This window comes from Phocoena sinus, chromosome X (genome assembly GCF_008692025.1).
Source record: "Phocoena sinus isolate mPhoSin1 chromosome X, mPhoSin1.pri, whole genome shotgun sequence".
In the NCBI taxonomy this organism is placed as follows: Eukaryota; Metazoa; Chordata; class Mammalia; order Artiodactyla; family Phocoenidae; genus Phocoena; species Phocoena sinus.
In genome coordinates, this window is record NC_045784.1 from 110,089,906 (window position 1) to 110,234,084 (window position 144,179).

General features: G+C 45.4%; 2 protein-coding genes across 3 annotated transcripts; one reads left to right on the forward strand and one right to left on the reverse strand.

The window, feature by feature from the left end:
• The first annotated feature begins 19,715 nt into the window (after positions 1 to 19,715).
• Positions 19,716 to 76,920, forward strand: OCRL (OCRL inositol polyphosphate-5-phosphatase). 2 transcript variants are annotated; one of them, XM_032620314.1, is made up of 24 exons: positions 19,716 to 19,914; positions 20,190 to 20,260; positions 25,687 to 25,766; positions 28,503 to 28,541; positions 42,732 to 42,842; positions 43,253 to 43,342; positions 44,042 to 44,162; positions 44,258 to 44,419; positions 45,621 to 45,722; positions 46,247 to 46,361; positions 47,471 to 47,587; positions 47,692 to 47,879; positions 50,597 to 50,708; positions 52,327 to 52,436; positions 53,961 to 54,096; positions 58,591 to 58,701; positions 59,335 to 59,500; positions 59,770 to 60,005; positions 68,239 to 68,262; positions 71,531 to 71,647; positions 72,570 to 72,654; positions 73,246 to 73,373; positions 74,127 to 74,238; positions 74,453 to 76,920. In XM_032620314.1, the coding sequence occupies exons 1-24, from the start codon at positions 19,876 to 19,878 to the stop codon at positions 74,575 to 74,577; spliced, it is 2,697 nt and encodes an 898-aa protein (XP_032476205.1). In that variant the 5' UTR covers positions 19,716 to 19,875; the 3' UTR covers positions 74,578 to 76,920. The 2 variants fall into 2 exon arrangements, with proteins under 2 accessions (XP_032476205.1, XP_032476206.1); XM_032620315.1 differs by lacking the exon at positions 68,239 to 68,262.
• Positions 76,921 to 129,794: 52,874 nt separating this feature from the next.
• On the reverse strand, positions 129,795 to 139,456 carry APLN (apelin). Its single transcript, XM_032618692.1, has 3 exons — positions 139,097 to 139,456; positions 132,942 to 133,113; positions 129,795 to 132,312 (listed from the first exon to the last, which is right to left on the reverse strand). Exons 1-2 carry the CDS (start codon positions 139,161 to 139,163, stop codon positions 132,947 to 132,949), a joined length of 234 nt encoding a protein of 77 aa, XP_032474583.1. The 5' UTR covers positions 139,164 to 139,456; the 3' UTR covers positions 129,795 to 132,312; positions 132,942 to 132,946.
• Positions 139,457 to 144,179: the final 4,723 nt, after the last annotated feature.

Here is a 144,179-nt window from a genome sequence, read left to right on the forward strand (position 1 = left end):
GCAAAGCGTGACCCGGGTTTTACGTATATTCGCTCTGTTTTCCAGTCTGATACCTCTCGGATGGCCAATGTGCAGGAGCCCTTCTTTTGCCTTCACCACTGAATTTTAAAAGTCCTGGGGATCAAGGTCAAGGTCCCCACAGAACCTCGGGCAACTCATGGTAGGTGCCTAATACTAATAATTGGGTTGAGTTATTGTGATTTTTTTGTGTATTTTATTCGTATCCCCGTTGTTATTTAGTAGTAATTCAACACCAATAATATGCATGACCATGGATATAAAAGCATTTTGTAAAGGGTATGCAAATGTCAGTTATTAAATATTATTGTTTCTATTTCTCCCCACCAGTTATTTTGATCAATAACGGGAAGATTAACATCTTAGTCTTAAAATTCCAGTCATTAGGGACAAAAGATAGCAAAACATATAAAACACAGTATACCAAACAACAATCACAAAACATACAATTTCCAAAATGAAGCAAGTATTTTCCAAAGTGGAAAGAAATCATGATTAATTTCCCTTAACACACCTTCCTAAATTCCCAATCTGAAATCAAGTGTGATTTCTGCAAAGAGCAGGAAGGCACTCAATTGTCCCCCCAATATATCCCTTTTTCCTGGGGATAATACCCTAAATTCCCTTTTGTTTTAAAGCTGTGACTCCTTAATGTGCAGAAACCTTGTGAGATTTTAGCTGTTTTTGATCATTTACACCTTAGTGTGAATGAGTGTGAGATCCTGTCCAGGGACTGGTTTTGAACAGAGAAAAAGAGGCAAAGAGCAAGACAGGAGATTGAAGGAGTGCGCCACTGAGAGGAAAGGAGAGGCTGGTGGTTCTAGTTTTGCTCTGATTTTACTTTCATTATATTCTTCTCATTTACTTTAGATTTTTCCCCCAGTGCCCACGTTTCTCACCCTGAAGTACACATGTGTACTATCCAACAGGTATACGGAGTCTAAGTATTAAAAATACTTCATGTTTCTGAAGCGTCAACATTAGTCCAAAAGTGGAATGGAATTAAGTCACTTAACAGGTCATTTGAAACACGATTTTTTTAAAAATTATTTATTTATTTTTGGCTGCATTGGGTCTTCGTTGCTGCGCACTGGCTTTCTCTGGTTGCAGCAAGCGGGGGGCCACTCTTCGCTGTGGTGCGCGGGCTTCTCATGGCGGTGGCTTCTCCCGCTGCGGAGCACGGGCTCTAGGTGCACAAGCTTCAGTAGCTGTGGCACGCAGGCTCAGCACTTGCGGCGCACGGGCTTAGCTGCTCCGCGGCATGTGGGATCTTCCTGGACCAGGGCTCGAATCCACGTCCCCTGCATTGGCAGGCAGATTCTTAACCACTGCGCCACCAGGGAAGCCTAAAACACAATTTTTTTAAATTAAAATGTGTAGATGTATTAAGGAATGAACTGCAGAATTTGAAGTATCTCCAAATAAAAACTTGAGACTTCCAGTTGGATATCCTACCCCTTCCCCACTAACTGTTCAGTCTCCTCAGTCATTCAGAGTTGTCTGGTGGGAAAGTTCAAGAAGCGCTGAAAGAGAAGGATGCTGCAATGCATGCATCCACCTGACTTGAGAAGGACCCTTCCAGATGAGAGCAATGGAAGAGTTCTTTATTACCAAACTGCAGCTGTGGGAGGATAGAAGTCCCCTTTCATTGCCTGGGGCTTCAAAGGAGAAAGACTCAAGAAATATTCGTTGTGTATTGATGTGTTCTGCTTGCAAGGGTACTTTATCCTATTGTATTTCTCACTGCCAATGTATGGTATTTCAGATACATCGTGGGCTAAATGCACTTTTGTGAGGAAATCTGGGAAACTCACATCCTTTCATAACACCTTTTCTGTGGGAACATGTGTTCCAAGTTCCAAAAAAAGAATTTAGAAATTAATTTGGGGGATACATTGGCAATTTTTCTCGTATGTATAATGCATCTTCCTTTTCGAGATGATGCGGCTGAAAGTGCTACCAAGTGTAAGTTTGGCTGGAAAGGTCAATGCTTGGTCCATAGACCTTGCCACTGGATTCATGTAAATATTGCCCTTTGGCTTGTGGCAACAACTGCTATTTACAGAGCATGTGCTATCCTTATTTGCAAATCTGCCTAAAATTCATGATCTGTAGACTTTGTTCTGCAAGAGTCACCTCATTTCTGATCCTACTCAACACCTTGCCCTGTCTGCTACTACTTTCCCAAATTATGTCTTTTCATTTGAAATGGTCTTGAATTGCTCTGCAACGTTGAGGTTGGAGAGCAAAGCAAATTTTTTTTATAGAGAACCATGGGGTCATGTTTGGGAACCTCAAAACAAATCCTAGTCTATAGGACAGGACAATACGTCCATTTGGCAGATTGTGAATATTGTAGAAGTTATCCAACAGTCATTTTCACATAGCCAAACTTGTTTAGTAGCTACCAGAATGCATGTCCAGTGGTGGTATTAAATACTTTTATAAAGTTCATAAAGGCAAGGTCAAGGGCATTCATAAAGGCAAGGTCAGGGGCGTTCCTTCTCTATCCAGTATCTGAAATTTATCACTGAAACTACAGTACGACAAAAAACCACATTGTGATCCCACTGATCAATGTTCTTCAGAAGCTGGTATAAAGGATTCTGGTGACAGTATCTTGCTTACCACTCTAGTGACCATTCTGTTCATATCAGTGAGCTTCTTCACCATTCTTGTCAAAGACATTTATGATAGTGGCATTTTAAAACAAATTTTGTGATGCATGCACACTTTGGTTTTAGAATTATTTTTAATAAATTTATTTTATTTATTTTTGGCTGCATTGGGTCTTCGTTGCTGCGCACGGGCTTTCTCTAGTTGTGGTGAGCGAGGGCTACTCTTTGTTGTGGTGCGCATACTTCTCATTGCGGTGGCTTCTCTTGTTGCAGAGCACCGGCTCTAGGCGCATGGGCTTCAGTAGTTGTGGCTCACGGGCTTAGTTGCTCCGTGACATGTGGGATCTTCCTGGACCGGGGCTCGAATCCATGTCCCCTGCATTGGCAGGCGGATTCTTAACCACTGCACCACCTGGGAAGTCCCGATAGTGACATTTTTGAAAATGTGCTATTTCCTCGGTGCTCTGTATGTTAAGGAAAAGGTGATGGTAATAGCTAGTATACGTCTACCGTTTCTTGAGTACCCACTGTTGTATCAGGCACTGTGCTAGGTTCTTTACATATGATATTGCTAATCCTCCTGGTAATTTTATGAAATGAATATTATTATCCCTATTTTACAGATCAGAAAACAGAGGCTTAGAGAGGCTAAACAACTCATCTGGTGATGAGGCTGGTGAATGACAGAAGGCAGATTCAAATCCCAGACTGTCTGGCTCCAAACCTCACCTTTATTAAGTACTCTCTTCTTCACAAGGCTTCCTCCTTGACAGTAGAAATTATGTTGAGAAAATGACGGAAAAATATTTCTGCCGATTGTCTCCATGGTGTTCACTCTGGGTTTATTAGAAGAAACTCACTCTTAAGGCTCTGGTTTTATATACAGCCAGATAATTTCTTTAGCTCCATGTAAAAGTTGTTGTAAAGTGGAAGTTGGAGAATAACTTGGGATTCTTGCATGTACCCAAAGTAAATTCTTGGAACAGGAATGGACTCAGGACAGTTAGAGGTCAGGGAGTGGGGAAAACCTAACAACTTAGATGTCCAGGAAGAACTGTTTGGCAGAATATTGTATAGTACATTCATAAATGGGATACTAAGTGGTCATTATGAACAATTATGTAATATATATTTGATGACATGGAAATATGCTTCTAATATATTTCTCAGTGAAAAAAAGGCAAACAAGAAAACAGAGTGATCCCATTTTTGCAAAAAGAAAGAAATTATTTACATAAGTAGATTTCCACAAAGGAAAAGTCTGGAAGGTTCCACTCTAAGTGTTAACAGTAGTTACAGCAAGGTGGTGGGATTATGTGTGACTTTTTTCTTATTTTTGCTTTTCTAATCCTAATTTTCCTCCATGAAGGTATTCATGCTTATATAATAAATAACATATATATATATATATATAAAACTGAATCACCTTGCTGTACACCTGAAACTAACACAATATTGTAAATCAATTATACTTCAATTAAAAATACAGAGAAAAATAACATTTTCACAAGTGAATCAAAAAATATTGCTCAAAACTTGACAGGTTGAAATAATCCCTAACGGAAGGAGTAGGAGCTAGTAAACAGGGTAAGTCAAAAAGGGACTATTTCATACTGAAGAGACAATGCAGTTATTTCATGTGTAATGTAAAAGAAGAAATATAAATTACTGTGCTGTTTACAGTAATGTTACCTGGTTAAGGAACTGTTTTTTGGTGTGTTTTTTTTTACTTTATCATTTTAAGTTGCGTGTAAAAGAATTTTTTTTTTACTTCTAAAAGTTATCACAATAAAATGGACAATCTGGAAGAAATGGACAAATTCTTAGAAATGCACAACCTGCCAAGACTGAATCAGGAAGAAATAGAAAATATGAACAGACCAATCACAAGCACTGAAATTGAAACTGTGATTAAAAACCTTCCAACAAACAAAAGCCCAGGACCAGATGGCTTCACAGGTGAATTCTATCAAACGTTTAGAGAAGAGCTAACACCTATCCTTCTCAAACTCTTCCAAAATATAGCAGAGGGAGGAACACTCCCAAATTCCTTCTACGAAGCCACCATCACCTTGATACCAAAACCAGACAAGGATGTCACAAAGAAAGAAAACTACAGGCCAATATCACTGATGAACATAGATGCAAAAATCCTCAACAAAATACTAGCAAACAGAATCCAACAGCACATTAAAAGGATCATACACCATGATCAAGTGGGGTTTATTCCAGGAATGCAAGGATTCTTCAATATACGCAAATCTATCAATGTGATAAACCATATTAACAAATTGAAGGAGAAAAACCATATGATCATCTCAATAGATGCAGAGAAAGCTTTCGACAAAATTCAACACCCATTTATGATAAAAACCCTCCAGAAAGTAGGCATAGAGGGAACTTTCCTAAACATAATAAAAGCCATATATGACAAGCCCACAGCAAACATCATCCTCAATGGTGAAAAACTGAAAGCATTTCCACTAAAATCAGGAACAAGACAAGGTTGCCCACTCTCACCACTCTTATTCAACATAGTTTTGGAAGTTTTAGCCACAGCAATCAGAGAAGAAAAGGAAATAAAAGGAATCCAAATCGGAAAAGAAGAAGTAAAGCTGTCACTGTTTGCAGATGACATGATACTATACATAGAGAATCCTAAAGATGCTACCAGAAAACTACTAGAGCTAATCAATGAATTTGGTAAAGTAGCAGGATACAAAATTAATGCACAGAAATCTCTGGCATTCCTATATACTAATGATGAAAAATCTGAAAGTGAAATCAAGAAAACACTCCCATTTACCATTGCAACAAAAAGAATAAAATATCTAGGAATAAACCTACCTAAGGATACGAAAGACCTGTATGCAGAAAATTATAAGACACTGATGAAAGAAATTAAAGATGATACAAATAGATGGAGAGATATACCATGTTCTTGGATGGGAAGAATCAACATTGTGAAAATGACTCTACTACCCAAAGCAATCTACAGATTCAATGCAATCCCTATCAAACTACCACTGGCATTTTTCACAGAACTAGAACAAAAAATTTCGCAATTTGTATGGAAACACAAAAGACCCCGAATAGCCAAAGCAATCTTTAGAACGAAAAAAGGAGCTGGAGGAATAAGGCTCCCTGACTTCAGACTATATTACAAAGCAACAGTAATCAAGACAGTATGGTACTGGCACAAAAACAGAAAGATAGATCAGTGGAACAGGATAGAAAGCCCAGAGATAAACCCACGCACATATGGACACCTTATCTTTGATAAAGGAGGCAGGAATGTACAGTGGAGAAAGGACAGCCTCTTCAATAAATGGTGCTGGGAAAACTGGACAGGTACATGTAAAAGTATGAGATTAGATCACTCCCTAACACCATACACAAAAATAAGCTCAAAATGGATTAAAGACCTAAATGTAAGGCCAGAAACTATCAAACTCTTAGAAGAAAACATAGGAAGAACACTCTATGACATAAATCACAGCAAGATCCTTTCTGACCCACCTCCTAGAGTAATGGAAATAAAAACAAAAATAAACAAATGGGACCTAATGAAACTTCAAAGCTTTTGCACAGCAAAGGAAACCATAACCAAGACCAAAAGACAACCCTCAGAATGGGAGAAAACATTTGCAAATGAAGCAACTGACAAAGGATTAATCTCCAAAATTTACAAGCAGCTCATGCAGCTCAATAACAAAAATACAAACAACCCCATCCAAAAATGGGCAGAAGACCTAAATAGACATTTCTCCAAAGAAGATATACAGAATGCCAACAAACACATGAAAGAATGCTCAACATCATTAATCATTAGAGAAATGCAAATCAAAACTACAATGAGATATCATCTCACACCAGTCAGAATGGCCATCATCAAAAAATCAAGAAACAATAAATGCTGGAGAGGGTGTGGAGAAAAGGGGACACTCTTGCACTGCTGGTGGGAATGTGAATTGGTTCAGCCACTGTGGAGAACAGTATGGAGGTTCCTTAAAAAACTACAAATAGAATTACCATATGACCCAGCAATCCCACTACTTGGCATATACCCTGAGAAAACCAAAATTCAAAGAGAGTCATGTACCAAAATGTTCATTGCAGCTCTATTTACAATAGCCAGGACATGGAAACAACCTAAGCGCCCATCATCGGATGAATGGATAAAGAAGATGTGGCACATATACACAATGGAATATTACTCAGCCTTAAAAAGAAATGAAATTGAGCTATTTGTAATGAGATGGATAGACCTAGAATCTGTCATACAGAGTGAAGTAAGTCAGAAAGAAAAAGACAAATACCGTATGCTAACACATATATATGGAATTTAAGGGAAAAAAATGTCATGAAGAACCTAGGGGTAAGATAGGAATAAAGACGCAGACCTACTGGAGAATGGACTTAAGGATATGGGGAGGGGGAAGGGTGAGTTTTGACAGGGCGAGAGAGAGTCATGGACATATACACACTAACAAACGTAGTAAGGTAGATAGCTGGGGGGAAGCAGCCGCAAGGCACAGGGATATTAGCTCGGTGCTTTGTGACAGCCTGGAAGGGTGGGATGGGGAGAGTGGGAGGGAGGGAGACGCAAGAGGGAAGACATATGGGAACATATGTATATGTATAGCTGATTCACTTTGTTGTAAAGCAGAAACTAACACACCATTGTAAAGCAATTATACCCCAATAAAGATGTTTAAAAAAAAAAAAAAAAAGGAGGAGTTAAGATTAAAAAAAAAAAAAGTTATCACACAAAACCTAGCTCAGGAAAAAGTTATAGCCAGATTTTTTAAATACTTCTCACCCTGAAATTCTACACACACCATGCAAGCCCTAAAACATGAAACACATGCTAAGTAATCTGAATTGGATTTGCTAAAACCAAATGGTGAATATTATTAGAGGCAGAATAGCCAATTATTACCAGCTTGGGCTCTAGAGTTGGAAAGACTTGGAGTTCGAATTCTACCAAATTATTTAACCTCTCTAAGCCTCAGATTTGCAGCTGTAAAATGGATATAATACCTAACTCAAAGTGGCTTTATGAGGACTTAATGTAAAAGTATATGTAAAACATTTAGCATGGTCTTGGCATGTAATATGCATTCAATGGATGGTAGTTAACAAAAAGAAAAGCAGGGTGATGCTTTGAGTTTCAGACTGAGCCAAGGAAAAAGCCAGGATATGAGAAAGTCCAGAACTAACGTCCTAAACTAAATTGGGGATAAGGCAGAATTTTTGTTTGCCAAGTGATTTTCTCTGTTCGTTATCATTTATTAGGGTCAGCAATTTGGTGCAATTACACTTCCTCGAAGGTAAGTTATGAAAAAGGCAGTAAGTGAGGGAGAAGAGGGTCAGGATACCTCCCTGCTTAGAATATGACCTCCTTGAGGACAGGGACTGTATCTGATTCATCTTTGCTTAAAGGCTACATGAAATGAGGTGGAGGGAAGGGGGTCCAGGGGCTGGCTCCCCAGTGGCATTGTGTCTTCCACCCTCCACACATACCCTTCAGGTGTTATGTTGCCCTCTGTGGTTTCTCCCACTTTTCCTCTTTTAATTTTGCCCTAGGTGTCCATTTCGGACAGATTTCATATTCATAATAATATATTTATAAAACACTTTTCAAGGCTCTTTTACAGCTTGCCCACTCTGTGTTAAACAGTATATCAAGGAGTATGATGACTTGCAGAGAAAATGGATTAGGCTCGTCTAGAGCCTCGACCGGTGATCTCAAACATTAACACACCAGCATCACCAGGAGGGCTTGTTAAACACAGATGGCTGGACCCACTCCAAGACTTTCAGAATCGATGGGTTTGGGGTGTGGCTAGGAATTTGCCTTTCTAACAAGTTCCCAGGTGATGCTGATGCTGCTGGTCCAGGGACCACACTTTAGAACCAGTGACTTAGAGCAGAGCTCAGCAAACTTTTTCTGTAAAGGACCAGATAGTGCATATTTCAGGCTTTGTGGGCCAAAAGGTCTTTGTTATAACCATTAAACTCTGCCGCTATAGCATGAAAGCAGCCATAGACGATAGGTAAATTGTGAGCATGGCCGGGGTCCAATAAAACTTTATTTATGGACACTGAAATTTGAATTTCATGTGATGACATATTATTCCTTTTTTGACTTTTTCAACAATTAAAAAATATAAAAACAATTCTTAGGTCGAGGTCATACAAAAATGGGCATCAAGCTGTGTTTGCTGAACCTACCTGAAAGAGAACTCATTATCTAAGGAAGATAAAACAAACACAAGTGGAAAAAAGAGGCATAACAAAGCAGTAAACATGTGAGTAGGTGTTTAACCTTGATAGTAATCAGGGAAATGCAAATTAAAACCACAATAAGATACCGCTACACATCCACTGCAATGGCTAAATTTTTTTAGAGATTAACAATACCAAGAGTTGGGATGAGAAGCAATGGGGACTCTCATGTAGTGCGGGTGAGAGTATAAATTGTATAACCACTTTGAAAACCAGTTTGGCATTATTTACCAGCGCTGAACACACATGTACCCTATCATGGTAGAGAAATGGAGACGTGCCACCCAGATTCTCCATCAATAAAGGACATTCTGTGCAGATATGGAGAATGCCATCAACAGATAGCTTCCAGCTGCCAGCTCCTTGAAGGTCTGCCTTAGCTGCAGAGAGTTGCTTTGCCCAGCGTCGTGCTCTTCCTAAGATGAATGAGCAAGACAGGCGTGTCAATGAGCCAGGCCTGACACAGAGCACACTGATGGGCACTACTTGTTCTGAAGCTCCACACCAAGTTGGCTCAAGCTTTGTCAGACTTGGGTCACAGTTCACCTTCTCCCTCGGCCCAATCCTCCTTCCTCTGCCTTTCTTTCATGGGTGTTGGTCCTAATAAACATCTTGTACTCAATACCCCATCTCAGGTTTTGCTTCTGGAGAGCCCAACCTATGACACCTTTGACCCAGTAATTCCACTAGGATAATATACCCTAGAGAAAATCATTCTTATGTACACCAAAATCTATGTACAAGAATATTCATAGCAACTTTCGTTTATAATAGCCAAATGCTGGAAAACGGGCTTCCCTGGTGGCGCAGTGGTTGAGAGACCGCCTGTCGGTGCAGGGGACACGGGTCCGTGTCCCGGTCCGGGAAGATCCCACATGCCGCGGAGCGGCTGGGCCCGTGAGCCATGGCCGCTGAGCCTGCGCGTCCGGAGCCTGTGCTCCACAACGGGAGAGGCCACAACAGTGAGAGGCCCCTGTACCGCAAAAAAAAAAAAAAAAATGCTGGAAACCACCCAAATGTCCATCAGCAGGAGAATGAATTTGATGTATTCACATGATGAAATATTATACCTCAATGAAAATGGCAGCAATATATATCTACATGCATGACACAATATTGAGTGAAATAAGCAAGATATAAAAAGAGTGCCTACTATATGATGCCATCCATTAAAAGTTCAAAATTAGGCGAAAGTATTTATGGCTGCATTCATAATTGACAAAAATATAAACAAAAGCAAATAAATGATTACCACAGAAGTCAAGATAGTAATGTCCAGTTATGATCTTCAAAAATTTTAACTGGTATGACTCAAATCCAATCGGATAGAAGCTTTTATACCTCATGAGAGTATGCTGGCTCAATACCAACACTGGTTTAATTCTGGGTGGTGGAAGAAGGGGTGGTCAGAGAGAGAGGCACCTGGTTTGGAGGTGTCTTCCAAAATGCCAACAATGTTTGGTTTCTTGACCTGGCTAGAGGTTACATGGGCATCCACATGGTAGTAATTTGTTAAGCTGTACATACGTATTTTATGCACATTAAAAGCAGGAAAAAATAGACATACTATAGGAAAATATAAATGCTTTATAAACATTTACTTTAAAAAGTATAACTGTAATGGAGAACAGTATGGAGGTTCCTTAAAAAACTACAAATAGAACTACCATATGACACAGCAATCCCACTACTGGGCATATACCCTGAGAAAACCATAATTCAAAAAGAGTCATGTACCAAAATGTTCATTGCAGCTCTATTTACAATAGCCCGGAGATGGAAACAACCTAAGTGTCCATCATCAGATGAATGGATAAAGAAGATGTGGCACATATATACAATGGAATATTACTCAGCCATAAAAAGAAACGGAATTGAGCTATTTGTAATGAGGTGGATAGACCTAGAGTCTGTCATACAGAGTGAAGTAAGTCAGAAAGAGAAAGACAAATACCATATGCTAACACATATATATGGAATTTAAGAAAAAAAAATGTCATGAAGAACCTAGGGGTAGGACAGGTATAAAGACACAGACCTACTAGAGAATGGACTTGAGGATATGGGGAGGGGGAAGGGTAAGAAAAAATAAAAAAATAAAAAGTATAACTGTAAAGCACTGAGGAGATGGTGGGGGAGTGAAGGTAAGAATGATCAGAGCTCATCGTGTGCTAGCTCACTGTGTGCTTATTTGTTCTGTAACAATATGATATAAAACAGATCTTGAGAAATTCCAAGACATTCTATAAAGAGGTACAGAGCGAGAACCACTTGTTCAGAGGGAGCATTCTTTTCCAGCTGAGAGGTAACAGGAGGAAAGCTTCAAAGAAGAAGGACTATTTGAGGTGAGCATTGAAGAATAGGGACGATTCCAGCAGGTACCGCTGCAAAGGAGGTTTTGGGGAAAGACAGCTTTAATGAGATGTAAGGAAGAATGAATCGCTTGTGATCAAGAAATTAGACAAATTGATGAGAGCAGCATTTCCCAACTTGTTTTGCTGCTTAACATCCTTCGATGTTAGAAAATTTAGGAAATTCTGAATCATACGTTATTTTCTGCAAGAGATACCTATATTGAATAACTACTGTGCTAGGTGCTAGGTATACAGCCATAGCAAGACAGACACCGTCAAGGAGTTTACACCGACTATATTGGGACTTAATTTCTTTCTACAGGCACCATTCTTCCTGAGAGCAGAAAACAATCTAGACTCATCCATGTAAACTCAGTCAATGCGATGTTGTTTTTGTGTGTGTGTCATTTCATATTTAAACTCGGTCAGATTTAGGAGTACCCTCCCTCCCTCCTTCATGACCCTCACGTTGATTTTATGTAAGACTGAAATAGCAGTGGTGGGGAGGAGGTGTCCACTTCTTAGTCTCTTGATATATTCTGCACTGGCCTTCCCTGAGATGTACAGTCACCCTGTCATCCATTCCTGCTGTACATCTTCCCTGAGATGTACAGTCACCCTGTCATCCATTCCTGCTGCCATCTGTGAAGGTGGCCAACTCTGCCTCAGGGCTCTAATCGCCCCGGTTCCTACTACCGCCCAACGCCGCTTCCCCTTGTCATAACCACAAGACTCCAGCTTCTAAGTTTTCTTTTCCTATTTGCCTCCTTCTTCTCAGTTCTGAGGCTCTTAGGATGGAGGGATAGAGTGAGTAACATAACACGTCTTGCCCAGCAAGTATTCTTCCGAAATCTTTCTCTCTTACACCCTGGACCGAGACATGAAACAATAACCTAAAAACAAAGAGTATGTTCTGCCCTTCTTTTGTGACACCTGCATTGGAATTGAGACCAGCCTCCTGTGTCACGTCCTGCCTCAAAAGATCACAGGGTTGAGGTTAGAAGAGAGCTTGGGTAATCTTTATAGATCACCCCTTGGATCCATCAGAGTATAGATTAAATGCCGCAAATGGATAAAAACTGCATTCAAGACTTGGTTGGAATCCTTGAATTTTGTGCTTTAAAAAAAATATCAGCTTGCTTATTACTTTAATAATTTTTGTGTTTAACCTCCAAATGATGATATTAGAGAGATGGTTTTACTTTGCAGATGTGGCTAATTTTTATTCCTGATAAACGAAGAACTGAGTTGAATTCAGCCATAACTCTATTTTCTCTTTTAGGGTTTTCAAATTACTAGAGAAATCTTTATGTGCTGTGCAAGAATTTTGATCAGATAAATGCAGCTTATGGGCCTGATGAGTATCACCTTGAGAATTTGCAGAATTTTAATCATTTTTACGGTCTGTATTTCAACATCAGCATCCCTTTGATTCTTTGCGGATATATGTCAAACAGCTTATGACCAGTACAAAATAATTTAACACTCTATAAAGGTCAAGACTGAGATGGCAAGTTAGAAGTATTCAGCTGGATGATCAAAAGAGTACCTGAGTCATGAGCACACCCATCTGACTGCCACTGGCCACTGCACTTGTTCAATTCTTAAGGGAAATGCTGGGCAGAGCATAACGTTTGTGAAGAGTAGACTTGGGAGGTAAATCTGGAAAGATTTGTTCAGAACAGAATCCTTTTTAATAATTTTTAACTCCAATTTCTGAGGGAAAGTAGGCCTGGGTGCTGCCAGACCTGGCTATGGGATTTGTGAAGCAGAAAGGAGATCCTGGTCAAGCAGAATGAAATAGGGGAGGAGGGTGAAGGGAATTAAGAAACTAACCAGGGCATGGGAGTTCCCTGGTGGCCTAGTGGTTAGGATTCCGCACTTTCACTACCGTGGCCCGGGTTCAGTCCCTGGTCAGGGAACTGAGATGCGTGGCCAAAAGAAGAAAGGAAAAAAAGAAACTAACCAGGGCAGGAATAAAGTAGCTAAGGGAAAGTGAGATGTAGAGGGGAGGAGGAGGGTCTTCAGGGCCTCCTCCGCCTGCTGTGCCTGTCCCCCCTTCACATGGGTCTTTCTCACCCCAAATTCCATAAGGAATGAAAAGTATAAATGGAAATACATAAATTAAAACTAGCTCTTCGTTATGCTGCTCTGCATGGAAAGCAATATCTACGTTGGATTTGTGTATATGAAAAGCAAGGCTTTTCAACTACTGGGGATTTAAAAATCAATGAATCATTTATGCCTCGGCCCGGCCTGCCTTCCAGCCTCTGGCTGCTGACTCACCTACTCGAATCTTCCTCCCCAGCCTCATCTGTGTTAGGCAGGCCTGTTTTTACCTTTGCAGGCCCTACACTCTCTTACTGGTGAAGGCTTCAGCCAACATCATATTAAAATGCATCCCCGTCCTGCATTAAAAATTTATATTTTTGCTATAAATTTTTGAAAGGGCTTTTGTAATTTCGCTCTTGAAATTATTTGTCCGTGCATAACTAATTTAATTTATAATGGCTGTGATTTCTCCATAATCATTATGCATACTTGGAAATTGGAAGTGAGAAGATCCAACCTAAAAATTATTTGCAAAGGCAATAGATTTTTTTAATAAATTTACAATTAATAAACTTGATAGAATGTTATATTTTGTGTCCATTTAATTGAATTATTATTTTTGAGTTTTTCTTTTTTTTTAGTATTTTATAGTCTGTTTTTAAGATCTCACTTTTTAATTTTGTCTCCAGAAAGCCTGTAAGTCCTAAGCACTTAGTTATAGTTGTTTAATGGATAAAAGACAGGCACTGAGCACCCATTTACTCGTTTGTGTGTTTTGAGGGGGTGGTTGTGGTGATGGTGAGTGCTGAGACTTGGGCTTTCTCGAAGGTAGAGTTTCATTTATTTGATTTTTGTTCAATGACCATTTAACTCTTTGCATTGGATGCCTTTTATATGTCAATACAAGTATAGGACATAAGATCTTTATTCCGTTAGGCAAAATGCCATCTGATGATGATAAGTGAGAATGATCAGAGCTATACCTTAAGGAATTTACTATAAAATTGACAAAACTTGAGTTATTGGGTATTAGAGATGAAGGAGAAGCAGGGTTCCCAAATAAACCTGAAGTTTATACAACAATTTGCTGCAGGAGCAGGCCTAGGGAAATGATGAAATTAGTCAAGCTTGCCTTCACCCCCCTCTGCTGGCCCTAGGCTGAGTAGATACAAATCTTTACTCAACTTTGACTCCAGGGTCAGCTATTTCAATATATCCTAAACACCACTTCAGACTCCCTCACCCCATGACCTTCTGCTCTGCCTGCTATACTAATTCCCAAACTTAATGTACCTTCTTGGGATATTTTCCCTACTCCTGCTTTCCATCTGCCAAGCATTGCCAGAGACAGTTACAGACGCATGCTGATTTGGACCACTATGGAAATCCACACCATCTGCCTCCAACTGGGCTCTTTCTGTCACTCTAAAACCTTTATTAACTTTTCTGGATTCGCTATCACTCTCCACCAGTAACTTGTTCCCTCCTCCTCTGCCTTGTTCAAGTTCCTAAACCCTCTACTCTCAACTTCAATTTCATTGGAAATTTCATCAGATTAAATGTGGTCATTCAGGTAGAGCAGTTACCATAGTGCCTGGCACATAGAGGGTTCTAAATAAAACACGTACTGTTATGACTGTTAATATTGAATGAATGCCATAATGTGTTGGATTAAAAGCTCGGGCTTTGGAGTCAGACAAACCTAAGTTTGAATCCTGATACTGCCGTCTACTGGCTAATGAGCAAGTTGCTAAACCTCTCTGAGTCTCGGTTTTCTTATCTTGAAAATGGAAACAATAATATTACTACTTTAAAGGGATTTAGTGATAATTAAGTAAAAGTACTTATGTGAAACCATGAGAAGAGTATGTCACATGAGTACAGTGTTAAGCCACCAGGATTATTATTGCTGTTATTACTGTTAATACATCCACTTATTACTCTTTTTTTTCTTTTTTTTTTGAGAAAATCATCATCTCCCTTGTGAGAGACCACAGTTTTTAATGTCCTCACCTCCTCGGTATATTTCCATTTCTTCACAACTTCTTATTCTTTTTTTTTTTAAGATTTATTTTATTTATTTATTTGTTGGCTGCGTTGGGTCTTTGTTGCTGAGCACAGCCTTTCTCTAGTTGTGGCGAGCAGGGGCTACTGTTCGTCGCAGTGCGCGGTCTTCTAATTGTGGTGGCTTCTCTTGTTGCGGAGCACCGGCTCTAGGCGCGCGGGCTCAGTAGTTGTGGCTCGTGGGCTCTAGAGCGCAGGCTCAGTAGTTGTGGTGCACGGGCTTAGTTGCTCCACGGCATGTGGGATCTTCCTGGCCCAGGGCTTGAACCCATGTCCCCTGCATTGGCGGGTGGATTCTTAACCACTGTGCCAGCAGGGAAGTCTTTTTTTTTTTGGCTGAGAGGCTTGTGGGATCCTATTTCCCCAACCAGGGATTGAACCCATGCCCTCGGCAGCGAAAGTGGGGAGTCCCAACCACGGACCACCAGGGAATTCCTGACAACCTCTTATTCTTCACAGTAAATATTTGAGTACACCGCTGTCTGCTGGGCACTGTTTTACGTGCTGGGATACTGGAGCCTTGGAGGAAGAAATCTCTCCTCTAAGGTCAATTCCTCTATCTGCATCTTGGATCCTTGTCCTTCCCAATCACCAAGGGATTTTTCTTGCAACCTTTCTGCCTCCCTCTTCTAGTATCTTAAACGTCCCCCTCTTTGTTGGCTCCTTCTCCTTTGCTTTAAAGAGGCTTCATGTTTTGTCAAGAATTTCTGTTCAACCCTTCTAACTAATTTAATTAAAATTGTATTTTCTTCCTTTTTACTTCCAAACTTCTTCAATATGTGGTCTCTCGTCTCCATTTACTCAGGATATCATCTCTCCTCAATTCCCTGTAACCTTGTTGCTACCCTCTTACTGACCACTTACCAAAACCACTTATTTTGTGGTCTCCAGTGAATTCCTTGACACATCCAAGAAAGTCTCTCAATCTTCATTTTCCGTGTCCTGTTTTCAGCATTTGACACTGCTAACTCTCACCTCCATATTAATTCTTCATTTTTCATTTTCATTGATTGCAAACATTTTCAAATGTAGGAAAGTACATGGAATAACATAACCGGTATATGTACCCTCCACCCAGTTCTATCAAATCTGACCAGATCCACTTTCAGATTGTGTTTAAAGAAATAAATATTTCAGATATAGTTATTTCTTCTATGCCCCTCCCCAGTCTCAATCCTCTCCCTCTCTTGAATTTGGTGATGATCCTGCCCTTTCATGTTTTATATATTATTACTATTGTATGTATGTAGCCATAAGCAACAGGTAATATTTTCAGACTTTAGATACTGTACATGTTTTGTAATTTTCTCTTTATGCGCAACATTATATTTTTGAGATTTTACTCTGTTCATACATGTAGCTTGAGCTATTCATTTTAATTTCAAAATAGTATTCAACTTCATGAATTCACCTACTGATGGACATTTAATTTGCTTCCTTTTTTATTTTTTGAGATTACCAATCATGCTGCGATGAGCATTCTTTTACATGTCTCCTTGGGCACAAAGGTTAGAATTTTGCCCAGGTCTGTACCTAGAAATGGAATTTCTGGGTTGAAGGGTATTACCTATACAACTTTATTATACAATGTCAAATGGCTCTTCATAGCAGTTCTACCAACCTATACTCCTTATAGCAGTGATCAGAGTTCTATCTGTTCTACATTCTCAACAGCAGTTGGTATTGTCTGAATTTTTACATTTTTGTCAAAGCAATGATTGTTTCATAGTATTTCATGCCTTGAATTTTTAAAAATTTTTACTGGGGTATAATTGATTTACAATGTTGTGTTAGTTTCAGGTATAGAGCAAAGTGAATCTATTATACAAGTACATAAAGCCACTCTTTTTTTAGATTCTTTTCCCATATAGGCCATTACAGGGTATTGAGTAGAGTGCCCTGTGCTATACAGTAGGTCCTTTTTAGTTATCTTTTTCATATATAGTAGTGTGTATGTGTCAATCCCAATCTTCCAATTTATCCCTCCTCCCTTTACCCACTGGTAACCACAAGTTTATTTTCTACATCTGTAACTCTATTTCGGTTTTGTAGATAAGTTCATTTGTAGCCTTTCTTTAGATTCCACATATAAGCGATATGATATGATATTTGCCTTTCTCTGTGTGACTTACTTCACTCAGTATGAGTATCTCTAGGTCCATCCATGTTGCTGCAATAGCTTGAATTTTTAATTTCCCTGAGTAGTAATGAGGTGAAGCACCCTTTCATGTCCTTTTGGCCCATTTGGATTTCCTTGACTATGAAGTGCTTATTCATATATCTTGTCAGTTTTTCTGCTAGGTTTCTTTCCTATTTTTCTCACTGATTTGTAGGGGTTCTTATACATTCTAGATACGAATTCATTCATTCATTTAATCATGGGACTTCCCTAGTGGTCCAGTGGTTAAGACTTCACCTTCCAATGCAGGGGGTGCGGGTTCGATCCCTGGTCAGGGAACTAGGGTCCCACATGCCTTGCAGCCAAAAAATCAAAACATTTAATCAATATTTTTCTAGCATCTACTTTGTTCCAGGAATGGTTCTAGGCACTGGGAATGCAGGAATAATCCAAACAGATAAAAATCCCTGCCCTCATGGAACTTACATTCTAGTAGGGGAAGCTAAACAATAAACACAATTGATAAGTAAAATAGATAGAATAATGGATAATGATAAATCCTCTGGAGAAAAAATTAATAGGGAAGAGGGATAGGGAGCATGTGTGTATGGGAGTGGGAAAGGAAATTGTTGAACTGCAATTTTAAGTAAAGTTCTCTAGGAAGACCTCACTGAGAAAGTGAGTTTTGAGCAAAGACCTGAGAAGGTAAGAGTGCAGGCAGAGTGAACAGCAAGTGCAAAGGCCCTGAGGCAAGAGTGTGCCTGGCAAGTCCTAGGAATAGCATGGAGCAGTGTTTGATTAAGCAGAGTGAGTTGGAGAGAGTGGTGGGAGAGGAAGTCAGAGAGGTGATGATGGCTAGAGTGTAGAACCTCATAGATTATCCTTTGTTAGTTATATGCATTGAAAACATATTTTCCCACTCTGTGGCTTGTCTTTTAAGTTGTTTATGTTATCTCGAAGTGCATACATTTTGAAATTTAATGCAGTTAAATGTGTCAATCAGTTCCTTTATTGTTTGTGCTTTTTAGTGTCTTAAGTAATCATTCTCGTTCCCTGTTCCAAGGTCATAATGATATTCTATTTTCTTCTGAAAGTTGTAAAGATTTGCTTTTCACATTTAGGTCTTTATTCCACCAGATATTGATTTTTTTCTCTCTGTGGTGTGAGATAGGGATCTAATTTTATAATTTTCCATGTCCATTATCAATAGTTCCAGCACCATTTAGTGGATAATCCATTTTCTCTCACTGATTTGAAATGTCAAATATGCTGCATAACAACTTTCCATATATGTGTAGATCTGTTTTGGGACTCTGTATTTGGTTCCATTCGTCTGTCTACCTCCATACCACACTGTCTTAATTACTATCGGTTTAAATCAGTCTTGAAATATAGGTCATGGTAGATTCTTGAGCAAATGAATAACACAACTGAAACATTACTCTGGGAAGAATATTCTTATGACTGTCAACAGAGTAAAATGGTCAAAGGTGGTATCACAAGGGCTTACGCTAAAGTGATGGCAGTTTGAATGGTGAGAGAACAAGGAACCTAAAAGTAATTCCAAAGAACATATTAACAAGATTTGTTGGCTGATTGGCTACAGAGCAGTTAGGAGAGGGGAAGCAAGCACATGGCTTTGAAATTTCAAGCCTGGGTCACTGTGTGAAATAAAGATGAGTTAGTTTTGTCATCCAATGCTTTGGTAACAATGGGTTATATTAGGCAAGGGATCTGGGCCAGAGATATATATTTGGTCTTTGCCTGCTTAGAGGTGACCTAGAGGGGGACCAAAGAAAGCAAAGGTCTGAGCTTTGGGGATTTTCCCTAGTTAGGTGGTGGAAGGAAGAAGTAGGGGGGGACATCTGAGAGGTATGGTAATCAGTACGGTGCATTCTATTAACCATAACAAGGATTTTTTGAATGGATGACGTAGGTCCTAGTAGCCCCAACACCTTTGAGTTCCCTCATTGGTATGACTGTGCTTTGGTTCTATGGCAATCTTCAAAGTCACCAGAACAAGTCTGTTGTCACAGGCAGCATTGAAAGCGTATCCCTTGCTGGATGTGGGGAAGACGCCCCCGGTCCGACGGGTCTCTCCCTGCAGTTCCGCAGGTTGGCCGCAGGGGGCGGAATCTGCGGCGGCCTGGAAAACTGGCGGGGGCGGGAGGCGCCGCTCTCTCTCGGGTCAGGCTCCCGGCTCCCGGCTCCCGGCTCCCCGCGCCCGGCACCCCGTGCCCGGCACGGAGCCGTTTCTCTAAGGACGTGCAGCCGAGGCGAGGGGGTGTGAGGACGCGGGAGGCAGTGTCGTCGGATCCGCCCGCAGTCCGCAGCCCCGCCGAGCCTGGAAGCTGCCGGGATGGAGCCGCCGCTCCCGCTTGGAGTCCAGCCCCTTGCCGTATCCGCCTGAGAGAAGGGGGGAGGGGAGGCCGCGCGGGGCTGAGGCGGGGGTCCGCGGGACTGCGGATCGCAGCAGAGGGGCGGCTAGAGGCCGGTCAGGACCCGAGGCCGAGCCGAGCGGGGGAGGGGGGCCAGCGCGGGAGGCGCTGTCTCCGACCCTGGGGAGGGAGGGTGGGCTGAGGGGCGGGAGCTTCCCTCCACCCCACACCGCGGGTCCCCTTCCGGGCAGCGCTTCTGGAAGAGACCCTTGACTAGCGCCTGCATACTATCGAGGGTATGGAGATAAAGGGTCCTGTCCGGGAGCCCTGCGCCCTGACCCTGGTCCAGAGGAACGGGCAGTATGAGTAAGTAACCACCTGATACCCACAGAGGAGGGGAGCCTGCCATTACCTCCCAACCCCAAACCGCGACAAGCCACCCACCCTCCTCCCACTGAGGCCGCGCAGGCAACAGGTTCGGGCCCAGGTGTGACGTGCCAGTGCTCTAACCACCGAGCTTTGTCCCCAACTTCCAAGCCGGTGGATTGATTGCTCCTGTCCGTGTGGCTCAGTGGAAGGACTCAATGGGCGGGGAAGCAGGAAGCCTGGGTTCTTAGTTCCTGCCCCTGCAACTGACATGGGTTGTGTAATCCTGGGCTAGTCAGTAAAGCTTTCTGGGCCTTAGTGTCCTCATCAGTTTAATAAAAACATTAACTGCTTTAATTTATAGCCTTTGGAGTTTTAACTGGGAGAATAAATGCGAAAGTGGTTTACAAAAAGTATAAGTACTGTAGAAACGCTTCATTATTAACCTTACAGAGGTGCCTTTTCTTAACCTCATTCAACTGGTTCCTCCAGTCTCACCACCCCCTTATTCCATGTGCTTGGAGGCATATTCATTAATTCAATAATGGTTTTGTGTAGGCCAGTAACTGCCTCACTTATTGACTTGACAGTTAGAAAAAGTAATGAAATGTGTAGAAATGTAGACAACATTTGACATTTCATCAGGGTGTGTTACCTTCCACTCTGCCTTGCACATAGGAGCTCAGTAAAGACTGTTGACTGATGGATCAAAAGATTTTGATAAGCCATCACTATACTGCTGATCTCCCATGCCACTAATGCCTCATCTAAAGTATCCCTGATGACCATCACATATCATAGGTAGGTCCCTATCGCTGTGTGCCCAAGCCACCTCCCCTGGTTGTTCACTGGTTTCTTGACATCAGTGAAGAATTGTTGATCGCTGAAAATTTTTAAATTGTTGATCATTTAAATCCTGCCATCCCCCAACATTGGATTCTGCTTAAAAACAATTTTTCTCAGTCCCTGCTTTTATATTGTCCAGACTCAATCTTTATCTATGCTGTCCACTTTACAGAGAAGAAATTCACACTGGCCTAGCCTGCCCTTTTCTGAGGCTCTTGGTGCCACTCTCAACTGGACGTCAACTGGTTCTATGGAGGTAGCTCTTCCCTAGATCCTGCTTGGTCAGTTCTGTTGATGTGATAAATTCATTTTATTTTTCCCAGATTTCATCAAACCCTGGAAGACCAGTTTAATGAAAGTAAATTCAACAGAAAAGTGAATTGAAAAGTGGAACAACACTGCCACTTCCAAAGGCAAGAATAGGGTGGGAAGATGTAAGCCTTGGGCAAATCAGTAAATTTTTTGTGCCTCGGTTTCCTCTTCTTAAAAACAAAATTATAAGGATTAAATAAAATAGCTACATTGTTGAGATGACCACATCCCAGGATCTGGTCCCTTGGTTTGGTAGGTTTGGAACTCTATTCAGCTGATAAGGGAGTGAGCAGCTGGCCTTGAGGTAAATGCCTCATTCTGTCTGGTCTCTTGTACTGGAAGAACTTTTAACCTTGCGGTGGTAGCTCTCCTGATTATTTGTGTCCTCCCCATAGAGAAATCAAATTCTGTATTCCAGTTCTGTAAAACTTAAGGGTATAGCACAACTAACACTCAATGGCTTGATGTGTATCAGGTACTCTTCCAAGCATTTCATGAATTAGTTCATTTAACCCTCATGTGAGGGTTAAATGCAGAGAGGTTAAGTCATTTGTCTGAGTCATTACATTGTCGGAGAAGTTTCTTTTGAAATCATTTATTGGAGACACCTGATACTGTCAAACCATATATAACCCTCAAATCCTGGTCTCTTGAGTGCCTTCTCTGACTTGAGTGTCCAGAACTTGTTTACTTTGGGCCTTTTTATCCTAGAACTTGAAGCCTATTGCATTCTTTAGTTCTGTAGTTCCTGCTATCAACCATGGGAGAAATTTACTTGAGAGACTAAAATTACAATTAAAGGTAAGGCTTTTTTGCACACAAGGAATCAAACACTAACATTCATTTTTTTCAAGGCAAATGGATTATGATGCCACCTGTTGTTTCATCTTTAACCTTCCTTGAACAAATCAAAGTATTTCCTAGGGATAATGCTGGGTCTGCATTCACAATTTTTTACTCTTTTCTGTTTCCAGCTACCAAATTCTGATTTCCATTTTTTTGCCATATACCTATTATTTTTCACCTTTCTGTATTGAAAGGAATGATTAGATTTAGGTAGAATTTTTATTCTTATTCTTTGCCCTACTCTCTTGTTACAATTTATTTAGTGACTAACATGTAGTAGATATTAAATAAATATTTGTGGAATTAACTTAAATTCCCAGTTTATGTTTTGTGATGGGTTTTTTTGGGGGGGTTGCATTTCTTTTTTAAATTGAGAAATAATTGATGTATAACATTGTATTAGTTTCAGGTGTACAACATAATTAGTTGATATTTGTATATATTGTGAAATGATCACCACAATAATTCTTGTTAACATTCATCACCACACATAGTCAACAATTTTTTTCTTGTGATGAGAACTTTTTTTTTTAATAAATTTATTTACTTATTTTTATTTTTGACTGCATTGGGTCTTCGTTGCTGCGCACGGGCTTTCTCTAGTTGCGGCGAGCAGGGGCTACTCTTCATTGCGGTGCACAGGCTTCTCATTGCGGTGGCTTCTCTTGTTGCAGAGCATGGGCTCTAGGCACGCAGGCTTCAGTAGTTGTGGCACATGGGCTCAGTAGTTGTGGCACACGGGCTTAGTTGCTCCGTGGCATGTGGGATCTTCCTGGCCCAGGGCTCGAACCCGTGTTCCCTGCATTGGAAGGTGGATTCTTAACCACTGCGCCACCAGGGGAGCCCTGTTGTGATGAGAACTTTTAAGATTTACTCTCTCTCTTTTTTTTTTAATAGATCTTTATTGGAGTATAATTGCTCCACAATACCCTGTTAGTTTCTGTTGCACAACAAAGCGAATCAGCCATATGCATACATATGTCCCCATAGCCCATCTCTGTTGAGCCTCTCTTCCACCCTCCCTATCCTACCACTCTAGGTCATCGCAAAGCACCGGAGCTGATATCCCTGTGCTATGCTGCTGGTTCCCACCAGCCAATTATCTTTTTTTTTTTTTTAACATCTTTATTGGGGTATAATTGCTTTACAATGGTGTGTTAGTTTCTGCTTTATAACAAAGTGAATCAGTTATACATATACATATGTTCCCATATCTCTTCCCTCTTGCATCTCCCTCCCTCCCACCCTCCCTATCCCACCCCTCCAGGCGGTCACAAAGCACCGAGCTGATCTCCCTGTGCTAGGTGTCTGCTTCCCACTAGCTATCTACCTTATGTTTGGTAGTGTCCAGTTATCTTACATTCGGTAGTGTATGTATGTCGATGCTACTCTCACTTCGCCCTAGCTTCGCCCTCCCACCCAGTGTCCTCAAGTCCATTTTCTATGTCTGCCTCTTTATTCCTGCCCTGCAACTAGGTCCATAAGATTTATTCTCTTAAAAACTTTTAAATATACAGTACACTGTTATTAAGTATAGTCATCACGCTGTACATTACATCCCCATGACTTATCTATTTTATAACTGGAAATTTGTACCTTTTGACCCCCTTCACCCATTTCATCCCCCCCCCCCCCACCACCTGCCTCTGACAACCACCAATCTGTTCTGTGTCTGTGAGTTTAGTATTTTGGTTTTTGTTTTTCGATTTCACACATAAGTGCGATCATATGGTATTTGTCTTTCTCTGTCTGACTTATTTCACTTAGCATAATGCCCTCAAGGTCCATCCATGTCATTGTCTGTTTTGTGATGGTTTTTAACAATACAATCCAAATGAATCTTTACTGCTGATGTTCAACACCATTTCTATATTATGTTACTTGGGAATTATATTGTTTTGTGTTCATTTTCCTCAAAGTAAGCTCTTCCTCCTTGACCCTTGCTTTGTCAATCTTACCTACTTTCTGGTCTCCATCTGTGTTTATAGGATTCTCTGCTTGACTCACGAACTTTGCAGTTTGAAAAGGGTCTGCCCCATATTCTTGTAGTCACCTTAAAATATTAAACCCCTGCAAATTAGGCAAGCAGGATCAGAGCAGAAAGACAGCATCAATACTTTTATTTCCCTTAGTCCTGCCTAAGCAGTTCCTTTCCCCAAGTTAACTCCTTCAAAGTTAACACATTTGAAAAATATTTCAAAAAGCTAAAACGATAAGCCTCCCCAAAAGACAACAAAATGGAAATCAAACCTTTCAGAACAATGACTTCTAATATCACATGTTGAAAAGGTGTATTTAGAAATTCATCTCTGTTTATAGCTTAATTAAATGTTTGTTTTGTTTATTCAACCAATATTTATTGAGCATCTATTAGGTAGGTGACAAAACTGAATATGATAGGGTCTTTGCTTTCAAGGAGCTCACATCTGAGGGAAATAAATGTAACTATAACAGAGTGTGTTAAGTGCTCTATTTGAGGGGCAGGCAAAGGGCATGAGGCCAAGTTTCACAAAGGAGGTGATAGTTGAGCTAGGTCTCAGGAACAAAAGAAGAGAGTTCCTGGCAAAAAGAACCACTTGAAGAGTGATTTGGGGGGAAGGTAGGAGATGTTCAGAATGGCCATTTACCAGTAGGTTATACCTTGACTGTGGGCCACTAAGAATAAGTAGTAAATGAAAATTAGTATTTCAGGAGTACATAGGAATTTAGAAATATTGCATTTCATACTGGGGGGGCCAAGTTCAGTCATGCTTACCAGAAGTACTATCATGAAATTAGAAACCATGGTAAAAACACAAGGGATATAAAGGCAATCTGGTTGTGATATCTGCTACTTTATTGGTCACTGGGATTATTTTGACTGATTCAGCTGGCTGGGCACCTCCTCTTACTTCTCCATGAACCTGTATATTTGTTTGAAGAGATAGAATCATTCTTTGATAAAAGCCATGGGAATATAACCAGAAAGCTAATTGATGAAATTTATAATACATTTATTCAACAAACTTGAGTGACTACTATGTGCCAGGTACTGTACTAGGTGCTAGAAATACTATGGTGAAAAGACAGCCATAGTCCCTGCCCTCATGGACTTCACACCTAGCTATTAGTTCTTCTCTCTGGTATGCGTAATCTGAAGGTGTGTGCACTGTAATTCATGCTCTTAAGTTTGTAAACTGTTTTTAGGACATAGACTACTTTATGTTCTCTATGGCATAGAACTGTGGGTATTCAGATATGATCACCACTAATATGCTTTTAGACCTAAAGCAATATCATCATGATACTCAGATCCAGGGAACAAGATACAGCAAGTCTAATAAATACAGACTAGATTTGTATAACAACACAGCAATGTATTTTGTCGTTAAATGTTTGAGTTTTTCAGTAGCTATTCGTTGATGCATTCTTCTGTTTCCTAGGCTAATAATCCGGTTGCACGAGAAGGAACAGCATGTTCAAGATATCATTCCTATAAATAGCCACTTTAGATGTGTTCAAGGTACTAGCTTTAATTGCTTAGCTAGTTTTATAATGTTTTTCCTTGGTCATTATTGCTTTGTATAATACCATACATATTTAAATCTGTCACTGCACATAAAATGAAATGTATTACACTCTGTGCAAAAAGATAACATTACTCATCTACCATTGAGAAGATGATAAATGCTTTGTTTAAGAACCCTGAAGGATTATATTGAAATATATATATTCTTACCTGCTTCCCTGGCTGGGGTTAGAGATGTATGTAGTCTGTTACCTATGTAGGTAGTCTTTTATGCTGATGAACCTATATGTGGATTTACATCACATTCTTGGGTTTAACTGATACACTGCTCATTGTAAAGTATCAAGGTCACTTGAATTCACATGCATTCAGCACTTTCTCCCCACACTATTTGAAATTAAAACATTTGGCAACAAGCCTTGCCAGATTGTAATACCTTACACTCAATTGTGCTGATTCTCAAACCTTTGCATTGGTGAATCATAAGAAAATCGACTCTGGGGACGAAATATTTGGCTTCCTGCCTTCGAATTTGGGGAAAGAGAACAGAAAATCTGTTGTTTCATCTGCTACAATGAGACTCAAAAATTGGGAGGTTTGTGTAGGAGGTGTTGCTTCTGTCATTTCACATCGCTCTAGAAAGGAAATAGATTATTAGAGAACAAATGCATTGCGTTTCCAGTGGGTTCATTGGCTTCATCAGACAGGCATTCTGTGTCAGCTGTAGCTTCTTGGAAAACTTGAATCCTACCTTGCATGGCTTCTTTCTTAAACTACATTCAACTTTTTTTTATCACAAAACTAACATATATATATATATATATATATATATATATACTGTAAAAAGTTTGGAAAGAACAGAAAATTATAAAGGAAATAAGTAAATTCACATCCTTCAGAGATAAACACCTAACATTTTCCTTTTTTCTACACCTGCAACTTTTAGGGTGGGTTGGACTCATTCTGTATGTAGATTTTTGTCTGTTCCACATGCCATCATATTATAAGTGCTTTTACATGCTATTAATAGCTGTATACTATTCCATTTTATGAATGGCCTATACTGTAGTTATTCTCGGTGTTTGACATTCAGGTTATTTTTTGTTAGTATAAATAAGTAATGAATCTTCCTGCATGTCTCTTATTTCCTTAGGATTTATCTCTGTAAGTAGAAATACTAAGTGGGCATGACCTTTTAAGAGAGCATGTATTAAGAATTAAAAATACCCACAGTGAATAGAATCCACATTGTATAGAAGAATGAAGTCTTTTATTTAGCCATTTAGCCTGCCCTGTGTGAGAGAGACATATTGAACGAGGCACCTGCATGCTATAGTAAGTTACTGTGGTTACCTCACTTTTCATAGTGTAGTACCCTTTGTTACATGCTCAGCCCTTTAAGGAGGAGAAAAGCCAAAGAACATGACGTTAGTATCCTATTAACTCTATACCTTTTTGTGCTATCAGTACTTCTAGAGTCTTGTTTACCCTGTTTCTCTTAGTCTTATTTTGAATAAGAAATAGATGGCAGGTTGCTAGATTGGAATCTAGGAAAATATGTGTGCACACACACACAGTAGTTCCCTATGACAAAAGGAATGGTTACCTCCTTGAATTTTCACATCCTTTGTTTCCCAACCTGTACATCTATTTTGAAAAGTCTCTAAGTACTTCAATTTTAAAGAATTAAAGTTATCAAAGAGCAGTTGTGAACATGTAATACCTATGCCCTGATGCACTGTTGTCCCTTGCTTCATTCATCCTGCTAGTAAAAGTATCAAGACTATTCTCTAATATTAGACAACCTAGGTAATTATCAGTTGCTTCTGTTGCACCTGAGTAATGGAGCCAAATATACAATCTAGGCTAGTGACGGAACTAGAAAAGGCTGAGACTACTACATTTGGCCAAGGTAGATCCAAACGAATCCCAAGGAGTCAGTGCCCAGAGTTTAACTAGCCAGGAGGGTCGGGCAGATGCCGTTGGCCAAATCCAGGGAAGTCAGAGAGGAAGAGATGGGTTGGGTCTAGACACTAGAGGTAAGGAAGGAAGTCCAGGTGAGCCATAGAGAGGAAAGAGGACTCTGAACTTGGAGACTGTTTTTTGGCCCATTTTATACTTCCGTGTTGGGTGTGGTAAGCCTTGGATCCACAAGTGTTAATGGTAGACTGAAGATAAAGAACTTCAAGTATTCTCCGCTCCTGTATGGGACAGGGGTGGAGGTAATGAGGTCCCTGGGAAATTTTCAGAGACTAGATTTGCGTCTCTAGGGGCCTTTAGGCCTTTGGGGTCACTTTCTCGGCTTTTTATAAGAATTATCTTTAGGCCTTTGGGGTCACTTTCTCGGCTTTTTATAAGAATTATCTAAGTGATACAGTTAGATTATATTAAGTTAGTGTGTTATAGTTGAGGGGAATTAAACACCTTCACTTGGATTAACATGTTATATTCCCTACTATTGTCATTGCTTGATTTGCTTTGAGGCATTCCATGTGGTTACTTGTTCAGTTAATTTTTCTTTTAGTTGAATTGCTCATAGTCTTTAGAACATAGTGCTGTTAAAATCCCCTTTAAAAATGCTAAACAAAAAAGCAAAGGATTTTTTTAATGTGTTCTAAAACCTAGGAGTGGTGATTGAGAGAAGTAGTTATTTAGTTAGGTGTATACTTCTTTTGGTTGAAATGAATGGTTTTCTCTTCCCTGATTCTGTTCTTTCTTCTTTTCCTTCAGAAGCAGAAGAAACTCTTTTGATTGACATAGCTTCAAACAGTGAGTATCTTTCTGAATGGAGTTGATTTTCATTCAACAAATATTTACTTGAATACCTACTGTATTTAAGACACCTTTTTTGTACAACTTTTATCTTACCATTTTATCCTGTATTCTCCATTTTCTTAAGGCAGCCATACAAATTAGCATTACCTCCCAAAAACATTTAGCCTAAGCTTAAGTAAAAGCAGGTGGCTGGCAAGAATCTTTAAAAAGTTGAAAATATGATCTGCTTTTCTAATGCTGAACTTCTTTGAACTACCAGTATTGTTGCTATCAGTTAAGTCATTGCTGTGGAATTGAAAATTGTAGGAGGGGCCAGAAAGTGTTTAAAGCACATAAGGTTTATGAGTGTTTTTTTCAACTGCTGTTATGTTTTAAGCTTTTCTCCCCCAATCCATTTTTTATTTTTGCATGTTAAATCATAATGTTTTCCTTTGTTATATTATTTGGGGAGACTACAGAGTCCCTCTTGTACCAGGGATACCTTTTTTTTTTCTTAAAATAATTTTGGTGTTTTATTTAAGCCCATCCTCTCAAGGCATTTCTTTATCAGCGAGAACATGGTCTTCCTTCTCACTGTTTCTGTTCTCTCATTTTTATCTGTTTGAAGCAAATCATCACTGACTTTCTGTGCAAGCTGTTCTCCATTTATCATCTAAAATTGTACTCTGTTAACATAGGGAGAAAATGGGCACTTGAAAGCTACTGTATCTACTCTGTGTTTGCTGTGGGAAAGAGTATATGACCACATGAATCTAAATCAAATGGGTTACCTTGTCTCTTGGCTGAGTCCTTGGATGAGTGGGGCTTGGCCCTTAGCTTGGGACTATCAGTTTATACATAATTTTGCTTAGACACAGTCCCTGTCCTTGGCACTATTATTTTGTATTGCAAAGTTTAGATAGACTTTTTCTGGTTTGGGTTTATTAATTCTTTCTTTTGGTCATAGATTTTGGAAGTCTTAAGGGTTGATCCTGAAAGGCTGAGCACTTCCAGCTTCTACTGCAGATATCCAAGAGAGCAAATAACTTAATAGCTATGTCTTATTGTACAGAAAAAGCAGAAGGCAAGAACAGCACTAAAAAAGCAAAATTTGAGCAAAGTTTGTTCAGCAGTGACTGACATTGCTGCTGAAATCTGCTGAAATTAGATACCTAAATGTCCTGTTCTTAGTGTGGAAATAGGTATTTGATCCAAAGATGAAAAGTTAAACTGAGCTGTGCCTTTACAGGTAATATACATCGTCATTATGTACAATTTGGAAAATTCAGAAAAGTTTGGAGTATCAAATTAAAATTATGCTCCTAAGACTTAGAGATAACCATTGTAATTAACATTTTTATGTATCTCCTTCCAGTCTTTTATTTATATTTTTACATAGTTGGAATCCTCATATGTAGTTTTTATCCTGCATTTTCATTTAACAGTATATTGTGACCTTTTCCCATGTCATTTAAAATTATTTGAAAACATGATTTTTTTTTCTTTTTTTTTAGTATTATTTTATTTGTTTGTTTGGTTTTTTATACTGCAGGTTCTTATTAGTCATCAATTTTATACACATCAGTGTACACATGTCAAGCCCAATTGCCCAATTCAGCACACCACCATCCCCACCCCACCACGGCTTTCCCCCGTTGGTGTCCATATGTCCATTCTCTACATCTGTATCTCAACTTCTGCCTTGCAAATCGATTCATCTGTACCATGTTTCTAGGTTCCACATACATGCATTAATATACGATATTTGTTTTTCGCTTTCTGACTTACTTCACTCTGTATGACAGTCTCTAGATCCGTCCACGTCTCACAAATGACTCAATTTTGTTCCTTTTTATGGCTGAGTAATAGTCCATTGTATATATGTACCACATCTTCTTTATCCATTCCTCTGTCGATGGGCATTTAGGTTGCTTCCATGACCTGGCTATTGTAAATAGTGCTGCAATGAACATTGCGGTGCATGTGTCTTTTTGAATTATGGTTTTCTCTGGGTATATGCCCAGTAGTGGGATTGCTGGATCATATGGTCATTCTATTTTTAGTTTTTTAAGGAACCTCCATACTGTTCTCCGTAGTGGCTGTATCAATTTACATTTCCACCAACAGTGCAAGAGGGTTCCCTTTTCTCTGCACCCTCTCCAGCATTTGTTGTTTGTAGATTCTCTGATGATGCCCATTCTAACTGGTGTGAGGTGATACCTCATTGTAGTTTTGATTTGTATTTCTCTAATAATTAGTGATGTTGAACAGCTTTTCATGTGCTTCTTGGCCATCTGTATGTCTTTGGAGAAATGTCTATTTAGGTCTTCTGCCCATTTTGGATTGGGTGGTTTGTTTCTTTACTCTTGAACTGCATTAGCTGTTTATATATTTTGGAGATTAATCCTTTGTCCATTGATTCGTTTGCAAATATTTTCTCCCATTCTGAGGGTTGTCTTTTTGTCTTGTTTATGGTTTCCTTTGCTGTGCAAAAGCTTTGAAGTTTCATTAGGTCCCATTTATTTATTTTTGTTTTTATTTCCATTACTCTAGGAGGTGGATCAAAAAAGATGTTGCTGTGATTTATGTCAAAGAGTGTTCTTCCTCTGTTTTCCTCTAAGAGTTTTATAGTGTCTGGTCTTACATTTAGGTCTCTAATCCATTTTGAGTTTATTTTTGTGTATGGTGTTAGGAAGTGTTATAATTTCATTCTTCTACATGTAGCTGTCGTGTTTTCCCAGCACCACTTAGTGAAGAGACTGTCTTTTCTCCATTGTATATCCTTGCCTCCTTTGTCTTAGATTAGTTGACCATAGGTGTGTGGATTTATCTCTGGGATTTCTATCCTGTTCCATTGATCTATATTTCTGTTTTTGTGCCAGTACCATATTGTCTTGATTACTGTAGCTTTGTAGTATAGTCTGAAGTCAGGGAGTCTGATTCCTCCAGCTCCATTTTTTTCCCTCAAGACTACTTTTGCTATTCAGGGTCTTTTGTGTCTCCATACAAATTTTAAGATGATTTGTTCTAGTTCCGTAAAAAATGCCATTGGTAATTTGATAGGGATTGCATTGAATCTGTAGATTCCTTTGGGTAGTATAGTCATTTTCACAATATTGATTCTTCCAATCCAAGAACATGGTATATCTCTCCATCTGTTGGTATCATCTTTAAGTTCTTTCATCAGTGTCTTATAGTTTTCTGCATACAGGTCTTTTGTCTCCCTAGATAGGTTTATTCCTAGGTATTTTATTCTTTTTGTTGCAATGGTAAATGGGAGTGTTGCCATAATTTCTCTTTCAGATTTTTCATCATTAGTGTCTAGGAATGCAAGAGATTTCTGCGCATTAATTTTGTATCCTGCAACTTTACCAAATTCATTGATTAGCTCTAGTAGTTTTCTGATGGCATCTTTAGGATTCTCTATGTATAGTATCATGTCATCTGCAACCAGTGACAGTTTTACTTCTTTTCCAACTTGTATTCCTTTTATTTCTTTTTCTTCTCTGATTGCCATGGCTAGGACTTCCAAAACTATGTTGAATAATAGTGGTGAGAGTGGACATCCTTGTCTCGTTCCTGATCTTAGAGGAAATGCTTTCAGTTTTTCACCACTGAGAATGATGTTTGCTGTGGGTTTGTCGTATATGGGCTTTATTATGTTGAGGTAGGTTCCCTCTATGCCCACTTTCTGGAGAGTTTTTATCATAAATGGGTGTTGAATTTTGTCAAAAGCTTTTTCTGCATCTATTGAGATGATCATGGTCTTTATTCTTCAGTTTGTTAATATGGTGTATCACATTGATTGATTTGCATATATTGAAGAATCCTTGCATCCCTGGGATAAATCCCACTTGATCGTGGTGTATGATCCTTTTAAAGTGTTGTTGGATTCTGTTTGCTAGTATTTTGTTGAGGATTTTTGCATCTATATTCATCAGTGATATTGGTCTGTAATTTTCTTTTTTTGTAGTATCTTTGTCTGGTTTTGGTATCAGGGTGATGGTGGCCTCATAGAATGAGTTTGGGAGTGTTCCTTCCTCTGCAGATTTTTGGAAGAGTTTGAGAAGGATGGGTGTTACCTCTTCTCTAAATGTTTGATAGAATTCACCTGTGAAGCCATCTGGTCTTGGGCTTTTGTTTGTTGGAAGATTCTTAATCACAGTTTCAGCTTCATTACTTGTGATTGGTCTGCTCATATTTTCTGTTTCTTCCTGGTTCAGTCTTGGAAGGTTATACCTTTCTAAGAATTTGTCCATTTCTTCCAGGTTGTCCATTTTATTGGCATAGAATGTTGCTTGTAGTAGTCTCTTAGTATGCTTTGTATTTCTGCGGTGTCTGTTGTAACTTCTCCTTTTTCCTTTCTAATTTTATTGATTTGAGTCCTCTCCCTCTTTTTCTTGATGAGTCTGGCTAATGGTTTATCAAGTTTCTTTATCTTCTCAAAGAACCATCTTTTAGTTTTATTGATCTTTGCGATTGTTTTCTTTGTTTCTATTTCATTTATTTCTGCTCTGATCTTTATGATTTCTTTCCTTCTGCTAACTTTGGGTTTTGTTTGTTCTTCTTTCTCTAGTTCCTTTAGGTGTAAGTTTAGATTGTTTACTTGAGATTTTTCTTGTTTCTTGAGGTAGGCTTGTATAGCTATAAAATTCCCTCTTAGAACTGCTTTTTCTGTATCCCATAGGTTTTGGATTGTCATGTTTTCATTGTCATTTGTCTCTAGGTAGGTTTTGATTTCCTCTTTGATTTCTTCAGTGATCTCTTGGTTATTTAGTAACTTACTGTTTAGCCTCCATGTGTTTGTGTTTTTTACGTTTTTTTCCCTGTAATTCATTTCTAATCTCATAGCATTGTGGTCAGAAAAGATGCTTGATATGATTTCAGTTTTCTTAAATTTACTGAGACTTGATTTGTGACCCAAGATGTGATCTATCCAGGAGAATGTTCCGTGCACACTTGAGAAGAAAGCATAATCTGCTGTTTTTGGATGGAATGTCCTATAAATATCAATTAAATCTGTCTGGTCTATTGTGTCATTTAAAGCTTCTGTTTCCTTATTTATGTTCAGTTTGGATGATCTGTCCATTGGTGTAAGTGAGGTGTTAAAGTCCCTCACTATTATTGTGTTACTGTTGATTTCCTCTTTTATAGCTGTTAGCAGTTGCCTTATGTATTGAGGTGCTCCTATGTTGGGTGCATATATATTTATAATTGCTATATCTTCTTCTTGGATTGATCCCTTGACCATTATGTAGTGTCCTTCCTTGTCTCTTGTAACATTCTTTTTTTTAAAGTCTATTTTATCCGATATGAGTATTGCTACTCCAGCTTTCTTTTGATTTCCATTTGCATGGAATATCTTTTTCCATCCCCTCACTTTCAGTCTGTATGTGTCCCTAGGTCTGAAGTGGATCCCTTGTAGACAGAATATATATGAGTCTTGTTTTTGTGTCCATTCAGCAAGCCTGTGTCTTTTGGTTGGAGCATTTAATCCATTCACGTTTAAGGTAATTATCAATATGTATGTTCCTATGACCATTTTCTTAATTGTTTTGGGTTTGTTTTTGTAGGTCCTTTTCTTCTCTTGTGTTTCCCACTTAGAGAAGTTCCTTTAGCATTTGTTGTAGAGCTGGTTTGGTGGTGCTGAATTCTCTTAGCTTTTGCTTGTCTGTAAAGCTTTTGATTTCTCCATCGAATCTGAATGAGATCCTTGCCGGGTAGAGTAATCTTGGTTGTAGGTTCTTCCCTTTCATCACTATAAGTATATCATGCCCCTCCCTTCTGGCTTGTAGAGTTTCTGCAGAGAAATCAGCTGTTAACCTTATGGGAGTTCCCTTGTATGTTGTCGTTTTTCCCTTGCTGCTTTGACTAATTTTTCTTTGTCTTTAATTTTTGCCAATTTGATTACTATGTGTTTCTGCGTGTTTCTCCTTGGGTTTATCCTGTATTGGACTCACTGCACTTCATGGACCTGGGTGGCTATTTCCTTTCCCATGTTAGGGAAGTTTTCGGCTATAATCTGTTCAAATATTTTCTCGGGTCCTTTCTCTCTCTCTTCTCCTTCTGGGACCCCTGTAATGCGAATGTTCTTGCGTCTAATGTTGTCTCAGAGGTGTCTTAGGCTGTCTTCATTTCTTTTCATTCTTTTTTCTTTAGTCTCTTCCGCAGCAGTGAATTCCACCATTCTGTCTTCCCGGTCACTTATCCGTTCTTCTGCCTCAGTTATTCTGCTATTGATTCCTTCTAGTGTAGCTTTCATTTCATTTATTGTGTTCTTCATCTCTGTTCTTTAATTCTTCTAGATGTTTGTTCTTTTATTCTTCTAGGTCTTTGTTAAACATTTCTTGCATCTTCTCCATCTTTGCCTCCATTCTTTTCCCGAGGTCCTGGATCATCTTCACTATCATTATTCTGAATTGCCTCCATTCTTTTCCAGAGATCCTGGATCATTCACTATCATTATTCACTATCATTATTCTGAATTCTTTTTCTGGAAGGTTGCCTATCTCTACTTCATTTAGTTGTTTTTCTGGGGTTTTATATTGTTCCTTCATCTGGTATATAGCCCTCTGCCTTTTCATCTTGTCTGTCTTCCTGTGAATGTGGTTTTTGTTCCACAGGCTGCAGGATTGTAGCTCTTCTTGCTTCTGCTGTCTGCCGTCTGGTGGATGAGGCTATCTAAGAGGCTTGATGGGAGGGACTGGTGGTGGGTAGAGCTGACTGTTGCTCTGGTGGGAAGAGCTCAGTAAAACTTTAATCTGCTGGACCGCTCATGGGTGGGGCTGGGTTCCCTCCCTGTTGGTTTTTTGGCCTGAGGCAACCCAACACTGGAGCCTACCTGGGCTCTTTGGTGGGGCTACTGACAGATTCTGGGAGGGCTCACGCCAAGGAGTACTTCCTAGTACTTCTGCTTCCAGTGTCCTTGTCCCCACGGTGAAACAGATCCACCCCCCGCCTCTGCAGGAGACCCTCCAACACTAGCAGTTAGGTCTGGTTCAGTCTCCTGTGGGGTCACTGCTCCTTCCCCTGGGTCCCGATGCACACACTGCTTTGTGTGTGCCCTCCAAGAGTGGAGTCTCTGTTTCCCCCAGTCCTGTGGAAGTCCTGCAATCAATTCCCACTAGGCTTCAAAGTCTGATTCTCTAGGAATTCCTCCTCCCATTGCCGGACCCCCAGGTTGGGAAGCCTGACGTGGGGCTCAGAACCTTCACTCCAGTGGGTGGCCTTCTGTGGTATAATTGTTCGCCAGTCTGTGAGTCACCCACCCACCAGTTATGGGATTTGAGTTCACTGTGATTGCACCCCTCCTACCGTCTCATTGTGGCTTCTCCTTTGTCTTTGGATGTGGGGTATCTTTTTTGGTGAGTTCCAGTGTCTTCCTGTGGATGACTGTCCGGCAGCTAGTTGTCATTCTGGTGTTCTCGCAAGAGGGAGTGAGAGCTCGTCCTTCTACTCCGCCATCTTGGTTCCTCCAAAAACATGATTTTTAACGGATAATGTTTCACCATAGATATGCACTAAATTTTATTAAATTAACTCCTTTATGAAATTAAGTCACTGTCAAGGAACATGGTATATCTATCTCTGCTTACTCAGTTTCCCTTTATATCTCTCAGTAACATTTTGTGGTTTCTTCATAGCTATCATACATTTGTAGGTTAACTGTTTTTTGATGGATTTTATTTGTTTGCTGCTTTTGTCAGTGGAACCTTTTTTTCTCTTAGCTTCTAATTGCTTATTACTAGTATACAGAGCAGCTGTTGAATTTTAGATATTTACCTTTTATCCAGCCACTTTACAGAAATTTATTTTTATTTTTGGGGGGCTGTTTATTTTCTTTTTTGGTTTTGATAGACAGCCCTAGTCATCTGCAAATAATAGTTTTGTCTCTTTCTAGTAGCTATAACTATTAGTTTTGCTTCATGTCTCATTACACCAACAAGAATTTGGAGATCGATGTTAAATAATGATGATGATTTATGTTTAGGTCCTGGTTTCAGTGAGAATGCCTCAAGTGGTACTTTACGGTTGAGGATGTTGTTGCCTGTTGATTTGATAGGGTCTTTTAAAACCATGTTAAGAAACTGCATTTATTTCAAGTTTGTGTGGTTTTTAAAATGGTGAATGTATATTGAATTTTATCAAACGTCTTTTGTATTTATAGAGATGGTTATATTGTTCTTCCTTATTTGACCTATTGATGGACTGTATTACACTAATTCCCTAATGTTAAACCCTCTTTTATTCATTATTCAACAAATGATTGTCGAGTGCCTTCTATTTGCCAGGCGCTCTTCTAAGCGCTGCACAATCGGTAGAGAGCTGCGTAGGTAAGGTCTCCTCCAGCCAGCCTTGGTTCTTGCTTCTGTGCTGTTTGATGCTAGTGTCACGTAGATGCCTGTAATCCACTAATGCATTCCATAAACATGTGAATACCTTTCATGTGCCAGGCGCTGTGTTCTGGGGATATAGCAGAAAGCAATATAGGCATGGTACTTCATGACACTTAGTGAGGGAAACAGAATTTAAACTGATAAGGTATAGTCGTATAATTGCAGGGTTTTTTTTGGTTTGTTTTGGTGGGGGTTTTTTTGGCCACACCGCGTGGTTTGTGGGATTTCAGTTTCCTGACCAGGGATCAAACCCAGGCCCTTTGCAGTGGAAGCCCAGGATCCTAATCACTGGACTGCCAGGGAATTCCCCATAATTGCAGTTTTGATAAATGCTATCAAGGAGAAATACAGAGAGTTTATAAGAGTGCTAACTAAATTAGGCAGGGTACTCAGGGAAGGCCTCTTTGAAGAAGTGACATTTAAATTGAGACCAGAGGGGATAAGTAAGAGACAGGTGAAAATGGGGAAGAGTATTCCAGGTAAAAGGAACTGCATGTGAAAAGGCCCCAATTTGGGAAGTAGCTTGACACTTTCTTTGAAATGAAAGAAGGCCAGGATGCCTGAAATAAGGCTCAGGCACCAAGGTAGGACAGGATAGGACCAGATCCAGTAGGGTCTTGTAAGCCATGATAAGGAATCTGGATTTACAGATTTTTAAAAATTGAAAGAATATGAAGGATTTTATGCCTATGTTTGGGTGCCAGTTGGGAGCCTCCTTCAGTAGTTTAAGCTAGAGAGTATGGTGGCAGTAAGAATGGAGAGAAGTGGACAGATCTGATAAATGTTTTTGGAGGTTAAGTCAACAGAGGTTGGTGTGGGTGTAGGGGGTGAGCTGAAGTGTCAAGGATGAATCCGAGATTTCTGGCATGAATGTGGATGGTGGTACCATTTGCAGAAATAAGAACGTTGCAGGAGGAATGAGTTTTCCTGGGGTAGGGGTCACAAACTCAGTTTTAGCTATGTTTACTTTGAGATTTCTTTGAGACATCTGAGTGTAGGTGATAAATTGGCAGTTGGATGTATGCATCTGAAGCTCAGAAGTAAAGTCTGGGTCTCTAGCACATGGAGGGTATTTGAAACCATGAGAGATGATGTGACTGTATATAGAGCTGTGCTCTCAGATACCATAGCCACTAGTCGTGTGTGCCTATTTAAATTAGTTAGAACGAAATTAGAAAATCAGTTTCTCAGTTCCTCAGCACTAGTCACATTTCAAGTACTCCTTAGCCACATGGGGTCATTGGTTACCATATTGGACAGTGCCGTTAAAGAACGTGTCCATCATCACAGAAAGTCCTATTGGACAGTGCTGATACACAGTGAGAAAAAGGTTTAAGACTGAACTCACTCTACTTTTTAAAGTTCAGATAGAGGAGGAGATGCTTCAAAGGGCACTTAAAATTAGTGACCAAAGAGAGAGATAAACTAGATGAGCATGGTGTCATAGAAGCCTTTGGAAGAGACTATTTCAAGGAGGGGTCAAGTGTTGATCTCTGCTGCTAGGTCTGATAAGATGACTGAAGAGTATCCATTGGATTTAGCAATATGGAGATCATTGGTGACCTTAACAAAGCAATTTCAGAGGGGTTTAGCAATATGGAGATCATTGGTGACCTTAACAAAGCAATTTCAGAGGGGTTTAGCAATATGGAGATCATTGGTGACCTTAACAAAGCAATTTCAGAGGGCTTTAGCAATATGGAGATCATTGGTGACCTTAACAAAGCAATTTCAGAGGGGTTTAGCAATATGGAGATCATTGGTGACCTTAACAAAGCAATTTCAGAGGGCTTTAGCAATATGGAGATCATTGGTGACCTTAACAAAGCAATTTCAGAGGGGTTTAGCAATATGGAGATCATTGGTGACCTTAACAAAGCAATTTCAGAGGGGTTTAGCAATATGGAGATCATTGGTGACCTTAACAAAGCAATTTCAGAGGGCTTTAGCAATATGGAGATCATTGGTGACCTTAACAAAGCAATTTCAGAGGGGTTTAGCAATATGGAGATCATTGGTGACCTTAACAAAGCAATTTCAGAGGGGTTTAGCAATATGGAGATCATTGGTGACCTTAACAAAGCAATTTCAGAGGGGTTTAGCAATATGGAGATCATTGGTGACCTTAACAAAGCAATTTCAGAGGGGTTTAGCAATATGGAGATCATTGGTGACCTTAACAAAGCAATTTCAGAGGGGTTTAGCAATATGGAGATCATTGGTGACCTTAACAAAGCAATTTCAGAGGGGTTTAGCAATATGGAGATCATTGGTGACCTTAACAAAGCAATTTCAGAGGGGTTTAGCAATATGGAGATCATTGGTGACCTTAACAAAGCAATTTCAGAGGGGTTTAGCAATATGGAGATCATTGGTGACCTTAACAAAGCAATTTCAGAGGGTGGTAGGAGTCAAAGTCATATTGGAGTGGATTAAAGAGAGAAATGGCAGGTGAGCAGGTAGCAACTGTGTGTCTTTTAAAGCTTGACTGCAAAGGGGGAATGTAGAGGTGGACCGGAGTTGGAGGAAGATATGGGGTCCAGGAAGGTTTTTTGTTTTTTAAATGAGGAGGATTTAGAACATGATTTATTTTAATGCTGATGAGAAGGAGCCTGTGTGAGGAAGAGGTTAAAGCTACTTGGGGGAGGTGTCTAGAGAATGACTGTGAGATTCCTGAGAGAACCTGAGGGGTTGCAATTCAAAAAGAAGATGGCCTTTGATAGGAGGACTCCTCCTTTGTGCATCAGAAGAGAAAGGAGAAGATGAGTACAGATACAGGTAGGTTTCCATGTGATGGCTTCCGTTTCCTCTGAGGTATGAGGTAAAGCTCATAAAGTATGAAGAAGAGAGCTTGAGAAGAGGGGCATCCAAAGATTGAGGATAAATGAGAAGGTGTGAATAGTGGTTCCAAGTAGTAATGGGAGACAAGTGGACTATGGAAACTTAGATTGCTTCCTATCATATAGGGCCCCGTTGAGGTTAGCAGTCAATTTATAATGGTGTGTGTGTGTGTGTGTGTGTGTGTGTATGTATGTATGCGTGTGCGTGTATGTATGTGTGTGCGTGTGTGTGCGTGTGTGGGTGTGCATATGTGTCTGTGTGTGCATGTGCGTGCGTGCGTGTGTGTGTGTGGTTTTACTCCCTCAGACGTAAGTACAGAGAAGGCAGTTAGTTTGATTTCTGAGGGTTGGGAGTTAGCCAGATAGGTGTTAGCCAAAACAGAGTGAGAGTGGTAAGGCAGTTCTGGGTTTTTGCAACAGAGTGAAATGATGGCATCTGTTTGATAAAAAGGGAAGTGAAAGCAGGAGGAAGTGAATGGATACTGAGAAAGTGGAGGGATCAGTGCGCTGGAGGTTCCCATAAGAGCAGGTAAGCTGGAAGGAGTAACAGTTCAGAGTGGGATATTTGAATTAGAGATTTATGAGGTGATGGTGTTTCTGTGATGAAAGGTCCAGGGTAGAACTGAGGCAGCCCCAGTAGGGACTGAGGGAGTAGGTGGCTGAGGTGGAGGGACGAGGTCGTTGGGTGAGGAAGTTGAAGGTGTTGACTGAGCTTTCTGTACTAATTTTTCAGGGACGCAGAGTTAAAGCAGGGCTGTGAGTGGAGAGGAAGTCTTAATCAGGCCTGGATTTGGAAGTTTCTGGGAAGTTGGTACATGATTCCATGGAGGAGGGAAGGGAAGAAGCTGGCATAGCCCAGTGGGTGAGCCTCAAAGGAGAAGGGATTTTTCATGAGGGAGGAGGAGAGGGAATGGTCTGGAGATGGCATTAGGACAAATAAGGACATCAGTCTTAAATTACATAGGGTGTGAAAGGCTATAAATAGCCTCTAGTTCAGAGGGCCGCAGCGGGAGCTAGTCTCAGGGCCCAGCCAGTTTGCAGGTGACTCTGATTTTCAGTCTGGATGCACTAGACCACCTGGAGGAGTGTTTTAGAAACTCCCAGTGCCTGGGCTTCACCCCCAGAGATTCTGTTTTCTTGGCCTGGGATGGGGCCCCAAGTGTCAGTATTTCCTAAAAGCGCCTCTGGTAATTCTAATGCATGCTTAGTTGAGAACTACTGAGAGATGCAGGGAGTATTCAGAGGAGAAATTGAAGATAGAGGAGTGTTTGCTGATCACAAAGAGGCCAGAGGGGCTGGAAGGGAGGAGAGTAGAAGGTTGGGTGGTGGAGGTAATTTGTCCTGTTTCCCATGCAACATGGTGAGAGAGCATCTAGTGTTACTTTGTAAAGCAATTTCTGGAATCTTTTGTCCGTTAAATGGGTCCGTTTATTTTTTATATTTGCTAAAATAAATCTTTCAAGGATTGTGGGACAGAGAGAATGTGTGTTCTTGTTCTAAGTCTGTATCAGGTAGGAACTGCTCTTTTTAAATTTTTTTCTACTTTTAATATAAATTATCTGAGAAAGAGAGGACTACTTGTGCCCTGAAGGAGGTTTTCCCATCGTATCTTCAAGGCTGCTCTAATTGACAGTCCTTATTCATGCCCCGTCTTTTTTTCTCCACCTTACAGTGGCACCCCCGTTAATTTTCTTATTGCTGGTCCTCTTGGGTGCCTTCTTTTTCATTTTTTTCCTCTATGTTTATCTCTTTTCTTCTGATCACTAAATATCTGTGAATACAGAAACTTAAAGAAATGCAAAGAAAGAGAGAGTCAAAGGTTCAGAAGTGGATTTCTACCATAAGAAACTAGGATTTTCATTTTATTTTCTCACCTCTTTGTTATTTACAAGTGTGAAAGAGTCCAGTTTGGTAGTCATTAAATGCCTTCTGTCTGTGAAGTCTGATGTCATTGTTATCAATAAAGTGACCGATGAGCCCAGTTTGCCTGGGACTTTCCCAGTCTTAGCTTTCGAAGTCTTGAGTCCTGAGAAGCCCCTCCGTCCCAAACAACCCCGGGAGACCGTTGAGAGTGTTGTGTTGGATAACCGGTATGTGCAGCCTGCCTCTTGCCCTTAAGGAGCTTATAGTTTCCAGGGCCATGAGAAAGCAATAAATATAATAAATCAGTTAAAATAAGAATGTAAACAAGGACATGGGTTTCCTGGGTCACCATATCCAGACAGTTGATGGTAAATAGAGGGCATTAGAAAAGGGAGACAGTATGTTATATACATAAGAAACTAAAGTCCCAGATAACTTTGCTTCTAATTATACTGTTTTCCAACTGACTGTACTTGAACCAGACCACTCCTGGACATGGGTCATTATATTGTTTTTATGAGTTTATTCAAGACATACATTTTTCACTTGAGGTAAATGAGGTATAGATGCTCCTTTTCAGAATAATTCAAACCAATCCCATTATGCTTTTCTTTTTTAATTAGCTTATAAGTTCAATTGCCTGGGTACAGTCTGTACCTAGGAACAAACCATCATATTTCCTTTTTTCCCTTCGCTCTTCAGAGACTCTTACTATATGATTTGGATTTGAAGTGGTAGGAATTTCCAGCTAGGAGATGGGAGGAGGGTGGTTGAGGAATTGATCTTCTGCTAGATTTTGGAGGTTCCTACAGTGACATTTGAGCAATATATCAGAAAGTAGGAAACTGTGATTTCAGTACATATCATATCACTATATTGGGCTGCTCATTTACACAGTTTATCAGCCTTCATTAGATTTTCCTCTGTGCATCACCCCCAGCACCACCACCACACCCAATCCCTTGATCTTATAGGCATGCTTCACACGTTAGAGGTCTGGAATATTTGCAATCTGGACCTTCTCCTATTAAATTGGTAAGTTGAAAATATCCCAAGAAAACATTATTTTCCGTAGCTATATGTACATGGATTTCCATTCTTTTTAGGTGGCTGCAAAATTCGGATTCAGGGGGACTGGACCAGAGAGCGCCGCTTTGAAATCCCTGATGAGGAACGCTGTCTGAAGTTCCTCTCAGAGGTCCTTGCTGCTCAGGAAGGTAACTCAAGCCTCAGCAGTTTTCTTTCTACTACTTGCATGGGACATGCTGTACAGAGGCAAGTGGCCATTAGCAAAGTACCTCACCCCTAGAGCCTTGATAGGCGATTTTTTTTTTTCTTCAGGAATGGCCCCAGGGATAGGTTAGGGAATAAGTCTATTCAGCTTTAAGGACACTGAGTCAATTTCCAGAATCTTCAGTTTCATTCCTTGGACAGCTTACTGCAGACTGTAATCCTCCTCTGGTCCCAGATGATCCCAGAGCTGCCCTCATTTTCTTAGTCTCTTCCTTTGTATTCAAGAATGGCGCTGGCCCCTGCACTTGAGTGCTGAGTGAATGGCCTTTGGTTATGGTATATTCCATTCAATGGAATAGTCATTCCATTCTGACTATGACCCTTATCTCTCCAGCGCAGTCACAACTTCTTGTTCCAGAGCAAAAGGACTCATCCAGCTGGTACCAGAAATTAGACACTGAGGACAACTCTTCCGTTTTTTCAGGTACTGAAAAGATTCTTTTTTTCCCTGGTTGCTATGATTATTGCAGAGTCAATAGATTTTATCTGGGCAGATAAGATAATGTGGATTAATGTCAGTGTCAGATACCTTCTCCTATGGAGTGGTTTTATCAAGTCCGTACCCACTGACTCACGTTCACTCCTGATCCTTTCTGTGGCACATTAGCTCTTTCAGTGCCAGCTTAGCAGAGGGGTAAGAAGTGCAGGCTCTGGAGCCAGACTACCTGGGTTTGAATCCCCGTTCTCTGACTTACTAGTTACATGACCTTGGTCCAATTACTTTGACAACTCTGAGCTTCTGTTTCTTTTTCTGTAACATAGGAAGATTTTTAATAGCACCTACCTCATGAGGTCTTTGTGACAATTAAGTGAGATAATGATATAGCTCCTTACTATCAACCAGGCATTGTGCTAAAAGTCTTCTATAAAGACTAGCTCTTATTATTCACGTTCCAAGTTAACGTAACTTACTGTCATTCTAGTTAATATGTCAGTGCTTCAGGGACAGATGTGCTTCTTCCCCCAATCTACGTTATCACTACTCTTATACCTTTCTGTTTGGTAACGCCACTGAGCAAATAGTGATCAAACCAAAACCGCTGATCAAAGCAAAGTCCTATCAATCCTGGATAAGTTGGATGTTATCTCTCCCCCCTTCCACTCTGGGTTCTGTGTCCTTCAGGGCTTCTTGGATTTGAGGATAATTTTTCATCTTTGAATTTGGACAAGAAAATAAATTTGCAGAATCAGCCTACAGGGGTTCATCGGGAACCGCCACCCCCACCGTCTTCAGTGAATAGAATGTAAGTCCTATGTTGAAACAGATTTCCCACGTGTGAGACACACATGGGAATTGTTTAAGGCAATTTCAGTTTTGAATTCCTCATTTATTTGCTAGGCTTCCACGTGAAAAGGAAGCTTCTAACAAGGAACAGCCCAAAGTGACCAATACCATGCGGAAGCTCTTTGTACCAAACACCCAGTCTGGGCAGCGGGAGGGTCTCATCAAACACATCCTGGCAAAGCGAGAGAAAGAATATGTCAACATTCAGACTTTCAGGTTAGTCTCTCTTCTACTTACTGAGGCTAAACGTTAGTACATATAGGAAAAAATGGTCTTTGGGTATTTAAGGTATTAGTTTAATTAGCTTAATTCGGAATAAAAGCATAAAGAAAAGAATGGTGAGCTGATTCAAGCCCCTGTCTTTATGCTGGTCAATAACATACATATCCAAAATAATGCAAGTGCTACAGTTTCCCTTGGATTTTCTAATTACTAGTGATACCACCTCTACTAACCTTTCTATCCACTCTTAGAGAACCAAGTCAAGCTCACAAGTACTAGAGAATTGTCTCCTAGTACATTCCATAAGCAAGTGTGTTTATCTATCTGACCTGCTGAATTTCTTCTTGCCAATATTGGAAAATTAAGTCCGCCATTACCACTAGACTTTAATTTACCTACTTTGGGAAGTTAACTGAAGGAAGTTTCACCCAAGCATCTTGATTGGGAGGTCTATCTTCGATTCTTTCCTCTATTATATTTTTCATTTCATCTTGGTGATATCCTCTTTTCTGGACTCACTACGTGTGGTGTGTGTCGTGTATCCCGATGTTCAAAGCAGCAATGCTTTTCTTTGTTATTTTCGAACAGCATGTACCCTTTTAGTCCAAGATTCCAGTCCCATCTGCTATCCCATTATGCCTCATTTATTCTAATTCAGTCATGACTATATCCCTATGCTGAAACCTCCAGATCTTCAGATTTCCCGTGATGCTTATATTTGTATGTAAACAGTTAAGACAGTCATGAGTTTTCCCTTCTGCTTTCCCCCTTAATACTATATCTGTCTCAACAGAATTTCCTACACAGATGTCCTTGTAATCCTTCGGGAAGTGAGTTTTTGGATTTAACTACAACTCCTTACGGAATAGTTATCCATGTTAGACATCCTTATAGCATGAAGATACCTCTTTCCCATCCACAAGCTCTCCCTTCAGATATGAGTTTGGATGGAATGTAATAGAATGGAAATGTGGTAGAGCAATTAAATTTGTGTCTTTTAAATAGAGACTTGGTTCCTTTCTGTAGGTTTACCTGATGTAAAATTTGGAGAGAATAAGCCCACTGCCTTTGTCTCCTACAGGCAAGAGGGTTTGGTGTGTGTGTGTGGCAAAACAGTTTGAGAAATTATGTTGCTTATTGTGACCATCCACACTTGACCTTTGTTTTTCAATTATTTTTTGGTATCATGTATTAGATTCTTTGTTGGAACATGGAACGTGAATGGCCAGTCTCCAGATAGTGGGCTAGAACCTTGGCTGAACTGTGATCCAAATCCTCCTGATATCTACTGCATCGGGTAAAATGCGCGTCTGGAATTTCATTTTGGCTGTATGTTTGGTGTTAGTTTATGTGACATTTTGCTTTTTTCCCCCCACCATTTGTAAAAACCTACTGTAGACTATATGTGAGAGTTAACTTGTGGGTCAAATTTGTGAGATCATAAAGGAAAAGATACCTAAATTGGTGTAAGGAAGCATCTAATCCTCTCAAAACCCATAGAAAACTATATACTTCATAGAAACTGAGATTTGAGGTTAATTCTAACAGTGACTATTTCTAGGATATATAAGCAAAGCTCTACTGTTATCCCTTATGGAGGTTTTTTTGTTTGTGTTTTGCATAGCCTGTGCATATACCTGTGGCGGGGAGTCTTTTGAAAAGAAAACTACTTGTCCTTACTGATCACCTGAGTCAGTAGAGCAGTTCTCTAAAATTTATCTTTTCCACATTGTTTCATTTAATGTCTCAGAAAATGGGACAGGAGGTAGTCAGAGATAATTATGGGATGTGTGTAGATCCGACATCCTCTTGTTTTCTCAGATTCCAAGAGCTGGACTTGAGCACAGAAGCCTTTTTCTACTTTGAATCTGTGAAGGAACAAGAGTGGTCCTTGGCTGTGGAGAGGGGTTTGCATTCCAAAGCCAAGTATAAGAAAGTAAGCCGCATTGAATTATCTTTTTTAGTATACAGCTAAATAGAACTCACTAGAAGTTACTCTGTTATCTATAGCTTGTTCCAAAAGAGTGGTTTAATTGAATTCTTCCCCATGTGTAATACTGGAATAGGGCAGACTAATCCTTTTTATTCCTATTTCCTAGGAAAAAAATTCCCTAAGTTTCCCGATCTTATAGTTTCATTGCTTAGGTAGTTTTTAGGAGAAAAGAAGAATTTTATTGTCCTCATAGCAGTAATTACCTCAAATAATGACACATAAGATAAGTGATTTTTGCAATGAGAGTTTAAGATTGAAATTGTTCGCTGACATGGTCAGAACTGGATGCTTTACAGAAAAGCAGTTTGAAGCATGTGGGTGCATAGGGCAAGCTTTGGAATTGGAGCAAGAACAGGAGTGTTGTGGAATTTCAATGAGCTCGAAACTTGGTTGCAAGTCAAGAATAGAGTTGACTTTAGCAAGGTGGCCCAATTTGTTGGTCTCTAGAAGGCACGTGGTAGAGGCTACCAGAAGAGTTATTTTAATTATGGGGCTACCATACCAAGCCCTTTAAAAGGAGTCATTTGTCTAAGTAATTTTCATCTGCATCTTCTAACAGCTGATATAGGTGATAAGACTCCTGAAGATGTTATTCCTCTCATATAGACTAATACACATTTCAGACATATTTCTAGTTCACAGACTTAAAAGTAAAAAGGATTGTTATACATTTTAATTTCTTAGGAAATTGTAAATCAGAAACTAGGAAGAAGAGGCAAAAGGAACAAGCTGGGCTAGAGGCTTTGTCATTATTATTCGAATTTTTAATGCTGCCTACTCACGGTAGGCTAAAAAGTGATTAAAATAATGAATCTAGAGCTGAGTGTACTCGTTGTCTCCAAAGACTTTTAACTCCTACTGGTCAGAGCCAGATTAAAGCTTTCCCAGAGAAATTTTGTTTTCTCTTTATGAGGCCCACTGGGAAATCAGAGGATTTGGATTCAGATCAGGGCATGGTTATATCTTCTTGGTGGAAAATTAGTTGTGGGAATTCGATATGTGGCAAAGAGTGGTATTAACATGAAGCTCTTCTAACTCCCTGCGACTCATAGGTTCAGCTGGTCCGCCTGGTTGGGATGATGCTCCTGATATTTGCCAGAAAGGACCAGTGGCGATATATCCGTGATGTTGCTACAGAAACAGTTGGGACTGGAATCATGGGGAAGATGGTGAGTTACTTTGGAAATGAGCTCAATTATGATTTATGTCCATGTGAAGTTCAGGTGCTAGTTGCATCTTTGTACTAACTGTGGATAATTACTCTTGCTAACAGGGAAACAAAGGTGGGGTAGCTGTGAGATTTGTATTTCACAACACTACCTTTTGCGTTGTCAATTCCCACTTGGCTGCCCACGTGGAGGACTTTGAGAGAAGGAATCAGGATTATAAGGACATCTGCGCACGAATGAGTTTTGTGGTCCCAAATCAGACCCTCCCACAGCTGAACATCATGAAACATGAGTGAGTGGTTAAGTCTTCCTTAGCCTTTGAATAGTGGAGGTGAGAAGAGACTGAACGTGGTGAGAAGCTATAGAAATGTGAAGAGTGAAGAGATTATTGTTTAGGGATTGGGGTCAGGAAGAAGGGGGCGGGTGTGAGGAATAGCAGATGCATTGAGTCAGAGGAATTAGATTTGCTCTCAGAGGAAAGGTTAGTTCTGTTAGTGGGCATCTAGAGTAATGGTAGAGGGGGGTCTGTCAATTGACATCAGTTTTTATTATTTTTTATTATAAAATAGAAATGTTCATTGTCAATGTAATAAAAGGTAAAAGTTAAAAATCCCTCATTTCTTACCTCTGCTCTCCCCAGCCAGTCCCTCCTTCCGAAGAAAAACACTGTGGACAATTCAGTGTGTATCCTTCCAGATCTGTGCTGTCCATTATGACAGCCAGTAGCCATAGGTGGCTGTTGGGCACTTGAAAGTAGCTAGTCCAAATTGAGATGTGCTGTGAGCATATACACTGAATTTAGTAGGGAAAAAATGTAAAATATCTCAACTTTTTAAGTATTGATTACATGTTGAAATAACAAAAGTTTGCATATATTGAGTTAAATGGGATTTGGGTTTTTTTTAAAGAAGGCATTGGGGTTTTTTTGTTTTGTTTTTTTTTATTTATTTTTGGCTGATTTGGGTCTTCGTTGCTGTGCACGGGCTTTCTCTAGTTGCGACGAGCGGGGGCTACTCTTCGTTGCGGCACATGGGCTTCTCATTGTGGTGGCTTCTCTTGTGGGGCACGGGCTCTAGGCGTGCGAGCCTCAGTAGTTGTGGCACACGGGCTCAGTAGTTGTGGCTCACAGGCTCTAGAGCGCAGGCTCAGTAGTTGTGACACACGGGCTTAGTTGCTCTGCAGCATGTGGGATCTTCCTGGACCAGGGCTTGAACCCGTGTCCCCTTCATTGGCAGGTGGATTCTAAACCACTGTGCCACCAGGGAAGCCCTGGAATTTGTTGTTAAAGTTATTTTCATTTGTTTCTTTTACTTTTTATATTCAGCTACTAGACAATTGAAAATTACATTTCTTATGTGCGTCCTATGTCTTGTTTTTTTTTTTAATTATTTAATTTAGTTTTATTTTTAGCTGTGTTGGGTCTTCGTTGCTGCGTACAGGCTTTCTCTAGTTGCGGCGAGCAGAAGCTACTCTTCATTGTGGTGCACAGGCTTCTCATTGCGGTGGCTTCTCTTGTTGCAGAACATGGGCTTTAGGCACACAGGCTTCAGTAGTTGTGGCACGTGGGCTCAGTAGTTGTGACTTGCAGGCTCTAGAGCGCAGGCTCAGTAGTTGTGGCGCACAGGCTTAGTTGCTCCGCGGCATGTGGGATCTTCCCGGACCAGGGATCGAACCCGAGTCCCCTCCATTGGCAGGCAGATTCTTAACCACTGCCCCACCAGGGAAGTCCCTGTCTGTTCTGAATAGTGCTGTTGTAGACTTTTCTCTATGCACACACAAACACACACATACTCATTATATAGGACTGTATTATCCTATTTATTGTGAATCTCTTTCCAAGCCAGTAAATATAGATCTACATTATTCTTTTTACTGGCTGTGAATCATTAAGAAAAGGGGCTGTGGAGATTTAAAGACACCAATGGATAATGTGAAAGGTTAGTGAAGAATGGGACTTAATAAGGATAGAAACAAAAATCAGTTGAGGAATGGATTGTTAGTAGAAAATGGTTAGTTGTAGGGAAATGAATAGTAGTAATTGAAATTCTGAGAGGGTGATGAGATTTGGAATAGTGGTTTGAGATGTGAATTAGTAGGAAAACAAAAGACAATTTGGGGGTATTAGGATCAGTAGAGAGTGGGGTAATTGAGGAAAGAGTAGGGAAAGGTAGTGATGTTGGCCTCTTTCCATATTGTCTCAACAATTAGGATCATATAGAATTCTGTTTCACAGTGGTAAAACAAGGCCTTGACATCAGTAATCATAAAATTGCCCCGAAATTCCATAAATTTATTTACCCGGGACCTTAAAGATTGGCAAAGAGATCCATTTGGAACTTGAGATAGCTCACAAGAGAACCCATTTTGGTGTGGGAATTTCAGGGTCTCCCCGGGCGGCTCTCAGCACACCTGGGGGTCTGTTGCTGTGATTGGGAGCCTGAGGCTCCTGTGGCCTGCCATTCTCCTTCCTGCCTGGGACTTGGACTGCGGTTCTGGGGCAGGGGTAGACAGACTGGCTGCAGCAGAAAGCCCTGGACCTACATTTGCTAGTGGGCCCTGCCCAAGAGAGCTGTCATTCAGACCATGCAGACCCTAGTGGAGAGCCTGCAGAACATCAGGGCTCAGAGAGGCAGAAAACGTTCAGATTCTCTTCCCCTAGAGACCTGGCAAGTAGCCAGGTGAAATTTTGAAGCTAGTCCAGCAAATAAACTACATGCTTCTCTCAAGGAGTTAACTCCTTGGTTTCTGAGTCCCACACATACACCGTATTTCCCTGTCTTTGTTCCTCATGCGTGCAGGCCCGTCCTCCTGCCTATTTTGTAATCCCTCACCCCTCTCAGGTGTTGATAGTACTCGCCCCCAAAGGATAGTTATATCTTAAACCCCTAGTCAGATAGTGATAAATGAATGCTTATCAATAATCTCCCCATTTTCCTTCTCTCCATTCTCCTCTGATTGATTTTTATGCTCATTGCTGCTATTTCTGTTCATGTATTTCTTTATCCTCAGTGTTGTCATCTGGTTGGGAGATTTGAACTACAGACTTTGCATGCCTGATGCCAATGAAGTGAAGAGTCTTATTAATAAGAATGACCTTCAGAGACTCTTGAAATTGGACCAGGTAATAAAATTTTATTTTAAAAGGTACTTTCCTAGACAGCAGATAAAATTGTTAGGTTTATGAGTTAGACCCATGGGAGTTGTGTCTTACTCTAGAAGTAGATGGAAAGGTCTCACTGTCTGGGGAAAACATTGTGACTAGTGATGCAGTGGGTACACACAAGGTTTGTAGTGCTTTTATTAAGTGCTTGGATGGGAGGAGAAGAGATAACGTTAGTGATAAAAAGTCAATATAACATTTATTCATTAAGTCTTTATCAAGAAGGGATTTCAGAGATTTGTATAAATGAGTTGGAGAATGGGTGGGGTTAATTGGAGAACACTTCCTGGAGGAAGTGGGCCTTCAGCTATGTTGATGTGGTTTGGCAGATGAAACAGGGAAAGCTGCTCTATGATTACTTGGCAGGCTCAGCAACAGCTTGGAGGTAAGAGGGAGGCCCTGTGAGGGGATTGGGAGGCACAGAAGAGAAGTTTGGGAAAAATAGCAGACTGTGGTCTAATGGGAACTGATTGAGAAGTTGGGGCTTGCTAAGTTTATAGATGTTAAAACCTGTGTGAGAAGCACTGATATGGTAACATTTATATAAAACGATATTGAGGAACCTAGTTTTCTGTAAATTTGCCTTGGAGCCTGGCACAGGACTTGAATTTTTACTTTAGCATATGGATTCTGGCTGCTAAAAGTGAATGCTTCTTATTGAGGAAAGAAAATGTTTCAACTTGATTTGAATGTCTTTAAATCCTAACGTGAGACTTTTGACCTTCAGTCATAGTCAAAATTCCGGTGTTTTGCAGCAGAATGGTTTTTACAGTGAGCCTTTCTTGGCTGTGTCTACCTTCACATTGAGGTTGGCTGGCTAACTTTGCATTTCTTCCTCTGTCCTGCCTCCAAAGGGGGTACAATTGGAATAAGTTCTGAATCTTATGTAATTCTGGTAAAATATTTGAGTGAGGGTAACTTTCAAAACAATCTATTGGCTTGGCCGAAAAGTTCGTTCGGGTTTTCCACAAGCTGTTACAGAAAAACCTGAATGAACTTTCTGGCCAACCCAATATAACTATTCACTGAATTTGGCTTTTGGAATTATCCAATCAAAATTTGTGTGCTTTTTTAAAAAATTAAAACTGTGCCCAAACTATTATATATATAGGATGGATAAACAACAAGGTCCTACTGTATAGCACAGAGAACTCTATTCAGTATCCTGTGATAAGCCATAATGGAAAAGAATATATAGATATGTATAATTGAGTCACTTTGCTGTACAGCAGAAATTAACACAACATTGTAAATCAACTATACTTTAATAAATTTAAAAAAATCTGTGCTAACATCAGGGAACTTATGATTATTCAGGTTTCATTTTTCCATTTTACCCTGACCACCATTAGCAATAAAAAATTAGTGACATGCTCATATGAGCATCCTGTCTGTGAGTGAGCTTAGGTGCTGTTGGAATGTCAAAATTTAATTCATAAGGCACAGAAATTTTATGTATGTGCCCCGACAGTTGCAAAAGATACGGAACTTAGATACTTAGAAATGGCTGATCAACCCAATTATCACTTCTGTTAAGATGGTGTTACCCTGCTTATATGATACGTTTTTCTATCTCTAGCTAAATATTCAGCGCACACAGAAAAAAGCTTTTGCTGACTTCATGGAAGGGGAAATCAAGTTTATCCCCACGTATAAGTATGATTCTAAAACAGACCGATGGGATTCCAGGTAAAAAAACAAGAACCTCCTCATGGAATAGGTTAAGCCCTGATCTTATTTCTGTCTCTCTGAATTGATGAGGGGCTGGGAAATTTTTAGTTCTTGCCAGAAACAGTTAGAAAAACCTAATGGCTCAGTGCTATTACAGAAGAGGTTTCAATTTGTGTGTGCTCACAGGTGAGCTCGCCTTAGGAGAGTGTGAACTGCTCTGTCAGGCTGTTGAAGTTTTACGAGCTGCCTGTGATGCCTTATTTCTCTCACCTCAGCAGACTTGCTTCTTAGATTTTTGCCCTTCTGATCTTACCCCTATTTCCTTACCTGTTGCCCTGTTCTGGCTCTTTTCCCAAACTCTTTTTCAACTCTTTAACTCAGGATACCAGAGGTGAAAACAAAGAGCCATGAAAGGTTCTTCCAGCACAGTGGTTCTCGATCCTGAGTTCACATTAGACTCTTTTGCCGGACTTTTAAAAATACCAGTGCCTGGGCCTGACCTCCACGACTGCTGGAGAAAGCTGAGAATCACTGTCTAGGGGGCCTGTTGATTTCTCAATCACCCCTAGTAAAGTGCCCCTGTCAGTATGTGCCTGGTGACTGTTTGTCTTCTACCTACTATTTCTTCGTTTCCTATGGTTTCCTACCTGGCTGAGCCCAGAAGTTTGAAAGAAGAAAAGAATGCCTGGGCATAGTCAGCTTCTTTAGACTCAGAGAGCGCCAGGGTGGGGTGGGGAGGAGCCTGTCCCATCCTCCGAGGGAGCTGCTCAGCAAGTGAAAAGTGACTCTGACAGATCTTGTGCACATTGCCTTGTTTATTCCACTCACCTGACTTGAGAGTCAACTGAAGAGCTACTGATAAGAACTTTATTTGTGTCACCGTCTGGATCGGGTGTACAGGTGTTGCTTATTTTAATAGAATGATGAATAGGCTTTTTCCCTCCCCTTGGTATTCTTATGGGCTGTTATTTGTTCAGACTTGCATGCTTAGGTGTTAGTTCATCTTTATTAGAAGAAGCTCGACTTATCCATAAAAGTACAGGTTTAAAGAAATCTCTACTGTTACCCATCTCCAGTGATTAAGCCCAGTCTAGGAATATAGGATTGGATTTTTAGATTTTATTAGTTGTCTATCTGTTGTGAAGCATCATTGCTGTTGATAGAGCAAATGAAGAGGAAGTGTTCTGAATATAATCCTGTCCTTCTGAGGGTATTTTAAGAAGGTGCTATTCTGTTTTCCCCTGGGGCAACATTATTGAAGATATAATCCTAATCTTAGGAGCACCGTTTATTCATTCATTAGATAACTATTCATTGAGCACCTACTTTACATCAGATACTGTGCTGGGGGCTGAGAATGCAGTGACAAACAAGCAGACACAGTCCCTTCACAAAGCTTGCAATATAGTAGGGAAGATAATAGCTGGAGTCGTTAGGGAAGGAGAAGCAGATAACAAGAGGGCCTAACTCAGGTCTGAACCAGTGTGGTAGGTATTCCGTTCTTGTGTGGTATGTTATTCTAATTCCTTATTTTTTTTGCAGTGGGAAATGTCGGGTTCCAGCCTGGTGTGACCGAATTCTCTGGAGAGGAATTAACGTTAATCAGCTTCATTACCGGAGTCACATGGAACTGAAAACCAGTGACCACAAGCCTGTTAGCGCCCTCTTCCACATTGGGGTAAACACTTGTTTGTTCATGCAGTTGTTTGTGTGTTAAGTATCTATTCTTAGAGCGTTATTTAGACTCAGAACGGATCAGTAATTCAGTGAGCCATAAATGTTTTCATAACCAAATAATCATTTGCAGCATTGAGAAGTTAGTGCCCTTGACCCTCCTAAATGCTGTCCACATGGCCTTTTAGTGACACAGATGTTTCTCATGCTGCATAATGGCTGGGTAGCACCCTTCACCTCCTAAAGTCATTATACATAAAGAAGAGTTCAAAGCTAGGTTTTAAAGGATGAGTAGGTCCTCATCAGATAAAATAGTAAGGAGTGGAAGCACCAGGAGAGAGGTTCCAGGTAGAGGGCTGGGGACAGCAGGAACAAAGGCACAGACCGGTCAGAATACAACATAATCTGTATATAATGTTAAGAGGCATATTGTTAGTTTTACTAACTAAGATAGTGAAGTCTTCCCATCCAGGAGCACAGGTTTGAAATTTCTCTTTAACTCTGTTGCATCCTGGGCTGGATTAATGGCTAGTTGTTTAATTTTTTGTCTCTGTTGTGAGTAAAGTTTTGGTTTTCTAGCTGTGTGTTATTAGTATGCAAGTTATATCTTGGGATCTTGTTGACTTACTTTATTACAGCTAGTACATTTAGATTATTTCTTGCAGTTTTTCCAGACCTACAGTCATGTAATCTGGCAGAATCTATATTGGGCAGTGCTTGATAGAATGGACGTTATAGCTAGACTGCTTAAATTTGCCTCCCAGCTCAACCACTTTCTAACTATAACAATGGAAAATTTATGTAACATCCCTCTGCCTCAGTTTCCTCCTCTATAAAATGGGAATAACAATGGTACCTACTTAAGAGGATTAATGAGGTAAGACATGCGAAGAGCACAGTAGGGTAGATTTCTTTCCTCTGGGTGTATGTTGATTATTTTGGCTTCTGAGATAGGTTCTCACCAATATGTCTTATCCTGCTCCTGTCTTAAAGGGGAATGACTTTGGGGCATTTCCTTTATGTACAAAATTTGTTCTTCATCTTAGAATAGATTCTAAATTTTATTGAGGCAATCATGACTTGACTTTATCCACTTTGAAATTTTAAAATAATAATGAATAATAATAGTATGTGTTCCTCAAAAAGCAGCTAGTACGTGCCAGAGACTGTACTAGGCAATTTACACCCATCTCATTTACTCCTCACAGCAGTGCTTTGAGTTAAATATTTCTCATTTAACAGATGAGCAAGTGGAGAACCAGTGAGTTTAAATAAACTTCTTTAAGAGCATGCAGTTAGAAGGAGAGCTGAGATTCAAGTCTCTTAAGCCTGTTTAATTCCCAAAATTATAGATGTTCTTTCTCCTACCCCCACAATGCCTGCAGAGTGCCAGAGAACTTACTGACTAGATATACCTTCAGATACTACTTTTTTCTTTTTTTTCTTTCTTTCTTTTTTTTTTTTTTTTGCAGTACGCAGGCCTCTCACCGCTGCGGCCTCTCCCGTTGCGGAGCACAGGCTCCGGACGCGCAGGCTCAGCGGTCATGGCTCACGGGCCCAGCCGCTCCACAGCATGTGGGATCTTCCCGGACCGGGGCACGAACCCATGTCCCCTGCATCGGCAGGTGGACTCTCAACCACTGTGCCACCAGGGAAGCCCAGATACTACTTTTAACCCACCTAATTTCTAGCTTGTGCTTGTGGACTGCCCTGTTTTCTTCATTTGAGTTCTCTTAATCCATTTTTAAAAGGATGTCTTTCCCCCAGACACTAACCTTTTTGGTTTCATCAGCTATGCTTAGCTTTTCTGTTTGTATTTCTTTTCAGAACCTCAGAATATTTGTAATACTCCATACATATTAATTCAGAGCTCCCAGCAGGATATTTACAATTTTTCCATGCTTTCTGTATATTTTTGTGTATCTTTAATAAAAGTCTACCTTTCTAGTTTTTAATACTTTTTAAATCACACAGGAATTAAAATGTGTTTTCTCTTTAAAATAAAAATAGAAGTAAGCAAAATTCATAGATAAGGCTGAAGGTCTTCAGTGCCTCTTCTATCCCCCACTCCCACTTTTGCGCTAAACCCCACTCCCTAGCCCGGCCAACTACCCTTATGAATTTGTTTCTTTCTAGACCAGCACTGTCCAATAGATTCTCTGTGATGATGGAAATGTTCTAGATCTGCCCTGTCCCATCCAGTAGCTGTTACCTGCAGGCAGCTATTGATCACTTGAAGTGTGACTGAGAGAAATGAACTTCCAATTTTATTTAATTTGAAGTAATTTAAATTTAAATGTCCTTATGTGGCTACTGGCTATAATATTGGATAGCACAGTTCTAGACCTTTTCTGTTTACCCATACACAATATGGTGGTGTTTTGTTTGTTGGTGTGTATATATCATAAATGGTCTCATACTGTATGTGTTGGTCTGCAACTTTTTTTTTAATTCAGTGGTGTATCTTGGAGAGCTATCCGTGTTATTACATAAAGATCTAGCTCATTGTACATATTTCTTAATTCCTAATTTTATTGGTAATTTCCTTTTCTAAAGTGGATGTATCAAGTGGTGACATTCTGTGGTAACATTTTCCCCTTCATTATCCTTACTGAGCATTAAGGGTTATGATCATGATAACCCACTGAGAAGAGCTTTGATTTTATTGGGTAACCACCCCATACTTTGGACTCTTGGGCACACTATGATTAGAGGCTTTAAGAACCACATTGTATTTCTTACCACCATTCACATCAGTGACTGTTAACAAAGGGACCAAGTACTCAGGGGCCAATTAATTTCAGAAGACTTGCTGTGGGCTGGCTGAGATTAAGCTGAGATGGTGTTCCCAGCCCTGCACTTGGTAATGGGATCTGTTGCATTGGTTCTTAGACTTTGGTGGACATCGGAATTGCCTAAAGAGCTTCAAAAGCGTGGACCCCGCCCCCTGGAGATTGCTATCAGTGAGCTGAGGCATTTGTGTTTTTAAGACCTACCCCCGCCTCAAAAAAAGTTGGTCCTGTCACACATCCAGTACTTTGGAAAGGGTCTTATGCTAGAGGTCCAGATATCACCTCTGCTATTAACTGTGGCAGTGAGCAACTTAGTTGATCTTTTTGTACCTTGATATTCTCAACTGTGAGAAGAATAATCCTTGCTTTGGTAGCCTCACAGGTTGTTGTGAAAATAAGATGACATATGTAAAATACTTTTTGAAATAAAAAGTTGCAAAGGGACTTACCTGGTGGTCCAGTGGTTAATAGGCCACGCCTCCAATGCAGGGGCGCGGGTTCGATCCCTGGTCGGGGAACTAAGATCCCACATGCTGTGTGGTACGGCCAAAATAAATAAATAAATATTTTTTAAAGTTGCAAAATGTTGAAAAAGAATTTAAAAAGTATAAAATTCCTCTTGATGTAACACTGTAGTAGGCACCCTGGTGACGCTAGTGATTGCTTACTCCTAAGTTCTCTAATCATTATGGTTCAGATATGTAAAAACCTCCACAGTCTTTGAGACTCAGCTTTGATGTTCTTATTTTCAACACTTTCTTTACAGCCTCTACTGCATACATCAGTCTTTCTTTAAAAATTGAGTTTGTGAAGTTTTCTATTCTAAAAAGAAACTGGGGCCTTAATAAGTGAAAATGGTATGTTAATTATGTTTGTTTTGGGCATCGATTTGTATAAAGTTTTAATAGTAAAAAAAAAAGCACAGTTGTGTCGGGAAGCCGAAAGTGCTGTGTCAGATGGGAGTTTTTTCAATCTATTAGGCAAGATGATTTGTTTATCGTCATGCTTTTACTCTGATCTGGGACATTTTGTATCGGCCGTTTTCTAAAATGGCCATAGGGTCTATTTACTAACATACTTTTATCATCATATAATCTGAGCATTGATATTATATTAGTATTATGATTCTTGGCATTGTGCATAACAGCTAATAGAGTTAAATGCTTTAGTCATTTTTTCTGCTGTTTTAGCACTTTATGATCATTATTAGAAAATGTGATAGGTATGTTTTGACACTATCAGTTTGTATAGTGCAGGAAATAAGTTTTAGCACAATCGTCACATTTTCTCCACCACCAAATTACTTAACAATGGAGCAAGAAAATATTCTTCCCAAATATTTATTATTGCCAAGCTTCGTAGCACAGAGGTTTAACTTTTCCAAGAAGTTAACCAATTAACCTTACCTTTACCTTACGGTGTGTGATCCCATAATTTATGTTTGTTTTAGTGGCCTTTTTAAAGATCGTTAGACTCTTAGAGATATATAAGTTGAGAGTACATAAGACTAAAATAAGGATCTGTCTGTTTTTCTCAGGTAAAAGTTGTGGATGGAGCGAGATTTCAGAAAGTGTTTGAGGATGTTGTTTGCACCACAGTTTATTTGAAATGGTTGCTATAATGACCGGTTTTAAACTGTTAGGTAATCTTAAAGGAAGATGAGCTACACGCATGTAAGACTGAAAAGAGGGTTCATTTTCTTTCAGGTGAAGGTTGTGGATGAACGGAGGTACCGGAAAGTGTTTGAAGATATTGTACGCATCATGGACAGAATGGAAAATGACTTCCTTCCTTCCTTAGAACTCAGCCGGAGGGAGGTGAGGAAGCACACACGGCTGCCCATCTACTGCCCATCGTGGTCGCACAGGGGAAACCATGTAACTAGGAGAAGGCAACACTGCAAAGTCATGAAGACTGTGTGAGCTGAAGGCAGACTGCCTCCACTTTGGTCCCAGCACTGCCATCTAGTAGACGTGTGGCCGGGGGCGAGCGTCTTACCCTCTCAGAGCCACAGTTTCCTTTTTTGGGTATAGAGGAGGTTGTGAGGATTACCCGAGTTAATACGTGCAAAGCCCTTAAAACAGCGCCGGGCACAAAGTAAGCCCTCAGATGTCAGCTGCTCTTATTTAATATTTCAGAGTTGCTGGCCAATTCATATCTCAGGAACCAGGACCTGGTCATGGGATGCATGCCCTGACCCCAGGTGGGGTTATACTCTTAGGATCCCAGGAACAATCAGAGTAGCCTAGAGAAGTAGCAAGAGCTGCCTGGCTCCTCCTCTGCTGTTGTGAGAGGGGACAGTGGGTAGCTGGCTCGCTTGGCGAGTGCATCCAGCAGTTAATAATGGTTAATAATGACCTCATTCTTTATTCATATTCTCTATGGAATAATCCAACTGACTTTCTTCCCCTACTAGTGATGCATGTTTGTGTCTGTCTGTTATTCCCCAGTTTGTGTTTGAGAATGTGAAGTTTCGGCAACTACAAAAGGAGAAGTTCCAGATCAGCAACAATGGACAGGTTCCCTGCCATTTTTCTTTCATCCCTAAGCTTAATGACAGCCAGTACTGCAAGCCATGGCTTCGGGCTGAACCTTGTGAGGGCTACTTGGAGCCAAGTGAGTTTTCCCTTTACCATTGTCTCTGCTCGCGATGTACCATCCCCTCATGACTGCCATCCCCTCCCTTTGATTAACTTCTTGTTTTCTAACCATACGTCTCTCACCTCCACTGTCGTTGTATTGGGGCTCCTCCCTCTTTCGTGTGTCCCATCTCTCCTTCATCACTTAATGATTTTTTTAGAGGGCACTTCTTCTGTTGGTTCTCATCCCCTTTTTGCTTTTCCACTGGAAGTTTCTGTTATCATGTACCATCTCTTACATTTCAGATGAGACTGTGGACATTTCCCTTGATGTGTATGTCAGCAAAGACTCTGTGACCATCCTGAACTCAGGGGAAGATAAGATTGAAGATATTCTTGTCCTTCACCTGGATCGAGGCAAAGATTACTTCTTGACCATCAGTGGAAATTACTTCCCAAGTTGTTTTGGTACATCCTTAGAGGCTTTGTGCCGAATGAAAAGACCAATCCGAGAAGTTCCTGTTACCAAACTCATAGACTTGGTAAGAGGCATCCTAAGACATGCATCTCCTTTAGATAGAATTTTCGCAGTGCTTAACTGATGTCCTCCTTCTCTCTGTGCTTCCTCTTTTGTCAGGGCTGGCAGGGGAAGTGGGGGGTGGATGGCAAGTGATAAATAAGAATAAGAATGTCACTTTAACACAACTTTCATTGGATTAAGCCTAAAAGGAAAGAGGAGAAGGTAATATGTAATTGGCTCTTGTCAGGAATATGAGATAATACGAAGTTCACTGAATTAGATTAAAGCCTCCCTTCTCAAAGATTTATAACTTTGAGATTTAAAGATATGCTTACTTGTTATGCTCTTCATACTTTCAAGTCATTTTTGTATAAATTAGCATGTATGTGAGGTCCAGTAACGGGGTGGGGGGGTGTGGTATTATCCTCATTAAATATATGAGAAAACTGAGGCACAGAGATAATAACTTGCCCAAAGTGGAATAAATTAGTGACAAATCTGTCGCCCAGATTTTCTGACTTCCAGTCCAGAGCCCCTCACTATATCATCATATCTAATCCAAGTCAGACTCAGCTGCTTGTTGGAGCCCAGGCCATAAGTGAACCTCAGAGTACCTGCCTCAGAACCCCCAGGGGTCCTTACACAAGTGCAGGCCCCTCCCCCCGCTCACCTCTGGCAACGGAATCAGAATCTCAGGGTGCAAGACCTGGAGATCTGCATTTTATCAGCATCCTGGATGATTATAATATGCACTGAAGTTTGATACAAGTTTAATGTGACTCACTCAAGAAAAGAAAGGAGGAGGATTTCTCTTCTCCGACACCAAGCTGTAATATCAATGTCCTTATGGAGGAAATGCTTATTATCTTCAGGAACGAAAATTAATTTAGTAACAAGTTCATTCTGTTAAGAACCTTTCTTCTAAGTGAAAATATTGTTGGATTTGTGTGCAGACCTCTTTGGGCTATGAAAGTATACTCTTGGTCTTTTACCAAAGAAAATTAGATGGCGTGACAGCCCTATGTTATCATTACCATTAGTATTCACATTGATCCTTTTGGCCTAGCCGAAGCAGTGATTGTATCATCTAGCGGGGAGGGCTAGACCGGCGGGCAGGCTGCTGGCTTGTCAGAGTGTGATCTGTTCTGTTGCCATGGAATTGTTTTAGCGATGACTCAGATGGCAGATTAAAACCCTTGAGTTCAGTCCCAGCATTCTTTCTTGGAATTATGCTTGTTTCCCTAGAGCCCTCATGACTGAGTGTATTAGCCCTGGTTGAGAGACAACCATTTGTTTTTCAGAAATTCATATCCTGACATTCTGTTATTTTTCATGATACTTAATTTTTCTTCTACCACCATATTCCTACCTTTTGAATGTATTATTTCACCTTTTAGAATATGTTCTAAATGAAGTAGTCTCCCTTTCTTTTCCCTACCCCTTGCCTCCATCCCAGACACCATTTCCCAGCTTTCTTTTTCCCAACTTTTATTATGAAAATGGCAAATGTGCAGAAGAATTGAAAGAACAGTACAGTGAACAACACCCACATGCCTTATACACATATACTGACATATACTTTTCTTTTTTGCTATACCATTTGAAATTAAGTGGTGATGTGTCACTTCACCAGTGAATACTTTGGCCTGCCTCTCTTAAGAAAAAGAACAACTTCTATATCCGCACAGTGCCATTATGACACCTAAGAAAACTAGCTACTCGGTATTCAGATTTCTCCAGTTGTCCCAATAATTTCTTTCATAGCTTTTGTAAAGCCAAGATCCGATCTGGGTTCATGCAGTACATTTGGTGAGGTCTCTGCAGTCTCTTTTAGAGTAGAACAGTTCTTTCCATTTTTCTTTAATGACTTTGCCTTTTAAGAGTCCAGGGCAATTGTCCAGTCAGGGGTCTGACATTTCTTAAATTTGTCTGATTGTTTCCTCTTGGTAATTTTTAAACCTGTCTTTTTGTACTCCCTCCTCCCACCTTATTTCCTATAAACTGGAACTATTTGGTCAGAGTTGGCAGACGCATTATACTACCCTTTACTGCAATTGTCCCATATTAATTAAAGTGACAAGAAGGAGACTCAGCCAGCATTAAAAATGTTTATTTTATTTAAAATATTATCAAGTAATTCAACCACATTTGACCATGAATAGGAAGTAGTCAAAATCTTTAGTGGAGTTAATGGCTCTATAGGAAGCCTTTTTTCTTCTTGTGCACACATGATTCAAAGTTTTAAAAAATAGAACCCAGATCATTTTTCATTACAAAATTGCTGAGTTCTTCTTAAATTGTATGTGTGTGGTCACCATTTATTCTGTTAAAGCGTTTATTTTGTAGGATTTAGGGTTCTGATTCTTTTCACAGCCTGTTGCATTTAATAAATTCCTGGATCTCATTGATGAGGAAATTATCCATATTAGTGTGGGGCGGTAAACAAGGAATCTAAGATTATCTGTACCCCATTTGTAATACCTTCCCACTGTGTTTTGGCTTGATTTTGACCTTCTGAAATGCTTTCTTAGGTTTGTTTATTCATGCTTGTTCCAAGACCCAAGATGATATTTCAAATCCCGTGAGACAAGACTATTAATAATGATACCTGTTGTCCTTTTTTGTATTATTTACTCTAAAATTTGAGTGAAACCGAAAATGAGTTCAGTGCCTGTGTTGACTTTCCCTGTACTGTTTTCACAAAGACTCTTGTGCCACATGCTCTTCCCCCCAAATGCAGAATAAAGTAACTGGCATGAGTCCTTTTCATTCTTCCTGATAGTGACTTTGCCGCTACTAGAACTGTTGGGATTAGCACAGGTGGCAAACAGAGGAGAATCTGTTTGTAATTATCTTTATTCTTTTCCAGAATTAAGATAGATTTTTCTGGTTTATTAATTAGCATATTAAGTAGCATATAATCGTCAGTATTTATTCATTATACATCGGATGCAAAATATTATGGAGTTTATGTGGGTTCTTATAATTTAAGAAAGTTTACTTGTATGCACAGTACGGCTAAATTCTAAATCGAGGTTAGTAGGGAGTTTGGTTACAGATAATCTAAACATTAACTACCTTTATTGGCTCATGTCCAGTGTGTTTAGTAAGTCAATATTTTGGAAAGTCACTTAGAATGAGAGTTGTGGAGCTTGTAATTTGTATCAACAATAGATTCCTTTCCTGTGCTGTTTACTGAAGCCCTTATATGCTATAAAAGCTTATTGATTGACCAGCTAATCTCTGTGAAAATCAGTCTCAGATTCAGCCTGTTTTGGTGTGTGAAGCTGGTTAAGTAGGGTGGGAGCAGTGGATAGAGAGTCTTTTTTTTAATATTTACATGTTATTACTCTGTTTTATGTTTTTGGTTTTTGTTTTTTTTTGTTGTTTTTTTTTTTTTTTTTTGCGGTACATGGGCCTCTCACTGTTGTGGCCTCTCCCATTGCGGAGCACAGGCTCCGGACGCGCAGGCTCAGTGGCCATGGCTCACGGGCCCAGCTGCTCCGCGGCATGTGGGATCTTCCCGGACCGGGGCACGAACCCGTATCCCCTGCATCGGCAGGCAGACTCTTAACCACTGCGCCACCAGGGAAGCCCAGTTTTATGTTATTTTTTAAACTTATTTTATTATATTTTATTTTTGGCTGCATTGGGTCTTCATTGCTGCACACGGGCTTTCTCTAGTTGTGGTGACCGGGGGCTACTCTTCGTTGCAGTGCACAGGCTTCTCACTGCAGTGGCTTCTCTTGTGGAGCACGGGCTCTAGGCGTGTGGGCTTCAGTAGTCGCGGTGCATGGACTCAGTAGTTGCGGCGTGCGGGCTGTAGGGTGCGCAGGCTTCAGTAGTTGTGGCGCGCAGGCCCAGTAGTTGTGGCTCGTGAGCTTTAGAGCGCAGGCTCTGTAGTTGTGGCACATGGGCTTAGTTGCTCCGTGGCATATAGGATCTTCCTGGACCAGGGATCGAACCTGTGTCCCCTGCGTTGGCAGGTGTATTCTTAACCACTGCGCCACCAGGAAAGTCCCTTTTTTTCTTTTTAAATTAACACTTTTGCTCTTTTTTTTTTTTTAGTATTTATTATTTATTTATTTATTTTGGCTGCACCGGGTCTTAGTTGTGGCACGTGGGATCTTCACTTGCGGCATGTGGGCTTCTTAGTTGTGGCATGCAGGCGGGATCTAATTCCCTGTCCAGGGATCGAACCTAGGCCCCCTGCATTGGGGGTGTGGAGTCTTACCCACTGGACCACCAGGGAAGTCCCGGGGGATAGAGAGTCTTAAAGCCAACAGATGAGTTTATACTGGAGCCAGAGGGCATCTAGATCCACCGGAAGTCTTTAATGAGTTGTATGTGGCTGTAAATGGACATATTTGGAGGAACATTCTGGTTTGCATGTAGACTGGACTAGTAGAGAGGAGGCCAGGCTTGAACCCACCAGTTAAAGGTTTGGCTTGTAAATACAGAGGTGAAAAAAGTTGAGGGTTGGGGGAATCAGCTGTATTTGCTTGGGGACATGTCTATTAGGAGAACAATATCAAAAATTTGAAATAACACGAATAACAACTTGGTGATTAATTTGTTCCCAGTGATCTCTCCAAGTAGGTGTTTACTTTGTCTTACTGATCTAACAACCCATTTCTTATCCTGTTAAGTGTATGGTTTGTGTTTCTTTTTATATTTCACATGAATGAATCCTTTCTAGAACTTCAGTATCCATTCAGTTTTCTGCTTTTTATTTTTAAATTTGAATCTGCCTCTAAATGACTCGTTTTACATGATTTTAGCTGCATTTACTACTGGGAAAATTCCTCTAAGGGTGAATGCTGGGATGAAGAATGATTTGCAGTGCATTTGTAGTATGCCAGTGTTGCCCCGCTGGGGACTCCTGAACGCTTTTCCCTTTTTTAATGTGATCAACACGTAGCCTTTTGCAGAAAGTGGGCAAGTCAGTTGAACTAAGTGATTAGCAGCAACCTTAGGACTCCCTTAAGAGAGTGTTCTTTATTAGTGGGAGCTAAGTGGTGTTTCTATTTTCAGAGTTGAACCTAGACTTGAAATAAATATAATTTACACCTACTTTATGCCTGAAGTCAGAGAAATAAATTCTCAGTGTAAATCTGCTGCCCCTCCACCAGTATCAAAGTCCTTTTGATTTCAGAGTTTTCTCTTGTATCCATTCATTTTTTAAAATAATTTTTTATTATATTATTTTTAATTGTATTTATTTTATTTTTGTCTGCGTTGGGTCTTCGTTGCTGCACGTGGGCTTCCTCTAGTTGCAGCAAGCAGGGGGCTACTCTTCATTGCAGTGCACGAGCTTCTCATTGCGGTGGCTTCTCTTGCAGCGGAGCATAGGCCCTAGGCATGCAGGCTTCAGTAGTTGTGGCTCGCAGGCTCTAGAGTGCAGGCTCAGTAGTTGTGGTGCACAACTTAGTTGAGGGCTTAGTTGCTCTGCGGCATGTGGGATCTTCCTGGACCAGGGCTCGAACCCGTGTCTCTCCTGCATTGGCAGGCAGATTCTTAACCACTGCACCACCAGGGAAGCCCCATTCATTTTTTAAAAAAATATTATGTTCCCATTATTAGTTGAGGTGCTTGCTCTCTCCTGCTTGACCTACCTCGATAGCCTTTTAACGATTCCCTTCACCTCTATTTCTCTAGCCTTCTCTTTTCCCTCTTCAGGGCTGTCAGACTGATCTTTCTGTAATACAGCTTTGGGGCCTATCGCTTCCTTGCTTAAAGTTAGGCATGCGGCTCCCCCATGCCTGCTGAATACGATCCAAATTGCTTTACCTGTCATTCAAGGTCCAGCAAAGTCTGACTTCAACACACCTTTTTAGGTTTATTTCCTACTATTTTTCTCATTATACCTTCCTGCTCCCCACGAACCAGATGACTAACTCTTCCCTAATCTCACCTTGTGATTTACCTTCTCTGCAACTTTGTTTATTTCTGTCCCGTCCCACTTGTAATGTCCCCACCCCATTTCTGCCATTTTAACTCCTGTGAATCTTTCAAGGGCTAGTTAGGTTACATCACCATTGTGAAAAAGTCCCCTGACAGCCCCAGTTGAAAGCCATCTCTCTTTCCTTTGAACCCCTGGTCTTTTGTTTGTTTGTTTTAACCATTTATTGAGAACTCATATTGGTGAATTACAGTAGTGCCAGGCCATAAATTCTGGGAATCCTTACCCCAATTCAGTTGTAAACCCGAGTCAGGGACCGTGTCTTTCCCCTCACTGTAGCCTCACTTTTCATACCCGCCCTACCCCTCAAAGACATTTAGCTCAATGCCTTGCACTGGTAGGTAGTCAATGCCCGAAGAAAACCTTTTGGAGGGCTTGGTTTGACAGGTTAGTATATAAAAACTCTCCTGGTTTTACTCATCATATCATGTGGCACATATTCATAGGAGGGAAAATAGAGAAGTCTGTCAGACAAGCAGAGTCTCTCTTTGTTAATAAGTAGTTCTAAATTTTAAAAAAGGTTATGCTCCAGAATTTAGTTAAATTAGATGTTTGGCACTCGGAATTAACTTCCACATTAAGAAGTGTTATAATTACAATACTATGAATATTGTATACTTTTTAAAGCACTGTTACTCTGATTATTTTTATTTCATTCTATATATGGTATTTAAAAGTCTAGGTAAACCTATAAGAGCATGTTTAATTCATAATGTACCTAATAATACTAAAAACCCTACCTAGCATATATAACAGTCATTTGGGACAAATACATTCAGCATTACTACTTGGAGTATCAGGGAACACATATTTCCCTACCTCCAACCTCCTGCACATCTGTGAAGGTAAGATCAGGATTTTTCCTTTTACTCTCAGACCGAGACGTGGGATTTATATCCAAGTTCTTGGCAGCCCATGGCGGGGTTGGAAGTTGCTGGGGGGTGCAGGGAACTTTGAGAGACCAGGCCTGCTGCTGGCATACTGTGTCACCACTGCCCCACACCCCCTGTGTTTTAGACTGCTTCCGTGTCCCTGTGAGGTAAGTGTTATTATCCCTGTTACGGAGATGAAGAAACTGGGGCTCTATGAAGTTTACTAACTTGCCTGCAGTCTGTACAAAATAATAAGAGGTAGCATGAAGATTTGTACCCAGGACTGTCTGACACCCATGCCTGTACTCTTTCCACTAACCCTGCTGCCTTATAACTGTCTTTAGCCTGCTGGGAGTAGAATACATTCTCCAAGCTTTCCCCTGCCTGTCTGTCTAAGAAGCAGTCAGTTTATCCTTTTCAAGTTATCTAAGGGAGCATAGTGGTAATGACTGTGGAGTCAGTCAGACCTGAGTTCTAATCCTGATTCTGCCAGTTAATACCTAATAGTGTGACTGTGGGCAAATGATTTAATCTCCCAGAGCCTCAGTTTCCTCATCTGTAAAACGGGAATAATAGCTACTTTGTGCATATGTGCAGACTAAATGACATTGTATAAGAGCCCATTGCAGTTACTGCTACATGGCAGATGCCTCCTAAGTGGTGGCAGTAGTTACTGTCGCTGTTGTCATTGTTACATTGTAATAATAGCACAAAAGACAGAGGCGATTAAAAAAGTACCTTTTTCCCTCTCGCCTGCTTCTCTTTTTTCTCTTATACTGCATAGGAAAACCCAGTAGGAGATAATGATGGATCTTATGGTCCACAAAGGTCTGAAATGAAATGAATTTGCATTTCAGAGGGACTTCCATATTTGAGGACTTTAGGGGCCCTTGAGGAGGGGAGAGGGTACCGGGCGATGGAAAGGAGTGTGAGATACTGCTTGGGAGGCTAGCAATGGTGGTGAGAGGCATGGCAGTGGAGAGGAGAGAAGCTTACCATCTCCTGAATGGCCGCTGTCGGGCTCACAGCCAAATTCTTCCACTGAAGTGGCGTCAGGGTGAGCGAGGTGCCACACAGCATAGCGGCAGGGCCTGCCTCCAGGCAGCACAGGAAAAGGAAATATCAGTGGGTGTCTGGCTGGCTCAGCTGGCAGCTGCCAAAAGACACAAAAGTCTAGGACTGGACATGTATGTTTCTTGACCGATAGTCTCAATATACTGCACAAAATTTGAATACGCATGATAGAGAACTTTGCATATGAGAATGTGTTCCATTTTCAACAATCATGATTTATTTGAAGAATTTAAAATGTATCTAGTGAGGTAGTGCATTCTAATAATACTGATCTGTTTCTAATTCTGTAAATTAATTCTAATCATTTTCTATCTGTCAATGACTTTCTTTTCCTGCTCTGCTCTCAGGAAGAAGACAGCTTCCTAGAAAAGGTAATGCAATCCATTGGCGGTTATGTGTTTCCCTGTGCTTGATTAACATTTAGCCATGGTCCCTGGAATTTATCCCGAGGCTTTCCCATATCAGACACCTCTGACTCCATGAGAATCCCCCAAAGTCCTGCCAGCTGTCTTTAAGTGTGTCTGAAGTACAGGAAAGATATTTATTTTACTGCACCAGTCAAGTCATTGAGACCCAGTACATAAAAGCAATAGGACTCAAGGTTTCAGATTTGTATTTTTGAAATAAGAAGTAACTAAAGAGCTGTCTTGAGGTATGTGAAAGCTTGTGAGATGGAGGAGGGTACCGTTTGCCATTTTCCATTTCCAATGATAGTAAAAGCAGAAATGAATTTCTGTTGCATTAAGCGTGATTTGGGGGAAGTGATAATAGTGATTAATTACTGAAAGAATACACAGGTACGATCAAGAAACAGATCATAGACTAGAATCCTAGAGGTGAATGAGATCATAAGGGATCGTCTGGTAGAGCTGCCTGCCTTCAGACAGGGTAAGGTGTCTTCTCCATTTCTAATAGACAACCAAGGCCCAAGAAGGTTAAAAACCTCGCTGAAGTTATACTGCTCCTGACATCAGGGGTATGGGGCAGAGGGAACTAGAACCTGGGTCTTCTGAATACCCAGTGAAGGAACCGAGTGAACGCTCCTTCTGCGGTGCTTTGCCACCTCCCCATCTTCAAGCTGGAGGGTGCCTGGCTCCACACAGGGCCATCCGGTAGAGAAACGTGGGCTTGAAAAACATTCTTAAAGTACTTTCACACAGTGTCTAATGTGACCTCCCCATCTGGTGGAGTTTAATGCAGTTTGTTGGTGGAGATGGTGTACTGTTTTTGTGCTTCAGTTAATAGCACTAACGTTACAGAGTGTGAGCTTATCAGGCACTAAATGTGTCCCATTGAAAGAAGAAGACAAAGCATGCCTGGTTTCCCTTTGAAAATTAGAGTTCAGGATAATTTGTGGACTTTTTGAAAAAAGTATTGTTTCTTGTGCATAATCTTTCTCGAGACTTCAGAGATACAAGTATGACATTTCATATTATCACACATGAATTTGAAAATGGATAATGGATGGTGTATATAACCTACTGGCATTTTATTAACCTTTTGAAACCACTAAGGATTGAGATGGCTCTACTTCCCAGCCCTTCCCTGTTAATAGCAGGCCATGTGTCTTTTCATCTTGAACAGTGCCTTGTGTTGCCTTAATGCCTTAGTACAGGAAGAGTGCTAATTGGATGTCAGATTTTTTTTAAAATACATGAATCAGTGCTGAATAATTTATATATGGTAACTTTGAAGGTGTCTGCTAAGGAATCTGTACGTGTGTTGCACTTGGTCCAGAAAATGAGCAGAGTGCATTATGGACAGTGTTTTGGCTCAGATATCATCTAGATGCCTGGATTTAATACTTGCAACTGGAAAGAAGTTAGTGGGTGAGCCACTGATAGAAGGTCTGGCAACTGTAGGAAACGTGAATATCAAATGATAGATTCCCAGGGAAAGAAAGAAAGGAAGCGAAACGAATGTGAAGAAGATAGATTTTAAATGATAACCAACTGTCATGCTGCCTTCTCTTCCTTATTCCCTTAGAAAGGCGCACAGTGGCTTTAAAAGGTCACCAGTGTGTATTGAAGAACAGAACGTCAAGAAGAACCCTCTGCTCTGTTCTAGTGCACACACTATCTGGAAGTAATGAAATGCTTCTCTTCTTTCCCTTAAAGTGACATGGCTAAATAAGGGTTGTGGATCAAATTTACAGCATTTCCTAAATTTGAACATATATATGACCTTAAGCCGGAGGTGTAGAAGGGGGAAGATGCCAAAAGTTGGTCACCATTTTCTCCACTAGATTTTTTATGAAGGCTGCCTTCAGATGCCTTTTAAGCTATTTCAGATATCTTTTCGGTATAATTTATATTTGACTATATAAACATAAGATAATTGAATTTATTCCCCATTTTCAAGTTCAGATTTAGTTACTGATCTAATTTAGGTCACTTCTGGGTTTTCCTCTGAGATTCTTTCAGGAGAATCTAACATAGGGTAGAAAGTTAGGTGAAAGGAGTCAAAGCCCCAAGAATTCTTTGCTGAGCTACTACTATAAAGAATAACTTCTGGGGGCTTCCCTGGTGGCGCAGTGGTTGAGAGTCCGCCTGCCGATGCAGAGGACATGGGTTCGTGCCCCGGTCGGGGAAGATCCCACGTGCCGCGGAGTGGCTGGGCCCGTGAGCCATGGCCGCTGAGCCTGCGCGTCCGGAGCCTGTGCTCCGCAGCGGGAGAGGCCACAGCAGTGAGAGGCCCGCGTACCGCAAAAAAAAAAAAAAAAAAAAAAAAAAAGAATAACTTCTGGACTCAGAGCCTAGACTTTTCATGGTATTTCTGGCTCTTGGTATGCTGTATTCAGTTTACTATTTTTGTATCTTAAGACTTTGAGTTTTAGTGCCTTAAGATTAGACCTTCTGGGCTTCCCTGGTGGCGCAGTGGTTGAGAGTCCGCCTGCCGATGCAGGGGACACGGGTTCGTGCCCCGGTCCGGGAAGATCCCACATGCCGCGTAGCGGCTGGGCCCGTGAGCCATGACCGCTGAGCCTGCGCGTCCGGAGCCTGTGCTCCGCAACGGGAGAGGCCGCAGCGGTGAGAGGCCCGCGTACTGCAAAAAAAAAAAAATTAGACCTTCTATCAAGCCTGAAATATTCATATATGTAGGTCTAATGTGAATTGTCTTTCATTCCTGAGGACCAGAGAACGTCATTTAAATCAACAATGCAAGCTGTGATATTTGTGGTAAGACCTGAAAGAAGAATAAGTTAAAAGTCAACAACAACAACAACAAAAAGTCAACAAAAACCTAAGTAGATGCTGCTGTCTCAAAGCGCTCTGTTGACAGTTGTAATGTAATGGTCCATGAGTCTCCGGTGGTGTGTGGGCTCTACCGTGACTGTATTGCTGGTTCTCAGTGTCACCCTTGAAAGGATTTACAGCACACAATGCATGCACGTGATAAACATAATAAACCCAAGTGGAATGCTTAACGGTTAAGTGAAGCATCTAGAAAAGGAGATCATTTAACTGTGGGAATCCGTATCAAGTGCCTTCTGGCCAGGAGTGTCCCAGTGAGAAAAAATGAAAAGTCTTAAGAGGTGAAGATCAGATCATACCCACATAAGCAGAATTTGAGGGAGATTGTTACACATAGAAATTTTCATTGAGACCCTTTTGATTCTCACCCCTTTTTATCTATTAGGAGAAATCCCTGCTGCAGATGGTTCCCTTGGATGAAGGTGCCAGTGAGAAACCTCTTAAGGTCCCCAAGGAGATCTGGCTCCTGGTAGATCACTTATTCAGACACGCCTGTCACCAGGTGAGTGAGAGTGGGCCTGCCCTGCAACTTTGGAAGGTGTGTGAGTCCAGTGGGAAATGATAATACCTCACGTCAGTATATACAGTGCTTTTAACTTTCCCAAGCCACCTCCACAGAGCAGCACCGTCATATCAGATTGCCTGGGCAGATGGAAGTGTCCCCGTTTACAGATGTGAGAGCTGAAGCATGCAAGCTAGGTGATTTACCTAAGACCACGGCATAAGAGTAATGGCGGAGCAGGGCCGAACTCCTCCCCTGTCTCCTGGCTACACATGCTTTCCCCTGGACTGCTGAGCACCTGAATCTGTAACGCCTGTTTTAGCTGTCATGGAAGCATTGCAGATTTCAAAGTCCAAAGCAAACTTCAAGCCCATTTCTTTAATTTGGTCCTCACTTTTCAATCCTATCTAAAATACCTGCCACCCCTAACCCATTCTTCCAAAAAAGAAAATGGGATTAAATTGAAAGATAATGTTGTCTTACCTATGGAAAAGTGAAGAACTTGAAGGCAGGGTTTGGTATGGACATGCCCTTTTACTCCTACCCTAGCATTCTGTGTATTGGTATTTGAATGTGGTTCCATGTTTGGATTCTGCCTTCTACTTGTCAGGAGGCTAGAAGTGGGAACACCTGGTCTCCCCATGGAGTCCTCTAGTCCCCTGCCATATCAGGTACAGGCTGAAACCTCTGAAGATAATTTTCTAGTTTGAAATAAAATTTCAGACGGATTATAGAGATGATAAAGGGAAAAGGGGCCATTGTCACACCTTTTATATATTAGGAACATATTCGTGTTCCTAATCACGAATATGCACCTCACCCTGCCCTTTGCTTCCTGCTGCTCCCCTGATCCCTGCGTGATCGTCAGAACCTTAGTGCTGATCATTTTGCTGTGTTCCATTCATTGTGACCTCTTTGGTAGGAGGACCTGTTCCAAACCCCTGGAATGCAGGAGGAGTTACAGCAGATCATTGATTGTCTGGATACCAGCATTCCCAAGACAATCCGTATCCTTTTCGACAAAGGCTTGGGAAGCTGGATGTGTACTTGCCCAAACTCTTCTTCCCACCTACATTTGATTTTTTTTTCCATCTTTATTTTCTTTGTAGCTGTCTTTTATTATAAGGTAATCATTGACTATACAGTTAATTCCTCTCAGGAACTTTCGACCTCTCTCCTTATCAGACTCTTACTAAAAGGAATCAAGGGTTAGATAATGGCGACTTTTAATTAGCATGGGACATAGGACCCACAGCCATGGGGCTGTTCTGCTTTAAGCCAATGATCACTCCTGTCACCAGGACAGGGAGGAGGATGGGAAACGGTGGTGACTAGTTTCCAGTGTGAACTGTCATTCTACAGGCCACATTCCCTTGACTTTCAAGTTGGGCCAAACCTCCCAAGAGTCTTTGATCAATTCTGTAACAACTCAGCTGCAGCATACCTGGACCAATAAAATATCAAACCCCAATTAGGATAAGGGTGCTCTGAATAAGAGGAAGGAAACCATCCCTGAGGGAGCTTGAGGAAGGGAGAAAATCGGGTCTAAGTGTGGCCTTTTCCTTGGAGCCTCTTTCCCTTGACGGGAGCCAATCCAGCTGGCAGTAATCACTCAGTGGCTGAGGCACTGCTCATTTTCCTGGAAGCCCTGCCAGAGCCTGTCATCTGTTATGAGCTCTATCAGCGATGCCTGGACTCCGCTCAGGATCCCCGGATCTGCCGACAGGTGAATTTTATTGCTCTGAGAGTGTGTTTGAGGCATGTTCCCCCACAGAGAAATCATTGATTTTTACCAAACCAGCTGGGCATCCAGCTATGGATAGGATGGGTCTGGATCTGTTGTTCATGGCAGGGCACCAGCATTGAGAGTTGGGACCCTTAAATTTTAGGTTGTGTTATTTCCTATTATATTTGCCACCCTTTTCCAGTTGACCTATTGAGTAGGGTGGATACCTCTACTCTGGGGTAAGATTAGTGAAACAGATCGTACATGGGATTCTGGATGACATGCCCAGGAAGGGTGGGTGACACTTGTGAGCCTTTCTTTTTGTCTTCTTGGTGTTTGTTTTTAATCTTGAAATGATTTTGATGCACAATAGCTGAGAATACCTCTGAATCAGACTAGTGAGTATCGGGAGGTGCTGCCACCCATGCTCAATGGCATTGCAGAGAAAACCACAGCCACCTGCCTAGGGAGATGGGAAAAGACCAGGCTAACACCCGTCTGCTCCTGAGGCAGGGCGTGCATGCGAATGTGTGATAACTGCGTGACCTGCTTATTGAGTGGACAGGGGCCAAACAGGATGAGCATTCTGCCTCAGGAGTTATCATTTGACAGGTACTATATTGGTCATGAGTAAATAAAGGAGGAGTCCTGTAAGGGTTGGATTATAAACTACTTTTATGGCAGCTGTGAGCTCTTCTTACTCCCTTCTTCCACCTGTTATCCTCACTGCCCACCCCCTTTTTTAAAAAACAGGTGATTTCCCAGCTTCCAGGATGCCATAGAAATGTTTTTCGTTACTTGATGGCATTCCTTCGAGAACTGTTAAAATTCACTGAGTACAACAACGTCAGCGCCAACATGATCGGTAAGAGCACTTCCTAAGAATGGCCACACGGGGGCGTTGGTCAGGACGGTCCGTGTACGGTGCACACGTGTATTCCCTCCCTAGTGTCCAGGCCTGCGGCAGTCACTTCCTCCCACTGACCTCATCCCCTGGCCCCCCCAGACCCCATCCCTGAGGCTTTGCTTAGGTTGTGTCTGACCAAGGGTTTTCCCCTTTTCTTTCTCTTGCCCTCTAGCTACTCTCTTCACTAGCCTCCTCCTAAGGCCTCCACCCAACCTTATGGCAAGACAGACTCCAAGTGACCGCCAGCGTGCTACCCAGTTCCTTCTGAGTTTTCTGCTTGGGAGTGATGAAGACTAATAATAAACCTTTTCCTCTTACTACTCTACGAGATTCTAGAGGCGGAAGATCTTGGGCACCAAGTATTTCAGAATGATTTGAAAAGATATGCCACAGGAAGGGTCTGTTGCAGAATTTTGAGGCTGTTGGCATGAAAAAGTTCTGTTTCTAGTGCGAAAGGAAGCGAGTTTCCTAATCCCTCCCTTACCATACCCTACGCAGCAAGATACTTTTAGACTTATATTGCCAAGCCAAAGTTACCATATTTTGGTGTTTTTCTGTTCTCTCTTTGTAAGGCAAAGAAATCTGTATTTACACTCCTTTACCTGGGGATGTGTTTGTTGCCCTCCTGCCCAGCTGTCGTGATTGTCCTTAGCACCTGAGGCCTAAACTCTGAGATGTTCCCATTCTAGGCCTACAAGCACTACTTGCTGTAGCTCAGACTTGTCTGTAGTCCTTCGTCTAAAGCACTTTGGCCCCACCCCCTCCCCGTATCACCCCCTTTGCTCCCTACTCTGCTAATACTATCATGTCAAAAGAAGTCTGGGTGAAGCTTAGTGACTCCTTGGGTGTCTCCAAAAGTGAGTTAACCATCTCCATGTGGTTGTTACATGCATTTGTGCATCTCTACTACAATGGCATCTGTACATTTCTCTAACATTGGCCTATTATGGATCTGCAATGGGTGGAACCATATTCTCTTGTCTCAGACCACACTAAGTAGCAGAATGTTAGGGACTGTTAGAGATGACATCTCATTGATGTGAGAGAATCACAGTCAGAGTGGAAGCACTTTGAGTGTTTCAAGAGTGAGAATATTCATGCTCAACAGGTCCTGCTTCCTACCATCCATTTTGGTTCTTATTCAAATTTTACATGTGAACCAATCCAGGGTGTCTGTGGGGCCCATCCCCCACTTAGAAATCCACCTCCAGAGCAACACTTGTACCACAGTCAAAAAGAGAGGCTGCACCTCAAGTGGGCCTCTCTGTAGAAACTGCTCCTTCCCCCAGCAGGGGCATTGAGGATAACCCTTAGAACCCCCCTCTCCGGTCTTCTGAAGTACCAGGGGCAGATGTCACCCACTCCCTCATCAGGACTGATTCTGGGCTCTACAACCAGCTGCCCTTAGCTCCCAGTCACCTTCTCCAGTGCTGTGTAAAAGAGACTGTGCAGTAGGATGAACCAAGCACCTTCTCTCCCGCCCAAGACAACCTTCTGAGCTTGTCATTTACTCAAGCTCCTGCGGGGCAGCCCTTTTTTAAAAAAACTAATCTGTGTTGGTTGGCAAACCAGCCACCAGCCACTGACTGTAAAACTGCCTGATGCAGTTAGCTTCCTCCTGGTTTTCTTTCATTAAAACCACCCTGAGTTGACTCATTGTCACATGTTCACATGAAATCCCAGGAGCCTCATGTATAGGCTCTGTGTGTGGTCTTGGGCATTGACTCTTCTAGAGCATCAAAGGAGAGAGCTGCGGAAGCACCGCCATGAGTGGTTCTCCAATTCCCCCATGTCTTATGTGTTGAGTCCTTTGGGGGAAGAAAAGGTATGTATCCTGTGATATTCTGGCTAAAGCCTCTCCTGATTGGGAATTACAGAAGTAGGAGTCAAGTTATTGGTTGCCAAATAGCTGCAGATCTGTTAGGCCAGGGGCTGGGTGTTGAACTTAGTTAATGGCAGACTGAGCAGAAGAACAGTGTTGTCATCTCCACTAGTCCAGAAAGGGATCGCTGGAGAGGCAGATGATAGAAGCAGGGGCAGGGTCATAACACAAAGGGAAATGCCTGTCCTAGACACATTTCCCAGTCTCCTGCCACCTGGGGCCTTCAGGTGGTCAGGGATGTGGTTAGTGGGGCTGTGTGCGGCATCCGGCTCACTCTCCAGAAGGCAGATGCGCTCAGTTGCTTTACTGCCTCAACCTTCCTTCCAGCTCTGGTCCTGGGATGTACACAGGGTTGAGGGTCTTAGACAATCTCTAGGGAGGGGGGACAAGAAATAGAGCAGACATAAGAAATCTGCTTCCCTGCTGTGCCTACTCCAGCCCCACCCTCTAACTCCTGAGTACCTCTCATGTACTATTTCCTAGCGCCTCTGAAGTAAGGAGTTTAGATCCAGCTGGTAGGGAAGGACTCTGAATCTATCGTTTTTAGGGAAGAAGCAGTTCAACCCCACGTGGTGATGTTGCTATTAGTCTCCCTTTCACTGTTTCCTGATTCTTATTCTGTAATTGTTTGTTGTATTTCCCCCAAATGTCTTGGTCACTAGGCAAAGCTGCTAGTGGGATTCTGTATTTCATGTCATCTTTTTTATTATAATTTATTGCAAATTTTTTTTCTGAATAAATATATGTTGTGTGAAAAACCAAAGTGTGATCTTAGGAAGAACTGAGGAGGGAGGCTTATGTCACTGGGTCCCACTTGACTGCGCTGCAGTCCCCACCGCTACGCCTGGACTGTCATTTCCTGTCTTACAGGGAAATATGGTAAGAATTCTCAGCATATTTGCCCTTGGAGAGGAGAAGAAGCCACATATTTTCAGAGGTTAATAAAGCAGTCACAGTGCTTTCAGAGGCCAGCCAAGGATTCTTGTTTTGACCCTAGGGATTCAGGCAACAAAATAACACTGTTAGGAGAAAAGATGTTGATTCTTAATATGCCCATAAATGTCACACTGGGTCAGATCCATGATCGCGCCAGCCCCAGGAATCTGACAAACTTCGCTGTCCACATTTTGGGAGAACCCAGTTGGCCTTGGCAACATAGCCTCAGTAGTGTAGACATGCCTCCCAAAGAGCCCGTTTTCACGTAATTCATTTTGCAACTTTTGAAAAATCAGTTTTGAACTTATATTACCTCTTGGGGTGACAAAGTCCATAAATTTAATTGTGCTTTTTCTTTTTTGGCTCTAATCTGAACTCTGAGACTTTAAGAGGAGATCCCTAATTGGAGCATGGTGCTTATTGCCCTGCCACCGCAGATCTCCAGTATGGATTTGGGCGTTCTGATTCCTTTCCCTTCGAGACCGAAGAGGCCTTGCCTGGAGGCTGCTTGACAACCAGGGCCTCTTACAGCCCCTTTGACTGTGAACTTGACCCTGGTGCATGTGCTGATTCAGTGTCGTCATGAACGGTTTTTCTAGCCCCACCCGAAGCCTTGGCAGAAGAAGGTGTTTCCTTTTGCGAGTGATTCCCCCCCAGTGGACGGAGACTGACGGCCAGCAGTTTGTACACAGCAGCGGGCGGTGTCGCAGAGCAGCCTCAGTGACTGCCTTCCCAGAGGTTAGAAACCACATCCCTGGCTGCTGTTACAGGAGACCCGTGAGGGCTTTCCTGACCGCAGGGCAGGTTGAAGACCTGGCTCTTAGTGTAGCCTAATGATCTAAAGCTACATGCTGCCATGGCGAGATCACCATGAAATGTTAGGGAGAGAACCTTGGTGGTGATCTGATCCAATCCCGTTCTGATGGGCAAAGTCAGGCTCAGAGGGGACAATGAGTGACTTAACGTCATTTAGGTTAGTGACATGGCATGGCATAGTGGGAAAAAAAGAGCTTCAGCTTTGGAGTTAGACCTGGTTCTTTTTTCTAATTTTTTTACAAAATTTTTCAAACATATAGAAAAGTTGAAAGAAGGGAACAGTGAACACCCTGGACCCCTACCTGTGCTCACCAACTGTTAACATTTTGCCCGAATTGCTTTATCTTAGAGGGGGCGTGGTTTCAATCTGGGTTCTGCCACCGCCTCCTTACGCATGGTCCTGGACTAGCTAACTTCTAGTTTCCTGGCCTATCAAATGGAGTGGGCATAGTACTGATCTTATATGACCTAACTACATCACTCTCATCACTTCCCTCTTAAAAACCCTCCAGTGACTTCCCAGCGCATTTAAGAAGAAAATCCAAACTTTCCCATGGCCCACCAGGCCTTGAATTATTAAATGAGAAAGAAAGGAAGTGCAAGCACGCTATCGGGCACGTAGTGGGTGCTGGGTAGATGTTAACCAGTCTCCGCTCCCCCCAGCTCCGCACGATACGGTATATGACCCTGGCTCTGCCGCACTGCCCTAGGCTTTCGGGACCTCACTTGATGTTGACAACCTTGTCAGCTCAGTAAATTCTGACCCCGTGCTCAGCCTGTCCCCCTTCCCCCACCACACACCATCGCGTCACCTTCCATACTTCCGTATTTCAGAGTTTGGCCACCCATCTTTTGGAGAGGGGGGGTGAAGTGTAAACTAAACGATGAATAATGAGCTGCCATCACCAGCATGGAACAGCTGTCTGGTGTGAGCCTTGAACCTCGGGAGCCCCACCTGCAGTTCTGCCCGTCCCCCCCCTCTCCCCATCAGCCTCCTTTCGCTCCTTCCTGCACCACTGTGCCCTGGCCTCAGTGCCAGGTTTCTAGCCCTTCTTCCTCCGCCTGCCCCTTGGATAAAGCCCCCCTCTAGTTTCCACCTTTGCTGCTCCTCACCCAAGTTCATTCTTTCCCAACCAATGCTCCCTTCTCCCTCGCCTCGGTCCTGTGGAAGCTACTCCCATGCCCCGGTTCCCTGAGAGGAGACCAGGGCCTTGCCTGTTCCTCAGTCACACTTTGAAGCCATGGCTCTGTGCTGTTCAGTGAATGGTTCTCAACCTTGGCTACTCATTAGAATCATCTAGAGCATGTTTCTCAAAGTGTGAGCCCCAAACTAGTATCACCTGGAAATAGGTCTAAATCAGTGGTTCTCAACTCTGGCTGCATAACCTGGGGTACTTTACACAATACCAATGCCTAGGCTCCACCTTGGACTGTTTGAATGCCTACCAGTCACCCTCCCCCGCCCCCTGCGACTGTACTCTGACACTGTCCATTCACTCCTCCCAATGAGCTAAGCTCTTTCCCACCTCAGGGCCTTTGCACATGCTGTTTTCTCTCCCCAGAAACCCGTTCCCTCACGCACTTCAGAATGCCTCAGCCTCCGTCTTTGCCATGCTTAATCCTGAGTCACAACCACCCACGTCTCCCGACCCATTCACTCTCTTTGCTCCCATTCCTGGGTTCCTGGCACAGCATGCTGGCTGGCTGGCTGCCCCTGGGCCTGCCATGCACCATTCATTCCACAGTCCTCCTCTTCATCTCTAGCTGACCCTTCATAGACCCGCACCTCAGCGACCAGGGAGGCAGGGAATTGTAGTGGTTCTTCACACAGTCTCCACCAGCCAGACAGCCTGGGTTCAAATCCCAGCTCTGCTACATCTTAGATGTCTGACCTTGGGAAAAAGTTAATTGACTTCTCTGGACCTCAATTTCCAGATCTTAAAATGGAAGTAATGATAGTACCTTTCCTCATAGAATTGTCAAGAGATGGAATGAGCTAATATGTTTAAAGGGCTTGGAACAGTGCCTGGTGCATAACTGCTAACTAAATGGCAGCTAGTATAATTATTCCAAAACCCTCTACTAGCCTCAAAAGCCAGACCCCTCTTCCGCTGCCCTTCAGCCCCCAGCATGTAACTGCACCCTTTCGTTTGTGAAAATGTCTAAGCGGTCAGCCGAAGCAGCCCTCTCGAAGCCCTGCGCTGCATATAAAAATGTCTCCAGCTTCCCCTCATCCCTCCCCCTTCCCGCCTGTCTTGGAAGTAAGTGGTCCTCCTCCCCACCTCCTCCCACCCTCATTGGCCATGCTTCTGTCACCATCACCCCTCCTTTTGCATCTTCTACATCAACTATTCATTCAAGTATTTGTTGAGTGTCTCCTGTGCACCAGATGCTGTTCAAGGTACTGAGGATATAGAATTAAACAGTAAAGTGGCTGCTCTCTCAGTGCTTTCTCTAGGAGGGTGGGGCGGGATGGGGGTAGACAGACATAAAAATAAACCGTGCACAAGGTAACTGGAGATCATGATGAGAGCTCTGGAGAAAATAAAGCAGGGTGATATGCCAGAGGGCACGGCAAGGGGACTTCGTCAGCGATGGTTGCTTTCAGGTGGTGATGTTTGAGCTGAGACCTAAATCTCAGGAAGGCAAAAGATCCCGTATCTTGATTTGAATGAAGAATACACAGTATATACACCCACCTGTCCCACAGAAAACCTAGCTGCACAAGATCTGGCAAAAAAACCTTCCAAAAAAAGGAAACAGCAAATGCAAAGGCCCTAAGGCAGCAAAGGAGCTTGCCGAGTTCAGGGAACAGCCAGGCAAAACACAGTTTGGGGTAGGAGGCGTGCTGGGCAAGAGGCAGGCAGGGACCTGATCACGTACAGAGCCCAGGGAAGGAGGCTGCCTTTTATTCGCTGTGCAGCAGGAAGGCATGACGGCTTTATTTGGGAGTCATATGATTTATGCTCCCTCTCCAAATCCTAATAATAGTAATAATAACAAATAACTATAGCTATCATTCATCCCAGGTGCTGTACGAATACACTTAACCTCACCTTTAGCCTTGAAAACCACCGTATACGGTACCACGTTATCCCACTTCCACAGGTGAAAAAAAAACAGAGGCTCAGAGACACTACCTAACTTGGTACATGGCTAGTGGCAGACCAGAATATGACTGCAGACCAAAATTTGTGTTCTGAAAAACAGCCACTGGGGCGTGACCATGAGGAAGTCCCCTCAGCACATCCTTTACTATAAACCTGTTGGATTTTCCCCTCCTCCACTACTGATGATATATCTTGATCCATCTTGGTTTCCTCTGATAACCATAATGAGTGATGACTACGCTATCTGCAGGCCAGAACTAAAACTCAGCGAGGCTGACGAGCCCCTCTAGGAATTAAGCCTGTTCTCAATCACGCTGGAGGTGGTGGGGGGGGGGGGCGGGTTGGAACCCAGCCTGTGACTTAATAAATAGAGATATTAGATCAGTTCATCATAATGGCATTTTGGTGACTACGACTGAAGTATCCACATTATATTCACAACAATAGCCATTAAGTGCATAAAATTCTCTGCCATTGCTGCACTCCGACAATGCAAAAACCCAGAGAGAGAAAAGTGGCCGCATCACTCGACAGTTTTCACTCTCTCATGAAGACTTACTGGAGGGTATAAATGTGATGTGAGGACTAAGCTAAATCGTATGCCTCTGCTAAAGGAGTGCGGCACAGGGGAATGCGATATTAATGCCGCCAGCAAAGTTAGCATAAAGTGTTCTTTGTTAATCAAATTAACAGAATACAGGCTTGTGAAATTAAGGCATGAAAGTAGACACCATTCCGAATCTGGACAACACACAAAAGTAATTGCATAACAAGAGCACGGGCTGGACGTCTTATTGCCCAAATATTACCGTGCTGTTACCGGTGGGCTAAACCAGTGAGTTTCTTGGCCTAGGACAGTGATCCTGCACTTGAGAACCACTTGAGAGCTTAAACAACGCTGATACCCAATCCCCACACCCTGAGAGAATCATTTAATTGGCCCAGGGTGGAGTGCTGGGCATGGGATTTTTAGAAACTCCCCGAGTCCCTGGGTGGACCGCCAGGATGGTGAAGCTCTGGGCCCAGGGCAAAGAGGCCCGAGGGACAAGTCAGACTGGCTTGGGCAACATACTCCACGAGGGGGCGCTCGGCTGCGTCCTTCGAAAAATAAAAGGGTGGGATTGCATGTGGTTTAAGGTCCATCCCGTGTCCCCAGTGTTATCCTATTTTCAGAGGGGCCTTAGTAAAATAGATACTATTCGAATCGTTTTCAAAGGGTTTCTTTTCATTTTTCTAAAATCTACATTATCGGGAATTCCCTGGCCGTCCGGTGGTTGGGACTCTGAGCTTCCACTTCAGGGGGCACGGGTTCCATCCCTCATCAGGGAACTGAGATCCCGCAAGCTGGGTGGCGCGGCAAAAATTAAAAATCACAATAAAAAAATAAAAAATAAAATCTACAGGATCTTGGGAATTCAGGTGGAAAATGGTAGGTTAAATACATCCATTTATCCCCACGCCATCCACAAAACCCCACTAAATGACAGTAAAGGAATAAAACGAAAAATGATAAATTCATACTGACAAAAGGGGGAGAGCAGGGCTTCCCTGGTGGTGCAGTGGTTAAGAATCCGCCTGCCAGGACTTCCCTGGTGGCGCAGCGGTTGAGAGTCCGTCTGCCGATGCGAGGGATGCTTCAGAACCCTGGAAAGGCTCAGGAATTCTGACCTACCTTTGAAGGCTGAGGAAGAAATTGGTATCAGGGTGGGCAACAAGCTGAGTCTGCCACAGTTTAAAACAAAACCAAGAAAGAGCAGTAGAAGCGTATTATGAGATAGAGAAGCAGACAGATGAAACGGCTAAGGATGTAAAATGGTGGTTTCTGGGAAGTGGGAATTGGGATGGGGAAAAGCAGTTTGGGGTTTCGCTCTCCTGAAAGCCTTGCGTCATTTGACCTTTAAAATTAGGTATATACATCACTTAGATTTTTTTTTTAAAGCTGCTTTTGAAACGGGTATGGGGGGAAAGGCACGCAAATACTGCAGATGGCAATATAAACTTGTACAAGCTTGCCGAATGGCAGCTGGGTAATACGGATCAAAAATTTTCATGTGTGGGACCTTGAGTCCAGCATTTCCACTCCTGGAATTTATTCTAAGTAAGTAATTGGACAACCACTGCTTTGATTATAAAATAGAAAAATTGGAAACTATCTACATGCCTTGATTAGAACAAGTGATGGCTCATCCACACAGTGCAATTCTATGCCGACGCTTTAAACGACGGATTTGATACCTACCAGATGGTCAAAACTTGTGAAAGCCTGAGGGACTTCCCTGGTGGCGCAGTGCTTAAGAATCCACCTGCCAATGCGAGGGACACAGGTTCGTGCCCTGGTCTGGGAAGATCCCACATGCCCCGGAGCAGCTAAGCCTGTGCGCCACAACTACTGAGCCTGCACTCTAGAGCCCACAGGCCACCACTGCTGAAGCCCGCGCGCCGAGAGCCACAGCTCCGCCACAAGGGAAGCCACCAGAAGGAGAAGACCGCGCACCGCAACGAAGACCCAATGCAGCCAGAAATACATAAATTTATTTCTTTTAAAAAAAATTCTAAAGGCCTGAAAACAGCAGGAGTTGCTCAGCATGTGAAAAACAACATAATGTTGATATAGTGCTGGCGAGTGTACCCTGCTACAATCTCTTTGGACGAAAAAGCAACAATTGGCATCAGAGAGATGAAAAGTGAAATACACACTTTGATCAGTTTCTCTCATAGGAAGTCTAAAATGGTATGACTACTTAGGAAGAAAATCACCACTACTTAGTAAAATGGAAGCTAAATCGAAGGCCATGTCCCTCGTAGCACTAGGTGGGACGTGCAAGAACATCTCTCATAGTGTTCAGAGGGCCTGAGGCTGCACTCAAGCTGAACGTCTATCAACAGAAAACGGAAATACAGCAGTCCGTGATGAGGCGAGAGGCCCACCGAACAGCAGCACCCACAGTATCGCGAGAACATCTGTGGGGGTCGCAAACATTACATCTTGCGGAAGACAACAGGAAACCAAAGAACGAATTCACCTATCTACATAACCTTCCACGTGAAGAAGACGACCTTACACGGAGAATCGGACTCGGGAGATTTAAAACCACGAAAGCCAGTACTAACACCGCGAGAAGTGCACCTCCCGAACCCCGGGGCGCTTCCGACACAAAGGCGTCATTGTAAGGCCTGCGTCGCTGACAACTTCTGCTCAGGCTTTTACTTAATTCCGGTTTCACCGGGTCGCGGTTGCGGCTCGCAGAGTGCTTCCGGGCGGCCGACGAGCCCCTTGCTTCCCAGGTGGTAGACCCACGCAGAAATACCTTCGTAAGAAAGCCAAACGAAAGCAGAATGAACCCTGAGTCCATGCTCCGGGAGTGGCAGCGCTGACGAGTTGGCCGAACAACAAGCTTTCTCGTTAGGTCTATTTTCACACACACATCAGCCCTGCGTATTTCCGCAAGGCCTCCAAAAATTATGTTCGCTCACTTGCTTTAGTCCGCAGCAGGCGAATCTTCTAAACAGAAGATTCACACGTGCTGAGGAATAAGCATGAGGGGATCCGGGGTGGGCAGCCTCGGGAGACAATGCCAGGGAGATTGGACCCCTTGTACAGTGAGGGTGAACGTAAGCTCGGGTCAAGAGCTTGCAACACTTCTTTCCGTTTAAGTGACTGAAGTCTCATTCTTTGAAATAATAGCTTTAAAGGAAAACTATGGCTTTCACTTGAACATGTATCGCATTTCATTCTGGTTATGCAAATGAAGGCTGAGTCCCCGCCCCCGAGATTCACGCCCAACGTGGGCCGAAGCCCGCTTCCAGTGGGCGTCTACCCGGGACCCTGACTACACGTCTTCTGCTCCTCGAGGCTCTGAGTGTGATTTCTTTGGGGTAAAGGTTTTTCTTGACTGCTTAAGAAAACGTCGGAGCTCTGCATTTGACACGAGAGACGGTTCACAACGGAATGTCAAATGAAAGGTAAAAGACAACTACGAAACTATATTTAATATTAGACTTTTTCTTCCAAAAAGAGATGTCTGTGTGTGCGTTGGGCATGTATATGCACAGAAGAGTGCTTACACCAAAATTACGCTTACACTAAAATATTACTGGCCGTTATGCCTTTTGTTAACTCTTTATTGTTGTCTATGTTTTCAGAAATTTCTGTGCTTGACGTATGGAGAAAAAATAAGGAAATCAACAAAAAGATTTCATAATAAGCAAAGATAAAGGAATTACAAGGAAAGAATAATAAGCACAGTAGAAATGAAGACAAAGAATCAAGGAAGCCAAAATGAGTTTTAAACCATTTTTTTTGGACTGTAGTTGATGTACAATATTGTGTTAGTTTCAGGGGTACAGCAAAGTGAGTCAGTTATACGTGTGTATATATATATATATATATATATATATCCACTCTTCTTTAGATTCTTTTCCCGTATAGGCCATGACAGAGTATGGAGTAGAGGGCCCTGTGCTATACATTAGGTCTTTATTAGTTACCTGTTTTATATATAGAAGTGTGTATATGTCCATCGCAATCTGCCAGTTCAGCCCCTGCAAATGATTTTTTTTTTTTAAAGATTTCATCAAGGAAAAGAAGAAGGCGCGAATAACACTAGGAATGAGATATGGGATATAAACAAAGATACAAAAGTGCGGCCCGCCAGGCTGGCTCCATATCCAGTATCATTTCTCTCCTTCCTCCCTACTGAGGGTCTGCATTATAAGGGGCAGCAACGTGAGGTCATAGGTCAAAACTTCCTTACAAGTATTGGAAGATACAGTCGAGACCGTCTTCTAGAAAATACAGCCAAACAGGAGGTGAAAAAATGGGAGCGAAAGGACAAAAACTAGGGGTGCGTTCCAAGAGGTACTACATCTAACTAAAGGAAGTCCAGAAAGCGAAAACAAAATGGAACGGAGAAAGTTAAGAAAGAATTAGGGTGCAAAATAGAGAGTTAGTGGGAAGCAGCCGCATAGCATGCCCCAGCTGGAGTGAGGGTGAAGGTGGGGATGCTTCTTAAAATTTCTCTCTCTTGTAGCTACCTCCCAAGATTTCAAGTCAGCTGCCTAAGCTGCCAGTAGCTCAGATTGACCCTGACATTGACGCTGCCCAGCTTCCCCTGGCATCCTGCCGTCTTCCATCACCCAGGTTTGAGTCCCTGGTTATTTTTGGCACCTGCTCTACTTCTAACCAGTCACCAACGGCAAACAACAAATATTAATCAACCACCTGCTAAGTGTACGCCGGTATGCAAGGTTCGGAAGGAAACCAAAATGAGTAAGACTGGTCATCATAAGATAAGAGATATGTAATATTTTTTTGAAAAGAAGGAGAGAGGGCGAAAGGAAAGAGGGAAGGAGGAGAGGGGAGGAGAAGGGAGAAAAGGTGTTATGGGACATCCACAGAAGAGAGGCCAAGATCAAGTCGTTCACAGTCCCCTCCATCCGGCCCCTCCTTGCCACTGAATTCAAACCCTCATTACTTCAGTCCTGGGGTAGCCCTCCTAATCCCTGTCTAACTAACTTCTCAGCTGCCAGTAGTTCTCCCTTTCTGTCTATCCTACACACATCACTGCCAGACTTACCTTTCCAATGCACTGCTTTGATGTCATTCCCCTAATCATACCCACTCCAGGCCCCTCACCCCCGCTTACCACAGAAGTACCAATTCAACCTGGCATTAAAGCTCTCGGTCTCTTCCACCCACCTCTGCCCCAGAATGTCCCTCTCTTGACCTTCTCATGCTTGTGCCAGCCGCCTGGTCCAGCCCCTACCACTCCACCTGCCCAAACCCTATCACACCCAAATGTCACCTCCTCCTGGTAGCCTTTCCCCACGACTCAGGCCTCCCCTGAACACTTAGAACCTTCCCTTGGTACCACTATTTTTAAAACACCACACAACAAAGGGTGTTGTTGCCACTAGAAGCTTTTGCATTTCCCCACAATGCCTCACAGACACCAAGTGCTCAACGATATTTGGTTAACAAATATTGTCCCTCAAAGCACTTAAAGACACAAGTCTGTATAAAGTGGGTGTTCCCGAAATGTGTACACATTTAATTATTCATACTGAGCTCTATTACCTTTGGAGGAATTCACGTGTGTGTATGTACCTAGTAAATTATATTAATTTAGTCCGAGAAGATAATAGCTTTCAGCAGCTGTACAGTACTATTTTTTATTGCTTTGTAGGCAACAGAATCAGCCTTGCTGAATTTGCTTCCTAAAAGCGAATCTGAAAGTTACTCAAAAATTTAAAAATAGAGCTACCATATGGTCCAGCAATCCCATTTCTGGGAATAGACCCAAAAGAATTGAAAACGAGGAGTTAAAGGGATATTTGCACCCCCATTATTCACAAGAGCCAAAACACAGAAGCAACCCAAGGATGCACCGGCAGATGAATGAAGAAAAAAGACATGGTATATACATGCAGTGGAATATTATTCAGCCTTTAAAAAGAAGGAAATTCTGACACATGGTACAATATGAATTAAGCTTGAGGAAGTAAGCCAGTCTCAAAAAGACAAACCTGCATAATTACACTTACATGAGGCACCTAGAGTAGTCAGATTTATAGACACGGAAAGTACAATGGTAGCGGCCAGGGGCTGAGGGGAGGGAGAAATGGGAAGTTGTTTAATGAGGATAGAGGTTCAGTTTTGCAGGATGAATACATTTTGGGGATCTGTTGCACACTACTGGACCGTATACTTAAAAATTAACCACTCAAAGGGGCAGGAAAAAAATTAACCAACAGTGACAAATTTTCTGTTAGGTTTTTTTTACCACAATGTAAACATTTTTTAATTTAAAAAAAGTGATTCTCAGGACTTCCCTGGCAGTCCGGTGGTTAAGACTCCACGCTTCCACTGCAGGGGGCGCGGGTTCCATCCATGGTCGGGGAACTAAGACCCCACATGCCACGCAGCACAGCCAAAAACAAATGAAAAAGTGATTCTCAAAAGGCAAATTTGACCACACCACCACCCTTCTGTTTAAAACTTTTAGTGGCTCTCCGGAATTCTTCCCGGGACCTACAAAGCCCAGTGGGTCTGAGTGTCACTGACTCTAGCCCCCTCCCACGTCCTGCTGCCCCCATTCTCTTGGCTTCAGCCACATGGGACTTCTGTCCTTGACTTCTCTCTGCCCGCTCTCACGCCAAAGCCAGCTCCTCCTGTGCTAAGCTCTCCTCACACCCTTTCCTCTCCCCCAGAGCACTCATCCCAGTTTGTAATTATACATTCATTATTTGATCAAGGTCGCTCTCTCCCACCAAGTCAGGAACTCTGTGGAGGCAGAGACCACGTTCTTTTTTTAACTTTCCTTGCTATGGTGTTTCTAGCACGTAGTCTACTGCCTGGCATCCAGTAGCGTATGTCATTTATAACTCCAGTGCTGGCAAAGGCGAAGGAAAAGAAGCATGTCTGCTGCTTGTCAAAGGGTAAATGAGCATCACCTTGCTAGGGGCAATATGGCAATGTGTATCAAGAGCCTGGAAGCGTTCATAGTAGTAATTCCGATTTTTGGAAATGATCCTAGAGGAGCACAGAGGCAGAAGTCCACAGAGGTTCATCCCAGCATCATCCGTTAGGGCAAAAAACTGGAAACAAGCTACATAGCCTTCCTAACTGGAAGGTAGGTCAACACATTGCAGATTTTTATGGATAAAATACTATGCAGCCTTTACAAATAACGTTGCAGAGGAATGGTGACATGGAAAAATGCAAAGAGGTAACATTGAGTGGAAAACGAGATATAAGCAGGTATGTACCGAATGTCCTAAATTTAAAAAAATCAGATTTAAAGATAATACATAAAGATAAGACATGTAATGTACAGCGTGATGACTATAGCTAGCAATACTGCATTGTATATTTGAAAGTTGCTAAGAGACTAGGTCTTAAAAGTTCTTATCACACACACAGAAAAATGCAACGCTGTACGGCGATGGACTTTTTTTTTTAGGCCGTGGCTTGTGGGATCTTAGTTTCCCAACCAGGGGTCGAACCCGGGCCCCCTGCAGTGGAAGTGCAGAATCTTAACCACTGGACCGCCAGGGAAGTCTCGTGTGCAGCAATGGATGTTAACTTGACTTATTGTGGTGATCATTTCACAATATATACAAACCTCGAATCATTATGTTGTACACCTGAAACTAATACTGTCATATGTTAATTGTATCTCAATAAAAAATACATTTTAAAAAGGTAACACACAGGCACAAAAATGGTAGACAGCAGTCACCCCTAGGTGGTAGCACTGCAGGCAGCAGACCCTCCAGGAAGTCTATAAAGGAAGCTTTAGAAGCCATTGAAAGAAAGGCCAGGGACTTTCTCTTGAACTGCAAGCTGCTCTGCACAGCAAGCAGAGTTTTTCCTTAAACTGCGTATATATTTGCAGTGAGTTTTCGGGTGCTGATGGAGATTACGGTAAAGCCCCCCCAAGTCACCCTCTGGTGCCAACCTTACTTTTGTACTTGTTTGGTACATGTAAATGTTTTATAATGAGCATGCATTACTTTTTATATCAGAGAAAGATTAAAGAAAACATTATTTCATAAAAGAAAGACACGTCTGTATGTCGGATGAATGAACACAGTGTCCTGTTCAGGCACGCTGTAGGCGGCTGGAGAGGGCCTCGCTGCTCCCTCGCATCCCAGGTCTGCTCTGTCCTTCGAATCTGCAGCCTTCTCTCCTCTGGCTTCTGGCACTTCAGACCAGAACACCACCAGGCAGCTGTGGGGCTCCCTGGCCGGCCAGGGTCCCATCTTGACTGTGGGCCTTGGGGCTCCACGAGACATGTCACTCTAAGCCATGTCCACGCACAAAGACACTTGCAAGGACCATTCAGTGATCCAGGGCCACTCCTCTACCTCTAACGGGGGCCCTGGCTCCAAAGAGCAAGGATCATTTACCGATTGTAGCTGTGGCCAGTAGATGGCAGAGAATGACTGTTCACAGTTGTAAAACAGGTATTTAAAGCTACAGTGACTTTTCTCGTTTCCTGATCATTTCTTTCTATTTTCAGGAGTTTGATTGACTATTCTTATAAGCTCTTACTTATGGCATGAAAAATCAACAAAAACATCTTTTTTCTCTTTTTTGGCTGCATTGGGTCTTCATTGCTGCATGCAAGATTTCATTGCGGTGGCCTCGCCTATTGGAGAGCACGGGCTCTAGAGCGCACGGGCTTCAGTAGTTGTGGCACGTCGGATCAGTAGTTGTGGCTCGTGGGCTCTAGAGCTCAGACTCAGTAGTTGTGACTCACGGGCTTAGTTGCTCCACAGCATACAGGATCTTCCCAGATCAGAGCTCGAACCCGTGTCCCCTGTATTGGCAGGCGGATTCTTAAGCACTGCACCACCAGGGAAGTCCAAAACATCTTTTCAAGACTGGATTGTAATCATCTAAAGTCCATGAAGCTGTCAGCCCTCCCTTTGGCTGAAAATCAGGTGGAATTAAATAGCATTTTTCCTCTCTTGCCTCCTTCCCCGTCCCTCTTCCCAGTTATTTAGAAATTTTAATTGAGAGTGGGGAGATAATTTTTTTTATATACAGCAGGTTCTTATTAGTCATCCATTTTATACACATCAGTGTATACATGTCAATCCTAATCCCCCAATTCATCCCACCACCACCCCCATCCCCCACTGCTTTCCCCCTTGGTGTCCATACATTTGTTCTCTACATCTGTGTCTCTCTTTCTGCCCTGCAAACCAGTTCATCTGTACCATTTTTCTAGGTTCCACATATATTCATTAATATACAATATTTGTTTTTCTCTTTCTGACTTACTTCACTCCGTATGACAGTCTCTAGATCCATCCACATCTCTACAAATGATCCAATTTCGTTCCTTTTTATGGCTGAGCAATATTCCATTGTATATATGTACCACATCTTCTTTATCCATTCATCTGTCAATGGGCATTTAGGTTGCTTCCATGACCTGGCTATTGTAAATAGCACAGCAGCGAACATTGGAGTGCATGTGTCTTTTTGAATTATGGTTTTCTCTGGGTATATGCCCAGTAGTGGGATTGCTGGGTCATATGGTAATTCTATTTTTAGTTTTTTAAGGAACCTCCATACTGTTCTCCATAGTGGCTGTATCAATTTACATTCCCACCAACAGTGCAAGAGGGTACCCTTTTCTCCATACTCTTTCCAGCACTTGTTGTTTGTAGATTTTCTGATGATGCCTATTCTAACTGGTGTGAGGTTTTGATTTGCATTTCTCTAATAATTAGTGATGTTGAGCAGCTTTTCATGTGCTTCTTGGCCATCTGTATGTCTTCTTTGGAGAAATGTCTATTTAGGTCTTCTGCCCATTTTTGGATTGGGTTGTTTCTTTTTCTGTTATTGAGCTTCATGCGCTGTTTATATATTTTAGAGATTAATTCTTTGTCCGTTGATTCATTTGCGAATATTTTTTCCCATTCTGAGGGTTGTCTTTTCGTCTTGTTTTTAGTTTCCTTTGCTTTGCAAAAGCTTTTAAGTTTCATTAGGTCCCATTTGTTTATTTTTGTTTTTACTTCCATTACTCTAGGGGGTGTATCAAAGACGATCTTGGGCTTCCCTGGTGGCGCAGTGGTTGAGAGTCCACCTGCCGATGCAGGGGACACGGGTTCGTGCCCCGGTCCGGGAAGATCCCACATGCCGCGGAGCGGCTAGGCCCGTAAGCCATGGCCGCTGAGCCTGCGCATCCGGAGGCTGTGTTCCGCAACGGGAGAGGCCACAACAGTGAGAGGCCTGCATACTGCAAAAAAAAAAAAAAAAAAAAAAAAGATCTTGCTGTGATTTATGTCAAAGAATGTTCTTCCTATATTTTCCTCTAAGAGTTTTATAGTGTCCGGACTTACATTTAGGTCTCTAATCCATTTTGAGTTTATTTTTGTGTATGGGGTTAGGAAGTGTTCTACTTTCATTCTTTTACATATAGCTGTCCAGTTTTCCCAGCACCACTTATTGAAGAGACTGTCTTTTCTCCATTGTATACCCTTGCCTCCTTTGTCATAGATTAGTTGACCACAGGTGCGTGGGTTTATCTCTGGGCTTTCTATCCTGTTCCATTGATCTATATTTCTGTTTTTGTGCCAGTACCATATTGTCTTGATTACTGTAGCTTTGTAGTATAGTCTGAAGTCAGGGAGTCTGATTCCTCCAGCTCCGTTTTTTTCCCTCAAGACTGCTTTGGCTATTCGGGGTCTTCTGTGCCTCCATACAAATTTTAAGATTTTTTGTTCTAGTTTTGTAAAAAATGCCATTGGTAATTTGATAGGGATTACATTGAATTTGTAGATTGCTTTGGGTAATATAGTCATTTTCACAATATTGATTCTTCCAATCCAAGAACATGGTATATCTCTCCATTTGTTGGTATCATCTTTAATTTCTTTAAACAGTGTCTTATAGTTTTCTGCATACAGGTCTTTTGTCTCCCTAGGTAGGTTTACTTCTAGGTATTTTATTCTTTTTGCTGCAATGGTAAATGGGAGTGTTTCCTTAATTTCTCTTTCAGATTTTTCATCATTAGTGTCTAGGAATGCAAGAGATTTCTGTGCATTAATTTGGTATCCTGCAACTTTACCAAATTCATTGATTAGCTCTAGTAGTTTTCTGGTGGCATCTTTAGGATTCTCTGTGTATAGTATCATGTCGTCTGCAAACAGTGACAGTTTTACTTCTTCTTTTCCAATTTGTATTCCTTTTATTTCTTTTTCTTCTCTGATTGCCGTGGCTAGGACTTCCAAAACTATGTTGAATAATAGTGCCGACAGTGGACATCCTTGTCTTGTTCCTGATCTTAGAGGAAATGCTTTCAGTTTTTCACCACTGAGAATGATGTTTGCTGTGGGTTTGTCGTATATGCCCTTTATTATGTTGAGGTAGGTTCCCTCTATGCCCATTTTCTGGAGAGTTTTTATCATAAATGGGTGTTGAATTTTGTTAAAAGCTTTTTCTGCATCTATTGAGATGATCATATGGTTTTTATTCTTCAGTTGGTTAATATGGTGTATCACATTGATTGATTTGCATATATTGAAGAATCCTTGCATCCCTGGGATAAATCCCATTTGATCATGGTGTATGATCCTTTTAATGTGTTGCTGGATTTTGTTTGCTAGTATTTTGTTGAGGATTTTTGCATCTATATTCAGCAGTGATATTGGTCTGTAATTTTCTTTTTTTGTAGGATCTTTGTCTGGTTTTGGTATCAGGGTGATGGTGGCCTCGTAGAATGAGTTTGGGAGTGTTCCTTCCTCTGCAATTTTTTGTAAGAGTTTGAGAAGGATGGGTGTTAGCTCTTCTTGAAATATTTGATAGAATTCACCTGTGAAGCCATCTGATCCTGGACTTTTGTTTGTTGGAAGATTTTTAATCACAGTTTCAATTTCATTACTTGTGATTGGTCTGTTCATATTTTCTATTTCTTCCTGGTTCAGTCTTGGAAGGTTATACCTTTCTAAGAATTTGTCCATTTCTTCCAGGTTGTCCATTTTCTTGGCATAGAGTTGCTGGTAGTAGTCTCTTAGTATGCTTTGTATTTCTGCGGAGTCTGTTGTAACTTCTCCTTTTTCATTTCTCATTTTATTGATTTGAGTCTTCCCCCTTTTTTTCTTGATGAGCCTGGCTAATGGTTTATCAATTATGTTTATCTTCTCAAAGAACCATCTTTTAGTTTTATTGATCTTTGCTATTGTTTTCTTTGTTTCTATTTCATTTATTTCTGCTCTGATCTTTATGATTTCTTTCCTTCTGCTAACTTTGGGTTTTGTTTGATCTTCTTTCTCTAGTTCCTTTAGGTGTAAGGTTAGATTGTTTATTTGAGATGTTTGTTTTTTCTTGAGGTAGGCTTGTATAGCTATAATCTTCCCTCTTAGAACTGCTTTTGCTGCATCCCATAGGTTCTGGATCGTCGTGTTTTCATTGTCACTTGTCTCTAGGTATTTTTTTTTATTTCTTCAGTGATCTCTTGGTTATTTAGTAACGTATTCTTTAACCTCCATGTGTTTGTGTTTTTTACATTTTTTCCCCGTAAGTGATTTCTAATCTCTTGCATTGTGGTCAGAAAAGAAGCTTGATATGATTTCAATTTTCTTAAATTTACTGAGACTTGATTTGTGACCCAAGATGTGATCTATCCTGGAGAATGTTCCGTGTGCACTTGAGAAGAAAGTGTAATCTGCTATTTTTGGATGGAATGTCCTATAAATATCAATTAAATCTATCTGGCCTATTGTGTCATTTAAAGCTTGTGTTTCCTTGTTAATTTTCTGTTTGGATGATGTGTCCATTGGTGTAAGTGAGGTGTTAAGGTCCCAAGAGTGGGGAGGTAAATTGGTCACTGCAAGCTGAGGAGTTAGATCTTATCTGCAGAGGGGTCAGCTGGGAAGGAGGGATGGAGGTGGTGAGGCAGCCGGAGGAGGGGGATGCAGAGACATGAATGGGGAGGAACAGGATGATCTCTGGCCAGAAAATTGGAGAGGAAGTGGAAAGAAAGGAGACCAAAAGGCTGGTTTTCAGTTGAATTGTGCACCTCCCCCCAACAAATTCATATTTTAGAGTCCTAATCCCAGGTACCTGTGAATGTGACCTTATTTGGAAATAGGGTCATTGCAGATGTAATTAGGTAAGATGAGGTCACACTGGAATAGGGTGGGCCTTCCTCCCACATAACGATGTCCTTACAAAAGGGAGAAATTTGGACACAGAGACACACACACAGGGAGAACGCCATGTGAAAATGAAAGTGGAGATCCAGGTGATGCATCGACAAGCCCTGGAATGCCGAAGATGGCCAGCAGATGACCGGAAGCTGGGGGAGAGCCTGGAACAGATGCTCCCTCACAGCCTCGGCAGGAACCAACCCTGCTGGAGCCTTGATCTCAGACTTCCAGCCTCCAGGACTATGAGACAATTAATCATCCAGTCTGGGGTCCTTTGTTAGGGCAGCCCTAGCAAACTAGGCTCTCTCGAGCAAGGGTCTTGGAGGCAAATGAGATGCTGGCAGAAATGGACAGAATTCCTAATCTCACCCCCCCCCCCAACTAGATGACATGATACAAAGGAGTTGCAGCTGAAGGATGGAAACCTTTCTGCTTTACCAATCTGTCCCCCTGCCCCCGACAGCCACACTTCTTGAAAGAGTCCTCTTCACCCTCTGTGCCCACTTTCTCACCTTCACTCACCCCTCCCCGCTTCCTGGCCCCTCCCTCTGACACTGCTCTTACCAAGGTCACCAGCAGCCTCTGTGTCGCCAAAGCCGAAGGTCATTTCTCAGTCCTCACCTTCTCCCACCTCTCAGCAGCATTCCACCCCTTCTCCTGGAATACTCCCTTCCAACTCACCCACCGCTCGGTCTCAGGCTCCATTGCAGATTCGGCATCCTCCCTGCCCCGCCTATAAATGACAGCACATCCTTACTCTCTAGCCTCGCTCTGCAAACCCCACTCACTCCTCCATCCGCCACCTACGAGCTAGTGAATCCCCAGACTCTCTGAAGCAGTGTTGTTCCCCGCTACCTTCTACTTCTATTTACAGTGGTGTCACAGTCCATTCAGGTCTATATTCTACAGTCAATTTTAGGCAAAAATTGAATATACCCATAAAAATACCCCCAAAGTGAAATAATGTTCCCAGAAAGCATGGCATGCTCATGCGTGTGTACGTACACACACGCGCGCGCACACCTGCACGCACACACACACACACACCATGTACAATGGCATCTTTAAATGCACAGCCCATCCTCAGCCCAGGGAAATGGTCCTACTATGACAGGCATGGAAGAACTGAGACCCGCTGAAGAAACAGCAGACCCACCAAACCCACCTCTTCGTCTCACATGCATTCCAGAACACGTTTGCTTGGCTGAAGGGGAGATAGAATCACTAGAATACTTTCCTTTGTCGTTTTGTCTCTTCTTTAGCAGCGTGAGCAGAGTTGAATTTAGGTATATGAATGCTTGTAGGAAACTACCTGCTGGATACGTCCACTGGGATGTCCCACAGCCGTCTTAAAATCAATACACCCCAAACCAAACTCATCATACCACATAAACCTCCTCTTCCTATGCCTTCCTTGAATGGCAGCACCATCCCACCCTGGCAATCCTCACGTCCCTTCTCTCCTTAGACAGGCGGGGCGAGGGGTGGCCCAGGGTTGGCTAGTGGTGTGCTTAGCTTCAGCCAGTGAGCTAACTCAAACAGTCTGGCACAGTCAAGGGGCAGTTACCTATGTGCAATGGTCCTGGTTGAGATTTATTTTTTTAACATCTTTATTGGAGTATAATTGCTTTACAATGATGTGTTAGTTTCTGCTGTATAACAAAGTGAATCAGCTATATGTGTACATATATCCCCATACCTGGTTGAGATTTAGACTTAATCCAACTACAGTCTAGGAGACCCAGAATGCCAAGATGGCCTGCTCTGTGAGGATGGGCACAGGACATACCGTTGAGGGACCCAAGCCAGATGCCCTGCCCACCTACCCAGCTACACAGGCCCATTTAAGATGTCCACGAAGACCCTCGATGACCCTATATTTCATAGGGCACTCTCCTGTGTGACTGATTTGTAATTCACCTCTGGAGAAGTCTTATAGAATTATGTCTCATTTGAGCTCAAGGGTTGGCAAACTACATAGCCCAAGGACCAAATCCAGCCCATCATCTGTTTTTGCAAATAAAGTTCTATTGGAACATAGTTATGCTCACTTCTTTACGTGGTGTCTATGGCTGCTTTGTGGCTGCCAACAGAGACCACATGGCCCACAAAGTCTAAAATATGTAAATCTGACCCTTTACAGAAAAATTTTGCTGACCCGTGCTCTAGACTGTGGTGATCTGAGCCCACCACCTCTGGAGGCTGGGGCCCGTTAGCAAAGCACCCACAAACCTGGAGCTTGGCCCTGATGGTAAGTACATATCACATGGCGTTTAACTTGCAGGAATTAATATATAAGTGCTCAGACCAGAAAGAGAGGTAAAAATCACTGTTTTGTGAAGCGATTTCACCCCCTACCACTCAATGAGCACATTGCTCGGATGAGCGTGACATACATGGGAGTCATGAGTCTGCTGTTCCCTCAATCTCAGTGCCCACGTGCTTCCCCCTGCATGAGCATCTCCCTCATGTTGAGCGCGATTCTAGTGTTTAGGCTTTGATCAGCCATGTTGGGACACCATACAGCTGGATCCGTACTTCACACCTAAACCAAGACAAATGCTTCTCATCAGAGACTGAGAAATTCTTCCCCTGCCTGAGGAGGTCATTGGCCAGGTGGTCAGGTCAGAGACACGAATGGTGACTGATGCCTTGTGAAACCCAGTGATGGCAAGGAATTCACATTGACGGAGCTGGTCTGCAGCAGGTGGACCCTTTGCCTGAAGAGAAGGTGGCCACCTTGGGCCTCCCACATTCATATCTCTCAGTGCCGACCAGGAAGTAGGACTAAAGCAACTGTCTAGCATAGAATAGGCTGGTGGCTGACATAAGGTGACGCCTCCGGAGCATATCTTGATGTCGCAGGCAGACCACAGCCCCTCAGCCCCAGAGGTCAGGCAAGCTGTTGTTCATTATTTACTGGAAGGTAACTGGGATACTGCACAACTCGATGACCATGACCGTGGTCTCCCCCCACAACCCGCCCTGATCCACAGAACCTCCAGAGATCCTCATTCTGAGAGACTCACAGCCCATGGAAAAGATGGGACGATTCCTGTTTCACTTTTCAAGTGGACAACTGGAGGACCCAGCGAGGAAGGGAAAGGGAGAGACCTTGAGGCACTTTAGACCCGAGCTGGTGTCTAGATCCTTGCAGAGACTCAATCTCAGACTCTGAGAAGTATTCACCTTAATAAAAACAACAAAGCATGTACTAAGTCATGTAGCTTTGAGGTGAATATTATTGTTATTCCCACTTCACACATGAGGCACACGATAAGTTGCACATTTCTCCAAAGTCCTGGGCCCTGGAAAATAGAGACCAGGGCCCCCAGAGGCCACGTGAGGGGTGCCAACAGAACCCCTGCTGGGTGGCCACCAGCAGGGGCAGGACCCCTGTGCCCTGCCAGGGGAGAGGTCGGGAGTGTAAAGATCTCCCTGGAAACCCGTCCAAACACCAGTGTCCCATCTCACCTCAGCCTGCACTATGCTGTGTGGCCACTGGGAGGCACCGTCGGCTCACAAGAAACTCTGAGAAGCCAGGCCACCATTCCGGTCCCAGTCTTCTGCGGGTGAGAAAGCCGCTAGGGAAACGTGCGGCCTTCTGGAAATGTTTGGGATTTTCTTCCCTGACAGGAAAGATCTGTCCTGGTCAGCCATGGAGGCCTGGGCTGGGCACCCCATGCCAGCCGTTGTGAAGCGTGGAGCAGAGAGAGGCAAAGAACAGAGGCCTAAAGCGGCCCTGGCTGGACTCCAGGCATCAGCCCGTGGCTGATTAGCTGGAGCGAACAAGGGGTGAGACCAAAATGCAGAGCCAAGCAGGTATGGAAGCGAAGGAGCTGCAGACGGGGGGCTGCAGGATGTCTTGGCTCCTGGGGTCAGGGGTTCTCAGGGAGGTTTTAGCAAGGACCCTTGACCTCGATGCGTGTGGTGGTTGGGATGGGGTGCAGTTAGAGGACCCGACACAGAGCAAACGGCCCAAACTGAGACTGGGTGTGATGTTTGATATGTCCCTCTCATTTTCCCTCATCCACGTCGTCCCCAATTTCTTCCATTTCTATCTCAGAATACTTCTTGAATTTTCCACTTCTATCCAATTCTGCTGCCTCCACCCTAGTCCAAGCCTCCATCATCTCTCCTTGATGACTCTGAGATACGGCTTCCAGATAAAATATGTGATGCCCAGTTAAATTTGAATTTCAGATACACGAACAATAATTTGTTGTATATCCTGTACAGTATTTGGGATAGAATTATACTAAAAATTGTTCTCTATCTAAAATGTCAATTTCAGCAGGCATCCTGGTTTTTTTTTTTTCTTTTGATTTGTTTTTAAATCTGGCAACCCTCCCAAGAGCTTTACCAGTCTTACAGTCCTACAGCCCATTCTCTACAAAGCAGCCAGAATGAACTCACAGAAATTCACATCTAACCATGTCAGTTCCCTGCTCAAAGCCCTTCAAGGATTCCCAATCACCCGGGGATGGGATCCAAGCCATCCACGTGGCACACGAGAACCCCTACACCGTGACCACCAGCCAGCTCTCAAATTCATCTCCCCCTGTGCCCCCAACCCACGCTGTGGCCCCAGCGTATGAAACATTCTGTTGTCCCTTACATATGCCCTGTGCCTTCACACACCCATCTCTGTCCAGAAGGCCCTTAAAGAACGCCAGGTCAGTCATCAAACTTAACCACCACCTCTTCTTGCCAAGCTCTTCCTGACATGTCCCCTGCCTCTCCCCAAGCCATACATACCTTTAACAGAGCCCTTATTTAGCTGTATCAAAATGATCTCTCTGTGTGTCTGTCTGTCCTGCTAGACTGCAGCCCTGTAACCAAGGCCCAGCGGTGAGGCCAAGTAAGAACCACAAGATTGGAGATATAGAAAACATAGCCAATATTTAATTCATGAATCACTCAGTTTATTGCACCCATTAAGCACGCAACACAGGTTGGTCAGAGTAGGGAAAATAGAAAGGGGAGGTAAGGAAGCACTCCAGGGAGGAGTCCAGGAAGGAGACATCTCTGCACAAGCAACAATCTCTGGTCCAGACATGGGTCTCATGACAAGCATGAGCGGGAGTCACCCTGTGCTCCAACAGGGCCTTGGGCCGCGACCCTCTGAACAGCTCCCAGCAGTGTGGAGCTGGTCCTCTATCAGGAAGCCTTCAAGTCCCTCGGCTCAATGGTCCCTTTGTAAGGAGTCCATCAGTAGGGTGTGACAGTTATGCACCCGGGGGTCTTGTCTCTATCAGTTGCTCCTGTTCCAATGAAGTCTTTTTGTGGACGTTGCCAAACAAACTTCATATCGAAAGTAACACTCTTTGATTTAAGACACTCTAAAACACTAGAAGTCCTATACCAGATGTTTCAAAACCACTAATATAGAAGTTCACGTTGGCCACTGTGACTCCATTTAAACTACTTAACATAGCTGAACATAACTTAGATCCTATGCGTTTCACAGAAGATGACAAAAGGAATAACATCATAACAAGTCCCCTTCAAGGAGGGGTCCTAGTGTGATTAACCTTTGTACCCCCAGTGTACAGCGTAGAGCTTGGCCCAGAGAGGTGCCCTCAATTCATGTGTGAGGCACGAGTGAATGGGTGAATGGCCTTAAGTGATTCCAGATCTCCTGAAACCTAGCCGGCGCTGGCAGTGACTGCAGTGGTAGAGGGGTCCACCAGGGGACGGAATAACCTCAGTTTTGTTTGGCTTGTTGTGGGAGTGGCTCAGAAGGCGGTCTCCCTGGCATTCGGCTCCCTTCTCCAGTTCCAAGTTTTTGTTGGTGCTTTGTTTTGTTTTTAAATCATGGAAACACAGAACAGGAAGGGACCTTGAGAGAACATACAGACCAGCCCTCTGCTTTCAGTTAAAAAACTCTTTCTATTTCCATTTAATAATACCTGCTTTCAGGTAGTTAAAAACATTCTTCGGTTTCTTACAGATCAATCATAGAGAAGTGAGGAGACCTACTCCAAGTTCCACAGCAAGTGAATGGCGCAGGCAGGCCCGGAGCCCACAGCTTAGCCGACAGGATCCCATTGCCTTGTCCTGCAGCCCTGCGAGGGAGGCTCCACAATCATCTTACACCTGAGGACACGCCCAGAGAGGTTGTCATCTAGCTGGGTCACTCGGTGGGAGTGCTGGGACTTGGACACAGGTCTCCAGCCTTCTTTTCCAGCGTTCTTACCTCTGTCGTAGTCACAAAACTTTGCTTGGCTCTTTTGGGGTGGGTCAGGGTAGGGGGGGATGCTCTTTCCCGGCAACTTAGCTGCAGGCGTCATCCAGACTCCCCCTGGGGAAAGTCTGTTCTGGGCCTGCCCATCTGAGTCAGGGTCGGTTGCTGTGCCAGCCCCAGACTCTGTTCTCCCTCCCTCCAGCTGCTGGCTCAGCCTCACCCCAGAGGGCCCACAAGGAGACCAGGGCCGCGAGAACTCTTTGAAGAAAGCTCAGACGGGTGGCAGGTTTTCGGGGTCGGTGTTTCACACCGTGTAACTGGTTCATTGTGGAGTCTCAGCTCAGTTGGGTGCAGAGCTCCTGAGGTGGGAGAAGCCCTTCGGCCATGAATTCTTCCAGCCGACTCCCCCACGCCCACATTTTCACCCACACTTTCCCACACCTGCCGCCCGCACTGACCACAAGGCCTTTGCTCCAAGGAGAAGGGCTAATTATTAACCAGTTAAAAGAAGCTGTCCCTACCCTCAACGAGCTTGCAGGGATTGGGGAGCAATTCGAAACAGACGATAACGGAGACTGAGCTCTGGGGGGTCAAGACAGAGTGGTGGTTATAGTAGGGGTCTTGGAATCTGATAGGCCTGGAATCTGATAGGCTTTGCTGTGCAACTTTCTTTGTTGGCTTTTTTTTTTTTTTTTTTTTTTTTTGGCCGTGCAACACTTGCAGGATCTTAATTCCCTGACCAGGGATCGAAACTGCACCCTTGGTAGTGGCAGTAAAAGCGCAGAGTCCTAACCACTGGACAGCCTGCTGTGTGACTTTGGATAAGTCGCTTTCCCTCTCTGAACTTGTTTCCTCAGATTTAAAGTAGGGGTGATCACACCTCCCTCAGGATCCAGAGGGTCAGATGAGATGGCATACAGGAAGTATGAGCTTGTGGAGGGCTTGGTCCATAGCGGTATACGATAAATGTTGGTTCTTAGGAGATCAGCAGACATTACAAAGCGAAGTGGGAGTAAGGGAAGGCTTCTTAGGGGAGATTAGGGTTGAGCTTGGCTTTAAAAGAGGAGAAGAATTTGGACGGTCAGATGGAAGAAGATGCTTGTAGGTAAGTCTTGCCAAGCATTTGAATGAATGAATAAAAGCAAAGCCCCAAGGTTCACTTCCATCCTCTCTCATGGATGGTTTAGAGAGAGGGTCATGCAGGTGACCTGGCCCAAGAGGGGCATACCAGTGAGAAGTCACAGGGGAAGTCACAGGGGCACAGTCATGGTCCTGATGAAAATTCAAACCTCCCCATTGGTAGAGGAGGTGTAACCCTGGGCCAAGCTGTGTGGTCTGCCTGTAATTTGTGACCCAGGGTCTGAGACACTGGGCCTGTCCCTCCAGCCCTCCCCTGAGAAATCGATCCCTAAGAAAGTGCCTCCTGGTTGTCAGTGGATAAATGAGTGACCCCTTCCAGGAAACTGGTCTGCATTTCAATGGGGGCTGTTTGGAGACAATGCCTTATCTCCCAGGGTTTCCCAACTTTTTAGCAGCCGGAGCTCTTGTTTTCTCACTTGAGACCTCAATGGGATTCCTTGAGCAGTTTACATCTTCACTGTTGGCTGAATCCCAGGACCCAGAAAGCATAGTTCGCATCTGTCTGAATATCCAGGGCTCACTGGGTCCGCACAAAGTCATGGGGGGCAAGCTGGGCCAGAGGGAGAAGCGCTAGTGGAGCTCTTCTGCTTCTGCTCTTGTTTGGACAAACACGGTACGTACCGTGTCCTTTTCTCTGCATTGTTCTGCATTGCTCTCTGTGCATTGCTCAAGGTAGGCTAGGTTTGCTGAAGTTACACAGAAACCCTGAAATCTCAGTGGTTTAATACAGGAAAGGCTTAGTTCTTGTTCTCACAAAGTCTGATGAGGATTAGACACAGGTAGCTGGGCTGTCTGGAACATGTGGCCTCCAAGATCTCCACAGCACAGGGAGAGAGATGGGGAAGCACGTGTCTTAGTCATCTGAGGCTGCCATGACAAACTACCACAGACTGGGTGGCTGAAACAACAGAAATTTATTTCTCACAGTTCTGGAGGCTGAGAAGGTCAAGATCAAGGTGCCAACCGATTTGGTTCCTGGTGAAAGCTCTCTCCCTGGTTTGCTGATGGCCGCCTTCTCACTGCGAGCTCTCTGGTGTCTCCTCTTATAAGGGTACCAATCCTATCAGATCAGGGTCCCACGCTCATGACTTCATTTAATTCATTTAATTAATCCTTCCTTAACCCTAGTTCAGCCACCCTGAGAGTTAGGGCCTCGACATATGAATTGAGAGGGCGCGGGCACCACTCACTCATAGCACATAGCAGCTCTTAAGCTCCTCAGCCCCCAAAATGATGTACGTCACTCTCCCTTGGCCAGAATTTGTTACGTGGCCCAAACAACTGCAGGGGAGGCTGGGAAAGGTATGGGAGCAAGTGGATATCTGCTGAGCATGATCTTTGCCACACACGGTCTTCTGGGCCGAGCCTGCTGAAGAAGGAACGTCTTGAGGGTCAGAACAACAGCGCTGAGATATAAGGTAGGAAACACACACTCCTTAGACTGTCTTCCAGGCAGGTTCAAGGAGCCGAGACCTGGAACCTGATTCTGAATAGGATTCTTGGGATTGGGGGTGGGAGGGTAGGAAACTTGTCCCTGTGGTTGGGATATTTTGAGGTTTACTACGTCTCCTGCCCAGGATGTGGACACAAATGTTTCCTCACAGATATATCAATGGGGACTCAGGAAATTCAGATGAATTAGGCAGAGACCACACTTTGGATTCATTTATTTTTTAATTGACATATTGCATATTTCTCTCCCCGAAGCTGTTTCTTATTTTCTGATAACTCATTTTCCACTACATATCAATAGGAAGAGAGCTAACAAAGGACTGCCAAAGAAGACTCTTCGGGAACCTGCTTTAACCACTAGCTATTTGAGCAATATGTTCTGACAGCTTGTTTGAGGGGAAGGTCTCGGTCATGGCTTCCCTCACGGAGGCTTACAGGGCCCGCGCCTGCCTCTCCAACCTCATCCCTCTGCCTAACGACCCAGGCACACTGGTCACCATTCTGTTCCAAGAGACCCCAAACCCTTGGCTGCTCTGGGGCATGTGTTTGCTGTTCCCTCTGCCTGGAATGTTCTTTTTCCAGATCTTTGCAGTCTGCTTCCTTTTCATCTTTCAAGCCTAAGTTCAAATGCCACCACCACATAGAGGTCTGACCACTCATATAAAGCCATGAGGTCTCCCCTGCTCCCCTGGTCACCATATAGACAGATACTCTTCATCATCAGCCAGTTTATTTCTTTGGTAACAATGATCACAATCTGTGCCTACCTGTTTACTTCCTTCTGAATGGCTTGCAAGTGATTTCTCAGGGCTCGATCTACTGGACTGAGTTTCCCCAGGAAAGCAGAGACTGCGGGGTCTCTATCCTTTGTGTCCCCTATGGGAGGGAAGGGCACTGCTGACTCATGTATAAGAATATCAGAGCCCTAACATAGTGTGAGAGTTCCCAAAGCCCTGGGTGAAAGTCACACATGAGATTCAATGGAGCACCTACTGTGTATGTTTAGTGCTCACTGTGTTCTAGAGCTGTAGGCAGTCCTGGCCCCTGCCTGCCTTCATAGCGCTTGTGGTTCCTACGGAAGACACAGCATCATCATCACCATTATACAAATCATAAGTGACACTTATATAGTGCTTATTACGTACCATGCTTTGTTCCAAGCACCTTACATCTATTCATTCATTTTAAGCCCTACAGTGACCCTATGAGGGAGGCACTATTATCATTCTCATTTTTACAAACAAGGATACTGAGGCTCAGAGAGGTCAAGTAAGTTGCTTGAGGCTGCCCAGCCAGTGAGTATGAAATGAGCCATTATTAGTTACTAGCCAGGGAATTCCCCTGTTTCTGTTGTGGTCGTTGTTGACCTAGGTTACTTAGGAAGTGCTACATCGGCTCCTACTGCAGTTTAGATCCTGTGTGCTGGTAATTGTGGTAAACAACAATGCAGGAGGATACCTGTGTGCGCCCAGAGCGCTCCTGAATTTTCTCATTGATTTTGTATGTGAATGAATAGCTTTGAACCTCACTGAAGCCCTTCCTTATATGTATAACTGATTCACTTTGTTATAAAGCAGAAACTAACACACCATTGTAAAGCAATTATACTCCAATAAAGATGTAAAAAAAAAAAAAAAGAGTGCCGATTGCGGTAACTGATCTTGGGTGCCGGGCATTGCAACATTTGCACTAAAGTGATGTTCCCAAAGCCTGGAGTGTGTGTGCGTGTGTGCCCGTGTGTGTGTGTGTACATGTGTGTGCGTTGGAAAGGGGGATGTATCTCAGACCTTCACACCTAATCAATCCACATGTTGTGCTTCAAGCACAGGACTGCTGAGGTCCAAGTGGTGATTGCAGTTTCTTTCCTTCATTCCACAGTGTAATATGGGGTCATGAGCCTGACCCTAACATCAGACAGACTTGACCTTGAATACTAGTCCAACTGTGTACTCGTGTTACGACCTCAGACAAGTCGCTTGTAACCTCTCCGAGCGCGCATTTTCTCATCTGTAAAGTGGGGCGAAAAAACAGCACTTTCCTCATCGCATTGTCCAGGTTAGATGAGATAAGCCTTGTGAGGCACAGCGCTGGATACATAGCAGATGTTCCAGAAATGGCAGCTCTTCCTACCGTTCATTGGCAAGGCCTTGCTGGGCGCGCGCAGTATGCCGGGCTGTGTGCTGAGTGGGGGACAGGATGAGGAGGGATTCAGAGATTAGTCCGACAAGGGCCAACCCGGCTCTCTTCCTCACCCGGCCCCAGATCCGGCCAGGAGACCTTGCACTTGGACTCACACGGAGTCCAGGCCAGAGAGAGTCACCGGATCAGTGCACCACCCACACCCGCATCGCCCACCCTCCCACCGTTGCTGGAGTTGCAGCTGGGGCGCGGGGAGCTGCTCCCTCGTGGAGGTGGAGTCGGCACATGTTTCCAGCTGTGCATGGGACAGGGTGGGGCGCCAGCGCGGGGACCGTGTAACTAGGTCACCGTTTCTCTGTTCCTCTCCTCAGCCTCTTGGGCACAGGCAACATGCTATCACTTTCTACCTTTTCTTGGGACGTGGCTTCCTCTCCTTGTCCGAGACTTCCTGTTATCTGTTGTGCCCTTTTCTTTTTGCCACCTGCCCATCCCCAATCTCCCACTCCCCAACCCCCATGCTTAGCCACCACTAGGCTCAGTGGCCAGTGGATCCCTCTTGTCGCTGGGGAGGCTCATGGGAACATAGCAATACGTCTAACCAGGCACCAGAGCGTGGCCCGTTGTTGGGTGCTGTTGGCAAGAGGAAAGGAGGGGAGGGGAGGGAAAAGGAGGGCAAGGGAGAAGCGAGCAAAAAGTAGAGGACTTGGTCTCCATCCTGGCTGATGATGGAGTGTGTCACCTCACACGGGAGGGCGGGAGGAAACCCAACGGGCATTCTGTCCGTAGCCCCGTGTGAAACTCTGCAGCCTGTACTTTATGCCATGGAAGAAGTGGGGAGAGCACGGGGGGCTGTCGCACAGGGAGTGGGGCTAGGGCCGGACCTTGAAGGAGACAAGGGATTGGGATGGGGCGGGTGGGCTCAATTCTGGCCTGGTTGGGATGCAGTTGTCTATCTGAGGGCTGGTACGAGGCACCAGCTGGGTGGTAAAGAATGAAGGAGGTGTGGGTCAGGCACAGGCCAGGGATAGAGCAGCCAGGTGGGGGCCAGAGGTGGGGACAGCAGAAAGGCGCAGAGGGACCTTTGGCCAGATGGCTGCAGAGGCCATGGGGGTCGCCCTTTGTCTCCACCCCTCATTCTGTTCTCTTTGTAGCCTTTATCTTCTGCCTGCCCCCCTACTTTCTCTCACTCCTCTGGGTCTCATCCTCATCCTTTTCTTCTCAGTTATTTCATCTGCCAAATAAAGCTATTCACGCCGGAGGTCAGAGACCTGTGGTGTCACCTCCGCTGCTTTCCATTCTGCCCGTTCTGAAATCTGATTCAATAAGCGCTGCTGCCTTAGGGCTGCAATTGCTCCCCGGGCTGGATGTGGGGCACAAGGACCCAGACCTTGGGTTCCCCGCTCCTGCTTCCTTGCTGCGGGCTGTGGAACAAGCCTGTTTCACTTCTCACCCAGGCTGGAGACGGGCGAGGATGCCAAGTCTAGAAATTGCTTTTCTTCCAGAGTCAAATGGCTTCCTCTCAGCAACAGTCCCTTTAGTATGAGAGGGAAGCCAGAAAAGGAGATCTTTGATGTTGTTCAACTGAGAAATACATCAGGTGGGAGCGAGCCGGAAATGCCGGAGTGAAGGGCTCTGTGGTCGCTGCATTGGCGGGAGCGCTGCCTGGACTTTGCTTTTTGATGGCAAATGTCTCCCGACATAAACACAAGCAGAGCAGGGAAAAACAACCTTCAGTCCCCAAACAAACAAAACAGGAACGGGATCTGCCTCGCATGAGCAACGGCTCTTGCTGCAGTGATGCCGCTCAAGGGGCCTTCACTGTGGAATTTCCTTCCTTGAGCATGACGGATTTTCCATTCTTGTCCCCGAATGAACACCCGCCTTAGGGCTTAGTGGACGGCAGGGGACCTCTGCAAGGCCCCCCGAGAAATGGACAGCACTGTCTCACCTGAGCATGGCTTCAGAGGGGTGTGCCTCCTCTCTTGAGTCGGGTCTAAGATGAGTGCTACTGCATCCCTCAAAGCGCCATGAGACCCATTGCCCTCAGATGCCTGACCACTTAGCTTGAAAGCACCTTTGTTTTCTGTCCCATCTTGGGCTTCTCCCTTCATGCACCAAACACTCCAGTCATAACAGACTCATCTCTTTTTTCCAGGAGAGGGCCATCTTTTCTTGCATCCCTGACTGTCTGCTTATTCTGTTCCTTGGACCACTCTGCCCCCACCCCACTTCTGCCCATCCAAGAGACATTATGGCCTAGTATTGACGAGCATGGACTCTGTTTACGTTTGGTTCTGGGCTCCATTGCTTACCGTCTGTGTGGCCTCTGTACCTCCATTTTCACCTCCATTAAATGGGGTCAATAATGGCTCTTATTCCTAGGGTTGTGATTAGCCCTAAATGAGTTACTCTTTGTAGTACACGTAGAAGAGTATTTGGTATATCATAAGCACTATACAAAGGGTCAGGAATCAATATGCAAATCCTACTCCCTTTCAAAGTTCAGCTCAAATGCCACCTCCTCCATGAAGTCTTCCTGATCCACCCAAGTGGAAATACTCTCTCCCTCCTCTAACTTCCCATAGCCTTTTAGCTGGATCTGTCCTGGGGAACTACTTGGTATCATAAGAAGATATCCATGGGTCCCAGTTACCTGAGGGCTGGGACCCCTCCTGTAATTTCCACAGGGCCTTACACCCAGGATGTGCTCAATAGGTCCTTGGTGAATGATTGAATAGAGTTGAGAAGGGGTGATAATGGGACCCAGGGGGAGAGCACAGCTCCTCCTCAGCCCTGTCCAGCCTCCCCATGGGAAGGTGAAGGATCCATCACCAGGGAGTTATGTGTTCGACAGTTGGGGCCGGCTCACGTGGATCCACCGCTACTCCTTGATCAGGCCCTCCTGGTGAGCAGTGGCGAGGCTGGGGCGCGGTGGATGGCAGCCACAGTGGAGGGATACTCCCAGCAGCCTCCACCATGCTGGGCCCTGGCAGTAGTGCTGAGGCACCCTGGACCACATCTGGGCTGCTTTATGTGCCCTCTAATCCTGGGATTCTCAGTCTACAGTACAGCCAGATTGATCAGGATCTCAGAGCCAAGTCCCACACATTTTCTTCCCCCCAAAATGCAACCCACTGCTCCCTTTCCTGCATGATTGACCCAGTTCCTGCTGACCTTGGGCTCCAGATGCTACCCGCTTTCCATCCCTCTTTTCCCTCCTGGCCAGCAATTATGGACACATTTACACCTCCTCGACTCAGGTCCATCATCCATTGGGGCTGGACTTGGGCCCTACCAGGGAGCTGAGCTGTTTTCTCGGTGGCCTCAAGCACCCTCATATACCTTTAGCTACTCTACTCGGATTTTTGTTCATTGCCTGCGCCACCTCTTGCTGAAATGACTTCTCTGTGGCCTTCAAGCAACCATGGCTTTTCTGTACACTTCACAGCACCTAGCATGGTGGGAGTGAAGGTTGGCCTTGCACGTAGTACAGGCTTCCTTAATCCGTTTTTGGTTCAAATGCTGAATTAAGGGGTGGGGGGAGGGAAATAAAGCTCCAGTCACTCTGATCATATTCTTCTTAACTTTTAAAATTCTGACCATACTAGTGGATCCCTGAGTTATCAGGTCCTTGAGATCTGAATGATGTTGCTTTGAGTCCTCCCACCCCCACCCCAGTGCCACGACCCAGGCAAGTCAAGAGCCCGGTCCAAGATATTTGTGAATTTCTTGGGGTGGAGGAATAGGGAAGATTTATATTCTCATGGTCTCGTGTGCCACCCAGGTTCCTGGAGCTTTGGGCATGATCTGTGCTTTCACCATATTGACCAAGAGAGGAAACTTAGACCCTTCCCACCAAGAAAATGAGAGTAAAATTTACTGAAGGTCTTTGGCTGATGGAATCCTGGGGAAGGAGTCACATTACACACAGCTCCCTGCCTCCTCTGTCCCTCTTCCTCTCTGCTCCTTACTCTTTCCCTCCAGGATTTCTAAGGTTGCTCCAAATTCTGAAGCCTTTGGTACCCATTAAGGGTGTGAATGAAGGTCAGGGAGTGTATCACCTTCTACCCCCAAGAACTTATCAAGTCTTTACCAACATAGGTAGTTCTTGCCCTGTGGATTCTTGGCATTAAGTAATAAAATTTGCTGCACCTCATTACAATAGCAAGCTTCTTTCCCTCTCTAGGCCTCAGTCTCATGATCTGTGAAATGGCATACAATCACTAGGTCAGCCTTGTCCAACAGAAGTATAGTGCAAGACCTATATGTAATTTTAAAATTTCAAATAGCCACATTAAAAAAATAAACAGGTGAAGTTAGTTCTTGTTTATCTTCTCAGGTAGCAATGGGGGAGCCACTAAAGAATGTTTTAACAGCATTACTGAGGCATAATTGACATATAATAAACCGCACATATTTAAGGTGTACGGTTTAAGATTTGACATATGTGTACACCTGTGAAACCATCGAGTGTCCTCGTGCCCCTTTGTAATTATATATGTTTAATAGTATATTTATTTAACTCAATTTACCCAAAATAGTCCTTTTTACATGTATTCAATATGAAAAATTTTAATGAGGTATCTGACATTGTTTTTTTAATACAAAGTTTTCAAATTCCAGTGTGGTTTTTTCTCTTTCTTTTTTTTTTTTTTTTTTTTTTTTACGGTATGTGGGCCTCTCACTGTTGCGGCCTCTCCCGTTGCGGAGCACAGGCCCCGGACGCGCAGGCCCAGCGGCCATGGCTCACGGGCCCAGCCGCTCCGCGGCATGTGGGATCCTCCCGGCCCGGGGCACGAACCCGCGTCCCCTGCATCGGCAGGCGGGCTCCCAACCACTGCACCACCAGGGAAGCCCTTCTCTTTCTTTTTAAATTGAAGTATAGTTGATTTAGAATGTTGTCTTAGTTTCAGGTGTACAGGAAAGTGATGCGATTTTATATATATATATATATATATATATATATATATATATATATATATGTTCTTTTTCAGATTCTTTTTTTTTTTGCGGTACTCGGGCCTCTCACTGTCGTGGCCTCTCCCGTTGTGGAGCACAGGCTCCGGACGCGCAGGCTCAGCGGCCATGGCTCACGGGCCCAGCCGCTCCGCGGCATGTGGGATCTTCCTGGACCGGGGCACGAACCCGTGTCCCCTGCAACGGCAGGTGGACTCTCAACCACTGCGCCACCAGGGAAGCCCCTTTTTCAGATTCTTTTCCATTATAGGTTATTACAAGATATTGAGTGGAGTCCCCTGTGCTACACAGTAGGTCCTTGTTGTTTATCTATTTTATGTATAGTAGTGTGTATCCGTTAATCCCAACCTCCTAATTTATCTCCCCACCAAATTCCAGTGTGTTTTACACCGATGAGATGTCTTGTTTCGCACCAGCTACATTTCAAGTGTTCCATAGTGACATGTGCCTGCTGGTGACTGTTTTGGACAGCAGAGATCTATGTGATCTCTCTGCACCCTTTCCTCTCTCTCACTGAAGGGCTCCCTGTGTCTGTATCTCTTCCAGGCAGCTCCTGACGCACACCCTCATGTTTGGTCTTCAGGCTCTACAGCACTCTGTCCCTGGATGGACCGTTTAGTTGGCCATCTCTGAATGGGCTCCAGGTTTGTGGCGCTTGCCTTGGAGGTGGTGAGCAGGCTGTTTCGCAGTGTTCTTTTTTTTCTTTTCTCTCTCTTTTTTTATTTCCAGTGTTCAACATGGCTTGAACCAAGCTGTTGCTGCCGTGTGCACAGCCCGAGCGTGGGTCCCCTGGTGCAGCCCGCCATCTGGACTCATGGTCACCCCCACCCTGGCTGAGACATCCAGAGGAGGGCCACTCATTGAACCCACTCTTACGCAATAAAATTCCAGAACAAGGCTCTGGATGGGGCCATTTCCGTGAATAGCGGAGTTAGGGCAGGTCAGCTGTGAGGTGCGTGACTAATAATAAAGCACCAGAGTTTGCAGATAAGTATCCTTTTTATGACAAATGAGATTGGATTCAGGATTATCCTTTTTAAAATAAGAATGGAGTCAGAGTTACTCCTAGAACAAGGTCACTTGCACACTGGCGGGCCTTCTTTATAAATTTATTTATTTATTTGTTTATTTTTGGCTGCGCTGGGTCTTCTTTGCTGTGTGCGGGCTTTCTCTAGTTGCGGTGAGCGGGGGCTACTCTTCACTGTGGTGCGCGGGCTTCTCATTGTGGTGGCTTCTCTTGTTGCGGAGCACGGGCTCTAGGCGTGCAGGCTTCAGTAGTTGTGGTGCGCGGGCTCAGTAGTTGTGGCTCACGGGCTCTAGAGCGCAGGCTCAGTAGTTGTGGCGCACGGGCTTAGTTGCTCCGCGGCACGTGGGATCTTCCTGGACCAGGGCTCGAGCCCGTGTCCCCTGCATTGGCAGGTGGATTCTTAACCACTGTGCCACCAGGGAAGTCCCAGGCCTTCTTAAATGGGAGAGAAAGGGTGGGGTTATAACTTCTGTGCTGGGAATCGCACATGACCCCTAGCCTGTCTTCCCGCTCTTGAGCAACCATTGAGGATCATGGAGAGGTGTGGCCATGATCACTACATATTTCTGTGTGTCGGGGGGTTGTTGTCACAACTCAAGTATGTCGATGGGAGCATGCTTAGAGTGAGTTGCGGTGCAAAAAAGATTGAGAAGTCCTGGAACCGGGAACCCAGGTGGGATAGGCTGTCCAGAGTGAGAGGCTTGCATCTGCCTGCGGCCTAGCGCTGTTCACTGAGGCACTGACATGAGGTGAAGACGGGGAGGCCAGCAATGCCCAGGGCAAGCACAAGAGGCCCCAAAGCCCTCAGAAGCAGCCCCTCTTTTGGCAAGGGCAGCATAAGCCTGGGGTCAGGCGTGGAAAGAGCTAGACAATCACCTCAAACCAGCCCAATTTTCCTTTAGGCCTACGGGGCGCCCTGCTGTGGGTTGAGGGAGCTGCGTGCTCTCCTCAGGGACACGGAGGGAGGCCAGGAGTGGGACCCGACAGCTCCCAACCTCTAGGACGGCCATTTGGGGCCAGAGGGAAGCTGCATCTTTGCTTTTGCAGCTGCAGCGGCAGTGAAGAAAGCAGGAGGGCATCCTGTGGCGGGAAATGCCTATCAGTGTCATCCCCAGCTGCTTCCGGCTTCCTCCTTCACGGATTCCGAGGCTCCTCCGTATCCCCAGGTTCTGGCCCGCAGCTGCGCGTCCCCCTCGAGGCCCACGTCACAGGGCCGCCTAGGGGCTGTCGGCTCCCCATTGTTCTCGGGGCTTCTCCGGCATTCCTTTGGCTCAGGAGGGGAAATGCCTGAAGCTTCCCCTGCACCTCCTCAGAGATGCTTGACCAAATAGTCACTACCATTCTCGGCTCCTCAAAGGACACTGCGGGGAGGGTCTGGCCAGGCTGGCCGCACCACAAGTTCACCTGCTGGAGGCCAAGGACGAATCTGAGGCGCTAACTAGGTCTCTGCTTCTTGGGCTGACCCTAAAGGCCCCTCTCTCCCTCAGCACACAATCACCCCACAGTTACCACACACAGCCACGGCCCTGATTTCCAGTCCTACCATTTCCACACAGTTCTGCACACACTCTGGTACACACAGCCCTGCCCAACCCATTCCTCCCAGGAAGCCGGCTGGTGTGGCAGGGCCAGAAGCTACTCTTGCTGTGGATGTGACTCAAGACTCTTTCAGAAGTCTTCCCTGACGATAGGCACACCTTCCTGGGTGCAAGCTGCCCCAAACCCCGCCTACCGTGTGCCAGGCTCATAGACACTGGGAATACGGTACAGAACACACCAGACCAAAGCCCTGACCCTTTTAGAGTTTACGTTCTAGTGGGAGGAGGGGGAGAACAACAAACAAACAAGTAAAATGGACAATATGACACGTGGTGCTAAGTGCTATTGCATAAAAAATAAAAGAAGAAAGAGGAATAGTGACTAGTAGAGGGTTTGCAATTGTTGTTTTGTTTGTTTGTTTGTTTTGTTTTGTTTGCGGTGTGTGGGCCTCTCACTGTTTTGGCCTCTCCCGTTGCGGAGCACAGGCTCCGGACACGCAGGTTCAGCGGCCATGGCTCACGGGCCCAGCCGCTCCGTGGCGTGTGGAATCTTCCCGGACCGGGGCACGAACCTGTGTCCCCTGCATCAGCAGGCGGACTCTCAACCACTGCGCCACCAGGGAAGCCCGTGGGTTTGCAATTTTAAATACAGTGAGTAGGGAAGGTTGACCAAGAAGATGACATTTGAGCAAATACTGAAGGATGTGAAGGAGTAGAACACGCTGATATCCGGAAGAACATGCTGGGACAAGGGAGGAGTGAGTGCAAAGGCCCTGTGGCAGGAATATGCCTGGAGTAAGCAAAGACTAACAAAGAAGCCAGTGTATTTGGAGTGGAGGGCTGGAAGGAGGAGCAGTAGGAGGTGAGGCTGGAGACTTAATGGAGGCCAGATCCTGAGGGTCTTATTTGCCATTGTAATGAGGTAGATGAGAGCTACTAGAGAGTTCTGAGCAGAGGCCTGGCATAATCTGATTTAGACTGTAAAAGGATTATTCCAGCTGCTGTGTTGAGAACAGAATGTAGGGGGACCAGGGCAGAGGCAGGGAGACCAGTTAGGAGTCTCTTGAAATAATCCAGGTGAAAGGCGACGGTGTGGCCACAGTGGTAACAGTGGGTGAGACGTGGCAGAATCTAGATTTATTCTGAAGGTAGAGTCGACAGGATTTGCCACTGGATAAGATGGGAGGGGTGGGAGGTGAATGAAAGAAAAGAATCAAGGATGACTCAAAAAATTTCCACCTGACCCACTTTGGAGTTGCCATTTACCGCACGGGGAGCAGGTTTGGGGGTTGAGGGAGAATCAGGCACTTGGCTGTGGCCATATTCGGTTTGAGAAGCCTATTAGACGTCCAAATGGGGAGGGCATGTAGGCAGTTGGGTACATGAATCTGGAGCTCAGGAGAGGAACCTGTACCTTTCCCGTGCACATTTTTTATGCTTTTATGATGCATTGTGTGTATAAACAACTTCTAGGTTTGCTTTATGAGTGTTTAAACTTTATATAAATGACACCATGTACCTATTTGAGATTTACCATGTTGAAACATACAGTTCTTTCAATTTAACTCTATAATATTTCATTGTACAATTATGCCCCAACTTATGGACCCACTCCCCTATTCATGGACTTAGGTTGTTTGAATTTCTAGATATTTTTTCTGATTCCACGGAGTGTGATGCAATGCTTTCTGGCGCTGGGCACACAGATACTAAATGGTTGACTATTTCTGTTTACCTCCATCTGTGTGTCTGGCATCATTAATTCCCAGGCATTAGGAAATAAACCATATCTGTTGATTTCACTGCACCCTGTTCACTAAGCTGGGCGCAGCCAGGTTTCTCCCTGATGATATTTGGTTAGCCATGTTGTCCAAAGTGCTGGAAAGTAACAGCAATGATTTGAACTTTTCAAGTTGCCCCAAAACTTCACAGCTGCAGACAACAAGCATTTTTATCTCATGGTTTGTGTGGGTCAGGAATGGGGTACAGCTTAGCTGGACCCTCCATCTTGGGGTCTCTCACAGGCTGCAGTCGAGGTGTTGGCCAGGTGCAAGGACCTAAAGGCTCAACTGGAGGAGGACCACTTCCCGCTCTCTTATGAGGCTGTTGGAGGGGCCTTCAGGCGCTCATTAGCTGTTAAATTGAGAGCCTCTGTTTCTTGCTGGCTGCCTGCCACCCTCAGTTCCTTGCCATGTGGAACTCTCCATAGGGCAGCTCACAACATGGCAGCTGGCTTCCACAGCGTCAGCAAGTGAGAGATGATGAGAGAGTGCAAGAAAGACAGGAGTCACAGTCTTATAATCTAACCTTGGACATGACAGTCCATCACCTTTGCCATATTCTATTTGTGAGAATTGAGTCACTAGGTCCAGGCCACATGCCAGGGGAAGGACTAGACAAGGGCGGGAATCTCAGGAGGCGGGGATCCTGGGGACCATCAGAGAGGCTGCCTACCACGGAAACCAGAGGACTTGGGTGCGAGCAGGGTCGATGGGACCAAATGTCTGCAGAGACACCAAGGGGGGCGGGGCGGTGGGCGGAGCCAGGGAGCTGGAGTTTGGCGGACGGGCTCTGGGCTGAGCAAATGAAGGCATCTGGCAGAGATCATTTATCTCAGATTTGGCAGTGACAGTGAAGTGCATGTCAGTGGAGGGACAGGGAAGTTCCTAGCACATTTGAAGGCCAAGGTGAAGGAGCCAGTGGAAAGGTGAATGTTGCACATGGTGGAGGGGAAGGGGACAGTGTAGAGCCAGACCCCGAGGACAGGAGGAAGGGCACCTTGTCACCGACCACAGAGCATTTACACGGCGCACTGTAGGCTACAGGTGCTTTTACATGTATGTTCTTATTGGATCCTCAGAGCAACCCAGCGAGGTTGGCAGAGCAAGTTATAGCATCACCCCCATTTTACCCATGAGGAAACAGGTGCGGAGAGGGGATGTCTGAGCCAGGGCTAGAATTCAGGTATACCATCTCCGAGTGTTTCAAGTCTGGTACTGGTTCCTCACTGGGTCCCAACACTCTCAGCCTGCTGTTTCACTGCTCAAGGACCAGCCTTGGCTCCCTTGTGCCTGTGAAGTTGAGGAGCTCTCCTCACCCTAAGGGGACTGAATAAAGGACTACAGTTTCAGTTAAGGCAGGATGGGCTACAGATGGAAAGGAATAAGAATTCCTTGACTGTCAAGGGGGCTCTAACTCAACTTGGGCACCTTTGGGGTGTGAGTGTGGACTGGGGAAGACCCTGCAGAGTGGCCTTGTGAGATCTATGCCTCTGATTAGGCCCAGTGAGGCAGTGTGTGGAGGAGAGATGCTGAGTCAACGTGGGCCAAGCAAGGACCCCCAAGCTGACTCTCCCTGCGGAGGGCTTGTCCCCGTGAGTTCCTCCCTCAGCCACTCAACGCAGCTGGCTCTCCAGACTTTGGCTACATTTGGAAACTCACTGGGGAGACAGTGGCCTCCCTCTGGGAATCTCGGCCTCCTGCCCCACCCACTTCCCCACCATGGCCTTAGCCCTTCCCCAGGAGACCTGGAGCATCTTGGGACAGGGGGCTGTGTCTCTCCCAGCAGGCAGGGAACCCAAGCCTTGCCCTTGGTGAGCCCCAGGACACACACAACTCACCCTGGCTCTGGGACAAGAGGCCAATAACACCACGCCATCTGGAACCACCTGAGCTACATGGGTCCTCAGAGATCTTCCAGAGCCTCATCTTTTAGATAAGGAAATTGAGGTACAGGAGAGGGAGGGGTTTAGTCCCAGACCACCGAGCTGCTGAGTGGCTGAGCGGGAGGGCCATAGTCTGAGGGAGGCGCGATGCTAAGGGAGAAGAGACTCTCGGGCAGCTAAGGCGGGAGTTCTAAGCAGAGTGTGAAAGAGCTCATATAAGCAATGCTTGAGAAGCCCTGGGAGTGGCATGCAGTAGGTGCTTCACAAATGCATGGTAGGGCTTCCCTGGTGGTGCAGTGGTTGAGAGTCCGCCTGCCAATGCAGGGGACGCGGGTTCGTGCCCCGGGCCGGGAAGATCCCACATGCCGCGAAGCGGCTGGGCCCGTGAGCCATGGCCGCTGAGCCTGCGCGTCCGGAGCCTGTGCTCTGCAACGAGAGAGGCCACAACAGTGAGAGGCCTGCGTACCGCAAAAACAAAAACAAAAACAAAAACAAATGCATGGTAAATAAATGAGTGATTCTTGCTGCAGGGGTAGAGGAAGGACCAGGCCATAGGGGTTTAAAACTGAGCCCTGTTCTGAGTCTTGCTGGGTTCACATCAGTGGGACTGGAATAGCCTGGCTGGGCTTTCTTCCCATGGGACACAACTCTGACTAGAAACTGGGGTGGGGACGATAGGACGGGGGGTTTACAGGGAGGGATTCCCACCCTTAACTGGGGTGGAGAGCTCCCTCCTTTCCCTTTAATTTTTATTGAGCACTTGCTTGGTGCCGAGCAGTGTTAGAAACACACACACACACACACACACACACACACACACACACACACACACACGCTATGAACACCTCCATGTTACAGATCAGGAAACTGGCCGTGAGAGGTTCAGGACCTCGCCCAGAGTCTCACAGCTGATAGTGACCATCTGGTTTCAATGCCTGCACCCCTAAGGGCTAGACTACACAGCCTTCTGGCTGTAGGTACAGCAGCGCCCTAAGGAGATGGTGCCAGGGTGGGAAAGCGTGAAAAGGAGAGGAAGCAGGATGCACAGGGCTGTTTGTCATTATCTTCATTTCTTTAACACTTATGAAGCGCCTACTACGTGACTGTGCATGAGGCAGGGGTTACTGCCATGGGCCAGAGAGGCCTGTCCCTGTAGTCACAGAGCTCCCAGCCTAGAGAGGGAGAACAGCTAGCCAGGAGTGACACCACTGTGGGACAGGGGCCAGCAGGGCAGCAGTAAGGGGGCCATGGGGGCACCAAAGAGTGGCCAAACCTAGATCTAGTTCAAGCCCCGGTCTAGCTTGCCAGGGAAGGTCTCCCCGAGAACCTGACTCTTTCAGCTGAGACCTTGTTTGATTCTTGCCACAGTCCGGTTTATAGAGAGGGCAACTGAGGCCCAGAGAGGTCAGCTGACTCGCCCGGGAACACACAGTCGGTGAGTCAGAGAGCTGGACCCAGAGTCAGGGCTCAGACCCCCAGGCTCCCACTGCAGCAAGAGCAGAATCAGACAAGCTCCAGCGAAGGAAGGACGTTGTGCCATGGAGGAGAGGTGTGAGGCAGGCGGAGTCGGAGGGAGAGGGATCCTCCAGGAGACGGAGTCCAAAGGAAGGTAAGGATGGCCAGGGGGACGGGTGTCCCCTGAGAGAGCTCAGTGCCCCTTGAGCCCCAGTGAAGCCGTGGAAGGCCTCTGGCTGCAGCCCGTACACTCAGGCAGTTCCTGGGGACAGACAAAAGGGGGCCACACCCACCTGGCCACCAGCTGGGGAGGTAACTCCATCTGCTTGCTGCCCAGACCTTCCACGTGATGGACACGGTGCTCATGACACCTCCCCCTGAGTTTCCATAGCAACTAGGAATCACCACCACCCCCATCCCAACTCACAAGATGTTCTGCTTGTTGTGGCCAGCAGCTGTGTCGGGTTGTGGAAAATAACACAGCCTGGCCTTTGAGACTGGTTTTGCTGTCCAGTCATCCCTGATGCAGCAGTTAGATGTGGTTTTAGTTGGGGGGGGCAGGTGATAAGGGGTCTCTAATGCTCTGAATGCATCCGCCTGCCTCAGCTCAACGTCACCAGAGATAGACTGTGGTCAGCATTCATCCCAGAATCCCCTGCCGGAGCTAGTAAGGTGGCGTCCCTGCTGAAGAGATGCTCCAGGTTTAATAGACCCAATCTTCAGTTAACCCCAAAGCTTCCATTTTCTCATCTGCTAAACGAAGAGAATTATGCCTGTCTAAATAGTCTGTTATAAAGAAATAAGATGACATCTAGCACAGAAAACATGTTCTAGCAAAATGCTTAGCACACAGTCAGTGCTCAGAAATGTCAAATTTGGAGGGTCCATTCTAAGCATTTTTGCCTGTCCCCACAGATCCTTATTATAACCTCCATGAATAGGTAGAAAGACAGAAGCCCCAGCGGTCCTTGAGAATTCAAAGAGCCCAAGTTAGAGATCACTAGAGGTTCATAACACCCTAGTTTATTGAGAGTGGACCTACTGGCAGGAGAGTCCTGGGTTTTAGCCCTGGCTAATGACTGGGGCCTGCCCTAAGGCCCTGTGGGGCCTCAGGCAAGTCACCTGCCCTCTCTGGTCCCCAGTTAGTCTTTCCATCTGGGCTGGCCTAAGCCAGAGGTTTTTCAGATTATGTTCCACAGAAGCTTAGGTGCCTCAGGGGACACTGTGGTAAGGAGAGGGATAAGACTGAATAGGGGACACCCCCCCCCAATCCTGCTTTGATGGAATTCATATGTGCCACAGCTTTAAAAGTAGTTTGAAAACTCTGGCCTCACGCTCCTGGATTTGCTGGTGGGGATGGCACCTTGGCTGCTTCCTCAGCCCCAGAGGGTGGCAGCAGCCACACCAGCAGATGTTCCCAACCCCAAAGGTGCCCCAAACTCCATTTTCTCCCATGCAAAACCAGCCCGAGCCCTCTTCCTGCCCTGGCCCTTCTCCCTGACAGTCCCAATGGCCCAAATACTGGCCGCTTCAGCCAGACATCCCAAAGCAGTATGGTGAAGGGCCCTGGGGCAGAGAGGGGGCCTCTGAGGGGGAACAAGCCCTGGCCAGCTGACTCTTCCCCTTGGGGGGAAACAGCAGGAGCCAAGCCCCAGGACACTGGGCCAGTGGCCTGCCTCCCAGGGTGTTCTTGCTGAGTGTGGTGGGTGGGGGCCTCATCTGCATTTGGGACAAAGCCTACCCGGTGCTTGAGTGTTGTTGCCATGGAGACTCAGAAAGGTGTTATTAGCATCTTTTCAACTCGGTGGCCCTGTGTGGTCCGGTCCCGTGCAATCTTAGCAGTATCGCACCATCACCCTGGCAACCCATTAGCCTAGTGTTGTTACCATGGAAACCCCAGCAAGGTCGATCAGCCCAGGAACTTCCCCGAGGAGATGTGCGCTGGGGGATCCGCCCATGGCAGGCCCACTCCTCAGGCCTCCCAGTTGACAGTGACCCACTCCATGAGCACTGAAGGTAGTTTAGGATCTTTTCTGGGGCAAGCGCAGAGTCAGTGTGACAGGAAAGAATTTGGCCCTGCAGAGTGGCAGATCTATGTGCTTTGTTACCATGGAAATGGTGCTTTTTAAGGATCTCAAAGCACAATGCAAAACTAACTCTTCCAGGAGATTGAGGCTGGCGGGAAAGGAGGCTGTGAGCCTCATTCACTTGTCCATTCATTCATTCATTCACCATCTATTGACTACCTATTAATACAATGAGTTCTGTGTAGGTCCTGGCCTCTAACTATAGGACCATCTGCTCACTCGCTCACCCCGTTTGAAAGAGGACTAATGAGATGGGGGTAACTATCCTACTTCCTGCTTCAGTCTCCATTTGAGGAGAAGGTATTGGCATGTGAAAGGGAATGGAATCAGAGGGTCTGTGTGTGTCCGGGGGTACAGGGAGAATATATGCTTTCTGTAGTCTCCTGTTTTTAACCTACACCCTTCTGGAGTCTTCAGGAAATCGGGATCTTTGTGTGGGCTGACTCACCAAATGCTTGGTCAGACACGCAAGAAGATTCTAGCAGCCACAGCCGCTTGAAGTCAGAATAGGCTACCTTGGGAAGTAATGAGCTCCCCATCACTGGAGGTATGCAAGCAGAAGCAAAACAACTGCTCCGTGATGATTGTATATAGACTGTAGAGCACAATGATTAAGAGCACAGGTTCTGGAGGCTGGCTGCCAGGCTTCAAATCTTGGCCCAATTGACTAACTATGTGACTTTGGGCAATTTTCTTAAGCTTATTGAGCCTTGGTTTCCACGTCTATAAAATGGGAATGATAAGAGTTTCTACCTTGTGGGGTGGTTGAGATTAAATGAGTATAATATATGTAAAGCACTTAGAACAGTACCTAGTATATAATAAGTGTTCAATAAATAGTAGCTTATATTATCTACTGATGGCTCAACTAAGGTCCCTGACAACCCCAGGATTCTATATGACTGTTGGTTACAAATCTTCCTGAGCACCCTGGGGATAAAAAAGGGATTCTGCCAGGGGTGAGACTGCCTGACTGGGGAGCTGGCTGAGGGAAACACTCATCCCTTACATGCTTCTAGCAATGGTTTCTGTCTCAAAGTGCTTTTGGAATCAGTGTCTCAGTTGAGCCTCAAGACAACTCAAGAGGTGCAATGATCCTCCGCATGCTATAGATAAGGGAGGCGAAGCTCAGAGCGGGAGAGTGACACAGCTACCAAGTGGCAGAACTGGGATGGAACTTCCCCTCTATCACACTGCCTGGTGGTCCCCAGGGCCGCCATATGGGGAGGATGGCAGTTGGAAAGGGCGAGTCATGGGGCGGGCAGAGGAGGAGCCCTGCCCGGCAGTAACTTGTGGAGAGCAGCTCCCCACTGTTTGCCTTTCTCCCAGGAGGAGCTGAGGCCAAAGCCCAGGGAGCAGAAGAGGGTGTTTCCTAGAAATGCCGAGGGTGTGGCTGGTGCTCACTCCCCATGGGCAAAGGACAAGGCTAGGCTTGCTCATGAGTACTTACTGGAACCTCAGCTTGAATCCTCCAGAGCTCCCATCCCTTTGATCTCACTCAGAAAGCTGGGCGTTTGGGCAAAGTCCAAGGGAGTCATTAGACTCTGATCTGACATTTCTGTTCTCAACCTAATGGCACAAGTATTTCACTGATGGCTGATGGCCTGACCAAGGGATTTTGCTTGTTGAGACTAGTAAGGTGGACTAGTGTTTTCATGCCATTTGGAGAGGCAATGAACAAGAGGACTGTTTAAAAAAAAAAAACCTTTCTGTTAGGCTGGAGAACAAGAGTAATACCCTAACTCATGGTCTCCTGAAGCTCCAGGTTAAAATATATATATATATATATATAACCTGGAGTGTAGGAAATAGACAGGGGTGATTGAAAATCTTTAATAACCAGCATGGCATGGGCGCCAACTGATCAGACTGTTCAGAAACACCCAGGAAGTCTGCACTGGCACACACAGGAAAAGAGCAGCCGTGGAGCGGGCCTTGGCAAGCGTCGGGGTGCTCCTTTGGGCCTCTCCTGGGAGCACATGCAGAAATCAGGTTTGCCGTTGCCTCCAGAGACTATAGGAGATTCCCCCAGTAGCTGCGGGGGTGTCGGGGAGTACCTGCTAGGAGGAAAAGTGGCAGAACTGAAGGAAATGCTCTTTGGGACAGCCTGAAAGCCAGACAGCCTAGGAAAGTCTTGTAAGGATGCCAACAGGGCCTGGCCTGGACTCAGAGCTGGCTGCAGCCACAAGTTGGAGAATTTCATCGGAGAATTTCATCCCAGCACATTGGGTGGCAATTACTCTTCCTCCCCCAGCCACTTACCACGCACAGCAGGTAGCATGCACACAGGCTGTAAACACAGTGCACGTCGTGGAGCAAATGCACATATGTGCCCAGTCAGTGTTCACACACAGAGCCCACATGTGCCCATGACCTATAGACACCCTCTCAAGTCATGGGACATCCACACTCACACCCACAACATCATTCACAGACTCAGAGTCCTGAAGCACAAGCAACTAAAAGAGTCAGCTTTGACTAACTCCAGTCGGTTGCCCCTCCACACACACCTTGGTCTTTGCCCTTCCTCACACCTCCTGGGGAACAGGACCGCTGAGGTGGCCCGTGAGAAGTCCCTGCCATTCCCGGGCTCAGCCAGCAGGGGGAAGCCTCTCACACCACACTGAATTTCACCGGAAGACTAAGGGGCCTGGAGGAGACAGGGAGGCGGAGCCCAAGGAAAGTGGAACATCTAAGAAGTTGTACAGTGTCCAGCCAGCCTGTGAGCTGGCCCAGGCGCACCCAGCCACCCAGTTCCGTGGGTGTGGGGCCTCAACCCCCCCTGCCCAGCTGATGAAATCGATAGAGCTTTGGGCAAGTTACAAGGAGAGGATGTTTTAGTTACCATAGCAGGGCTGGGCTGTCTCTCTGCCCAGCCGAGCTTGGAAGGGAATCAGCCAGCACACAGGAGTTGAATGGAATCTCTCATTTTGCGAGTCATAGCCACTCTCAGGCTCCACTTCTTGTCTGTGAAATGGGTTTAAGAATAAATCATGGGGGACTTCCCTGGTGGCTTAGTGGTTAAGAATCTGCCTGTCAATGCAGGGGACACGGGTTTGAGCCCTGGACTGGGAAGATCCCACGTGCCGCGAAGAAGCTAAGCCCGTGTGCCACAACTACTGAGCCTACGCTCTAGAGCCTGCGAGCCACAACTACTGAAGCCCGCGTGCCTAGAGCCCGTGCTCTGCAACAAGAGAAGCCACCGCAGTGAGAAGTCCACGCACCGCAACGAAGACCCAATGCTACCAAAAATAAATAAATGTATTTTTTTTAAAAAAAAGAACATGGGCAGTTCCCTGGTGGTCCAATGGTTAGAACTCGGTGCTTTCACTGCCGTGGCCCGGGTTCAATCCCTGGTAGGGGAACTGAGATCTGGCCAAAACAAACAAACAAAACAAAACAAAGGAGATATGTATATCTCCATTAAAAAAAAAAAAGAAGAAGAAGAAGAAATCACACATGCTCACTACTCCCTCCTTGGCCTTTGGACCCAAGCCATGTGCTCCGTCTCCTAAGACTTCCCTTCTTCTGCTTTACCTCTATTCACCCTGACATCTCCCGCCACACACGTCTCCTCAGGGAAGCTTCTCTGATTCTCCTCCCCATGTGGATCCTGCACTCTCCCCGCGATAAACTTCCTGGAGTCCTGTGCTTGTCCCCAGAGCCCTGACCACAGTCCTGGTCAGACCAGCCTTTGTGGCTTTTCAATAACGTCGGATCTCCCTCACCAGGTTGTAAGCAATGTGGCACAGAGTGGGCGATCAAAGGCGTTTGTTGAATGTTGAGAAATGAATTTCTATGGCCCTTTGCAGATGACAAAGCACTTTCACATGCAAACCGGGCACCCTCTGAGGTCGACGTTGTCCACACCTGCATCACTTCTTTGCTGTACCAAACCTTTTCACTTCAGAAACTTCACTTCAGCCTCACAGCCAGACTGTGAGAAAGCTAAGGATTATTATTTCCATTTTACAAACAATAAAACTGAAGCCCAGAAAGGTGAAGTGTGACCCAGGCTTAGTACTTGGAGGAGCCAGGATTGTTAAGCCTCCAGATTCCTGGCCGGAAGCTGTGATCATTAGATTCCCCCGTCAGTCATCACTTTGGGCATCGTCACCCCCATTGTGGTGAAGGCCATGCTCAGTCTGGCAAGAAGGTGTATGCTTGGCAAGGACATGGGCTTTGGTGGGGGAACAAGCCTGGGTTCCCATCTGGGCATCACCTGCTTGTGACCTTCAGAGCTGGAGGAGCATCCGGTAAGGCTTCGTGGCGGAGGTGGCCTTAGCTGGCACTTGAAAGACTGGGGGAATTAGGGGAGGCAGAGAACCAGGGAAGGGAAGGCTGGGGATACTAGAGGTGCACTGGTGACTCGGGCTGAGGCTTTCCCAGCCTCTGCTTCCTGAAAGATACATATGATGCTCACCCCTCACACTCCTGCTGGGGCCAGGGCAGCAGCCAGGACCGGTATAGAGGGCACTAGGCAGCAAGGGCTGTCATACCCTCGCCACGCACCCGTCCCTTGAGCCTCCCAGAGGCAAGGTGAGGAGCGAGTCTTCTCTGCTGTCTCTCACATACTGTCCTACACAGAGTAGGTGCTCTTTTTTTTAGCTTATGGTCCAGGTGAGTGATTCTTTTGAATCGGTCTTTGTGCAGGCAGAACGCCCTTTTCTTGTGCTTGGGTTCTGAAAATGTTAGCCTAGGTTGAGGGGAGGTGGAGCTACTTCTGAAACTTGCATTAAGGCATGGGATCTGAAACTTGACAGGCAATGTGGGAGCAGGGGTGGGGGTGGAGAGGGCTATGGAGCTGGGCTGGGGGCTAGCCCAGAGTCGCCTTGGGGTGGGGTAGGAGGAAACTGAGATTGAAACTCCTGGGAAAAGCAGCGTCTGAGATCTCTGAGGTGATGGAGGTGGAAGGGACCGAGAGGTGAGCCCTCCCTCCTGAGACACCTCCTCCCCCCTCATCCCTGTGTGCTCTCTCCCCTCCCACTTTACCTTCCTTTATCTTTTCACACCCCTCACACCTGAGGGCTTAGGAGTTCCCAAGGAGGTGAGAGGACTCTAGGCTGTGAAGAAATTTGGGGGTCTAGAGACAGGGGGATGAAACTATGCCAGGGTCACCGGCTCCTATCCCCACACTTGCTGGGGAGGGAGCCAGAGACACTCCTGCCTAGATGGAAAGAAGGCTTCTTTCCGGCCACGCTGGCCTCCCAGGTCCCACAGATACAAGCATTTTTGCTGCCCTGAGACCGAGGGCGCCAGAGTGAAGCCCTTGCCGAAGCCGTAGCCGGGAGGGGACGGCAGCCCTTGAGTGACTGCTTGGCACTTCAGTACTGCCTTCACCTTGCTTTAAAGCAATGTCACCTTGGTCCCCTCGTTCCATTACATTCCACAGAAGATCCTCAGATGAACTTAGCCTCTCTGTGTCTCAGTTTCCTCAGCTATAAAATGGGTTTGCGATGGGGACTAATTCAGCCAGGACAGGCAACATGCTCGGAACAGTGCTTGGCACACAGGAAGCACTTGCTCCCTACCTGTCGTGTCGTGTCTGCCAGTTTCGTCTAGCTATGTCCCTTTAAGTGGGTCACTTTCCCTTTCTGAGCCCGACTTTCTTCTGTAAAAGGTCTGTAAAAATTAAGGGGCTCGGGAGACTGAATGGCCTCCCAGGAGCCTGCCAGCTCTGCCCTTCTAGGATTCTGTAAGTCTGAGGTAGGGAAAGCAGAGATTTTTGTACTATGAAAATAGATGAGGGGGGACTGGAACCCCCAAAAGATGAACTGACCTGCCTAGGGTCACACAGCCAGTTACAGGCCAAGCTGGGTTTAGGATCCCGAGTGCTGAGCCACTAGCTTCAGGCCACTGGGCTATGCAGCCTGCCAATTCTTTCACACCCAGGGAAGGTCAGAAAGCATTTGGTTATGGGGGAAGTATGAAATGGAGGTCCCAGCAGCCTCTGGGGCCAGGAGAAGCTTGGGCAGACCCACGTAACCCAGTGGTGGCTTTCCTCACTGGCCAAGGGTCCCGTTTCCCACTGTTTCTTCTGTTTCTTCTCCCAGAGCACTGATTCCCTCTGGAGAGTGGCCTGAAGCAGCCTCGCTGTTTGCTGGAACCCCAGCAAAGCCCTGTGCGCAAGCAGCTGCTTCCCATCCACCCCCTCCTTCCAGGCGGCCAGGCAGGCGAGGAGGTCGAGACCCAGAAGGGGCCAAGGGGCACCTCCACGGCCAGCCCTGCGCAGAAGCAGAGTCAGGACTGAACTCAGCTTTCTGGGCACCCGGCCTCGGGTGAAAAGGAACCTGAGGGCCAGGCCGGTCTCCGGGAGCAAGTGCCTGGCCCCAAAATCCAGGATCGGGTGCTGCCCAAGCTAACGCTGCCACGGGGGAGAGTGCTGAGGGCCATCTGTCCCTGGGGAGGCCCTGTGGGTTGTCTAGGAGACTGGAAATTTCCAGTGCCCCAGGCACACTCGGATTGGGGAAGCAGACTCCTAGAGGGAGCGGGGCAGCTAACCCGAGCTAAGGATGGAGCCGGCTTTGAGGCTTCGCTAGCCAGTTAGTGGCTCTGTGAATCTGAACAAGTGACTTGACCTTCCTGAGCCGGTCGTTCCATCTATAAATTGGGAACAATGATGACTTCCCTGTCCATCTTTCAGGGTTAGAGTGTGGCTTAGTGGGGATAATATTACCTCCCACCAGGGAGCGCGCACCACGGGCCAGGCACCGTGCCCAACATTTGACCTGCATCATCGCATTTGGTCCTGACCGCAGCGCTCAGAAGCAGCCGGCGTATCCTGCCCGCTGCGGAAATGGGGCTCATGGAGACACCCGACTTTCAGGCCTCACAGAGAAGTAAACGGTGGTGCTGGGAGTTGAACCCTGATCTGACTCCAGACTTGCCCCTCCACGGAAAGCCCTCTGTTAGGATAATTACTGTCAGATAGCGTGGCATAGAAGGCAGCTCATAGGCAGTTTACTAAATTCTCTTAATTCTAGACCTTGCTGCAGAAAGGAATTCTTCTCCTCGGGCCCCAGGCAAGGGTTCAAGGGCTCAGCTGAAGGGCTTGCCGATGCTTCACATGAGACAGGGTTCTGTGGCCCGCCATCTGTTTTTATAAACACAGCCACAGTGGTTCATTTACATTTTGTCTAAGGCCACTTTTGCAAGACAATGGCTGACTTGAGTGCTTAGGACAGAGACCTCACAGCCTGCAAAGTCGATTTACAGAAAAAGCTTGCTGATCCCTGATTTGAAACATGCGAGGAAATGTCCTAGATGCAGCTCCGGCCTTTGAAGTCCAAGGCAGCAAGCCAGGGGAGTCCCTCTCTGAGCACCGGTCAGTATGTAGGAAAACTGGTTTTACAAAGGAACCCTGGAGACATCTTCCATTGGGGGCGGGGGGGGTTCCAGAGAAACGCTGACTGAGTCAGTAGTCCCTTTTAGGACCAGAAAAGAAGATGGTAACTCTTCTCTGCCATTCCCTTTGGCAGTCAGCTGGTACAGGCCCATTCTGGTCAGAAATCTGGGGTTGTATATAAGCACCTCAGAATGGCTGCTTGCGTCAGCCAGGACTTGTGGGAGAATCTGAAACGTTAGGCATCTAAGTAGCTATGGCTCATTTTATACCAGGCCTGGGGTCCTGAAAAGCCTTGTGTGTGGCCTGAGTCTGTTTGCCTCCCTTATCTCTTTCATTTCAGGGGCTGCCTAATTTCTAGGTGGATTTGAAGTGCTGTTGTTTTTCAGGTTCATCTGCCCACCCCACCCCCTAACCCTTCCAGGTCTTGGTCCAGAAGTAATCAGTGAACAAAAAGTGAACTCCTTTTTCTTTTTTCCCTCTGTATTTTCAAAAACAGCCCCCTAGGGGGCTTCCCTGGTCGCACAGTGGTTGAGAGTCCGCCTGCCGATGCAGGGGACACGGGTTCGTGCCCCGGTCCGGGAAGATCCCACATGCCGCGGAGCGGCTGGGCCCGTGAGCCATGGCCGCTGAGCCTGCGCATCCGGAGCCTGTGCTCCGCAACGGGTGAGGCCACAACAGTGAGAGGCCCGTGTACCACAAAAAAAAAAACAAAACAAAAACAACAACAAAGGAAACACAGCCCCCTACTCTGATTCTATTGTATTTATTTGGTCAAGATATCTCCAGATGGTGACAACCCATATGTCCTGCCTTCTTTTGGTTTGATGTCTAATTATCTTTACAGAAAGCCACCAGCTTTCCTTCCCCTCATCCTCTGCCCCAAGGAGGTCAGACTTGCCTCCACCCACTTGCATACCGTGACTACATATGCCTGGAGGACCCTGGTGGCAACTCCCCTTCCTTGTCCCCACATCCACTGTGCACCGTCCTCCTGCCAACTTAACCAAAGGCAACTGGGTCTTCTGGGGCCGGTGTAAAGCTGGTGTCTCCGTGAGCCTTTCTCTGATCCCACCAGTCCACACTACGCCATCTATTTCCAGTGCACTTACTGGGATTTAAGTACATTTTGTACTTAAGTCTTCTCTCTAATTAGGGGACCTTCCATAGTACCATAGAAAGAGTTTACATTCTAGAATTCAAAGTCCAGATTTTAGATTCACTTACTGGCTGTGAGCCTTTGGGCAAGTTGCTTCAACTAACTCTCTTAGCCTGTTTTCTCATTTGTAAAACGGGGATCTGCATTGCTCAGTTGTTAGGATAATAAAATGAGTTGATATTTTTTAAAAAGAGCTCTGTAAACTGTTAAAGGGCTACACACTCACGGATCGGTATTAAGTTGCCCTGCCCTGCCTCCGCCCCCTTCTCCTTGGTTTCTTGTGAAATTAGAGCTTTGGGGGTGATTAGGGCGGTAACAGACCAACCAGCATAAAGCCAGCCCGCCCAAAACCTCCTTGCCTAAAACCAGTTCCTCTGACAACCAGTTTGCCTAAAAGTCAAAGTAGTAATTTTGAAAGAAGGCATTTTTGTACCAATTTTCCTAAGAGGCACTTCCAACACAATGTCATATTTTTACATCACTATGTCATAATCTGCAACATTCTGTCAATGATAAGATTGCTGTGCAAGCTTGTGGGTGGCATTTTCTATTTTATCTTTCATTGAGCAGTTTCATGACTTTTTAGCAAGTGTCGGAAGACCCTTTCTTCAAATTGTATATTTCTAGAACTGAATACTTGTCAGATCTGTAGAATTTTCCACAAGATTTATCGAATGCACCTTTTGGATCACTCCTGTCTCCTTTTTGCTGGGTTATACTCTGAATCGCGTATACCTGTGTGCACCTAATGAGTTGATTAACCAAATTAGCATGTACCCAATGTTCCTTCCTGTTCTCCAAGATGTTGGCATTTTGACAAGCGTGAAGACGTGAGACGGATGGGGCAGAACTGCATCGAACTCCTTGCATTTTATTTCTCAGGCTATCTCGTGCATCAAGCAACTCTACTTTGTGAAACTAGAATGATACATACGAAGTCATTACCAAATGTATTTATTGCAGGAAACAGAACATTTCTCAAGAACGGTAACTGGCTACAAAGTCCCGAGAGTGTTCAAAAGTAGATAAAAACAGAAGAAGACACACACCAAGGATATAAAACAATTTTTAGTAGAAATCCCACCTTTAATCAGAATGTTCTCAAATACATTTTTTTAAAGATCCTTCAAAGGACACTGCAAAAAAAACCAAAATTAGGACACTCAGATGCCAAAACACTTAAAAGTGGACTGCACTTTATGTGAACTGGTCATTAAGCACAGGGATTCCTTTTGTGAGTTTGTGGCAAATTAGTTTGAAGCCATTGGACCTGGAACCGATTTAGGAGGCAGGCACTTCCCTCCCTGCACATGAAGTTCATGGGCACGGGGGGCGGAGGGGGGCCGACCATGGATCTCAGCGGAGAGGTGTGCCCTTCCTGAACGTGACCTCCAAGAGTAAGGGCGAATTGTCAGCTTTTAACTCTTTATTATAAAGACATATTTACACTGAACAATCTTTACAAACAGTGAACACAATTAGGGGAAAGGGACGATTTCTTAATGAAAAGCGCCTTAATAACTTTGTATAAATTAGTATAAGAATCATACACAACCATTTTAAATAAGACGGCCCCTCAGCACCTCCACTGCCCTGTGTCTCCAGACTTTCCCAGCCGTCCCTCTCCCGCTGCCCACAGCCCACCCCCGCCCTTCCCCCTGGGCTGGGCAACCGATGCGACAGGAGATGCAGAAAGGAACAGGGGGAAGAAGGCCCAGCCCCAGTGGGGACATCCGTGGCAGAAGAGGCTTTCTGGACACTGGCCAGACCCCACTCTGGGCTGAGGGGCGTTTGGGGGGGGGCGGCAGGTGCCCAGCCTGGCTCCCCAGGGTGGCCTTAAAGCAGCAGTAGCAGCAGCGTTAGCAGCAGTGGAGGGAAGGGGGAGGGGCGGGTAGGCAAACGTCGGGGTTGCTCTGGGACTCCGGGGGCCGTGACTCCCCCTGCCCCACACGTACATAGGTGGCCATCAGGCTCCTGTCTTCCCTTTTCTCCCTCCCACGAGGCCTTTGAGAAGAAAGCCTGCTGAGATCTACACTTCCTCCCATCTTTCCTTCCTTTCTTCCCCCCTCCCTTCCTTCCTTCCTTCTTTGTTTCCTTCTTCTTCTCCCCACTCCCTGCCTCCTCAGGGAAAGGCCACTGGGAGAAGAAGGTCCAGTCAACGTGAAGGGAAAGCCACTGAGTCCAATTGGTTAAGGCCACCTCCTGATTCCTGGTAGTCTCGGTGCCTCTGAGCTGCCCCTATGAAAATACCCAGGGTCTGGGAGTGCTGCAAGGAATGGGGGCAGCTGGACAGTCAGGGAACTTTCCAGGCCGGGTTGGGGAGTGGACCAGAAGGGGCAGGCCAGGAAGGAGGGAACAGCTCCGTCCCACCGTGGGGCAGTTCACAGCCAGCCCCCTCTCCCTTCCTGGCCACCCCCAGCCCCAACCCCGGGAAAAGGCACTTAATGGGTTTGGAAGACATCGTCAAGAAGAGGGCATCATCACGTGGGAGTTCGGAGACCTGGGCCCTCGTGCTGGCTCTGCAGCGGCACTGGGCAGGTCACCATCCCTCTCCGAGCCTCCGTTTCTGCAGGAGTTTGCATAAGGAGGTGGCGCTAAGTGAACTCCAAGTTCCTTTTGGCTCTGATCGTCTGTGATTCTTGGCAAAACCAATCATCCTAGTTGGCTTTTGCTCCTGGGAGGGTACAGAGCCACCTGAGGCGCATACCCTCCCCTCCTGAGTTGGAGCTTGAACCAACTTGGGGGGGTGCGGGGGGCGGGAGTGAGTGGGAGGGACTGCTAGGCGGCACACTGAGGCGAGAGAAGTGACAAAGTACTTCACGGCCCCGCTCCTTCACCTCTTCCTCAACCGGGCCAAACATGGGGATGAGGAAGAGGCCACAGTAGCTATTCCTCCTCTTCTCCGATGCTTCACTCCCCCTTCGCCAGATCGCCAAGCTCCCGTTCCCTTGCCCCCAAGGCACCCTGTCTGCATCCCAATGACCCGGTCCCTCTCACTGGAGTCTCTCATTGCTCCGCTCTCTATGCCCCTCTGGAGGCCTGGGGGGGAAGTGCTGATGTAAAACCGTGGAATCTGCTGGAGCCCCATTAAAGAAGGGCGGGTTCCACCCAGCCCCCAGGGCATACCTGAGGCAGGAAGGGCGGAGAGAAGGGTTCGATGTTAGGGTATTGGACACAAGAGGTAGGGACTAGAGCAGAGGGAGGGCTGCGGAGAGGAAGGACGGCCTTCCAGTGCAGGGTCTCCCAAGTCACGAGGGGGCACTGAATGGGTCCTTGCTAGGGGCAGGAGCACGCCAGTCCATTCGGGGAGGCTGGTGGGGGAGAAGAGCCGGACTGTCAGCAGCTAGAACAGGGGCCAGATGAGGCGAACGGATGGGAGGGCTCCAGAGAAGCAGGCCGATCGACGGAGGAGTAGAGAGAATCACGGGGGGCGGACACGTGGTGGCCCCTTCAGTCCTAAAGAGGAAAAATGACCAGAGAGGGGTCATTGACGTGTCCTAGGTCAAAGGAACCGCCTGGGACAGGAGAGGAGACGGCCTTCACCCGCCCGCCCCCCACGAGCCTGAACCTAAAAGCCCCAGGCCACTGAGTCGGTGCCACCCTGTCCTGGCGACAGGGGGAAGGACAGCAGGCCAGGCCTCAGGGGCAGGCTCAGGCCCTGCTCTCTCCTTCCCACATCTCCGGGCAGCTCTCTTCCTGTTCTCTGCTAGCGGCTACCCCCAAGGATCCCTGCCTTCCCTCCCACCTCTGGTGAGGATCCACACTGCACACCTGCACATATACCCTGGGGCACCTCTCCCCAGCTCATCAAGGCCCTCCAGAACACTCCAGCTGGGCCAGCCAGCCCAACCCTAGGCAGCAGAGTGGAGGGCAGCCAGCACCTAACTCCTGGGGAGTGGCAAGCCCCTCTCCGGCCTTGGTCTCCTGTCTAAACTGAAGGTGCTCTGTAAGCCCCGGTGTTATGCATGGGGCCGGCACTGCCTGGTGCAGGTGTCTGGCCAGCGGTAAGCAGCAGGGCCACCCGGCTTCCAGGCTGTTCCTCCCCTGCCCTTTCTGTGCCGCCCACTGACCAGAGGCTCAAGTACCTGCTTCAGAAAGGCATGGGGCCCTTATGGGAGAGGCGCGGCCGCTGGCGGCGGAACTTCCTCCGACCTCCCTGCCAGGGCCCTGGGCCGCTCCTCGGCCCTCTGGGCTGCACCAGGTGGCGGATGGTGCTTTCCTCCATCCCCTTCCCGTCAGAAGTCTGCAGCAGGGGCCCTGCAGGAAGGAGAAAGCCTGTCATCCCAAAGGCTGATGCAGATGGGCCAGGGCCCCAGAGGAGGGGCAGTCTCTCCATGAGGTGGCGCTCTCAGAGCTTTAGTTTTTCCTCTTCCAATCAGTGAACCGATGAACCACTTGCAATGTTCACACTGTCCTGGGGCAAACAGAGCCCACTACTCACATTTACAAATTATACACCTGACTAGATGTCCTTCTGACAGTCCTATCATGTTTCTGATGGGCACAAACATGTTCTGTGCTCAGAACATCATCGGGGGGTGCAGCTTGGGGTATCATGCCTGTACTCAGGCTGGGGCACAGCAGACAGTAACTTCCCACTGCACCCTTGTGACCGATACACTTAAAACATTTCAAACACACAATATTTCAATGAAAACAACTCCCCCCATCACGTGCCTATCACCCAGATTCGACAGTTATCCAGATGGAGTTACATATGCTTTGGTTCTCCTGTTTCTTTCTTTGCAGAGATATTTTAAAGCAAATCTGGAACATGATGTCATTGTACGTCCTTTGATATGCAGGTGACCCACTTTTGGGTACTAGAGCTCTCATACCTCACCCCTGGGCACCTCATCAGTGTTTGGCCATTTTGGGGCTCACTTGTTCCTGTGGCCTCCCTGTGGGTGTGGCTGGGGGATTGTTTGCGGGGCGTGGGGGCGAATCTCTGAGTCTGTGTGCCTTATGCTGGGTTCTAGTCAGCCTGTGACCAGATTCAGAGGCCAAGAAATATTGTACAAATGAATGAGTAAACAAATGAGTGAATGTCACCTGAAGCAGCAAGTGCGTCGGGAGGGGGGTGGGCTGCTAGTATTGCCCCCCCGTTGCCCTACCTCCTTTCACCCCTAGATCATACCCCCATCCTTTGCCTGATGCAAACTCCTTCCATTCCAATCCCAGCTGGCTCCTTTTCTGCTCTAGGGGGCTCTTCTCTACATCTGTCCACATCTGGCTTAGAGGAGGAGCCTCCTGATGCCAGACCAAGCCCTGCCGATAGAATCCAAGTGGCGCTGGGTGTTCCCGGGTGCGATGAGGGAAAGACACACGATGAGGCCCCAGGGGTAACAGCAGGCATGAGAAGAGAGGCACAGTGCCCAGATGGGGAGGGTAGCCTCTGCAAATGCTGAGACCCAGGACTGTGAGTGGTGGTGGCAGTCAGGGAGGGCGGGCTGTTGTGGGGAGGGGTCCCTAAGAGACAGGGGAGGCCCAGAGCCAGGATGAGGAACACGGCTGGTGGGCTCAGACTCTGGCCAGCGAGACGTCTGGACTCTAGGGCTGCAGAGAAGAGCTACCTAAGCTGACCGAGCTCTCAGCCACCTCTCATGGAGGCTGCAGTCCAGCCAGGTCAGGCGAGCTGGCGCTCCACAGACAAGCCAGCCGCCAGAGGCAAGCAGAGCAGGGAGATGCGATGGTGCTGGGCAGGAGGCAGACAGGCAGAGCGCCTGTGCGATGCCCAGGATGGGGCTGGTCTGCAGACATACAGCTTCTGAGGCCAGTGATCATGAATCCCAGTCTCCCTCTCCGCACACCATCGGGTTCGCCTCCAGCTATATCCCTGTCTCTCGAAACCTGTTTCCATCCATCCAGGAGTCTCCACCACTAGCTCACAGTTTCCATATAACCACCCATTGGCTGCTCGCCCCCCAACCATACCCCTGGCGGCTCTTCCTTTCCTTCCTCCCTGCCTCCAGCATCCCCACGCTCCGGTTCCTTCCTTGGCTGTTTGACTCTTGTGATTCCTCCTCCACTTGCACACAATTTCCAGGCATTTATCCTCCTCTTGGGCCAAACGCAGGCAAGGATTGTCCTTAGGGCCCTCCCTGCCCAGGCCCCTGGCACCTGCTGCTGTCCACGCTCTCTCGCCCAGACACGCACGCACACACTCTCTAGCCCTCCACCCTCCCTCCCAGAGAGAACGTCACAGGCCCATTAGGACCCCTCTGTTTACCAGCCACCCTTCATGCTTCTGGTTGGGGGTGGGTTACTGTGTCAGTTCCTCCCCTAAACCCATCACCTAATGTAAATTAAAACACGAGTTGTGTTTGCACTTTGGGGCAGTAGGTATGGACAGGGGCAAGGAGGCTGCTTTCGCCTGTCATAGGGCTACCCTCTGAGTGCCATCTGCAAAGGGGCTGCGCCGGGGAGGGAGAGGAGGGAAGCCCCTTCACTAAGCTCCCCACCGCAGCTGCTTCAGCTTCTGCCTTGTGTTTTGGAGTCCCCTCGAGGCTGTTCTGCCCTCTCAAGAGGACAGGAATGATACTGATGAGAAGTTGGTACCAGAGAAACTCTCAGGGCGAAAAGGACTGCGCTGAGGGTATGGCCAGGCAAAAGGAAGGACCCTAAGGGCCTTGAAGGTGTCAGTGAGGTCTTGGTTCTTGTGTTGCAGGGATGGCCAATGGCACAGGCTATGGCCCGAGGGGTAACAGCAGGCATGAGAAGAGAGGCACAGTGCCCAGATGGGGAGGGTAGCCTCTGCAAATGCTGAGACCCAGGACTGTGAGTGGTGGTGGCAGTCAGGGAGGGCGGGCTGCTGTGGGGAGGGGTCCCTAAGAGACAGGGGAGGCCCAGGGCCAGGATGAGGAACACGGCTGGTGGGCTCAGACTCTGGCCAGCGAGACGTCTGGACTCTAGGGCTGCAGAGAAGAGCTACCTAAGCTGACCGAGCTCTCAGCCAGGCCCTGGAGAGCAGTCACCCAGAAGCCCCTGGCACCTTGCATCCCACTGGATGGGGGGGCTCACTCTCCTCCTTGTAGCCGGAAGTCTGCAGTTCCTCCCCCACCCTGATTCCATCATCCACCTGTTTCCTACTTTTGATTCTGAGTCTGGTTCACCCTAAGATAAGCTGACACCTGAAACCCTGGCTTTGTCCTGCCCGAAGGGACAAATCAGAGGCTTTTGATTCTCATCACTGCAGAGGTCCCGGCAGTGATACAAAAGAATTCCCCTGTAGAAACGGGCCATCCCCAGTGTACTTAAATACTTTCCTCTAACTGCATCTGCTACTTACAGGAAGGCTGGGGCAATCCCGCAAAGAGTCGCGAGCCTAGAGGGACCGAAGCGCCATCAGCAGTGAAGCTACAGCATCTCCACCGTGAAGCGCAGTCAGGGGTAAACAGGGCTTGCGTTTCACGCAATCTAAACTCCAGCCCTGCCCGTTCACAAAGAGGTGTGTGCCGCTTCTCAGGAACACGCCATCCTCACTAGGAATGAAACATCTTTTTTTTCCCCTCTTGCCGTCCGGCCTGTCTTGTGATTGCTTTAAAAGCCCATACAAGTGCCCTTGTGGCACTGGCTATGTCCCCTCCACTGCTCTGGGGTCCTGCGTGTGTCTCCAGGATGAAGCGCCCCTCCTTTGTCTGCCCAGCCCAGTGCCCTGAGCCGTCTTCCCACGCCAGCCGTGCTGCTGTGGACACATCACGCCCTGGCAGCCTGGTCATCCGCTTCACCTGCGTTAGTCCTTTGCCGCTGAGAGGCCTGACTCAGGTTACCTGGGTGCTTAGTTCTGAGGCATTGGGGATGGAGTGGAGATGCCCCCTCCCTGAGTGGGAGGGGTCCAGGAAGCTGTCCTCACGCTGTCATTGTGGCTGCAGGCCTCAGCTGGGGCCGGGGAAGGGCAGGAGGGGGACAAGGAAAGACACAGAGGTGCTCAGACAAAGACCAAGGGCTACTTGGCCCTGGCCCAGCAGCTCTCAGACTCAAGAGCAAAGTGTATCCCAGGTCAGGAGGCAGTGGAGGAGTCTGTGTGTGGTGGCGGGAGCGCATTCCAAGTCAGGACACGGCGTGTCGTGAGGAAGCACGGATTTCAGGCCTGGAGCTGACTGGGGACTCTGGCTGGGGAGAGCATGCAAGTCTGGGCCAAGGGCAAGGTGGTTCCGAAAAGGTCCCTTGTTCTGAGCCAGGACAGGAGGCAGGAGGAGCAGGACATGTGTCCCCAGACCCTGGGCTGGTGGCCACCTGCACAGAGGTGGCCCCCTTGGCCCCAGGACAGGACGGGGGTGGGGTGGGGGGACGTGGCAGGGGGAGGTGGAGAGGCAGGGGGAGCTTTGGAAGTTTCCAGTGCTAGGCTTAAGCATAAATGTGAGGGCAACGAATTTACCCAGATCTGGCTGTGGAGATAGGTGACCTAATGCAAAGGGTGAATGAAGCAGGGCGCGGTAGGGTCTGAGCCAGATGCGGCGTCCCCTCCCCTTGAAACCGGCTCCCCCTTTACCCGTAATGCCCCAACAGCTGGACCCTGAAAGGGTCTGGGTGCGGGCCAGTTAGCCAAGGGTCTCCCCGTAGGTTCTGGGGGAGCCGCAAGTGCGCAGATCAGGTAGGCCCAGCTTCCTCTGGGATGCCCTCTCTGCACCACTGTTTGCCAGTGGTGGTGTCCCGTGGGTGTCTTATCTCGCCAACTGCCCTGGATGGCAGGCTCCAGGAGGGCAGGCCCGTGTGGTGTCCTTCATTCCTATCTTTGGCTCTCTTTCTGCCATTGCCTGCCTGACAGGAGTTTCTGAGGAAAAAGCCTGCTTCCTTCTTACCAGTGAGGTGGCCGAGCCGGGGCTTGGGCCTGAAGAGAGAGAGAGATCACTGGACAGCTAGCTAAAGGCAGGTAGTGCCAAACCCAGCCAGTGCGCCTTCCCGAGAAGCCGGGCAGGGCTCCCCGGGCCAGGGCAGTGCCAAAGGCAAGAGCGGAGAAAGGAGGTGACCTACAAAGAGAGAGGTGGAAGCCCCACCAGGCCCCTCAGAGGCTCCCGGGCTGCATCTTGTTCTGGAGGGTCTGGAACAAAGTACGGCCTTGGGCCCTTCCTCTAGGACACTTGCTGCCCTGCTCTCTCCTTCCCCCTGCTCCCACCTCCCCATAAGTCCAAGCCTGGCACTGGCATTAGTCCACCTGGTCTTGGCCTTCCTATTCTGTGTTGCCAGGCGGGCAGCAGTGACAGTCAGATCACAGGACTGTGGCAGCTGGAGGTGGGAGCTAGCAGCCACAGGAGACACTGACGCACAGAGGACAGGGAGCCCGGACTGGGACTGCTGGGATGTGGGTGGGGACCAGGCTTGGGGAGGGCAAGGGAGCACCAGTCAGTGCCAAGTATGCCAGGTGGGGGTGTGGTGCAGGTGAGGGCCAGCTGCACGGAGGTATCGGTTCAGGCGCTGTTTCCTGGTTTGGTGCCTGGAGACAAGAGGACTGAGGTGAAGCATGACCATGCCTGGGTCAGAGGGGGGACCGGAGCCAGGATCTCAAAGAACCAAGTCCCTGCGGTGGGACGCAGGCCTCTGGGAGAGCCTTCCGTGTGGGAGCAGGAGGGCAGGCCAGACAGGACTTGGGGGTGAGGGAGGAGGCCAGCCTGACCTGGCCCTGCCCGGCCCAGCCCGGGTGAGGCTGCCTCTGCTCACTTGCAGGCTGAAAGGAACCACAGCTGGGCTCCACGCCGCCTCCCCCGCGGCGCGCTCCTGCCTATGCAACAAGTGTCACGTCTGCATCTTGGCGCATCATCATCCCCCAGTGGCCCGCGCCCCCGGACCGGCCGGCGGCCCCTAACTTTCCACGCAGGAGCCCAACCCACCGGCCTCAGGTCAGTTCCCTCCAAGGATCCACGAGGGGCGCAGGACGTGCCCCCCCCATACCCTCCACCACGTGGGGAGCGGGGCGCGGGACACGGAGCGCACGCCTGCGGCCCTGAGCTCCTCGGACTGCGAGGGGCGGCCGGGAGGGGCCAGGCGCCGGAAGGTGATGCCCCAGGCCGAGCCGAGCCGAGCCGAGCACCCCAGAGGGAGCGATGCCCGCGGCCGGCGGGTCCCTGGCCCCGGGCGCCCTGTCCGTCGGCGGCCCGGCGCGTGGCGGCTTCTGCACGGCTCGCGCCCGGCTCCCGGGAGGCGGAGGGAGCGCGATCTTCGGGGCGGAGGGCGGGGAGCGCGCGGGCTGCAGCCCTGGAGAGCGGCGAGGGGGCCGCGGGCGAGCGGGAGGGCGCGCACTCACCTCCACACACCGCGCTCAAGGAGAGCCAGAGCAGCAGGAGCGCCTGCACGCAGAGCCGCAGATTCATGCTGCTCCTCTGGCCGCCGCCGCCGCCGCGCGGCCCTGGCCAGGGGGCGGGGGCGGGGGTGGGGGCGGAGAGGCCGGAGGCCGAGGGAGGCGCGAGTCGCGGCTCGTGCGTGCGGGCGCGAAGCTCGTGTGGCTCCCGGGCCGCGAGACGGTACGCCCCGAGCCGCGCCGTGGGCTGGCCGGCCGCCGCCTCCTCTCTCCTGCAGCCTCCTCTCTCCCGCCGCGGGGCAGCGCCGCCCAGCTGGCCTCGGCGGCTCCGGGGGCGGCGGCGAGCTCGTTCCAAGTGGCTGGCGGCTCGGCTGCGGCTCCAACGGCCCGTGGCTCAGGCTGCCAGCGGGAATGCGCCCCGCTCACTCCAGGGGCTGCATTTTGTAGCCTGTGGCTTGGCCGCGAGCCCACTTGGTCATGTGGTCATCGGGAGGGCTGGAGGGGGGGCCGGGAAGAGGGAGAGGGAGCAAGCCTCCCGCACCGCCCCCCTCCCGGCACGCACTGGGCAGCCGCAGCCAGGGCGCGAGAGGGAACCTCGAGGTGGTCCCACAACAAAGGCTGCGAGGCCACTCTGACAGCCCACAAGCGCTCCCCGGACAATGCCTGCCTGGCCGGGGGCCAGAGGGTTTTGGAGACCTGAAGGATTTCAAACACAGGAAGTATTTGGGGCGGTGGAGGGGCACACTTAACCCTTTGTCGCCACGCTTCCTTAACAGCTGTCAAGAAACCTGGGCGCTGCCCCCACTCACCCCCGCTACCTCTGACCCGGTCCTTCCCCACCGCCGCTCCGCAGCCGCAAGGACTTAGCCGAGACCCTCACACACTGGCCCTCCTCTCTCCTCTGCATCTTCAGCTGGGTTTGAACTGTGCCCAGCGCCCCCATTTCTCCTACCATCCCCCAGGAGGCACCCTCTACCTGGAATGCCCCCACCCCACCCCATCCTTCCACAGACCTCTTCATTCTTACAGCAGCACCTCCAATCCCATCTCATCCAGAAGACTTGCCAGGATAACAATAATCCAGGAGGGGCTGCTCCTGGGTTCCTCCTCGCTGTCGGGACATGCAGCAGCTCCTATGGCATCCCCTCCCTTGTTCCCCATCATCACGACAAGGGACCATTTACCCAACTCCAAACAGTCTAGGCTGGATTCGTTTTTGCATGTACTTGGGATTCCCCTCTGAAAGTGGGTCCTGAAGTTGTTTGCCTTCCCAGACTAGGCTGTCAGCTCCTACAGCCTGGGAGCTCCCAAGAGAAGGGGCTGCCTCTTTCACCGCACGGGGCAGCCCCTAAGATAGGACCTTGTCTTCTCATTCTTCTGCCTCTCTCCAAAGTCCCCAATATCGGGCTCTGCACATAGGTGGCACTCAACACATGTTAAAAGACTGAATTGAAAGGTGTTTCCACATTTCAGCCAGCCAGGCAGTTTGCTTGAAGTGCGAGTCCAGATTTCCACATAAAATTTGACATTGGACAGTGTGTGTGTACCATTAAAGATGCGAGAGACCACAGTAGACTTAACATGTTTTTGAAATGTTACAACAATCCAGTATATGCACAATTTTTTATCAGTCTCCATAGCAGGGATCTCTGCTTTGCTCACAGCTGCATCCCCAGAACTAGAACAATGTCTGGGGCATGGTTGGTGCTCCCGACGTAATTTTGAATATATAAATGAAATTTTCAAAACCATTCCTATTGCCTAAATCAAGGTAGTGGGAAGGGGATAAGATAGGGTTCTTGTTCATAGCCTATGTCCGCATTAGCCCCAGTCCAGTAGGAAAAAGGCAGTGACATGGAAGGCAGAGCATCTCTCTTCATCCGTGAGGCCCAGGCGGTGAGCAGTGGGCATTAGTAGCGTGAGATCATTCCCCCTCTGCTGCCCCCTGGAAAGAGTCTTCCACCCAGGAGGAGAAACACCGGACCTCTAGTCTCCACCCTCCCCTGCCTCAGGGCCGTGCTGTTGTCACCTAAATTTGCGGCGTCTCCTGGGGAAGATGATCTCCGTGCTACCCCCTTCAGGGTTGTTATGGGATTGAATGAGATAATGTATCTGAAGGCACTGTGTAAATAAGGTATCAACCCTTGAGGGATGGTTTTTAGGAACCATGATCCTCCACTCCCCGACTGAGCAAGCCCATACATTTGCAAATGAGCACCCCCATAAGTAGGTTCCTAGAAGCGTTCGTATTTAATCGCTCCTTTACCAGGGTGTGTATAGGCTATTTGCTAAGTGGTTTAAGGGCTGCCCTTTCCAATATGACTGATACTAACAACATTTAAAATAAAATGAAAACTTCATTTCCTCTGCTGCACTGGCCATATTTCAGTTGCTCAGTAGCCACCTGCAGCTAGGGACCACTGAATTGGACAGCACAGAATAGAACCTTTCAATTATTGCACTAAGTTCTATTGGACAATGCTGGGGGAGAGCACCCCAGTCATTCTTTTTTCTGTAATTCTTTTTCCCACCTTACTTAGTTTTCAAAATGTGCAAGGGAACAACATACAAAGGCAAACCCAATACAAATTTAAGACAAGCAACTCTGTTTTTTTGTGTGTGTGTGGTACGCGGGGCTCTCACTGTTGCAGCCTCTCCCATTGTGGAGCACAGGCTCCGGACGTGCAGGCTCAGTGGCCATGGCTCACGGGCCCAGCCGCTCCGCGGCTTGTGGGATCCTCCCGGACTGGGGGCATGAACCTGTGTCCCTTGCATCGGCAGGCGGACTCCCAACCACTGCGCCACCAGGGAAGCCCCTAAGGCAAGCAACTCTTAGTAAACAGAAGGCATGTATTTAAAACAAGATTTAAAGAGCTGACCATGTGGGAGAATTATGTTTTAATCTAATCCTTCTCTCCATTTAACCAAACTGCATCCATTTTTCCAGTCCTAGATCCAAGATCTCATCTTTCTCCTTTCTCAGGCTGCTCTTGCCCATGGTGTCTGTCTTCCTCATAACAGCTATGGCTGTAACTTTCATTGGCAGTGATTCTGGCCTGCACTTGTGTATCTGCACACCATGTTCTGTGGGCCCGTAGAGAGGGTCCACCACCAGAGTACCCATTCCGGAACCAAGGCTGGTGAGGCAAGGGATGCAACTCTGATTGGTCACTCTGAAATCCTTGTGGGCTCCCGTATATCTCAATAGCATATATTCAAATGACCGGTTTTTATACTTGTCTCCACCCGCTAGACTTGAAGGTCACAGGAATGATAGCAACTCGCGCAGTGCCTGGCACAAAGTTGGCACTTGGAGACTGCTTGTTGAAGAGATAAGTAACTGTTGGTAGAACTGTGTGCTGTCTTTTTTCAGGAAGATGACACCGTTGAGTTAATATCAGCAGAATCAACGTTTAAAGGTGTGTCTCCAAGAGTGGGGAGGAGGGGCAGGAAGCCATCCGCACCTCCCTGCCCTGAGGCAGCAGTGTCTGTAAAGTGCATTCCTGCGCTTGGGGCTCAGGCCTGTGGTGAGGGGCAAGACTCAGTTTCCAGTCAAGCTCAGGGGCAATTCTGGGGACAAGGGGTAGAATTCAGTGTACTGTTGGGGACAGAGATGAGATAGCTGACCTATGTGAAGCCAGCCTGTGACTTGTTGCCCTCATTGGCGCTGTGCACAAGCTAGTCAGTTCTGCTTAGTGTCCTATGTATGTCATCAACACCAGCCACTGCTGCTCGGTTGACTCGTCTAGCTCCCTGTCCTCTGGGTTTGAATGAGCAGTGTGGTGTATTAGAAAGAACTCAACTTTTGGAATTTCAAATAACTGAATTCAAATCCTGCCCCTCAATCTCAGTCCTCAGCTGTGTGACTTTGGGCAAGTTATCTAACCTCTCTGAGCCTAAGTTTCTTCAGTTACTAAGTGAGGGTAATAACAGTACCTACCTTATTATGTTGGGAGATTAAACAAAATAATGCACGTAAAGTACTTAGCACAGGTCCCAGCCCACGGTAGTTGCTCATTCAGTGTTAGTTTTCTCCTCTTCCTGATATGTTCCCCCACCCACCCACCTTTCGGCTCTGGCCTCTGACCTCTTGGAACTGATCAGGAAGGAACGGCTCTGTCTTTGCCCTGTTCCATCCACACCTGTCTTCTTAGTAGCCATCAGAACTGTTCACTATCTTATTCCCCCAAAGCACCAATCTCTGCTAGGGCTAATCTGATGAACGCACTTGATCCAGGGAGTTAATGCATGATAGTACTTTGAGGTTTTGCCTCCCAGGTATGGTATTATGATAGTAGTCCTATGAGGTATGTCCTATTCCCCAAAGTAATATCAAGCTCCACCCTTTCAAGCAAGGAGATATTTTAGTGACTTTCATTTGGCTGCTCTACATAGAGCTCAACTTGCTTCAAAGTCAACTCAGAAAGGGATCCCCTCTGGCAATTTACAACCGAACCTTCTTTTTTTAAAAAGTTTTTGTTGAGGTATAGCTAATTTACAATATTATATTAGTTTCAGGTGTACAACATAGTGATTCAACATTTTTATAGGTTATACTCCATTTAAACTTATAAAATATTGGCTATATTCCCTGTGCTGTACAATATATCCTTGTAGTTTATTTATTTTATACCCAGTAGTTGGTGCCTCTTAATTCCCTACCCCTATCTTGCCCCTCCCCCCACCCTCTCCCCACTGGTAACCGCTAGTTTGTTCTTTATATCTGTGAGTCTGTCTCTGTTTGCTACATATATTCATTTATTTTTTAGATTTCACACATAAGTGATACCATACAGTATTTGTCTTTCCCTGTCTTATTTCACTAAGTGTAACACCCTCCAGGACCATCCCTGTTGTTGCAAATGGCAAGATTTCATTCCTTTTTATGGCTAAATAATATTCCATTGTCTATATATATATCACAGCTTCTTGGTTCATCTGTTGATGAACACTTAGGTTGCTTCCATATCTTGGCATTTGTAAATAGTGCTGCTATGAACAGTGGGGTGCATATAACTCTTAGAATTAGTGTTTTCATTAAAACCCAACTTTCAGCCTGCAGGTTCAGCCACTGAAGACTCAAAGTACA

Bases quoted from the DNA above. Each gene is read 5' to 3' on its own strand.
- APLN (XM_032618692.1), bottom strand. From the start codon at position 139,163: ATGAATCTGCGGCTCTGCGTGCAGGCGCTCCTGCTGCTCTGGCTCTCC. The intron at 133,114-139,096 runs GTGAGTGCGCGC...TCCTTCCTGCAG, and splicing joins CTTGAGCGCGGTGTGTGGAG to GGCCCCTGCTGCAGACTTCT.
- OCRL (XM_032620314.1), top strand. From the start codon at position 19,876: ATGGAGCCGCCGCTCCCGCTTGGAGTCCAGCCCCTTGCC. The intron at 44,163-44,257 runs GTAAGTCCTATG...TTTATTTGCTAG, and splicing joins CCGTCTTCAGTGAATAGAAT to GCTTCCACGTGAAAAGGAAG. The intron at 58,702-59,334 runs GTGAGGAAGCAC...GTTATTCCCCAG, and splicing joins TAGAACTCAGCCGGAGGGAG to TTTGTGTTTGAGAATGTGAA.